We start from the raw sequence: 144,179 nt of genomic DNA, 5'->3' as shown, positions 1-144,179 counted from the left end.
TTTCTCTATCACAGACAAAATTGTGATTAATATTACAGTAAATACATCTAACTCATCTAGTATAAAATTCTAGAAATGGATTTATTTGGTGAGAGAGAGGTGGGGGAGGGAGGGAAGGGGAGAGAGAGAGAGAGGTGCAGAGTGGAGCTTACATGTTTTCCCAATCACCTCTGGCTCTGGGTTCCTGCTTCCAGGGAAGTTGGTCCATTCATGGATTATTTTACTTTCCTTGACATCCAATCCCTGTCCTCCAGCCACGCCCCTGAGGAGAGAGTTCCTTGAGTTCCTTCCGTGAGTTTCCCCAGCCGCTCCCTGGCGCAAAGCGTCCGTGTGTGTAACAGACCACATCCTCTCTTTTTCAGGACTCCTTTTTCAGTTCCACGTGTCTTTGAATTCACGCCCCTCCCCCCAACCCTAGAGTTACCTTTCCCCTACAAAAGTCCAAACAGTATTCTGTTCAAAAAATGGATTCCTCAGGTATCCTTGTGAAACTCGTCGCCTTACAGAACAAATGAGCTTGATGTTTTGCTTAGCCCCTCATCAGCTCACTTGGCTTCCAGTCGACCTTTTCAAACTCCCAGACCCATGTCTCAACCAAAGGTGTGGTCGCTAAGGACAGGTGAAAACCACGATTTCAAGCTTGCTTTCTCCCTCTCCTCTGCCAGTTCTAGGATCTGACGAGAGATGTACAGAAATCAGCTTTCCCACTGATGTAAATATGCCTCTCCTGCCCCGTAAGAAGATGTTCTGGCTGAAGTCAGTTAAATAGCAACACGTAGGAGATTAGGGTTAAGTCAGTGGAATTGCGGGGGTGAACTGGACGGTGGGGATGAAGCAGTGAGATGGCTTGCAAACGGACTCCTTGTATCTTGGCTCCGGAGACTGGGGCGTGGTGGGGAACCCTGGAGGGGAAGCACCGAGGAGACCTCTGCCTTTGGTGGGGATCAGGTTTTGTTGAAGGGCTAGCGTTCATCCAGGTGAGGCGTCTGGCAGGCATTTGGATGTACAGATCTGCATCAGGAGGGGGGGCAGAGCTTGGGTAGCTGTGAAGGCATCAGTCTAAGAGGTGTGTGGGGACGTGGCCTTTCACAGAGGACGTGGGCGGGAACCTGCTAGAGGACAAATGCCCAGGGGAGGTGGTGGAACCGGAGCCAGGAAGGAGATGTGAGTGGTGTCACTTCCACTGCCATGATGCTCACATCACACCAGCAGAGATGGGTCTTGAGATTCCTCTTACGTTGTCTTTACTCATTGTCTGGGAATATCTGAAATAAATTTCCCTTTTCCTTTTTCAAATTCATTTTCTGATCTTTTTCTATGATTATAAATGCTGTTAATTCTGCATCATCCTCCACTCCTTCCAACAGTGACTTCATGTCGAAAGCAGCATGCATACTTTCTGTGACGGGTTCAGTCCTAATTTATGACTGTTGGTCTCATTGTTTGTAATTAGCACGAGCTCTTGCCTCTTGCGTTAATGCTATACTTTTCTTTGGGAAGAATTTCAGAGGAGTCTTGAGAATTCTTCTGCAGGAGAATTTCCGAAGCTATTTTCAGAAGTGCTCAGGTTGAACTGGGAGATCACTCCTTAGACTTTTAAATGTTTCCCAAATAAAGGGTGCTGTTTCTGGCTCTGGAATTTCTTACTTTGGGTACTTCTGCAGGTTCCTGTCTTCTCCACTTCAGTAAAGAAAACCTAACCTCTTCTCACCTCTCTCTGTGTTTGGGAGTTTCTCATAACAGAATGTTCTGTTTTCAAGGATTCTTTTGTTTATTATATTTTAAACATGCAATGATGTTTCTAAAAATGCCCTGAAAGGGAGCAGGAAAAGTCATTGACAGCTTTGTTCAGACGCTGCCAGTTTGGATGGCTGAGGCCGAGGGATTTCAGGGCAGTAGCTCATTTAGTTTTGTGCTGGTTCTGTTGATCAGTCATTTGAAATGATCCGCCAAGAGTCATGTATATGAAGACACGGACTCTCTTCCCAGCCAGCACTGGTTGCATGTCTTCCTAGTCCAGTGGTCACCAAGTTGCTGCCACTTTGTGACATATTTGAATTTATTTTTTGTTTATAGAAATCCAAGCCAGAAAGACTCACAGTTTTGGCAGTTGATTAAAGCCATTTAAGGTAGATTTTTGACACTGTAATTAAATGTGAGCACAAATCAAATAGTGCTGCCATGTTCCTGACAGTGGGGAGGGCTCCAGAGCTGGCAGAGGGTCCCTGCCTAGCTTGGGTTAGGTCTCTGGGATTCCAAAGAAAGCTTTGATTTGTAAATGGTTGGGTTGAACGATGCCTTCCAAAATATATCTTTTAGAGGTATGAACTAACAAAATAAATGAAAGAAAATTGGATTAATTTTAATAATTCTGCCTCTTTGATTCCAAATCCTTGAACACCTACAAAAACAGAGTGCCTCTTAAAAGCACAACTTTGCCTTTGGAGACTAGTACTCTGTTTCTGTTTATGAGCGGGAGAAGCCAGACATGTATTTTTAGATGGATGGAGGCATCCAGCGGAGAGTGAAGGTGGCTGAGAAGCCCTTCCAGGGTGCTGGTTGGAGATCACTGGGCTTCTTGGAGCTTTCAGAGTGAATTCCTTTCAAATTATGTTTTTGAAACCAGATCCAGGCCCTTTTATGTTATTGATTGTTTTCATATGAAATAACATTGAAATCCAGTAGCAAATTAGGCTAGATGTAGATGAGTATTCCACATGGGTAACTGGGTTGTTAATTGAGAATTACAATAATGAATGGAGTGAGAATAGACACAGAACATTAACCAGGGTGGAAGCCCAGAGAAGCAGGTCAGGATGACCGCCAGTTTCGTGGTTAGAGAGTTCTTTGTTGCAACTCTGATCCTGCCTCTTACTTTCTGAACCTGGATAAGGGACTTACCCTGTCTAAGCCTTAGTTTCTTCATCCGTAAAATGGGAAGAATAACGTCTCATTCGTAGAACTATGGTTAAGAATTAACAGCTTATAATTAATGTACATAAAGCATTTACAGGGATTCCTGGCATATGATAAATTACTAGTGTTTGTCATTATTTTAATAAGCAATACCACTGTTTAGATAAAATAGAAAACAGATGTTTTCTTAGATATTTTTTTTCTGAGTATTTTTGGGGAGATGTCAGGGATAGGTACTCATTAGAATGTTTACTATAAATACAGACTTGGTGTTATATAAGGTGGCAGCAATAACAGTACTCTGGATTCTATGAAAAGGTGCAGGGAGAACATAATGGACTGTTTATCTGCAATAGACCACCGTGGACAGTATGTAAACATTAACCCACATTATTTTTAGTCTGCCCTTTCTGCCACCTGTGTGGGTTTTTTGAGAACTATAGGCCCCATTTTGGGGAGGGAGCCTGGAAGTGTGGGATCCAATGGCATTACTTGAAATGATGTTGAGTGGAAAGCTCAGCTCCCCCAAACACAAAGCCTCCTTTGATAAACGATTTTGCACAGCCAAAGTTGCTCCCACGTAAGAAGTAACTGCCCCTGGCTCATATGGAACAACTCATTTCTTCCCAAAACACATTTTATGTCCAAGAGAAATAGACTAATAGAGCTTATACCTTCGTTTTTTGTATCATTTCCATCATATCGTATCTAAACAGATGGTCAAAGCAAGATTGCTCAGATTTTTACTGGAAATTCACATGACAATAACAACTGTGTCTTTTGGGAATGGCTTGGAAAATACTGAAACAAACAAGAATTTGCTTATTCCTTTTGTCTAGTCACAGGACCACTGTTGAACTTTGATAAATACCTTGGAAATATCTGATCGAACTTTCACATTGTAAAATGAAGCCACATATAGATAATTGCTTGATTAAAATGACATATTTTGACATGCTTGATCTGCACTATAAACTGATAATTAAAAATAGTTGGGGTGTTTTTAACATTGCTGGTAGAGCAGTTATGGCTAAATCCACTTTATAACTTTCAAACAGCTTTTATTTTATTTTATTTTGCTGTACGCGGGCCTCTCACTGTTGTGGCCTCTCCCGTTGCGGAGCACAGGCTCTGGGCGTGCAGGCTCAGCGGCCATGGCTCACGGGCCCAGCCGCTCCGCAGCATGTGGGATCCTCCCGGACCGGGGCACAAACCCGCGTCCCCTGCATCAGCAGGTGGACTCCCAACCACTGCGCCACCAGGGAAGCCCCAGACAGCTTTTATTGATTATGACTTTATGTAATCATTTGTCATGTTGCAAATAAGAGAATAGAGCTCGTGTATGGATTTTTAATTTATGATATCCTCTTCTTGCAATACCAATATAATCCATCTTTTCAAGCATTAGTAAGTCAAGACAAAACCTTTTATTAGTAAATTTACAGACACTAAGAAAAAGGAAACCAAAAATGCATATTTTGTAAAGACCATTACTTCAGAAGTAAATCGTTCCTTTCATATGAGAAAAAGTACAGCTTTTTATTACATCTTTTAATTTAACTGACTATATTTTACCAAAATTTATATTTGAAACAGGTCACACTTATATACCACTTTCTAAAAGCAAACCTTTCTTTCCCCCATCACTTATTCATAGGGAGTGGACCACACATTATGAAAAATTATGAATGCTACTCTAGGTTTAGATTTAAGTAATTCTTTCCATAATAGAAAACTCTCCATTTTCATATGGTACTATCTGTAGTTATTGCACGTAACACAAATTATAACCCTTCATACTGAGAACTTCAGCTGATGAGAGGACTGATTATCAGATTTACCCAGAAATAACTGAATTTCATTCACATCATATTTTTAATATTCAAACCACACATTGCAAATATATGATCAAGAATATCACAGATAAGAGTGTCTGGATCTGAAAATGTACCCCCAGAGCCCCTTTAATGCTTGTCTGATCGTAATTGCCAATTTGAGTTCTCTTATTTGGAGCACCAGGTAGTCTAACTCTGCCTGCTCAGAGGTGCTTTGTCACCGTTGTGTCTAATCTGGGCTGCAGATTTCTAAAACATTTCCTAAGTGGTTCCCCATCTTATTTTAGTTTCCAAAATTCAAAACCTGAATTATGGTTTCTTGCAAACAAATTCAATGAACTTCATTTGCATCATTTTCCTCATCACACTGGGATGAACCACATTGTGTTTCTATGGAGGATGCCTTTCCCAAGAACCCTGAATATTGTTCTTAAGTTCCACACTTTGGCTCTTTGTGTCAGTTTCCTTTTTGTGGGCTTTCTTGGTGCCAGAGTACCTTTTCTCCCCCTTCCTTTGGAGGTAGCATTAGAACAGTGTTTAAGGATATGACATCTGGTTGAGAAGGACCTTGCCTCAAAGTTGATGATTCCCATTCTTGCCGCCCTGATTATAACCATCCCCTAATTGCTGTGATGGTGGGCATGTTACTTAACTTCTCTGGGCCTCCGTACCTTCAGCTGTAAAGTTCGGCTAAGAGTAGACATACCTAGTAAGGTTTTGTGATGATTGGCCCTGGGCTTGTCTCCATTCATAGTAGCTGCACTTTGAGCCGTTGAACGTTACCTGAGGGAAGATACAGAACTGTGCTGGCTGCTCTCACTCTATTTGTGACCGCAGGTCTCCGACAGGCATTCAAGGCTGCATCGAAATCCTCCTGCACTGCCCTGAGTCATAGGCTGGCTCTTTTTTCTCTGCTCAGCATCTACGTGATGGACAGTCCCAAGGCTCAGCTTTAATCACTTTGTCCACACTCACCTCCCCCTTAAAAAAATGTGGTCCAATCATATGGTTCCACTCCCATTTCAATGATTCCCAATCTTACCTCCTTGCTTATAAGCATCTCTAAATTGATATCTCAACATGCATATCCATAAGCAACTTTGACTTTAAGTACAAATCCTGACCTGTCCTCCCCAAACTTGTATTCTCCAAGTCTCCCCATCTCTGTGAAGTGGAAACACGATCTTCCCAGTTGCAAAGGCCATGCAATTAAACAAAAGAACATCCAGAAACCACAGATCATCTCTGATGCTTTTCTTTACTCTCTGCCTCCAGTGTATCGGCCAATCCTGTCATCTCTTCCTCTGGTGGCTCCTGCTCCATCATCCTTCACCTGGGTTGACACAGTAGCATCTTAGCTACATTCTCCCAGCTCCCTTTTGTGCATGTTGACAATCTTCTCCTTTGTGCAGCGTCTGGAGCCTTTAGAGCACGTCCATCAGATCATACAATCTTTATTTCATCTCCAGCCCCAGTGGCTTCCCGCCATACTGGGGATACGTCCAAACTCCTGAGTATGATCTGGATCTTGCCCGCTTTGCAGACACTGGATGAAATTACCGGGCCCTGGCTCATGGCGCTCCAGTATTCTGGTTCTCTGATGTGCCAAACAGCCTGACTCAGGAATATTGAAGTAGCTGGTCTCTCACCCGGAGGGCTGCTCCTCTGCATCTGTAAATGGCCCCTATTTGTTGTGTACATTTTAACTGAACGCCGCCTTCTGGTGAGGGCCCCATGTCGCTGAGGGCCACTCCCTCCAGGTCCTGGAGATGCCCCTCATTGAGGAGCGGTGAGGGTCAGGAGAAATATTCATTACCCTTCATATTACTGGTCTCCAGTGATACGAAGATCAGGTGGAATTGGTGTATTACCGCAGGTCACGATTATCCCTTTGTCACTGCCAAATCCCATGATTCATCTGGCTGCCTGTGAAAGTATTCCCTACGTGAAAAATTTTGACCTGCTGAGTTGAGGAGAAGAGGTAGCCCTGGAGGTTTCTCCCTCTCTCCCTCCCCTCTTTTGCTTCCTTTCTTTTTGAGAGGGGATTACACAAAAGGTATTTTACATAAAATGTTTTCTATGACCTGCTGTGAGTTCCCCTTATTTGGAAGCTAATTGGGTGGTAAAGTCTTCTCAGTTGTACCTTTCTCCCAGATCAGGGTCTCTGTCCTAATTTACATCTAACCCATGTAGCCATTACCAAGTCCAAGCTTGTACTGCTCACCACACAACAGGCCAATAAATCAAGAAACGAGTTTTTGGGGCAAGGAATAGCGACTGTATTCAGGAAGCCAGCAGACTGAGAAGATGGTGGACTAGTGTCCCAAAGAACCATCTTTCCCGAGTTAGAATTAAGGCTTCTTTCATACTAACAGGGGAGGGGGTAAAGTCCTGGTTGCTGAACAGACTCCTGAGGGGGTGTGTTACTTTTTTCCTTCCTGCAGCCATTCACAGGTGGGCCTGGTCAGGATGTTTCCTGTGAGCTAAACAAAGGTATTGTAGCTTAATGCTCATTATCTGGGAGGCAGGATTCCCAGAGATGGGCCATTATGTATACTTTAAGCTTAACTGGCTTCTAACATAGCCAGTTATAGTGTTTAACTGAGCAAACAAGAGAATGGATTCCTAGCATCTAATATTTCATGGTTACATAACCTTTTTATTAATTAAATAAATTTTGAAGTGTAACACAGAGAGAAAAGTACCTGAAAGATAAATGTGCACCATGGTTAATTACAATTCCAGGAACAGCCCCACTCGTGCCCCTCCCTGATCCTTACTCCTCCTTCCCTTCCTCTAAAGGTAGATATTATCAAGTTTTAGATCATTGCTTCTTTGCTGTTCTTTGTAGTTTTCTCATCTAACTATGCATACCTAGTCACTAGAATGTAGCTTTGCCTCCTTTTCAATCTTCATATAAAGGTAATTGTACCTTGTATTCCTTTGTGTTGGGCTTTCACTCACCATTACATTTGTGGCATTTATCTGTATTGCTGTGTGTGGTTTCTTCATTTTCATTGCTGTAGAAGGTGCAGTGTGCCACAATAGGCCACACTTTATTGATTCATTCTACCACTGAAGGGTATTTGAGCTGGTCCCAGCATCAGGCTATGACAGTTAATACTGCTGAGAACATTCCCGTATGTGTCTTTTGGTGCACATATGCATACGTTTCGTTGTGTATGTATTAATACGTTTCATTGTGTGTGTATTAATACGTTTCATTGTGTATGTATTAAGTAGTGGAAATGCAAAGTCTTGGATGATGTAGATATACTGGATTTTCTCCGTTTACTTCTCCAGTCTGCTCTCTAGCCTTCTCTGCCCTGCTTCTTACCTGGGAGTTTGACACCTGTGGACTACATCTGATGTGCTCCGTGGTCCTCTGTCTTGCGCTGAGTTCAGCTCATGAGAAACACCAGGAGGAAATCAGAGAGGAGGAGAGAGAGTTTACATATTTATTTCCCCAACTTTCTCTCTTTGGCCACAGGTTGGCAGTGGCTTTTTCTCTCTAGGGAAAGCCACAGCTCCTATGGTTTGTCCTCGCCTGTAGTTAAAGCTACAGCTGCATCTGTTTCTAGGTGCTAATAACCACCTTCTCCCTTGCTGTTTTGAGCCTGAGGATCGTAATACCTTCCTGTTCTTGCTGGCCTTTGGGACTTCATCACCCTCTAGTTTTTACTCAGTTCTGCCCTTATCTTTATAAGTTCTTTCATTAAACTCTCTGTATCTGTTTCCTATAAGAACACTGACTCATAAATAAAGATATTTTCCAAACTCCAGCTGTGTGCAAAAGTTCTTATTGCTACATCTTTGCCAAAAATGTTGTCATTCCTCTTCATTTTAGACATTCTGATGTATATGTTGTGTTATCTCATTGTGGTTTTAATTTGCATTCCCTGGATTACTAACCAGGTGGAAGGGTTTTTCCTATATTTAATGGGCATTTGATAGCCTCTTTTATGAGTGCCTGTTCAACTTTCTTCCCTGCTTCTCCATTGGGTTGTGTGTCTTATTGATTTATAGGTGTATTTTACATATTCTGGATATGAATAGTAGGTTAGATGTGTTAAAAGTATTATACTCCATGGCTTGCCTTTTTATTCTTTTAATAGTGTCTCTTGGTGAAAAGAAGTTCTTAATGTATCTCTTTATTTTAATGTAGTTCAGTGTACCAGTCTAATTTTATAGTTAGTGTTTTTGTGCTGTTTTACAAAATTTTCTCCATCCCAAAGTCATAAATATATTCTTCTATATTATGTTCCAGAAACTTTGTTTTCCTCTCACATTTATATCTACAGTTCACCTGGAATTGATTTTTGTGATGGTGTTAGTTGTCAAGTTTCTTTTTCCCATATGATATTCCATTTCATCAGCACTATTTTCTAAGAATTTCTTTCTTTCTTGACTGCTCTGCATGATACCTTTGTCAAAAATTAAGTGTGTCCATATATGTGTGAATCTGTTTCTGAAAGAAAATCTGTTTCTTTTCTTTTCCATTGTTTGTTTTTACCTGCATGAATACTACTCTAGAGCAAGTTGTCATTAAGAATCACTCTTCTTTAAGAATATCTGGTCTATTTTTGGCCTTTGTATTTTCATACAAATTTTAGAATCAATTTGTCAAGTTCTACAAAAATCTTGTTGCAATTTTGATTGCGTCTACATTGAATCTGTTGATTAGTTTGAAGAGAATTGACATCTTTACAGTATTGTCTTTCAATCCATGAATATGGTATAGCTATCCATTTATTTAGGTCTTCTTCAATAATACTTTGTAGTTTTCTGTGTAAAGGTCCTGCACATCATATATTATTCCCATATATTAAGTTTTTTTGATGCTAATACAAAGACTATCATTTAAAATTTATTTTCTACTGATGCTGATATATAGAAATAAAATTGAATTACCTATACTGACCTAACCAGCAAAGTTCCCAAACTTAGACATTCTGATGATTTGTTTCTAAATTCTCTTGGAAGTCCTATGCAAAAAACTATATCATCTTCAGATAGTTAAAGTTTTATCTATTTTTCCCCAATCCCTTGACATTTTAGTTCATTTTCTTGCCTTACATACCGTCTAGGACCACCAATACAGTTTGTGACACATGTGGTGATAGTGAGCCTCTTTGTCTTTTTCCCAACTTTAAAAAATTAGATTTCAGTATTTCACCATTAAAGTATGTGGTTTATTGTAGAGTTTGGTAAATGCCCTTTATGATATTGTTAAAGTTCCCTTTCATCTCTAATTTACTAAGAATTTTTATCATGAATTGATATTGAATTTTATCCTCTTTTATTTGAGATCATCATATGACTTTTCTTCTTTACAATGCAAATTGAATAAGTTATATTGATTGAAGTAACCTTGCAGTCTTAGAATAAACCCAAGTTCATCATAGTACGTATGATTCTGTTTTATATACTGTTGATTTGGTTTTCTGGGAATTTTTTCAAGTTTTTTGCATCTGCATTTATGTGTGAGATTAGTCTATAATTTTCCTTTCTCATAATGTCCTAGTCACATTTTGATATCAAACTTTCCTCTTTTTCTATTATCTGGACAAGTTTGTGTAAGACTGACATTAATTCCTGTTTAAGTGTATGTTGGAATTTGCTGAGAAATCAGTCTGGGCTTGGAATGTTCCTTCTTCATTTTTCTGAAGGTTTTAGATGATTCTTTACTAGTTAGAGTAGTTCAGATTTTTTGTTTTTTCTTTGGGAGTTTTGGTAAATTATATTTTTCAAGAATTTTATCAATTTCAGCTAAATTTTCACATGTATTGATAAGAAATTATTTATAATGTGCTCTTATAATTCTCCTAATGTTTGTAGGATCTGTAATAATGGCCCCTTTTTTATTAGCTCCCCCTCCCCCCGTGCCTTGCAGCATGCAGGGTCTTAGTTCCCCACCAGGGATCGAACCCATGCCCCCTGCAGAGGAAGCATGGAGTTTTAACCAGTGGGCTGCCAGGGAAGTCCCCCTTTTTCATTGTTGACTTTGGTTATTTCAACCTTCCCTCTTTTCTCCATATTTGTACTCATCAAGGATTTATAAATAACTAATCAAAGAACCAGATTGGGCTTTGTTAGTCTTTTTCCACTGTATGCTCATTATCTATTTTATAAATTTTGTTCTTGGACTTCCCTGGCAGCCCACTGGTTAAGACTCTGCACTGCCAATGCAGGGGGCGCAGGTTCTGTCACTGGTCGGGGAACTAAGATCCCCCATGCCATGCGGCCAGAAAAGAAAAAAAAATTAAGAAAAATTTTTGTTCATATTTTTTAAATTTTTTCTTTGGGTTTTTCTAACTTCTTAAGATTAATATCCTTGTTTGTTTCCTGTGAGAGATTAACCACAGAAACAGTAACATTATTGTCTAATCCATTTCATATTTACTCTTCGTTTTTATTTGCAGAACCAAACCTAGTTCCAGTTAGGATATAAGTAATTTCTACAGCCATTTCTTCATGCCATGTCCTAAAATGTGTTCTAATCTGAAGCATTTTATGTGTGCCCTTTAAATTAGTCTTGTGAATCCTCATTGCCGAAATGAATCAATAATAAATATCTGTCTGTAGATGACAAGATATTTCCCTCATTTTGACACATTTCTTGGAATAATCTTACCTGCAGCTTCTTTGTTCCTTTCATGTTGAACTAACTCCTTTACCTGAGTTTTAAAATTTCTTATTCCTAAAATACTTTGACACTTTTTCCCCCTACAGTCTGAACACATTCTAATCCTGTGCTACTCAACTAAAATTTTATTTTTCCCAGGAGCTTTTATTAATGAGTCTCACTGATTATTTTACTAACGTTAATTTAATAAAATAGATGCTCAAATATTTCTGGGATAAGAGATTAAACCTCTACCTCTTTTTTTTTTTTTTTTTTTTTTGGTACATGGGCCTCTCACTGTTGTGGCCTCTCCTGTTGCGGAGCACAGACTCCGGATGCGCGGCTCAGTGGCCATGGCTCACGGGCCCAGCCGCTCCACAGCATGTGGGATCTTCCCGGACCGGGGCACGAAACCGCGTCCCCTGCATTGGCAGGCGGACTCTCAACCACTGCGCCACCAGGGAAGCCCTAAACCTCTACCTCTTTGTATCTATATTACTGTGTATTTATGTTATGTGTTTTGTAAAGTCTATTCTGTAGCCTATTATATGTTTTTATTAATATATTTAAATTCTGTGACATTTTAATATTTATCAGAATATGAATTAAATTTTTTTCTAATTACAGAAGCAACACATATTTGTTATAGCTCAACTTTCCACAAATGTTTGACTTAAAAAGAGGCAATTATCCCGTGATCCCAACCTCTAAACTGAGGTTTATGCCTCAGGATGTTTTCTCTGCATTTAGTAACACAAATCTGGTAATTTTTAAAACTTATTATGCCTTGAGCATTTTCTATGCAGTGAATTTAGATCTCATTCTTCTTAATACTGTGTGGTCTATTATTTAGTCTCTGATTGATAGCATTCAATTTTTTCTCATTTTTTTATGATTACTAAACAGGTGAACATTCTTGCACCTGTCTTTGTCTATTGTGAATATTTCTGAAAGGTGGATTTCTAGGATAGAAATTGCTAAGTCAAAAGATAAATTAACTTTCTGATAAGGTATTAATCTACATCCCTAATAAATGTGAATGAAAGTGCTCTTACCTCCACATTCTTGCCAATGTTGCAAAAATCAAAATTTTTTCATTTTTGAAAATATTCAATATGGATAGGCCCAAAATGCTGTATTTTGATTTTCTTTAATTTCTTCCTTATTTTGATTTTCTTTAATTCTTTTCATAGTTATTGGATAGTCTATATAAACAGTGAAATCTTGTGATAGTGACTTGCCTCATGCATGTTACTTAATTTTTCTAATTTAAAAAATCGTATTGACATATAATTGACATATAAGATTGTATTAGTTTTAGATGTACAACATGATGATTTGATACATGTATGTATTATGAAATGATTATCACAGTAAGTCTAGTTAACATCCATTACCACACAGTTACACACTGTTTTATCTTGGGATGAGAACTTTTAAGATTTATTCTCTTAGCAACTTTCCAATATACAACATAGTATAGTTATCTATAGTCATCCTGCTGTACATTACATTCCCGGGGCTGTAAGATAAATATCTTATAATTGGGTCTCTGTGCCTTTTGATCACCTTCACCCATTTTGCCCACCCCTCTCCTGCCACCTCTGGCGACCAACACTCTGTTCTCTGTATCCATGAGTTCATTATTATTATTATTACTGTTATTCCACATATAAGTGAGATCATGCAGTATTTGTCTTTCTCTGTGTCACTTACTTTACTTAGCATAATGCCCTCAAGGTCCATCCATGCTGTTGAGAATGGCAGAATTTTATTTTATTTTTATGACCAATATTCCATTTTATATATAAACCACATTTTCTTTATCCATTCATCTGTTGATGGGCACTTAGATTGTTTCCATGTCTTGACTATTGTTAATAATGCTGCAGTGAACAGGAGTATGCAGATAGCTTTTTTGAGATAGTGATTTTGTTTCCTTGGGATAAATATCCAGAAGTGGAATTGCTGGATCTTATGGTACTTAGATTTTTAATTTTTTGAGGAACCTCCATACTGCTTTTCATAGTGGCTGTACCGATTTACATTCCCACCCACAGTGCACAATGGTTCCTTTTTCTCCACATCCTTACCAACACTTGCCATTTCCTTTTCTTGTTTTTGTTTTAGATAACAGCAATTCTAACAGGTGTGAGGTGACATCTCATCCTGGTTTTGATTTGCATTTCCCTAGTGATTGGTGATGTTGAGCACTTTTCAGAGCTCTTTTACATCCCATTGGTTGGGATGGCCAACAGGCACTCTTATCCATGCACCAATTATTTGTTTATGTTATGTTTTTTAGGTCAGTGCATCTCATCTAACAGTACACTTTCCAGTTGGCTTTCCAGTCTGTCATTTATACATAAAGTAAATTATATTGTAAAGCTGACCAAATTGAATTGCTCTGTTCCGATGTTTCCCAGCTGGGGTGATTCTGCCTCTACCCTCAGGGACATTTGGCAATGTCTGAAGACAGTCTGGGTTATCATAACCGAGGGTATGGAAGATGCTCCTGGTATCTGTAGATGACAAGGTATTTCCCTCATTTTGACACATGTCTTGGAATAATCTTGGAATAGTGGGCAGAGGCCAGGGATGCTAACAAACAAACATCCTGCAGTGCACAGGACAGCTCCCACAGCAAAAAGTTTTCCAGCCCCCAAATGTCCGTAGATCACAGGTTGAGAAACCCGGCAGTCTGCTCTAAATAACATTTTAGTGCCCTGTTCTTCTGTAAGTGTACCACATTACCTCTATGCTAAGGCACATATTGGTTTCCAAAAGTTGGGATGTGTCTGCAATTGATGGATAAGAAAGTGTTAATGGCTAATTTTGTTTGGCTGAAATTTTTTTTTTCTTTCTGAGTGATACATTAAATCATGGCGTGTTTTACATCTTCTCATCCACAGTCTTATGTCGATGAAATGTGATTATGACTCTGTCTTAGTCTTTCTCTTATTTATACATATGCACAGTCTAATTTCAGTGTAGGACTAGAAGTCTTATGTAGCATGACAGTGTAATTGCCATAGTTACAGGCATTAAAAATCAATCAATATCTAGCCTTGTATCTATAATCATTCTACTCTGTGCCTGCTTTAAGGTAAAAAGCCATATTCAATGTCTAAAACAATTTTATATTTAATTTTATGTTAAAATAGTTCCTCTTGGATTTAGTAAATAGACAATATTGATAGAATGTTCGAATTTAGTGCAGAATGATTGATTTCTCCATTTGGGAGGTTCTGAATCATTCCTGTTTCTATTGATTTTTCCCTTTCCCTTATATCGAGTACTTTTAAAATTCGGGAAAATGATTGGAAATTCAAATGATTTCCATGTTAGAGAAACATTTTAGGTTGCTAGATTTTTTGCCTTAAACCGATTCTCTTACATTTACAAGCACTCTGGCTAATGCAAGGACCTCTGCACCTCCTGAGTCTTGGGAAGAGGTAACAAGACAAATATCTCCTTTTCAGTATAAATTCTCTCCTTTCAGATCTTGTTGTTAAAGGCGGTGATCACCTAACCTAAAACCTAGTCAGATGACAGCGGCACAGTTTGGTGGAGAGAGCTTTCATTTCTGGCTCTTATCAGAGAAGATCTGTATGTGTTCAGAGGGGCATGGATTTTAATGTGTACTGTCCATTCTTTTTTGCACTTATAAGTGAGAAAACAATTAACTAGTTAAAGGGTGGCAGTTTTGAGTTATTAAGAGGGATCTGGATTAGCCTCAACTGCCCTGGGTCAGTACAAGGTAGCCACTGATATTTCACATCTGGTTTTGGTTTGCAGCAACTAACAAAGAAGCCCAAGGTATGTGTAGCCCCATTGTTAGGGGTCTCCGGGCTCTTTTAAAGACAAAGAGCTTCCCACTCCAAAGGTCCTGAAATACTTTTAACTCCAATTTACAGATTAGGCCAAACCTCTTAGGTTAAGGTTCATTTAAGGCAGTCGAACAATTTCTTTGTGAACTTCCCAGTTTTCTGGCTGTTAAAGAAAATAATAAAAGAAAAAGAGCTCCCCAGTGCAAGAATTCCATAAAACAGAGAGAGGCGTGTGAGACGCATTAATGGTTTCCATTCCTGATGAAAAGCTTGAGACAGCTTTAAGTAATATGGAATCAAATATCTCAAATCCTAGCTTAGTCTGGGAGGTGAGGCTTGGATGCTTCAGCTGCCTGAGGAGAGGAACAGCGATGCTGCATCTATAAGAATCAACGTGAGGGGTTAAAAGCAAGATAACTGACCACCTTTAATTAAACCTCAGATGTTCGGGGAGAATTCCACTCAGGACTGCGCTTTTCCTCGTCGTCTTTTGGGGGATGAGCCCACGGCACTGTGGTTCTTGGAAACAGACCTACTGTGTGTCCCTTTGCTCATAGTAAAGCTCTCGTCCAGTGCTTGTGCAGACCCACCGTTGCCGTCTTCCAGATGGCTCTCATTATAGTCAAAAATTGACCGACGGCAGCCCGCAAGGCGTCCTGGAAGGCTTCGAGACGGCCATGGGGACAGAGCCCCTGATTTCTAGGAGCTAATGTTTCAGGGAAAATAATAACAACACCTCCTAAACACTAGGGCTTTTCTTCTTAGTAACTCGAGGTAATGAATCCTCTCCCTCTGCTTCTCATTTCCCACCCCCTTTTCTGTGAAGTCACAGAGGGGGAAATTAAAGTTTTCCCATGTCTCCTTGGGAGAGTCATCTGGGGTTGATGGGAGAGATGTTTCTAACAAATGGGAATGGGGCACCAGCAGTATGAAGCCTGGGGAGCTGCCGGCATTGGGTGTGGAGCCAGGGTGAAGGCCAGGGGCGGAACAGCAGGGGTTCCATCTCCATGGGGTCGTGACCCTGAGGCACATTTACATTGAATGAGCAGAGAGAGGACGAGGGTAGGAGAGCAGAGGGAAGAGCTGTTATGTTCACAGTGTTTGTCCGTTCTCTTGGGTTAAGATGCTCTTGTGATTTCGGAATCTTTTTCTCTCCAACTAACATACAGGGTTTTTTGTTCTTTTTTTTTGAGGACTGTTTCTCTTCTTTCCTGCGTCTTCAGTGGCTGACACGATGCCGAGCGTATAATGGGTGCCAGTAAAGGTTTGATGAATGGATGAATAATCACGTAGCAAAAATATTTTCTGCTGTAACAATGCTGCAAAAGATAAAGGATCTTCTGATGGCATCCTCATTCCTTATGGCTGCTAACAAAACACTCCAAAACTCAGTGGCTTCAAATCACAGTGATCATTTGATTACTCCTTGTGGTTCCAGGGGTTGAGCGGGCTGAGGGAGAGGCGGTTTTCGCTCAGGGTCTCTCGGGTGGTTGCTGTCAAGTGGCAGTGGAGCTGGAGTCACCTTGAAGGTTGCCTCACACTGCTGGAGGTTGGTGTTGGCTGCTGGCCTGACTGATGACCTACAAATGGCCTCTCCGTGTGCCTTGGACTTCCTCTCAGTATGGTGGTTGAGGTGTAGGCGTGGCTGTTCCCCAGAAAACCAGGTGGAAGCTGTATCATCTTTACAGATAGCCTTGGCAGTCACACAGCTGAACTTCGGCTATAGTCACAAGCCCACCAGCTTGGATGGGAGCAATGTCAGTGTCACCTTGTTAGATGGGATTGTGTGACAGGACATCTTACTGAACTGTCTGGGGAAACGTGATTGTCATGGGTGATACAGCAAGTGCCTAGAAATGCAATCAATCTGTCTTTCAGTGTGTGTGAAGCCGGCTGGGTTGCTGAAATAGTTTAGCTGGAAATAATTTTCGTCAGTTACTTTGGAAAATGGCAAGGGCTGTGGAGTACAAACGGGAGCCGTTATTTCATTCTGCAGCTCTGGTAGCTCTGCTGTGACTACAGCGTGGTGCAGGCCAAACAGAGGGCAGTACTCACTCGCTCTTTCAGTCCCTTTTTGCTTGCTCATTCATTCGGTATGTATTATTTATGATTGAATATCTACTCACTGCCGGGTATTTAGGTCAGTTACTGAGATGGACATCCCATAATTTATAGAGTTGGAAGATCTCTTAGAGACCCTTTGCCTTCTTCGCTTCCCAGCACCTTGATCTGGGGGAGTGGCTCAGGAAAGTCACCTCCAAAGTTGTTACCCAGGGTCCCTTGACCAAAGTTTGACTTTTGGCCCCTCCTGGGCTGCCCGTTGGCACAGCCCATGCTGCCCTTCCCAGGGCTCCTGGCTCTGTAGACATCTTCATTCACTCATTCGTTCATTCATTCATTCATTCATTCAGCAAAGGCTTGCTTAGCGTCAGCACTGTGACAGAGCCCTGGGGCCCCCTGGGGGCTGCTGCTCTCATCTCAGCCTGTGGGGTGCCGGAGGGTGGCGCAGAGCAGCATGCTCAGTGTGTGCTAGTTCCTCCTTGGAACAAGCCTGTAGAGTTACTCATTGACGTGCACATGGAAAATTGGGACAGGTGAATTAGATGACTCCTTAAGTCACTAAGGAGGCTGAGGCTGAGGCCAGGCTGAGGCCCCTCTGCCCTAAGCCTAGGCCCTTGGGATCGGAGTGCTACCCTGGGCTCGTGCTCCCTGAGGGATGTCCCCAGGCTCCCCCGCCAGCGTGTGCAGGTCTATTTCACCTGCGGACGTAGGCGGTAGCCCTGCACTCACATCCTCAGTTCCCACCTGAGACGGCTTATCGTTGGCAGTTAGGATTGTGGGAGCTGGCTGTGCTCTCCTCAGCTGCTGATGCCCTGTATCTGGAGCTGGGTCAGTGTGAAGCTGGATGAGGGGTCCCCTGCTCTTACAGTTTTCAACGCCTCGTCCCGCTGCTCTGCGCCATTTATGTGCCCAAGTCAAAGTTGTTGTTCCATTTAAAAATCACAGATGGAGGGCTTCCCTGGTGGCGCAGTGGTTGAGAGTCTGCCTGCCGATGCAGGAGACGCGGGTTCGTGCCCCGGTCCGGGAAGATCCCACGTGCCGCGGGGCGGCTGGGCCCGTGAGCCATGGCCGCTGAGCCTGCGCGTCCGGAGCCTGTGCTCCACAACGGGAGAGGCCACAACAGTGAGAGGCCCGCGTACCGCAAAAAAAAAAAAAAAAAAAAAAAAATCACAGACGGACAGATGAAATGCTGCCTTAATTATCCTTCCGTAGAACACACTGCATATGAACCTCTGCTCCACTGGCAGACCGAGAGGAAAATCCATCGTCAACTGCAGTTACAGGGGCCTCTTCAGATGTCTGTGGGAGCCATCCCCACGCAGCCCCCCTCTGGGCAGCCAGGAGCACAAACAACCCTCATCTACTGCCCTCACTCTTCCTTGGTATATAGGAGCCAAAGTGGAAGAAGAAAAAGGAAATTCTACAGATATGTTTAAGTACAAGTGAAGACAAAAAGAGGAAAGTTGCAAAATCAGTTAACTTTTTTGGTTTTGCAGATATTTCCAAGACACTGCATTTTGCTTTAAGTGTGTTTTTAATGACCTGAAAGTCAGTGTAATTGAATAATAGGGTTATTTTCAAGAAAACTCTCGTATTTAGTTTTAAAGCTTATTTTATTTCAACTCTATTTATATAGACCTTCATATTGTATATCATTTTGATAAGTGTTGTATCATAAGCATATCCCAAGAGACTACGGTTTCTTTTTTTAAATAAAGGAAGGGACCACAAAGTCTCTCTCACATGTTACAGTATAATCCGTACCCCTCCTGTAGTTCTCATGTCTGGAAAGGGTATACTAATATCTGAGTTTAGGCAAAGTGCTTAACCCTGAAACCAGAAAATAAATGCACTCAAAACTTATCATTTACTTGATGAAACTTGCGCTGGGAACATATTCAGCCCTTTAGAATTACTGTGAAATAGAATATTTTTCAGGGTTTGAAATTATTCATAGTGATGTAGAACAATTATACAATTTCCATAGTCAAATCTCACCCAGAATGATGCCATTAGTCCTATGTGCAGATCTTTTTTTTTTTTTTTTGGCCGCGTCGGTGGGACTTGTGGGATCTTAGCTCCCCGACGGGGAGTTGAACCCATGCCCTCGGAGTGAAAGGGCGGAGTCCTAACCACTGGACCGTTGGGGAATTCCGTCTTATGTGCTGATGCATATACTTTATATTTCCTTATGTTCCATAATAATGAAAAATTTTAAATTTTCAAAAATGTTCTACATTTTGAATGTTGGACTTTGATTTTAGTGGATAAATGAGACAACTTTGTAGGATAATATCAATTCAAGAAACGTAGAGGCAAGAATTATGCATACTCCTCTCCCCTCTAAGGACCTTTTAGAGGGACATTTAGCGCCCTCTAGTGACAACAATCAAGAAGTTCAAAAAGAAATTCCCTGCAAAGCTTACTTTTGGCTTCCAGCTAGCAAATAAACAAAGCACTTTAGTTTTTTGGTCTTGAGGCAGGATTATTTTTGTAGCTGTAATAAGGGGTAAAATAGTATCCTCTAGGCAAACCGCCGCTTCTCTTCTGGCCTGTCATTGACAATACATCCAGAAAGAACATTTCCACTTGTCCCCGGAGACTGCAACTTTCCCCAAATTATGTGCTGAGATTTGTGTTGGGATCAGATGCAACCTATGAATTAACCTGCATCATAGTTTTGAGTACATTCAGTGTATTTAAATAGAAGTAAACAAATTTTCTTTCCATGAGGGTGAACTGGAAAAAAACTGGCCTGTACTCTGTACCTCCAAGAGGGAACAGTTCTGTACCTCACTTTGCAGAGGGAGAGGATACAATATAGAGAGGGTGCATGTAGAGGGGATGCGATGCAGAGAAGGAGCACAGTGCAGAGAGGGTACAGTGCAGGGAGAATACAGCCTAGCGGGGCTGCCACAGTGAGACAGACCCTGTTTCACATACCTGCCTTCAAGGTGTTGGCCTAGGACTAAGTTAAGTCTGCAGGTTGCCTGATTACACTCATGCAGATCTAAATGCGTTATTTACGGCACAGCACTTTGTTCCTTGGCTTCCTTTCTGATTCCAATTGCGATAGAAATATATCAGCAAAAACATAAACAAATTAAGTGATGTGGAAAGAAAGGCCATCTCAATCTGAAACCAAAACGCCTTTATAAACAGACTGAGCAATTTTGGAATGCAGGCTTCTCTGTAAATTTCCATTAATTGTGTGACATTATGGTGCGATTTGAATGCTGTTTCTTTGAGAAATAGTATATAATTTCTTTAAGAAATAATTTACAAAATCTTACAGATCAAGACAAAAATAAATGCTGATGCCCAGTATCTTATAAGTGAGACTGACACACTTAAAAAAAAAAAACATTTAAAAATCTAACTAGTGATCAAAATCTAACTTAATGTCAGTAGCTCCAGATAACTTCTCGGGGTGGCCAGGGGTGATAGCTGAGGATAGTCATTGGGACACAGAACCCTAGATCTGAGTAGCGGGCAGAGGAACAGGACAGCCATTAGGCAGAGGGCCATGTGCCTTTGTGGGCCTTCCAGTTATGTGACATGGGTGCTAGACTGTCCTGTAGTGAACCAGTGGCAATCTGATGACTATAACATTTATACTAATTTATGCCCCAGTTAGATGGATGAAGACCTTGAAATGTACTTAATGGTTCACAAATTATATATAGAAACATGATCTTTGAAAAAGGAAATTTAAATCTTCCTTTATACTAAATTAGTGTGTCAAAATAAGTACTCTTGTTTCTTTCGTCTTTGCTTTTTAATTAAAAAATTTTTTTTTTAGCCACGAGTATTAAGTTGACATACTTTGGGTTCCTGTTATGGGTTTTAGTACTCCCGCATTTTTAGAGCCATTGGGTAAGAGGCAAAGTTGGCAAAATGTGAGGATATAGGTGATGCTTATGAAATCGTGTGCACTGAAATCATTGCTCCATCTGAGCCTATAGAACTGAACTTGACACATGCTTCCAAATTAAGCAACTTGGTGTTGAGAAGTCGAGGATTTAGTGTGTGATAACAATTTCCTTGTTTTAGACTAGTTCAAATGCACCAAGACGCTGAAGAATATATTAACCACTTAGAGAAAGTGTTGAAACAGTAGTTATTTAAATTGTAATTGGATTATTTCTTCATGAGCGGCTGGAGGGTATGCCACACACACACAGAGTCTTACCCAATGGAGTGAAACAGTCCTCATGAAGTCCACTTTGAATAGAAAAATGGTCCTTAACCAGTATAAGATGGGTGACCTTGGGGGCTAAGAGTGCCTTATGCTCCCTGTGTCCTCAGGCAAATCCTCCAATTGATAGAGATGGAAAAGTTCCACTGGGTGATGGAGTTTTCCATTGTGGGGACAGCTCCAGATGCTTAATCTTTATCTACAATCTCAGGCGTGCCCCTGCCAAAAATCCTTTGGACATCCTTCTTGCCGGGCTCTCTTGAATAATCCAAACATTACGCATTTTAAGATTCATGTATCATCCTAGGGACAATAAATATACAGCACTTTTATCCTATTGTTTTGCCCATAAAGAGTCTGCGGTTCATGGATTGGTCCCATGCCCTGCAGTTTTATGTGTGCGGAATTTGAGTTGCCGAACAGAGACTTCATGAATGCTGAGACACCCAGGGACTGGACAGAGTCCTGTCATCCTTGTTTCCTTGTGCCCACCAGAGCTCTGAGTGGGCATGGAAAAGGCACTCATTGACTGGAGGGAATAATGCTGGGGAGGTGACCATTACAGAGCACATGAGTGTCTGCAGGGTTTCCTTAGTGAAATTAATCAAAAAGAGCTACTCTTGTAGATGTTTATAAAAGAATATGCATTTTGGTACACACACATATAGAGTTTGACAAATAGGTATCGTGTGCTGCATGTTATACAGGTATTTAGAAAAAAAATAGAACATTGCATGTTGCTTATATAACTTTTTCATTACAATGTAACATGTTTATTGTAAGTTTTTTAAAGAAAGACATCTATGAGAAACTTTTATTTAACACTATATTATAAAAAATTTAGAACTCAAAGGAGTGCAAATGATACAATGAACACTCATGTAAGTTATGATTGAGATTTGACAATTGTACAATTTTGTCATATTTGCATTGTTATTTTTCATGAATTCTTTCAAATAAATTACAGAAATTATTACCTTTTCATCTTCAATACTTTGGAACGCAGCTCTAAGTAGTAAGGACGTTTTCCTACAAAGTATTCTTAAAGCTATAAATAGTTAACAATAAATCTATAATATGATGTAACAATCATTATATATTCAGATTTCTCTAGCATCCCTGGAAAAGCCTTTGACTTCTAATTTGTTCATATCAGTATCTAATTGTAGACCATCACTTGCATTTGGGCTTTGGGTTTCTTAAGTTCCATTGAATCTAGAACTCTCCTTCCCTCTTCCCCACTTTTTTTTTCATAATATTGGCTTGCTGAACATATGAAACAATATGTTCTACATATTTTGTAGAATAGGTGAGTAAATTTTATTCTATTTTACTATTTGTTTATTTTTATTGAAGTTATTGTAACTGTTTTTAAAATATAGATGAACCAAAGGGGAAAGGGGGAAAAACAAAAAAGATTCTCTACTATTAGTATTGTAGTATGTAGCTGACTAATATTTCTGTTTTGCCTTTTTATTTTTAACAAAATGAGTCTGTGATGTAATTCTCCTTTATGACCTCAGTTTTAAATTACCGGACATCGTACCATAATTTTCCATACCACTAAGTGTTCATCTACTACATCATTTTCCTGCAGCATTTTCAGTGATGATAAGTATGTCATTGTATGGATGTTGAATACAGGGATCAATCAGTCAATCATGAGTGAATCTTCTGTTGTGTCTCCAATTAAGATTCTGGCTCAGTGTCTCTTTGCTACACTCATATATGATTTTTAGAACTATGTTGCCTTCACCCAAAAGTGTTCTCAACCCTTGACCTTCCTCTGTAGATCCCACACAGAGAAGTTGGTAGGAGAAGACGGATGAGCATTTGTTGACTCCAGAAAATGGGAAGCTGTGGATTTAGGAGAAATAAATGACAGTGCTCCTTTTATAGTTATGGTAATGGTAGAGTCTATTTTACACTCTTTCCTTTTTCATTTGGAGTAAGGTATGAACAGGCTTTTGAAGGGCTTTGGTAAATTCATGGGTCATGGGTCCCTGATGGATAAGTACAGAATGGAAACGTGTAGTTTATTCACACATATGCCGGGGGTGCCACACTGTTCCAGCATGGTGTTTACTGAGTTCCAAGGAGGGTGGAAAAGGACCCTGTCTTGACAGATTCATGGCAGGATGACCCAGGTGGAGGCTACCTGCAGTTGCCCCGAAATGGGTCTGCATAGTGACCTGAGGGTGGCTTCCCCCAAGGAGGCGTGGTGTCTCGTTGGAAGGGCAGCCCGGTCCTTAGGCTGCTGGGTGATCTAGTGCTGAGGCCGTTTGATGCCAGAGGTTTGGGTGTGGGTGACGGGAGCATAGATGATTTCCCCCAGAATGATGTTTGGGAAATGATTTCTGCATTACTAAATATATTCTAATTAATAGATATGCCTTGTGCTGTCAATAGCCAATTGAAGTTTGTTTGTTTTTTTAGAACTTTGCATTAAATAGTCAGAGGATACTGAACTGGGATGCTATTATGCCATTCTAGACATCAGGAATAATTCTCTCAGAAGATGATAGACATCAGTCAGCATTTGTCATTAGAAATGAGGAAGATTTGCCTTTTAAATTTTGTAACTGGGTTTACAACTCATTATCTCAAAACTGGATTTTTATTACATCACTTTGTGTTATATGCATTTTCAGAATTAGACACAATGAAACTTATGGATAGAATCTTCAGGAAATAAATCAAAGAGTAGCATAGAGTTTTCTGTTTGTAAGTTCCAAGCAAGTACATTAGTCTAACAGAATTTTATTAAAGAATAAAATATGGGTGTATATACATATATATGCATTAGACATAAGTAAGAGAGACAGAGAGAGGAAGGCAAAGCAAATGATGTAAATTACCAAAGTTGGAGGAACTGGTGAAGGATATTAGGAGTTCTTTGTATTATCTTGTAACTTTTCTATAAGTTTCATTCTTTCTGTTTTCTTTTTTATTTTATTGAAGTATAGTTGATTTACAATGTTGTGTTTATTTCTGCTGTATAGCACAGTGACTCTGTTATACATATATATATTATTTTTCATATTCTTTTCCATTATGGTTTATCACAGGATATTGAATATAGTTCCCTGTGCTATACAGTAGGACTATTATCCTATATATAATAGTTTGCATCTGCTAATCCCAAACTCCCAATCCTTCCCTCTCCCACACCCCTCCCCCTTGGCAACCACAAGTCTGTTCTCTATGTCTGTGAGTCTGTTTCTGTTTCGTAGATATGTTCATTTGTATCGTATTTTGTTTTATTGCTTTCTTTTTTTTTTAATTAAAATGAGCTTTTTAAAAAAATTTTTATTGGTGTGTCTTATTTTATATTCCACATATAAGTGATATCATATGGTATTTGAAGTTTGATGTCATTTCTAAATAAAGAGTTAAAAAAATGTTACTGTTCACTGATTTGAATTAGACAAGAACCAAGGAGTTCAGGGCAGACCCTCAACGAAGAATTAGATCTCCATAAAATTGTTGATGCTTTCCTGCTGCAGAGGACAAGGGCTGTGTCAGAAACCAGGCGGCAGTGGTGAGATGGGACCGCACAGAACTTTCTTCCATGGCTATATTTTTTTAGCAAGGGGTCACCCTACTTAAGGCTGCTCTTTGAGAAATTCATAATAGAACACTGCTTATTAGGGTACTACAGTTCACATTTGAAATTGATGCTTCTTAGGAGAGTAAAAAATAAGGAATCTCAGTGGAGCTGAAAGAACGCTTTTCCCAGCACTCCTGAATCCTAGTGGAAGCTGCCCAGATAAAACAACTCAGTACTTTGAAATTTTAGGGGAAACACAATTTGAATCAGCCTGCCATCTCATTTATTGTTTGGAGATGAAAAGAGCGGAAATGAACATCCCCTCAAAACGTAGATGCTGAGAATTTGTCAGGTTCTGATTTTTACATGAGATTTCTTATAGTTTCTCTTTCTTTCGTTTCCTTTTCCCCCCTCTGTTTGTTTCTTTCTCTTTGTTCGTTTCCTTTCCTCTTTTCTTTCTTTCTTTCTCTCTTTCTTTCCTCTCTCCGCCCACTTCTCTCTCTCTCTCTTTCTTTTCTCCTTCTCCTTTCCTTTCTCCCCTTCCTTCTCCTCATGTTTCCTTCTCCTTCACCTATCATAAGGGGAAATCTTGGGATCAGTGAAAGATATAGAAGCTTGGGCTCATTTCTAGAGCTCTGATGTAGACAGGCCTAAGTCCCAGTGAAATCAATTCACTGACTGCCTCTGAAACCAGGAGCTGCTGGATGACTCAGGGTTTGGTCTATTGTGTTCTGCGGGTCCCCGATGGAGACCACACCTCTTTACTGGCCCAACCTTAGTGTAGCTAGATTCAAAGCAAAATGTTGTTTCTTCCAGAGAACAAGTAATTTCCTGAAAATGAGTAATTAAAAGGCCTGAAATCCTCTAAGGAATGTTCAGGCCTACAATTAGCTGTATTTCCTCTGAGTGGAAAACAGACGTGTGGCCCTGAACTTACAGCTCAGATTTTAAAACACTTAATGAGGACGTGGCATCTCTGTGTAGCCAAGAGTTCTATCGGGGTCTGTTGTCTGCAACCTGGACGTTTGTCAGAGGGGGCCAGCTCGCTGCCATTATAAAGCATTCGTAGTCATTTAAGTGCCTTGGATTTTATATAAATATTTGAAAATGAGGATTTGACAGGTTTGTTTTCCTCTTTATTTCTCTTAGCTACTTCCATTCTAGAGTCTTTGCATTTTCAACTATTTTATCGTGGAGCCGATAGCAATTACTTATGTTTGGAAGGAGAAAATGAAACTGTCCTGGAACATTCACTTGAGATGCTGAACCAGTGGAGGTTGTTAAAAATCAGCAGGTGAATGGCTATTATTAAACGTCGTCGCCTATTCACATGAAATAAGCACTACCTGCAAAGCGGAGCGGGTAGGGGCCTTAGGCCCCGCGACCCAGGCGTGTGGCACATCCGGGGAGACAGAGGCCCAGGAGTCCCGTCCGCACCCAGGGGCCTTGAGGAGCGCGCCGCCCACGTGAAGCCACTCGGAGTCCCGCCACATCTGCATCCTGCCCCGGGGCGGCGTGTCACAGGGCGGCACACTGGGTCACACCTGCTGTGGTCATCCCAGGCCCAGGCAATTGATGTCTTTTTTTTTTTTAATTGAAAAAAAAAAAAATCTCCTGGCTGCATATCATCAAGAAAAACAACATTGTTTTCAGGGTCTCTTATCTCTCCACTCCCAAATATCCTGTTTCTTCGGGCTGGGCAGCCAGGACCAATAGAAACCTCTTCCTGCCATTGACTGACTTCATTTCCCAGACTTAGCACAATCTCATCCGCTCTAAACAACCTCATCAAAACTACTTTCTGGTCAGAGAGAAGCAATAATTATTATTAACATTTATTAACGATCAATAAACTTGATTGCATTATGGCCAGCACTATTAAGGTAAGGAGAGGGTTCCTTTTCATTTGACCAAATTCTGTGCTTGTTACTCTTTTCTTTGGTTTCCTTTATCAACGCAGATAAGTTAGCATTGGGCAACACCCCCGCTGCCACAATAGAGGACAACAAGATTTCCTTTGCACTGCCTAGTAAATTTCCTTTTTCCTACTCCAACCATCCGCAAGGCTTAAAAACTTCAAACTCAGAAAAAAATTGGGGTTTCTAAATTCACGGTTGAGGGCTGTGGATGACCTTTTGCAAAAGCTTTTCAAAGAGCGCGTCCGAATTTTCATATTCTTTAACTATCTCTAGCGGTGCCTGGATGTGTATCTGCTGGAAGGCAATGGACTTGGAGAGTTTGGAGGGCAGGGTCGGAGAAAAAGATGGGCTTGGAAATGTTGAACTTTTGGACGTTCTTGAAGGCCTCCTTACCATCAGGGTGCCAGCCGGTCCCTGTGGAAATGAAGAGATGCCTGGCAAGTGGCTGTCAGTCATGGGACATGCCAATGTTGACTTGATTTTTGGAACCTTCAGGCTGAGAACAGAGCGTTCTCATAATGCAAGTGGTGGTAATTTGGTTTGTTCGGTTATGTATTTATCTTTAATAAAGTACCTACTCCTCGGTGCACTGTGAATAGACTTTCTTCTCCGTGATGGTTGCTTTGTGGGAATTGCGGGTTGGTTCTCTGTGCTCTGGGGTGTGTGGTCTGATGTTTTGTTTTTCTTGCAAATAGAGAGATTAAGGTGGAGGTGAATGCACAGAGGTAGAAACGTGAATGTAGTCTGATTCCTGGAACTGAAGCCAGTTTGATGGTTAGTGCAAGCTGGCGGCATAGAGCCCGTGAAGTGGTCTGTCACAATATTTTCAAGGCCAGCACGTCTTGGTGACATTTCTAGAAATGAGAAAAGTCAGGAACAAAAACAGATACTGACAGGAGGAAAAAGCAAGTTTTATGGGTTGCATGTCTTTAGTTTTGCTGCATGTAGGTGAGAAGCATTTGGTTGTGTTTTCATCAAGGGTTTTAGTTGATCTGAAAGCTCATCAATATAGAAGTTTGCCCAGAACTGGGCCAGGACAATTTTTAAAAGCCTCTTTGATTTGGAATTTGAAATGTTTGTGCGAGAGGATTTAATTAATACCCGTTGCATAAACTATGTTTCAGAAGTTCTGTTCAGTTTCTAGTTCTCAAGATAGGTTTTGGTTTTCAAGGTATGTTCAGTAATACATATTAAAAAATCATGTATCAAAGATTTTAATCTTACAGAGATTTTTCTTTCTTCAAGGATTGAAGACTGCTGAAGTGTAACTGTATAGAAAGGAATTTTAAAATTGAGGGTTTGATGTACTCTGCTTTGAGCTATATGAGTAGAAATTATTTGATTTTATAACCCCAAATGCTGCCCTCTTAATTCTTATTTTTACCCTTATTTGTGTCCATATTTCATAGCAGTTGAATCTAATGTTCTTTGTAAATTTTGAATAGCTTGGGTACAATTGTGTGTGTGTGTGTGTGTGTGTGTGTGTGTTTCAAAAAAAATCAGTGTATTAAAGGACATTGAAATAACAGACAATCCTTTAGGTGTGGGGTATGTTTTGCATAGAATACAAATGTGTCATACTGTTTAATTTAAAGTATACGTTTCTGAAAAGATGAAGATATTTTTGAAGCTTGAACGTTTTGTGTTTTTCAGGATGAATTTTGGGAAATAGTTTCCACTTACCCAGGAGACTATGCTTACTTTAACATTTGATTACACTGCATTATCTGTGTATCATATATAGCTTAAGTGAACTTTCAAAAATGACTTCAAGTAGACTCTTTTTAATCCTCTGTTAAAATAAAATAGCCCCTCTTTATAGGTAACTTCCTTTGACAAATGTTCTGCTAGGCTTCCTGGGTAAAGTAATGAGATGACTTTACAGACTTGTTTATAGAGTGGAAAAAAGGAGGCCTGAGTCTGTTGACTGCAGTTTTAATTACGTTAGTGCAAAGCTCAAATTAGCATAGGGAAAATTACGGCTGTCCGTTGGAATTAGGAAAGTCTGTCATACGGGCAATTTCCAGTCTCAAACGCACTCTGTTTTTTGTTGTTTCAGTAAATAAATCAATTAGTCCATCAAGCATCAGATGCACAGAATCTGTTAAGTTGGTCTCCGCATCTCAGTGGATTTTTTTTTTTTTTTTGGCGTGAATGTCTGTAAGACCCTATGAGGCACTATGAAAAGCTCTGTGTTTTTATCCCGTCTTTATGATTCTCACCATCATTTTCCCTTGGTATTTTGGAAATGGTAAAAGAGTGTTTCCATGGGAAGAAGTAAAGGAATCTTATGAGTTTATGTGAGTCTGTCGGTTGGTTTATCCTTAAAGGGCCGTGGATTTTAAGATCAGATTAAGAGTTCTAATAAAAACGTAAGCATCAAAAGTGATGTTCCCACATGTAATTCACGAATCAGTTTTGGTGCTTCCACTGCTTCCGGGGCCACCTGATGATACCTGGGGGGTGCTTTACAACCCCCTCCCTTCCTTCTGCACAAAACAGTGCTGCCTTTGCTTACAGACTCCAAGCAGCCAGTTGTTAGCCTTGGAACTTGATTTTGCTTCTGTTAGGATTTTTAATCCAATCTCCCAAAGACTTCCCTGATCCTTTGTTATGCCTTGGGCCACTCGGGAAGTCTAATGAAGCCTGCAATCCCGTCTCAGATTAATGCTTTTAAAATGCAGGAAAGGCAATACATAGAGTGACAAGGGCAGCTAATACTATTGAAATCCAGTTCTGTCCTTGGACTCCTTGGGTGGTCCGTGAACCCCAGGTTACAGCCCCTGATCCTAGAGTTTAAAGGTCCTTAGTCTTTAAGAGGGGATCGTGGGCATTTTCCTTTATCACAGATCTGGCACTGGAAGACCAGGAGAGAGCAAACTGCAAACAGCAGCGTGAGTGGAGAGCATCTTAGAATCAGGGGATGGAAAGTTACTAACAAGGCTTGCTGAGGGAGAACATGATTACGGTGTCAATGAGCTGTTTAAAGAAGTTCCTTTCTTTGATTTGACAGAGGTTGGAGGATTTTGATGATCACCATGATATAACTTATAGGTGGAATCTAAAAACTACAACAAATAAGAAAAAGAAGCAGACTCACAGACGTGGAGAACAAACTTGTGGTTACAAGTGGGGAGGGGGAGACGAGGAGGGGTAACGTAGGGGTGGGGGATGAAGAGGACAAACCATTATATATAAAATAAGCTGCAAGGATATACTGTGCAGCACAGGGATTATAGCCAATATTTTATAATAACTAGAAATGGAGTAGAACCTTTAAAAATTGGGAATCACTATATTGTACATCTGTACCATATAATATTGTACATCAACTATACTTCAGTAAAAAAAAAGAAGTTAATTTAAAAACATGAAGCATCTTTTACGTATTTCATGGCTTGCACGTAGCAGGCTCTTGCTGAATATTTGCTATCATGTGTGAAGCAAACTTGTTTAAAATTAAAAGCTCAGGGTTATATGAAGGAAGTTCATATATAGGATTTTAAGGGATGTGATGAATGAGCTTAATAGCTCTAGGGCATATAAATTTTCAACAACTCATTGGCTCAAGTGGAATTTCAGTTGTTTCATCCCTTGTTACTTTAGAGGACTCTGTGACAGTGGAAGGAATAGAAAACGGAAAATACTGTTGCACCACTATGTGAATGTCATGTTTCTAGAACACTGGCCTAAAGGTGGAATTATGGGCCGTTATCTTAAAATGACTTGCTGCTTGCATCCGTGGGTGGCTCTGGACACAGTTTGCCCCCTCTGGACGGGACACAGCACTCTTCCTCCTACAGCTCTCTCTGAGGCTGGGCACGCTGCCTCAGTGGCGTGGAAAGGAGAATTGGAAAGGATAGAATTTGTGGATCATTCTTCCCATGAAATATACTTATGGAGGACTGCAGTACTCTCAGAGAATGTTCTGGAAGTCTGAACTGTTTTTTAATTATCTATATTTTCTTTAAAGTGATTATTTCATTAAAATTTTTTTTATTTTTTACAAAACAGATCTTTGCTTAAATCTCTCCTCTACCCCGACACATACGTACGCTTGTCGATGTCTCTTGAAAAACCATAAGTAGAAATAAAATAAATAAATGAAACAATCGTTCCTGATGCTTTCAGGAAAATATTACTTCTGTGTTTAGAATTTCAGAATAAGGTTCCCTCTGTGGGAGGGGAGACCCAAAGCAGAACATTCCGCTTTGGCATCCCAATACCCTGGCAGATTTAACAGCTGACACAGAAGAGAATCACAATACAGGAGGCCGTTGGAAAGCCAGGACCAGAGAGTTTCTCTGCAGTGTAAAATCTTCCGAGAAGGGGGTTTGACAGAGACAGTCTCCAGGCCTTTCCAATGGTGGTGACACATCTGCTCCAGCAGGATTTTTTCCTAGGGCTTAGGGAATGCCTCAAATGCAGCATCCCCTCCTTTTGTCCCCACAGGTTAGAGGACGGCTCTTCTCTTTTCAGGGGACTTTGTCCCCCCGTCACCTCTGAGATTTCTTTACTTATGTTATGTGGCCACGGACACACCTGCATTTGAACCCTTCCTAGTCACGTGACCCTGGGCAAGGGCCCTAACCTGTCTGAGCTCCGTTTCCTCACCTGTAGGTGGGATTATAATGACCGTCCTGATGCGAGTCCAGGGTGGGAGAGCCTTTAGTAGGTGCTCAGTAAGTGGCAGACGCCATCGGACAATCCAAGTCCATCTAACCTTTGCTAATAAATTGCACTGTCTTTCTGGCCCTGCTCTGAATTCTCTCTATGTGTTCCATTACCCGGCTTCAGTTGTGAAGCCCAGAGGCACACAGACTCTGTGCTAACGCTTTTGAAGAGACAGGGAGAATAACAGGTCACTTCCACAGGTCACTACTGCGGCCTCCCAGCCAGGGCAGGGCACACGGGAGCCGAGAGGTGAGGGGCAAGGAGCTCCTAGGGGTCCCTGGAGAAGGGTATAGCAGGGCAGGGACCAAACACCTGGGCAGGCGGAGTGTCCAGGGGGTCCCTCAAGGCATGGGTGATCAGAGGGTTGGTTTAGTCCTGTTCTGAGGACGGAGGCTGTTTGCTTCGTCGCTGAAGGAGGGCAGAGGCCTGCAGTGCCTCTTGCTTCTGATTAGGGCAGGAACAGGGTTACTGGAATCCTCCACTGTCCTGTATTCTCATTAATTTTGAAAAATGCATCTTGTTATTTTGTACAAATTACAGTCATAAAACATTCTCACTGTAGAGAAAATGAAAAAAGAAATCATTACAGAGTCAATATAAATTGTTCCCAGCCCCAGGCAGTCAGAGAAAATTACCAGCATTTGGTGTGTGTCTTCCTACTGTGTGTTTCTGTCTGTCCTTTTGTCTCCCTGTCCTGCTCATCTCAGTTAACATTGTTTTACAAACATTTCCCCATGTCACTACAATTTTTTAATAAGCAGAATTTTTATGCTTAATTATATTCCATTTAAATAAGTATTATGATTTATATAACCAATATCCTATTGTAGGAAATAATATTGCTTTCAGTTTTTCACCAATTATATTGCAATGTACCCTTTATGTAATTTAAAAAAAAATGATTTTATTAGTGTTAGTGCTTAGAAAAGGAATCATTGGACCAATGGGTGTACATATTTTTAAAGTCTCTGCCAAATTTAAATATTTGCCAGTTTAAAAAAAAAATGACCACTTTACTCTCTAGAAGGGTTGTACCAGTTCCCACTTGTAGCCATAGATAAGGCCAGTTCCACTGAACTCATAACAACTCTGAATATTTCACTCTTTGAATCTTTGCCATTGTGACAGGCAAAAATGGAATCTCATTTTTATTTGTATTTCCGTAATTATAGTATTTCATTCCACTTTTTTTTTTTTTTTTTGCTGTGAACCTATTTCAACTAGTGGCCACTGTGACCTCTGGATCTTTTTCTTATTCACACTTTCATTGCCTGTTTGATCACTTATTTCGCACATATTTCCCCTATTGAACTTGGCTGAGGCATGTTTTATAAAGTTTAAGAACATTCCTCATTCTGTCCACTCTCTCCTGCTTTGTTTTCTCTCTGGCGACACATGCTCTCAGCTTTGCTTGTGTTTGTGTGACTCTACTTTTTGTCTACCTGTGTAAACAATAGAACCTGTTTTCTTGTGATAGTCTGTCCGTCTCTTCTGTGTCTTGACAGAGCCTGGCAAAGCATAGGGGTTCAATAAATAGTTGTTGAAAAATAAATTTTGATTAAAATCCTTTAAGGTCATCAAGAGAAAGTGAAGATATTAGTAAAATCTGCAATCATTATTGCAGATTTTAAGTAGATGTATTTCTTTAGAGATATCTCTCCTAGTTTAAACACACATTAACTACATAGAATTAAATTGCTGTTGAAAAGATCATAGAGAAAAGCGTTTTTAAAAGGTAGATCTTGTAGCTTGAATTCATAATCCAAATTAATATCATCCTTGTAACTGCTTATTCCAGGCCAGACTCTGTGCGGGATGCTCACGTTATCTCGTGAGATGCTCACCACAGCCTGCATCCTGGTGCTTTTTGTCCAGATAAGGATAGAGGATTAAGAGAGGCTAGGAAACTTGCTCGGGCACACAAATCTGTTTCCCCTCAATTTATCATCATCTGATCTTTTTTTTCCTGCTATTTGCCTTACTTAGCTCCAAATAATAAATTACTGTGCAGGAAAAAAAAAAAAAAGGTGTATTAAATGATATAGTGTGATACATTAAATAATGAAAATTATTATAATTGGCTAACTTATGTTACCACTCTTGTGTGAAAAAACCCACAGCCAACAATGATTATGCTCTCACTGGCTAATTAAGATAAAGCACTAGAAAACTGAACAGCTAAAACTCTAGCACCCCATTCTCCACTTGCTTGGTGCCAAGAATTCTTTCCATATTTGGCTATATCCAAGGGGCCCGTGGTTGCAGATTCCAGATCAGCTGCTGATTTGTTTCCTCACCCCAAGTATCAACTTCCTTGCCCACGTCTCTGAGTTTTCCATCAGGCCTTACCAAGTCTTTCCGCAGGGGTGTTCATGGAATTAGACTCTGGGAAGAACGGCAATCTGCTGTTAGGCACAGATAAGTGCCGAGACGTTTAGAAAAGAAATGCCAAGGCCAAGCAAAATTATTTATTTTTCAAGCCACATCATAATCCAATCATAACATTCACATCAGTGCTGTTACTTCAAATGATTTTGTTCAAGACAATGCACGTCAATTTCTGGGGCATAAAATAAAGAGCATTTCTAACATGTGCAAAGAACTCGCGCTCCTGGATCTAACACAGTGGCCTTTAAATCGCTCCACCCTGATGATTTAACATCTGTCTTTCCATTATAAAATGACAGTATAGCAAACTGATGGGGTTTTTTAATTTAGCAAGTACTGAAACAGAGTCACCACTGAAGACAAAATCTGCCCCCCATCGCTCCCATCCACATGCCCCCAAGTCCATTAATTGAAATCATCAGCCAATAGGGACTTTACCGTCCTGTTCCCTTTGGATCCCATTGGGTCTTGTTGACTTTTATTTTTTAAAGTTAGCTGTAGGCATGTGATGCTCACCTTTGAGGAAGAGGAAACTGTTGAAACAACACTTGGGAATTTGTCAACACGATTAGTTTGTGTCTCAATTTGAGGTAGATTTCCTAATACGTTGCTCCGAGTTAAAAAAAAAAAAAGTGTGTGTGGTTTTATATTGCGAAGTCCCCTTTGGATCTGTGTTGTACGTGGGTGTTACCTGATGTTCCCAAGAGCATCGGAAGCATGAAGGTGAAATAGAGCGAGCCCAGCCGTGTTTATCTTATGCCCAGGGAGGCCCTGAAGACTCTATTTCTTCACGGCATCCTTAAAATAGCCTCTGTGGGGAAAGGATTGGTCTTATCTTGTTCACAAGGAAAGGGAGGCATAGATGTGGAGGCTAGGAGGGGAAGTGGAAAGAGGCTGTCCTGAGAGAGACCAGCTGAGGCTGCAGTTGATGCTGTAGGGCCTCAGCAGGTGAAGGCACCTCTCCAGGCCTGAGTTCCTTCTCGGGAAAACAGAAATGGTCTTCCTGGCATTTCACCCTGGACAGGCCCCTCACCTCACGATCTCTGGGTGTTTCCATCTGTAAAAAGCAGTAACCACAGTTTCTACTTCGCAGGGCTATGGGGAGATGAACCGAGTTGGAATTGTATGGAGCACATTAGAGGTACTTAATACTTGTTAGCTAATTTGATTATTCACTCGAGTCAGATCAATTTTCCTTCTAGGAATAAAATCAGGAAATCCATAGAAGGCTTTTTTTTCTTTTTCAATTTCTACAACAGGTTGTGAATTGATTCTTTTTTTTTTTTTTCTTTTTTCAAGTAGCCAATTTTCCTCTGATTAACATGTTCTTTTCTCTTTATTAAGAAATAAAGACTCTTACAGAACAGTGCGTTCTCAGTTATTCACAGTGCTTTATCAGTATTGGAGATGACCTAAGACAGTGCTAAGAGATGCTTGCTGAGGAGTCTGCCTGAGCCTCTGCATGGCCGGCCCTGGAGAATAAATCTGGGGCCTTGCTACCCTCTGCTTCTCTCTGTACATCTCACTCTCATGCTCCTTCCCTCCTCTTTCTTCTTCTCTGCAATAGTTAACAACCCAACAAGAGCTTTTCAAAACATAAAGGACAACAGTAATGATGGAGAGGACCCCCCCCGGAACATCTCCAGTGCTCAAGGGTTCTCCTCGGACCCGTTTCCATTCACCCCACACTGCCTCTCACAGATAGCCAATCACTCCTGTCATCCCAGGAAACCTGGGACAGTGAAGGCTCACAAGCTTTTCATCTGGAATAAAGAAATAAAGAGAAGATTGGCAGGAGGCTCTGCCTGCCCCAGGTAAAAGTCATCAAAAGCAGTAGCCACATGTCCACGTTTGAGTTCTATCTTTAACTTCTTCTTGTGTGAACTCTTAGGGCTAGAAGCATATTTATATCCACATAAAAAAGATGAATGTTGCCCAAGGTCAAATACAAGTGATTTTATGGGCTATCCATTCTACCAGTTTGAGTTAACGTGGAAAGTCTTGTTCACTTTACCTGTTCAGCCAAAGACCCTGACTCTGTTAAGCCTGTGTTAAGCTTAGAAGAGAAATAAAATTTGCTTTGCTAGAGTAGCATCTCAGTAAAGAAAACCAGGCTTTGTTTTTTGGGCATCCCTGAGAGAGAAGCTTCTGTTCTACCCCAAAAGCTGTTCCCATTGACTCACTCACTCTTGGAAGCACGGTCATATTGCCGACGGTTTTGATAAGAAGCTGGTTATGAAATAAGTGCACATACATTTTTTTTAAGCCTTGTTCTTTGGAGATGGAAAACATCTTTTTTTAGATCACATGTTTACTGCTTTAGTAAACAGTAAAATGCTGCTGTAGCAATTACCTTGAGGATAAAGGGTTTGTAGACAGATACTTCCTGCGTCCACTTCCTACACAGATAGCCAACCCGACCAGAGACGCACCAATGCAGGAAGAGCTCCCCATGGAAGCTTCCTTTGCGAATGCACAGTTTGTGATGCGCTCGCTCCCCTCCAAGGGGAATGAGCCTATTGCTACAGATTTTCTGGCAGAATTCACTGTCTTGAAGTAGGTGAAAATACGACGTTTCTAAGGTAATGGCTTTAGACCCTTGTTCTCATCCTTGGTCTTGTCTGCTGGTTGGATTTTACAGAGGAGGGTAACTAGATTAGACATGTCCATGAGTAAGACTTGTGCCCTGTGAGCACTCTAGCCTCCTTGGAATCATGGAGAATGATGCATGAGTCTGTTTTTGTATTTGTTGAAAAATACGCCTCTTTGAGATTCAGTCAGTGGTTTTCTTTTCTGTGGTTATTTAGATGTAAAGGTCATTTTAGATTTTGCTTTCTTGAGTCAAGCAGAGATCACCCGATTTGGGTACAAAAATCTCAGCGCACAGATTGTTCTCTGTGCTGATTTTACACCAGTTGTTAAATTCCAATGAATGCATTGTTTAGGTCCTTTGAAGCAAAGCAAATAAAACCACCACACACAAACACTGAACAATAGGGAATCATCAATTTTCCACTTACAGGATATGTTCTTACCGACTGGCCCCTTTGTGGGGGGAAAAATATATCAAGTCAACAAACAGTAACACTGAACAATAAACTAAACAAAATAAATAGCACCTGAAAGCCACTCGGCTCAAGCACTGGCAAAACTCCAAAGAGTGATGTTTACTTACTCTAAGCATGGAAACCTACAGCTCCACCCTGATCTCCTACGGGTCCCTGAAATAATCAGAACACTGAGCCGCTGTTAATTGTCGGGTGACTTCATGCTAAAGTGCCTCCTTTGATGATCAGAAAGCGCCTGTGAGCTTTGCATTGAAATGGACAGGAGGACAGCGTCCAATAGAGATTCTACGTCCAGTATGTATTCTGTAGATGTTGATGGCCGTCCAGGGGGAGGCAGAGATTATATCTGACCCTGAGAAGCTGCCAGACGTGGTTAGATGTAGTACTGTCTCATGAAGGTGCTGGTACATGAACATACTCCAATGACTTTATTTACACAGTCACTCAAGGCACGTATTTTGGTGGAATTGACATGAAGCTGCCAGAGTGATATTTTTCTTTTGGAGACCCATTTGTTTTTACACTTTTGCTCATCTTGTTGGAAGACACCGTAACATCTCAGGAGCCTCCTGTTTGAATGAAGATCTTTCTTCCTGTGTACTTGCCCGCCGCCCCCCCACCTTCATTGTGCAGTTTTGTTACCTTTTAGTGAAACTCCACAAGGCATCTCCCTACATGTTTCCTTCCAGATGCTGCCTCCTACCACTTCTGCTTTTTTTCAAAATGCCTTCTCTGATCTCCTGCGTCTGTATTGGTTCCGGTGCCACAGGAATCACGGTTGTGTGGTGCTGGGCAGGGCCTTATAGCTGGTAGACTCATTTTGGACATCCTCTCTGAAAATCACCACTGCCTGCCTGCGGATGGTGGTTGCTTTTGTTCTGTTTTGTTTTCTTCAACCTGAATACAGGTTTAATAAACCCGCAGGATAAAATATTTTTTAAACGACAAAATAATAATACAAACTTTGTTCTTTCCCCCCATTTCCAAAACAATTATTGTAGGAGCTTAGAAAATAATTTAGAAAAGGAAGTTAAATTAATTGATATTGCACCATCAGGGGGCTGCTAAGATTGGATTCTTTTTGAATTCTTTTGTCTGTTCTCCATGCACACAGATATATTCTTTAAAAAGCATAATAGAATGGGAGAAATTAAACTCATTTCAGTAGTCCTTTTTCATTCCCTTTTTCTTCCAGGATAGTGAAGAAAAGAGGAATGAGGACTGAACTTTTATGACCCCCTCTAGAGATTAAGGCCCCATATCCCTTCCTAAGGACCTGGTGTCTTATTCTGGAGCACAACCAGACTGCCTAGGGCTGACCCTTGTTCCACCGAGTGTTGCCAGGGCATTTCACTTTTCTGTGCCTCATTTTCCTCATCTGTAAAATAGACTCCGTAGTGATAATAACGCTTGCTTGTTGGTGGTGGTTCAAGGATCCAACAGCTTAATACATGTCCATGCTTGAACAGTAATGTGTTTTTGTGTGCAAAAAATGTTCACTAATGTGAGCTCTTCTTCGTTACTCATCCTAGTCTCATTCTTATTATTTAATTTACTGTCATATCTTATTTGCTTTGTTTGAAGTAATCAATTCTTGATTGTGTTTGTTTCTACTGTTCATCTTTTGACTGGATTCCTCCAATACCCTTTAGATATTTATAGCTTCTTCTAAAGAGACGAAGGTGTTTCCCTCTATGTAATTGGTTTCTTTCTCGTGCCATTCATTTGAGGATAGTAGAATAAATATAACAGAGTCACCACTGTGAGTCCATTTAGGAGTTCAAGCAACAAATTAACCAAATTTTCAGCAGCCGAACTCAGCTGCATTTTTTTGAGCCCAGAAATCCAGTAGTTTTGACGATCCAAAAAGAAAACCAAGGTGGAGGGCTGCAGGATACTCACTGTCTCCTTCCTTGCCTTTTCTCTGGCCTGTGCCAATGAATGAATGAATGAATGAATGATTGAATGAATGAATGTGTTCTTGCAGTGGGGAGCCACAGCTGGTCTCTGGAGTAGTCCTAGCATGGAAGGAGTCAAGTGCTATTTTGAACCAACTACTTTGGCTGACACATTCTTTAGAGGCAAGCAGACGTCTACTGATTTCCCATATCGCCAGTGAATGTTCATGATTAGGAATCTATGGGACCTCATTGAAAAACAGAAACTCTCAAAACATTGCTTGTTAAAGTTCAGCCCTCTATGCCCTAAGTTATATGGCTGGGGTCCTGTAATCTTTTATCTGTGCTGACCATGCCTGGTAAGCGGCAGGCTTTTAATAATGTGTGTTCAATGAGTAAATGAATATCTGCCTGGATGATAAATGCATGAACAAGGGCATTAATTAGTGAGCTGATAACATCATAGAGAAGTAATTCATTTAATTCAATGAGCAATTACTGATTTCTTACATGCAAAGCATCGTAAAGTCGCCCTCCGCAAGGTTCGGAGAGGAGTTGTACTTCTTGATCAGAAGACAGAGTTATTACTATGTCTTGGGACCAATGTCTTGCGTGCCCCTGTGTCCAATTTGAATGCCAGATGTTAGACATAAGTGTGTGTTATCTTAAAGAACCTGCCTGGGCTTGGGAAGGTCTGGTGATCGTTGGGCTTCCCAGAACCTAATGGGGTTTTGAACATTTGTGAGCACGTGCCCGATCAATGCACATGTCTGTGCCGGCCCGTGGCTGGAGATGCTTCCATGTGAAAACTAAAAGCAGAAATGCAGTTCTCAGAGCCTGAATTTTGTTACGTGACACTTGTTTGGATGCGGCAAAACCAAGCAGCAATTTTGCTTTTACTGAGTGGCAGCACCTTCCAGTGCTTCTCCAAGGTGTGCATTGGCTTCTCTAAATGTTCAGCTGTTAACAACCCCCTATGCAAAAAGTCCTCCTGGGTACAAAGTCATGAAGAGTTGTGTTTAATGGATTACGATGGGCACCATTTGATTTTCTTCTTTTGTTAACTGCAGTCACTCCTTAGAAATTTCAGTGAAGCTGTAACTTGATCCCTTAAACACATGTGCTGATATCCAATGTACCGCTTCACACGGAGGGTTTCCTTGCTTATTGGTGAATCAGGCAGCTCTTCCAGTACTGCAATTATTATATAGTTAACATCTGCAATGGATATGATGTGGGACAACATTTTCATGAGAGCTAAGTTCTTTTGTATTTAATTGCAAGATAATTCTGCTTTATGAGAAAGATTAATAGCAATTAACAACCAGCTTATCTAAGCCAGGTAGTAAAATTGGATTCCCTACTGAAATTTCAAAGTTAGCAAACATATTATTAACAATGAGCTTGATGGTCAAAGTATTATATATAAGCCAAGGAAAATGTGATCTTTCCTAAAACCTACAGAATTTGGTTATCTTGGTAAGAGTTCTTAAATGAATTTCCAATCTAATAATTTTTCAATCTCATAATTCAAATATTTGGCTTACTGTTGTTTCTTCAGTGCCTAGCACATAAAGTACTGACTCATAAATATTTGCTGAATGAGTGAACACAACAATAAATGGGTACCAAAATCTTTCCCTGAGGGAAGCATGTCTTTGGCAGTATATGTCATTAGAAGAGGTCTGACTTTGGCCCTCTCCTAACAAACACCATGATCTAGTATCTAAGGAGTTGAAGAGAAGGAAACAACTTTTATTTGGGAGCCAAAATGTTGGAAGAAACTTAACTGGCCATTGAGAAGCCCAGTGTGTCTCAACCCAGTTCTCCTTTGGGTCAGGAAATTCTTAATTTTCTTTAGGATAATTGAAAGGAACTCCTAAGAGAACGAGGATTTTGTTAGGGAAAGAATATACATGAAGCAGCAGGGAGGGATAAATTGGGAGTTTGGGATGAACGAATAAACGTTACTGTATATAAAATAAACAGCAAGGACCTACAGTATAGCACAGGGAACTAGATTTACTATCTTTTAATAACCTATAATGGAAAAGAATCTGAAAAAGAATAGATATATGTATATATGTATAACTGATCACTTTGCTGTACACCTGAAACTAACACAACATTGTAAATCACTATACTTCATATATACTTCATATACTTCAAATTATGATTGCTTCATATATATATATATATATATATAGGAGAACATTTTCATAAATAGCTAAGTTCTTTGTATTCAATTGCAAGATAATCTGCTTTATGAGAAAAATTAACTTTAATAGCAATTAATAACCAACTTATCTAAGCCAGGTGATAAAATTGGATTCCATATATATATATGAAGCAATCATAATTTGAAAAATTTGCCCACATATGTTAGCTGGAAAAACATACTAAAAAATTAGGTTTTAATTTCCATTGGCTGTTTTTTTGTTTTAACTTCTAACAGTCTTTTCAAACGAACGTTGAGAGATTTAAAGATGTTTGTTAAAACACCTTCCCTCCTGATCATGACATTCATTAGAAGGTGAATCAGACATTTTTCCCCCAGTGGTAGAAGAGACACATTTTCCTAAGCAGAAAAATCAGGGCACGGTCAGACAAAGGAGTTTACATGAAAAGCTTTGTAAAGTTAGTATTGTTCTTGAAAATTCAGGCTATCTGGTTGCTGTAATCTGGGAGTTCCCTTCAAGCACTTTTGGAAACTGTACTAACTCTATAAGGCAATTAATGGGCCATATAATGTCCGGAGATGGTAAACTGTTAAAAACAGCATCTACAGGTAGTGTATTAGTATATCCTAGGACTCCCGTGAAAGTAACCACAAACTGGGGGCTTAAAACATCAGGAATTTGTTCTCTCAGAGTTTAGGAGGCCTGAAGTCCAAAATCAAGGTGTCAACAGGGCTGGTTCTGGAGGTTCTGAAAGAGAATCCGCTCCATGCCTCTCTCCCAGCTCCAGGTGTTTTCCTACAATCCTTACCTTCCTGGGGCTGTAGCTGCATCATCACTTCCATCTCCACCTCTGTCGTCTTCACATCACCTTCTTCTCTGAGTCTCTGTCTGTCCTCTTTGGTCTCTTATAAGGATGCTCTCCTTGGATTCAGAGTCTATACTAATCTAATCCAATCTCATCTCAATCCTTACCTTAATTACATCTGCAAAGACCCTATTTCCAAACAAGGTCACATTCTGAGGTTCCAGGTGGGCTTGGGGTCCTCTCTTCTGGTAGGGAGGAGACAAAGTAAGTTTCAAGGTAAATCTTCTCTTCTGCTCGTTTCTTGCCCATTAGAAGAGCGAGGCTCTACTCATTGGCAAGGTCTAATGACTGAAGTGCTGATGCTAGGATTCTAACATTCGTGCTTAGGTAGAAATCCCTCGGGTGTCAATACCATATTGGAAAGTGTAATGCAGTTAGTTTCATTGAAAAAAACATACAACTGCACAACATGGATGTCGTTCAATCCAGTATGATGATCAAAACAAAAATCACTGTCAGGCAAAGTGTTTACTCTGCAACCGTTTCAGTTTCACAAGATACTGAGTTTGATGTTGTGGTTTCCCTGATCTCATCATTTTCCTTGGTAAATGTCAAGAAGTGTAACAAGGTTAGGGCAGCCCACACCAGCTCATCAGAGTCACGTGAGGACTTAGGCAGCAAGTCACCCTCCTCCTGTCTGCTCAGTCTAGACTAATGGTTGAGTGTGCTGTTTACATCTTATAAAAAAAATGATTCCTGTGGCTTTTTTCATAATGTCCTCGAGTTGAAACTGCACTGTTCTAAGGCGTAAAATGGCATCATAAACTGTGTGACCGTCAGGCACTATGGTTTATTTTCTGTCTTCGGTCTGTATATCTGCCGAGGTTATATATACATAGAGGATTTGGAACCAGAAACATGGACTGCCCCTAAACATTCTGCTTTTATGTCTTATGAAATGAATCTGACTGTAAGTAAAATGGAACTTCATCTTGTCACTGACGTGGCAGCTCTGCAAGATTTTCTTGGGAAAGAAATGCAAACTTAAATCAAGAACCAGTCAGGGACTTCGGTCATGTTGTTTGTGTGTGCCCTCGTCTACTTGAAGTACACCCGATGTTCACTCTGGGATGAAAAGTTGGCCAGCTCGAGTGACTCTAGCCCCTCTCCACCTTGCCTCAGGCTGAGTCACCAAAAAGCTCGCCGGGTGACTGGGAGAATTGGCCCAGTGGAATCCCTTGCTGGCATCAACTTGGCTGCAAATGCAGAGATGGTCTAAATCCCTGTGATGCAAGAGTTGGTCCATTTGCTTTCCTCTCACAGCTCCTGCTCTGGAGGGTAAGGAGGTTTTTACCCACTCATGGCAGGAGGAGGCACTGTGTGAAGCAAATGAATGCAAACTCAGAAAGCAAGACCCTGAGGCTGGGATATTTTGTCCTGGTTGCATAACACTTCCCGATATGACGCATACCCTCTACCATGTCACTCTTTCATGCTGTTAATAGAGGCCGGTCCGGAGACCAGCATGGGTGAGGTTTACCCTGGAGACTCAGCTTTGCTGTGTACATGCAAACACAGCACTGAAGCCTGGTACATCGTGACTTATCCACTGGAAAAAGAGAAACCAGGTTCAAAGGAGAGCTGAGATGCAATGTTAAGATGAACTATTTTGAGAGCTGTCTTTGGTCATCGTGAAGACTGGGTTAAAATCTTGGAGAGATAAATTTGCTTAGAACATGCTAAATGAATCTTCTCCTTTTTTCCTTTTATTCTTTTCTAATTATTTTTAAAAATCTGAGTTACAGTCACACTAGCAGAGAGGTTAGTTACATAGAACATCTGTCCCTCCTATTACTTTGTAGATGTACTTAAATATTTTTCTTGTTTAAACGCCATAAGTGGGGTATATTATGCACCCACATTGGTTTGTCACCAGTTCTAAGGTTCAGGGGCCTTCTCCTTTATCTATTCATTGTTAATATCCTGGATACAAACAACCCAATGGCCCAGTATAAACTGATGCTAAAGAGAGCTGTTGCCTGAGAGATGAGTTAAATGACGTCAGAGACTTCTCTTCAGTGTCATAAAAATTATTTTCAATTGTAGGTGGTAGATTTCCTAACCACTTCGTAATTTACGTGGGCCGGCTTGGTTAGCTCAATCAGTTACAGCGTATGCTGATAAAGGCAAGATCACAGGTTTGTGCCCCATGAAAGCTAATAACTTCTCAGAGATAAAAAAAAAAAAATCTCCCTTTGGTGACCACAAGCTGCATCACTCGTGCAAATGCCCGCATTGGTTGGAAGAGAGGAATTGAGTGCAAACGAGGGGCCAGCTCCGTGCAAATATTCCTCCTGTTGGACAAAAGAAATAGAAAAGGAAAAAAAAAACACGCAAATTGTGTTTCTCCTAGCAGACATGTGTTCCTGCATGAAAGGAACTCTGTCCAACTCCCTTGAAGCTAGTGATTTTATTGAAAAATGCCCCTAGTGATTTTTCACGCTAATAACCTCAATTTGAGCAGACTGAGCCCAAAGTTACCTGAGTGATCAGCGCAGTCCTGACCCACCTGCACCCTGGACTTTGTCGTCACTGCACATCTGCAGAAAGAGGCCATTTACGTGGAATTCAAATCTGGTTGTTTAGTCTACAAGGAGGTGGTGGGGAAGGATTCTGTCTCTTTAATGTTTATAACGGTTGGACAGAGCTTGTCGGGTGAAGGTTAATTGCTCTCCAGTTGAAGCAGTTGTGTGCCCAGATGGGTTATCAGGGCTGAACACTCGTTACAAGATTAATCTCATTTCCGACAAGACTTCCCTTTCCTTCAACTGATTTTTGCCCAGCCATTGGCGCTGTCATCGGCCGTTAAAAGAAGGGTGGATTACTCTGGGATATTCACGCTGGTATGCAGCGAAACAATGCAGAGCGGTGTCATATCTCAGGGAACATCTTTAGGAGAACACATTTCAGGGGGTGTTACGAAGGCCGAGGCTCATAAACAGTGGGGACAATCGAACCCCTTTACACCAAGACTCCAGTGAAAAGGCCCGAAGTCCACGCAGCTGCTCCCTGCCCCCCCCCCCCCCCCGCAGGACCCTGCTCCTAGGACGGATGCCGAGTGACACTCAGGGCTTTGTTTGCTGCTGAAGATGTTAAAACAATTATGATCAGGTCTTCCTTATTAAGGCGCCCACCTAAGTGGTGAGGAGTTCTGTTTGCTGCGTCCACACTGAATTCTGTGGCAGTGGACACTTCATTTAATTCCTGTGCACATTTCAAGCTTCTGTTTAATTTCTGGGATTTCATAGACATTGTCTTCATGTGTGTGCCTAAAAACGGTAGGCAGATTTTAGTTGACTGTGACAGGTAGCTTCATGACTTTTGGTTTGTCTCAGGAAATTCCTCCAAGAAAGAGCATGGCAAAAGAGCAACGTCATCTTATCCCTTTGGGTTTGGCTCGTGGGCATCAACGCGTCTGTGTATTCTGATGAGCTGTTGGGTACCCACCGTGGCTGTGGGTGCGTGAAGCAGGATGGCCAGGCTCACACGGTACCCTTGGTCCAGTGGGTATGGGCAGGTCTGACCGATGGAACACAGCGGAGCAGTGATGACGTATCAGGAGGTGGGAAGCGTGGGCCACAAACAGGAGAGGGCGTGCTGGCAGGGGCGACAGGGGCTCTGGCCTGGACTAGGTGGTTGGGGAAGGCTGTCAGGCAGAGATGCAAAGGGAGTGTGCGGACAAGGGCTGGATATCCTGGGGAAGTGTTGTGGGCTGAGTGGAGCAGCAAGGGCAAAGGCCCTGAGGCAGTGACGGGCTTGGGTGTCTGGGAGCAGCGACCATACTTGTGCAGCTGGAAGGGGGAGCCTGTGTACCGGCGGTGGACATCAGGCCTCTTGTAAAGTGATTTCTCAGAGGACGTGCTAAGAAGAGCATCCTACCTAAAGAAGAGGTCCACCTGCTTCAGTTGTTGTCAGGTTCCGTCTTGTACCAGGTCCCTCTCCCTTAGGTGCGAAAAGATGGGAACGCCTTGGCCATGGGGTACCAGTGAAGTGGTTTAAGCAGAGTTAACGGCATGAAGGAAAAGTTAAATGATCTAGGTTACCTTCCCTTCTCCTTACATCGCATCTCTGATGCATTGTCTCTTTTCACTGGCTGGGCTAGTTTTCAATATTCTCTTGTTTCCTGCGTTTCAGAGTGCCTTTGCAGCCGCTTCAGTTCCAGGCTATTTGATGCAGCGGGTTCAGTGGTTAAACACATGCCCTTTGGAATCTGGCAGCTGCTAGAACTCTGGTGTTTACTAGCCATGTGCTCTAGGTAGCTTATTTAATCAGGTGAGCCTCAGTTTCCACATCTTTAAAATGGGATCGCGGTAGCTCCTGCTTTAAAAAGCTAACACGCAGGTTAGAGGCATGAATTCACACAGGCGCTTGTCATAGTGATAGCCACGGTTTGATCATCCATTAAAGTTGTTACGAAGATCCAACATCGTCTGTTTCCCTTTTTTAGAGCCATCTATTTCGCTGAGAAAAGGGAGCATAAATTGTATATAACTGAATCACTTTGTTGTACACCTGAAACTAACACAACATTGTTAATCAACTGTACTCCAGTATAAAATAAAAGATGTTTTAAAAAGGGAGCATGAATTATCATTAAGTCTAGAGATATTTTTGTTCGTTGGAGACTTCTTGTCACAATGTTTTCTCCCCCCAAAAAATCAGTTCAGCTGAGTTTTTCATTTCACCCTGTTTGTTGTTGTTGTTGTTGTTGTTCTGTAAATAAGGGATGCGTAGTTATCACCTTCTGCACAGCCAGGCATCTCATGGGTTTTCAGTGGTTTTTTAAGAATAAGTGCTTTATCTGTCCCACAAACCATCACGTGGCTTAATGAGATTTTTAAACCCACAAGGAGCACATGATTTTCAGGGTGAAAAGCTGAGGCAGAGAAGAGAGAGAAGTTTGCGTCGTTGGGGCACTGTCTCTTTGGGGCCTCTGACAGTCTGTGGCACTGAGGGCCAGGGGGCAGGGACCCAGCAGGCTCTGATGCTGGAGGTCACCTGAGGGAAACAGAAGATGCCGTAGCCAGGGATGCTGAGCCAACATGCCAACTCTGTGGTCCTGAACACCCGTGAAGGTTGCACCGAATGGGATGTGAGCTTGCATGTGCTGCCTTATTTCTTGGCTTTCCTCCTGATGAATTCTTTGTTTTCCCTTTGAGAATTCTTATAAGGAATACACAAGCAGTGAGTGCCTTGGGTGGGGGGAGGGTTGAGAGGACAGAGGAAATTCTCAGGCATGACCATTTTTGTCCGTGGATTCCAGGACCAGCAATGGGTCTTACCTCTTACTCCATGGATGACTCATACATGGGCAAGAATTGCCCCTCCCAGATTTCTCTGCTGTTATGGGAAAGCCTTGAAAGATAGATATACTGATGAGTAAACTTTTAACCATTTTTCTTTAGTCCCACACTCATGCCAATCTGAGGAAAGAAATCATTTGGCTTATTTTTCCAACTTACTTCCTCCTTTGATGTCATATATATGTATAAATAAATATAAATAAAATAAGTATACCTGTTTACATCCAAACTCACCCACTTTACATAGAATGTAAAGATGTAAGTGAACTTTAAAATAATATCTGTACCATACATTTAAATATGTCATTTCACAAAGTAATAATATCCCCACACTACATCTCCCTCACCCACCTTGACTATTTTCTCTTGGCCACAAAGTGAAAGATATTTCCTCCTTGGCATTTATAAATGCTTCTGAATTTTTGACACTCCCAAACTTGAGTCAGTTTCCCATACATCAACATAGGGTTAAGTTTGAATCATTACAATTTCACCACTCTCTGGTATCTAAAATAATTTTTTTCTTATTTAAAGTATTCTTCAAAAAAAGAGAAAAATTTTTGTATATAGAATTAAGTGTAGGATCACGTTAATATATAAAAAAAATGGGCTCAGTGTCCCAAAGAACAACGAACAGCTGAACAAGATAAACTAAGGGACTTACTAAAGATAAATGATTTCACCCAACCCTCACCTGCCTAGGTAGTGTGAGTGATGTCAAGATGGGGTTGAAGTGATTGGGAATCAAATTTGGGAAATGGCTCGATATGGCTGAGTTCAGTACAGAGTGTGCTTGTAGTGCCTGTGCTGTGCCCGTGACTTATGACGTCTGAGCTATGAACTTACATTTCAGAGGCGACTAGCACCTCCTTACTTACGCTGAGCAGCCTGGGGTGCACACAGAGGGAGAAAATTCAGCTTCCTGTAGATGTCAGATCATGGGTTCAGAGCCCCCTGAAATGGCTGCGGCCCCAGGGTCAGGACCTCATTCCTTCCCACTAAGAAGGTCCAACACCTGCATCTCTGGCCTCTGCTCCTGGAGCCTCGGGATGTGGGCCCACAGCTCATCCTCCTGGTTCACGGGCATGGTACGTGCCCTGCAGTGGATCCCCCTCCCCTGTTGGTGTCATCTTTCCAAAACACAGACTTGGCTGCCCACCTGCAGGAGACCCTTTTCCAGCTCCCCATCACAAGTGACAAAGGCCACGCTGCTTGGCGTGGTAGGCAGGTCCATTTGAGTCTCAGCCCAAGGGCACTCTGTGTTCCACTACCTGCTACCCTGGGGCCATGTTTAGGGTTCTCCAACGTGGGGGGAACTTCGGGCCCTGTTCGTGTGTGCCGGCAACGCCCTACCCATCCTCCGAGGCCCAGCCCCGATAGCATTTCACTGTGAGGCAGCTTTCTTTATTCATTCCCGTCCTGCCTAAGACGTGCTTAAAAAAATGGCTCCTTGACTCTAGGATGGTTTTAATACCACCATTACACAAGGAGCAGCGCCCAGAGGTATGAATTCCAGTCCTGGTCATTCTGCCCCTTCGCTGTAGCAAAGAACTTCTCATCTTTATTAGGAGGGGTTTGGAGTGGAAGATGGGGAGCTCATTCAGTTTGCTATTCTGGGTTATTGAAAAATGGCACCATGACCTAGGTTTCAATGGGATCTGTCCAGCCATTTTTTTTTTTTTTTTTTTTTGCGGTACGCGGGCTTCTCACTGCTGTGGCCTCTCCCATTGCGGAGCACAGGCTCCGGACGCGCAGGCTCAGCGGCCGTGGCTCACGGGCCCAGCCACTCCGCAGCATGTGGGATCCTCCTGGACCGGGGCACGAACCCGCGTTTCCCGCATCGGCAGGCGGACTCTCAACCACTGCACCACCAGGGAAGCCCTGTCCAGCCATTTTTATGAGCAGAGGCACAGTGGGGCTACCGCTCTCCAAAGTCACCCCTATTAGCCCCCTTTGGGGATTCATCCTGATGCTTAGCCTCATTTCAGGAAGTACTTCCTGCTGCTGCTTCCAACGCTCATGTGGTGTGATGAGCCCGCTGTCTTTCATTCTGTGCAGAACAGACACAGGAAAGTTCCTGGAATTGCCCATGATTGTGGCATGTGATCTGTATATATGACCACTTCTTGAATAAATATAGTCACCAGAGAAAGAAGGTATAGAGTAGGGGTAACAAAGACCATCTCAAAATGACACACAATCCCCAAATTATTTCTACTTTATTTAAAAAGTTTTTGAGATAATTTTAAATTTATAGAAGAGTTGTAAAGATAGTACAGAGAGATTCAGCCTCCCCTTGTGTTAACATTTTCCATAACCAGGGCACAATGGTCAAAACTGAGAAACTAACATCAGTACAGTATTACTGTCTAGCAGTCAGCAAACTCAGCTCACAGACCAAATCCAACCCACAGCCCATTTAAAAAAAATTTTTATTGGAGTATAGTTGATTTACAATGTTAGTTTCAGGTGTACAGCAAAGTGAATCTGTTATACATATACATATATCCACTCTTTTTTAGATTCTTTTCCCATATAGGTTATTACAGAGTATTGAGTAGAATTCCCTGTGCTATACAGTAGGCCCTTATTAGTTAACTATTTTATATATAGTAGTGTGTATATGTCAATCCCAGTCTCCCAGTTTATCCCTCCCCCCTTCCCTCCTGGCAACCAAAAGTTTATTTTCTACATCTATGACTCTATTTCTGTCTTGTAAATAAGTTCGTTTGAACCATATTTTTAGATTCCACATATAAGCGATACCATATATTTGTCTTTGTTTGACTGACTTCACTCACTATGACAATCTCTAGGTCCATCCATGTTCCTGCAAATGGCATTATTTCGTTCACCACTGCCCATTTTTGTATGTAAGTTTTACTGGAATACAGTCACGACTCTTTGCTGCCGTGTTTTTTTGGACCACTTTTGCACTACAGGGACAGGGGTAAGCAGTTTCGAAGTTGAGCACATGGCCCACAAAGAGAAAAACTTTTACTATCTGCCTCTTTATAGAAAAAAAATTGCCACCTCCTCCTTTTAAAAAAACTGCACACTTTATCCAAATTCTCCCAATTTTCCACTGATGTTCCCTTTCTGATCTAGGAAGCTGCATTGCATTTTCTTGTCATATCTCTTTACATAAGACAGTTTCATGTTCTTTCCTTTTCTTTCATGACCTTGATGTTTCTGAAGAGTACTGCTCAGGTATTTTGTACAGTGTCCCTCACTGGGGGTTTGTCATGCCGAGGCAGAGGTTATAGATTCTTAGGAAGAAAATACCACAGAGGTTATACGCCCATCTCGTTGCATCACAGCAGGTGGTGCATGACATTGCTGTGTCTTCTTGCTGGCAAAATTGACCTGGATCCCTTGGTGAAGGTGGTGTCTGTCATTTTTCTTCCCCACAGGGTCACTGCTTTCCCCTTTTCCATGCTTTATTTCTTAGAAGCGAGTTACTAAGTTCAGCCCACACTCAAGGGGAGGGGAATTAAGCTCCATCTCCTGGAGGGGGAAGTATCAAAGATTTTGTGGACATGCATTAACATAACAGCAGTTATTAATAAATATTTTGAAGGAGATACTTTGAAGACATTCAGATATCCTGTTTCTCCTTAAAGTATCGCCCACTAATTGGAGCCCCATCGGTACATCTTGCCTACAGCAGTTTGGACTGTGTGACTCTGAGGGTGATTTTCTATTTCCCTCACTCCTTCTATGTTTAGTATTTGTGATTCTTCTGTAAAGAAGAGTTGTCTCTTCTCCCCCGTATATTCACTTAATTCTATCACTTATGTAGATCAGAAGAGGCATTTGATATTTATCTGATTCTTTGGGTTATAATCCAATACTCTCATTATTTATTTTGTTGCTGGTCTTGTCCAAGCTTTGGCCATTGGACCCTCCCCCCTTCTTTCTCTCTCTCTCTCTCTCTCTCTCTCTCTCTCTCTCTCTCTCTTTCTCTCTGCCTCTCTCAATCATGAGTTCATTGGTTCCTCTGTCCTTTTGACATATCTTGGCCTCTTTTTTTTTACTTTGTTGAGAACTTCCTTCATTTCATTTTGCAGTACATTTTTTGTAGACTGTTCTGTGGTCGGGAAACATGCTACACTTCAAAATCCCACCTCAGAAGGGAGGAGACAGTTGTGCAGGTCCTGGGCCGCCCCCCAAGCCCCGCTCCCCGTCTGTGGCTGCTGCCTGCCTGGTGCTGGGTCTGTAGGCAGGGCGCTGAGGGTCAGCAGAAGAAGCTAAGTTCAAGAGTGGAGATGGGGCTGCAAAACTTATTTCCTTTGGGCCCTATGGGGGCTCTTCAGGATGGAAACAGTCCACACCAAGACCTGGCAGAGAAACTTACATAATCTTGCAGCACACGGAGCTCAAGACTGGCCCACGGGCAGTCATTTCCTTCTTCAGGAAAAAGAGAAACGAACTTAGGAGCTGCGACTTCTTTCCTCCCCCCTGCCACTACGATTTAGCAAGGCCTTTTTCAGAACGTTCATTTTCTTTCTTTTCCCTGCTGAGCGTCAGCGGCATCCCCTGCATCTTAGGACTCCAGCTCTCTGAGGGGCCCTGCACAGGCTGCTTAGCTCAGGGCGGGTACCAGACAGCAGCATCTTACGTGGGCGCCTCACCAAGCTCACCACTAAGGTGACACGTCTCTATGGGGGGGTCAGAGCGTCAGACGTTAATAGGCAACAGACTCACAAGCAAAATTTGGAACACAGCCCATGTATTTATCTATAAACTAGATATCATGAAATCTCCCCTCTGCCAAGTAGGGAGTGGTTAAGAGGATCGAATGAGATGATGATCAAAACGTGTTTATTAAACTGTAAAGCGCTCGTCATATAATCCGGTAAACAACTGTGCATAATGGCTAATCCATTTCATAGCTCCTTAGAACATCGTGTGTTATATGAGCACCTGAAGGCTGCCTGTACTGGTACCTCACGTCATTCATTCCTTCATTCTACAAACATTCAGTGTCTGGGATTTGCCGGGAGTTGTTCAGGTTCTGGGGAAACCAGTCTTTGCTCTCCTGGGTTTTACATTCTTGTGTATCTAGTGTTTCGGATAATAATCAAATACACAAATGTACATTATACACTAATCATACATGCTAGGCAATCAAAGAAGGCAGGTAAAAGAGAATGATAGGGAGACAGGTGGTTCTGGAAGGAGAATCAAGTGATCTGTTCTGAGCCTGTTAGGTCTGAGGTGCTTTTTATTGTCTTTTTTCTTTTTTTTAAGCATAGTTGATTTACAGTGTTGTGTTAGTTTCAGGTGTCCAGCACAGTGATTCTTTTTCAGATTCTTTTTCCTTATAGGTTATTACAAAATATTGAATATAGTTTCCAGTGCTATACAGTAGAATATATAAATATATATATATATATGTATATATAAACTATACTTCGAAAAGATACATGCACCCCAATGTTCATAGCAGCACTATTTACAATAACCAAGACATGGAAGCAACCTAAATGTCCATCAACAGATGCATGAGTAAAGAAGATGTGGTATATATGTACAATGGAATACTACTCAGCCATAAAAAAGAATGAAATAATGCCATTTGCAGCAACATGGATGAAACTAGAGATTATCGTACTAAGTGAAGTAAGTCACACAGAGAAAGACAAATATCGTATGATATTGCTTATATGAAGTGCTTTTTAGATATTGTAAAACTAGCCTAATCCCTCTTTTCCTCAGTAGGTTTATTGAATACTACTATTTCCAAGTGTAATCAGAAAAGGAATTGCTTTTCTTCATTAACAGATAGATGGGGCTTCGAATCATATTCATTCGTTCTTGCAGGCTAATGAATTCTCAGAATTTTTTATCTTAATGTTCAAATTTAGGAAAAGAGGAATTAAACAAAATTAAACAATCAATGATGCTAAACTCTTTTTCTTTAACTTGTAGAAAACTATTTATAGCTTGGTCATTGAGTAATTTTATTATCAGCTTAGGATCTTTAATTAGGTTTAATTCTCATGATGAAGATGTGGCCAGTTTACTCTGGAGAAGATGGGATAAGCATAAATGCTTAATGTGATTGGATATATCCAGAAAGAAGGAGACTTTGGCCTCTAGCGATTCTAGAAATGTATCATCCTTTGATGAGCTCTGTAGCTTTTGCCCTTCTCAACAGGAGGCAGTGTTGGAATTTTGGGCCAACAGTCTTCTTGCATTATGTAAAACTAAACCATATTTTGAAGGTGTCCTCGGTTCTGCCCACTGACTGCCAGATGCTCCCTCCATGGCCATGACAACCCAAAGGCTCCACATATTCCCAAACAGCCTCCTGCCCGGAGACAAGAGGCATTTGCCGTTCGCTGAGAACCCAGATGCACTCATTTCTGTAAGAGCTTTCTTTGTTTTCCCTTATTCTAATATTTCAATCAAGTGACAGAACTATTTACCCACTTTCTCGTTGAATTTCATAATCTAATTTTAGCCTTCATACAAATGAACATATTTATAAAAAATTCTCTAATGTTTATGTATCGTTCACTGGCCTCCACTATGGTGAACTAAGCTGCAACATATAAAGCAGAATATACAAGCTGATTATGAGCTTGTAATATACACGCTACATATATAAAGCAGAGAGTCGATATAGGATATAGGGCATTCTACCTGGAGTACAGTGAAACAGCATCAATTTCTGCAGGTTTGCCAATAGCATCACCTTGACTAGCTCATCATCGTTGTCCAGTCTTATGAGACAATTTACAAAGTGTCTTCCACTTTAGCCTTTCTTGTTAGTACTTGGTGTAGACTATTCTACTGTCACTGTGGGGGGATTTTAATAGACTCTTAGACAAAGCAACAAATAGAATTTAATGGTGACGAAGTGGATTATACTGTTCGTTTTCCCTTTTTTATGTTCTGAAAGCTGGGTCAGTTTTATTTGGTTCCTGGTACAAGGTTTTGCTTAGGAAGCTGTTTGACAAATGTAATTATGAGATGTATATGTGGAAGAAAAGAGACACCACTGTAGAGTGAGGCCAGGTTTTACTATTTCTGGATCCCCTCAGCTAACCAGCATGTTAATGTCCAATGTGTATTGGGTAAGGTCATTGGAATTATGACAGGTAAAGAGACACAGGTAATCCTTACAAATAAATTATTTTTTTCCTGTATGAATGGAAATAATTTTGAGAAAAAAATCCTACAACTTTGGTAGACTAGACAAAGCTATGGACCAGGATAGAGAATCCCCGATATTCCTTTCTTTCTGCCAGTTATCCATCACATTCAGTTGTACAAGTTAGCTCGCCTACAGGAATTTTCATTCAATCAACTCTAAATAACAACCACGGTAATAGTGGAGAACACTTATGGAGTACTTATTATATGCCAGACATTGTATTAAGTGTTTTGTTGATCAGAACAGATAAGACAGGGGCAGTCATTATGCACATTTCACAGCTAAGGACACAGCTACAGAGAGGTTAAGTAACCAAGGAGGGCTGCATTCATTCTGTGCCTGGGGATACAGAAGTGAATTTGATACTTCCCTACCCTCCTAGAGCTTACAGTTTAATAACGTGAGACAGACAAATAAACCATGGTTATGCAATCAGGTTGTTCACAAATTGTAAACATCTGTATGCAATACACATGATAAAATTAAAAAGACGAATTCCTGGGGAAATCTTTGTAGCAGATATTTCAGGTGGTAATACCCATAATGTATAAAGATTATATTAGATCCAAATGAGATTGTGTATGTGCACATACGCCGTACAGCAGGAGGGAGTAAGAGTTATAATTCCTACCCCAGTGTTGCCTTACTAACACAAACGTAAGCCTGTCCTCTTATTTCCTTTTTCACGTAAAAGCAAGACATACTTAAAAGCTGCTTATAAATTCAGTTTTTCACTCAGTTTAGTTGAAAATAAACATGAAAAATAATTTGTCATAAAATGTGTCTCTTACAAATTAATATTGCCTAAAAGGTATTAAAAGGAAACATTTCACAATATATCCTAAAAAGAAAGAGAATAGCCAAAAGCAATAAAATAAAATGATTCTGGGGGGAAGATGCAATTAATTATGTTCGTATGTAGTCATTCATTTTTCTAGGACGGCAGGATCTTCCAAAGCAATAGAGCCCAGCTCACAAAGATGACGTGTATGAGCATTTGTGGCTGATTTTTTAATAAGATAACGGCATACAAATGGCAGGTGGATAGAACTGTCGGATCTTCTCGTAAGAGATGTTGAAATTGTATCACAGTGCACGGCACAAAGTAATGAGTCAGTACATGTTTGATGAGTGAATCAATTAGTTTATGAGTGATAAGTATAATATTAAAAACATGTCCAAAGTCTGAAGAGGAGGTTGAACTTCACGGATTTCTTAGATTCTCTGATTGAAACTGTTCTTGGTAGAAATGCTTCTATAATGGAAACTTCAGTTCCATCAGAGGTCTCGGGGAGCTATGATCTGATTGGACACGGGCCTGGGGATGCGGTCTTCAAGTCACATTTTCTTCGTGAGGACACTGCATTTGTCCAGAGAGCTGGTTTATTTGGGATGGCTTCATGGTGTGTGAAGTGAACCAAAGACTCTGCAAGGCTCCCTTGGAGTCACAGTTGACAAAGGGAAATCTAGAATGTTGCATCCCTGCCTCTGCTGTGGCGTATGTTTTAGCATCATTAACTGTGCTGATTAGGGTGGCTAGAACCTCAAAGTCATTCCGTGATTCTTGTGAAAAAAGTCTTTAGGAACGGAGGCCAATGCTATGGGAATTTTGCAAAGCTCTGCTTGACTCAGATTTAACTTTTGCTTTCAGAAAACAATTAAGTGCACAGTATCCTTGCCATGTTAACCCCCAATTTCCACCCCCTCCGCCTCCATATCCAGGGAAGCACTTGTGTTTTCCATTGCCCAGAGCTTCAGAGCATCTTAACAGGCCAGCGGGAGAGAAGCAGTCAGGCAGGTGGACCGTTCCCAGTTAGGAGAGAAGTACTGCTGATGAACTGACCAGTGGGGGATGAGGAAGGTGCAGATCCACGTAAAGAGCAAATCTCATGTGCATGCAGGCCGTCCCTGGCTCTCCACCAACAAACCTTTCCCCTAAAGCACAGATAAGTCCCGATGTGGATGGAGAGGAGTTTCACCTTTTCCCCCTTTCTGCACCTAGCTGCAGATCATTGGCTGATGGCCAGTGAGATGTTTTAAGATGGCAGGAAGCTGGAGGGAGGAAGACAAAGGTTCCAGTACCTCCCAGAGTGGGTGACAGGCCACGGCATGACTGACTCGTGTTGGGCGTGCATGTGGCCCATGGTCACAGATGACACACTGGCACACACACACTGCAAGTGTGCTTTACATTTTGTTAACCAGGCTGATTTCTACCTCACGTGCCAGGAAGGCAAACATTTTATTTTTGGTATATGCAGATTTCACTTGGAATTAACCAATTGATTGTGTGATTTTTGCATATGTACTGCTTTTCCGCTGTTTGAGCCCTGAGATGGTAACTACTGAGTAATTCTTGGAAGCCCCAAAGTCAAGGTGCAAATTAATGGATTTCTGTCTGGCCTCAGATCCAAGTCCTTTGAAGGTGGCGATTTGATGAGAGCACATTGACAGTTACAGAACCCACCTCAGTGTGCCTGTTGGGGGTTCCTTCTTCTTAGTTTCATGTCTCAAATCTCAACACACTTTCTCCTGAACTCCTTTCTGTCCTGCCCCTCCAACCCCACGGGTACACCTGCCCCCGCTGCATCTAACTTGTTAGTATAATGCACTTGTTCTTTGAAAATGTGTTTTTTTTTTTAACATCTTTATTGGAGTATAATTGCTTTACAACGGTGTGTTAGTTTCTGCTGTACAACAAAGTGAATCAGCTATACATATACATAGATCCCCATATCCCCTCCCTCTTGTATCTCCCTCCCACCCCCCCATCCCACCCCTCTAGGTGGTCACAAAGCACCGAGCTGATCTCCCTGTGCTATGCGACTGCTTCCCACTAGCTATCTATTTTACATTTTGTAGTGTATATATGTCCATGCCACTCTCTCACTTCGTCCCAGCTCACCCTTCCCCCTCCCCGTGTCCTCAAGTCCATTCTCTACATCTGCGTCTTTATTCCGGTCCTGTCCCTAGGTTCTTCATAACCAGAAAATGTGTGTTTCTGATTTCACATTTTGATGTCCGACTGCTTGTTGGGAAACAGTATCATGTATAGAAGATCTGGGGCCAGCTTGGAGGAGAGAGGGTTGTTTGGGGCAACAGCACAAGAACCCAGTTCATTCCCTCCAGTGCACATGCCGGGAGTGTGCTTATTTCCTTGGAAACATTTGCAGCACAAGAATTTTACAGTAATGTGTTCTTGCACATGAACTTGAGCTGTGATATGTTTTTTCTGCTTTCATTTGTCTGGTCTTTCTCTTAACTACGAAGTGGGACCTCATCCAGATAAAGAACAAGGTCCTTAACTCAAGTGACTTGAATCCAAGATTGAATCCTAATTCCCAGCAGCCCATCCAAATGTTTCTTGAATTAGTAGACTAGGAGGATTTTCCCACAAAGTCACAATGATGTAGGTCGTGCCTTGCCAAGTTAAGCTGCCTCTTCTGGTTGATCGGAAGTTATCTTCATTGCTCAGGTCACTAACAAGTGAATGCAGAAATAGTTTACAAGAATAACAAGCTGTAGACGCCTCTTTGCAGGATTTATGGGTTTCTAGGGGCCAGAAGATGTTGGGAAATCGGATTTTATTTTAGGGCAGGAGAGTGACACAGTAGGATTTTTGTTCCAATAGAGAAAGGAGAGTATCTCTCCCTCCCTCCCCTCATTCTTTCCTTTCCTTCTTCCTACTTTCCTTCCTCCCTCCATCATCCAAGCAGTAGACAAACTCAGCACCACACTTAACACCTACATACTAAGAATTTATGCATTAGATATTCAGTGTGTGTGTGTCACTTTTACAGACACTGGTGAAACATCACTGAAAAAAACACCCCTGCCCTCATGGAGCCTGCATTCCCCCAGTCCTGATGCATCTCTTCTCCCAGATGTTTCGTCCTTCTATCAAAGTGATTACAGTCTGTCTAGAATAATAGACTTTGAGAATGGTCCATCTTATATCACAGCCGACAGTGCCCACCCTAGTTGCTTTGCACGTGGTGGGTACCCAACTACTTGTCATTTGAATCAGATACCTTGGAGAAATGGTTTTAAAATGAGATAGCTATGTGCAATCCCTAACAAGGATATAAACAGGGAGGATCTCCCAAGAGACAAGTTTAAAAATTAAAACAACCTGGTCATTAAAAAAAAAGGAGCGTGGTCCTTAGCAGTAATTGAAGAGTGCAACCTGTGCGTCCAGAGAGGCACCAGGTGTGCCAAAATGGGATCGCTGGGGGATGGGCAGGGAGTCTGTGCCTGGGCCCTGCAGCCCCTCGCCCGCAGGACCAGTTTCCCAGGCTGGCTCAGATCCGAAGCACAGCCAGCTTGGTAGTGGGTAGGTGGTCTTCAGTCTCCGCTGATTTCCTGCTGGTCTGGGTTCCCTCATGGACCTCCTCTCGTTTTGCCAAGAGGCATGCCACTTTCAAGAAGGCTCAGCTGGAAATAGATGTTGGTAGGTAGTTTGTAACTAGGTGGGGGTGGGCAACCTGCTTCTTTAGTAGATTCTGTCCAGTGTTAGGCGGTCTGGGGCCAACACTTGGCAGATCAGTTGAGAGGCCAAAAAAGTGCTGATCCCTCCAACTCTTGGTGTTGTAAGTTCTTATGTTCCAAGTTGAACACATCACTAGGTCGAGATCAGATTTTCTGTTTTTCTTCATGAGAACTCTCTGTTGTCAACCTAAGGGGATGGCCAACAAACTTCCTTTTTTGTGGCACTTAGCTACTAAAAATATGTTCTTTATAAAGCGTCTTATCACCCTAAGACTGTGGGTTACTTCAGAGAAGAAAGATTAGGTCCTAGCCAGTTTACCTCTGTACAGCAGTGGTCCTCAAACTTGTGGTCTCAGGATCCTTGACACCCTGAAAAATGCCTCAGGACCCTAAAGGGCAGTGGTTGATAGGGGTTATATCTGTTGATGTTTACTGAATTAGAAATAAAAATTGAGATGTTCTTAAAATATTTATTAATGAATTCATTTTAAAATAACAGTAATAAACCCATTATATGTTAATTTAAATAACACATGGCTATGAAAAATCACTGTCTTTTCCAAAAAGACATTTAGTAAGAAGAGTCACATTGTTTCACATTTTTGCAAATCTCTTCAGTGTCTGGCTTAACAGCTGACAGCTGGATTCTCATATCTGCCCCTGCAGTTAATCTGTTGTACTATCACATGTCCTGTAGCTTCTGGCAAATTTCGCTGTACACCTGTGAGAGGATGAGCCAGGAAGGTGCAAATAATGTCCTAGCATGTCGTGAAAACTGTCAAGCAGCAGAGTCCCTGGAAGGGTCTTGGGACCCCAGGGGGTTCCTGGAACACACTTTGAGAACCACTGACTTATTGTTCTTATTCTGGTACCTGGCACTGTGCTAGGCAGTGAATTAAGTGGACACACTCTCTTGGGATTCCCTGGCGGTCCAGTGGTCTGCGCTTTCACTGCTGGGGCCCCAGTTCAGTCCCTGATCGGGGAACTAGGATCCCGCAAGCCGCACAGCAGCCCCCCGAAGAAAATGGACACGTTCTCTGCCCTGTTACGGGTTGAATTGTGTGCCCCTAAATTCATATGTGGGAGTTCTAACCCCCAGAACCTCAGAATGTGATCGTGTTTGGAGATCAGGTCTTTACAGAGGTAATCAAGATGAGGTCATGAGGTTGGGCCTGAAACCAATATGGCCACGTCCTTATAAAAAGGGGAGATTTGGACACAGATACGGACATGCATAGAGGGAAGACTTTGTGAAGGCCCTGGGAGAAGACAGCCGTCTACAAGCTAGGGAGGGAGGCCTGGAGCAGCTCATGGCCCTCAGAAGGAACCAACCCTGCCCACGCTTTGAGTTTGGATTTCTGGCCTCCAGAACTGTGAGAAAATGAGTTTCTGTTGGTTAAGCCCCCCTAGTCTGTGGTATTTGGTTTCGCAGCCCTAGAAAACTAATATACAGACTATACACTGAATGTCGAGATTGGATTCAGAGATGGCTACGAGGCCTATGTTGATGACTTGAGAAAATTCCGCAGCAGAAGGGAAGTCGCCCTTTATTAACCAGGAAGCACGTTCCACCAGATAGACCTCGGAGAATTAGGGTTCTCCACCGGCAAGGACAATAAACAGTTCTTCTAAATGCCTCCTTCCTGAAGCACGCTTATCATTGTGTTTAAAGAGGAAATACTTGGTCATCTGCATCCCTGCTCAAGCCCTGAAACTTTCAGTCCAGCATGGGGGGGAGGCAGCAGGAAGTGATGTTCTGGCCTGTCATTTGCCACCAGAGCTGCCAGAATCTGTGGGCCTCACACAACTGACTTGGGAGCAGGGGATCCCTTTGGTGCTGTGTTTCCTCTTGATTCCAGAGGTAGGGCTCCCTGAGGCTGCCTGTTAGAGTGGTGGGGGCAGAGGAGCCTCAGGGAGGTATTTACTGTCTGTGCAAAACCTTTTAACAGCGGTCATGGCCATTTACAGACTCTCTGAATGAAAAACACATATTCTGAATTCCCACAGTTTCTCTGTATGATGACGAACAGAAGCCCCCACTGTATGGGGAGCAAAGGATGGCCGTAACATTTTGTGAGGTGTGGCTTTTGGTGTACACGTGGTGTGCACGATACATGCATGCAAGTCACATTGAGCTTTGAAAATATTGGGCTGGCCAGAAAGTTCGTTGTGTTGGTGAATCCATTGTTCAATAGAATTCTTGGTGAAAATGAAAAATGTCTTTTATTTTTACTTAAAACCGAATGAACATTTTGGCCAACCAATAATAAAACTCACTCTATAGCACAGGGAACTCTGTTCAGTGTTATGTGGTAGCCTGAATGGAAGGCGATACATGTATATGTATGGTTGAGTCCCTTTGCTGTGCACCTGAAACTATCACAACATTGTTAATCGGCTGTACTCCAATATAAAATAAAAAGTTTTAAAAAAAAGAAAATAATAAAACTCAAAAGATAGAAAGTATTTTCTTTGCACAGCCCATACGAGGTGGAAAATATTAGTATATCTTAGGAAAGAAGACAATCCCTGGGCTTTTAGCCAAGACATCTAGAGAGGCTCCCATTTCACTCGCAGTACCGCCCAGGTCCTGCCAACGACCCCCAGCCGCAACTGGCTTACCTCCTTGTCCACTGCTAGCGCTTCCTGTCCCTCCTCTCCTGTGACAATAGGAGCCCTCCTTGGCTGTTCCTGAGCCCTGTGTCCCACCCTCAAACCACCTCTGGCCTTGTTCTGTTACCGCTGGGCCTCCTTCAAGTTTGCTTAGGGCTCGCCTCCTCCAAGAAGACCTCCCTGACCACTCTAATTAAAAGAAGTAGTCTGCCCTCTCCTCCTCCCCCTTCTCACGCAGCCCTGCCTTTTCTTTCTTTTGGGAAACTTAGACCACCCTCTCACCCAGTTCTCCACACTTAAATGTGCCTGCCATTCCCCCTATGAATCTTGTTGAATAGGATTTTGATTCAGTAGCTCTGGGGTGGGGCCTGGTGAAGCTCTGCTTCTCTGTCAAAGTCCCGGGTGATGCTGATGCTGCTGGTCCATGGATCAGACTTTGAAAAGCAAGGTTCACAGTTCTTTACACCTTGTTTAAATTTTTAAAGTGTCCCTCTGCTTGCAAATAGTGATCAGTGCAAGTCTACCAGACTGGAAGACAGGACGGCAAATCATCCTTTGTACTAAGTAAGCTGCCCTTTTAAGTAGATGTGCCCCCGCCCCATAAGGCTTATTATGCAAATTAGATGGGTGGGTGACAGGAAACTCCACCCCCTCGGAAAGGAGATACATCTGCACAGACCCCTCACCTGTCCAGCAGCTCTCTTTGTGCCTGTACATGTATATGACACTGCACACAGTTCTGAGCCCTGGAAACTTCCTCCTTCTCCTGGAAAAGGTGGGTAGACATGGACATTCATGGTTCTGCTTCCTCCCTGGGGATTCAGCGTAATAAGTAAAGAGGTCCAAGTAAAGAGACAATCTAAAAACCGAAGTTTAGACCCTAGGGTAGACATCATGAAGATTTTCAGGCCGCCAAGCTTTTCTGCAGGTTAGAGTGGTTTTGGTAGGAAAGAATCTACAGATTTTTAAAGAGACCAATTTACAGAGGGGCTCAGGAGAGCCTCATTGCGTATGATATATGTATACGTGGTTTGAAATTCTTGGACGAGTTTACAGTGCATAATTCAAACGTATTAGGTTTTGAGATCAACACTCCCAGAATTGTAAAAATCAGGTCTCGCTGGTAACCAGCTGGTTGGTGCATGAAAAGTGTTCTGATGACGGGGTCCTCTCTCGTGCCCTGAACTACATGATAGGCAGAGATTGAGCTCGGCGCAGAGCGGGAACAAAGGTCATGATACCCTAGCTCCTGGGTCCCCTTCCTGTGCAGCCACCAGCACGGATCTATGTGCTAGAAAATCTGGTGCAAAGCACAGGCTTAGCCTCCCAGCCCCAGGGACAGAGGCGTCATCATTCGTGGAGCCGAAGTGAGGGTTGGCAGGGCTGGACCCTCACCGTGGGTGAGCTCTCGGCTCTTTCCACAACTCCTTAGAGTTGGTGTCTAAGGAAAAGAAAATGTTTGTGTTCATGTCTGCTTTATACGTTGTGTGGCCCTTGACAACAGTTACTTGGGAATGAGGATGGAAAGGAGAGGAAGGAGGTCCCTGGAGCACCTTGGGAAAAGTGAGGGCTTCTTACGTACGCTCCCTCCCGCCACGAGACTCCCAGTCTCTGTAAGACTTTTTGTTAGTAGAACTGTATTTTATTGTGGCTGATGTGTTTTCTAAACAGACCCAGAGTTCCCGTGCAGGAGATTAGGTCCTAATGGCAGTTGAAGACATGAAATGAGCTCTCAGGGTCTTGACTACCCTCCCACCATGAGCATGGAAGAAGTTATCCAGAGGAAATTAAAACCCAGGGCAGCCTGGAAAGAGCCCATAGTTCACTCTGAACCTGAACTCATAGGAACTTTCCGCAGCTCCCCAGGTGATAGGTTTTCCCCTTAGGCACATAGCTGCTCAGAGATGGAGAAGGTGGGGCCTGTGGTTTGGCCCCGGCAGGAAGAGAATGTCACTAGTTAAATACAGTAGATTTCATCTTGGCGCAAGGAGGGACCTCAGGAAGGAAACATCAGGAGACCAGACCCTCATGTAACAGACGAGGAGGCGGTGGCTGCAGGGCACGAGGCACAGGGAGCAGTTGCATCTCACACCAGTGACCCTGTGTTCCTGTTGTCCCTTTTAAATTCCCACGTGCCCATCCCGACACTTGCAGAGTGCATCTGGTACTGTGTCCCATGTGGGGGGAACCGCATCACTTAATAAACTTAAGGCCTCCCTCTTTTATGGGGAGTTTTGAGTTGGTAGTTTGAAGGCACGAGATAGGTATCTGATGCAAACGGGCTGAACCAGCCGCAGGCCTGGGGGCGGAGGCCAGCACATCTGCTGCTGCTATCTAATGCTTGCCAGCGTTTCCCATTGTGCCAAAGTTTTCTCATGAATAAAATTCTTGGAATTTTCTCGAAAACAGTGAATCCATGTGTCAGAGATTCATGGATGAGACACATTCCAGATGTGCAGTGCACTGTATTTTTAGCGTCTGAATGTATGTTTTGAAAAGGCCAAGCATAGAGCTGCCTGTTTACATGGAGCTCCTGGAGGTGAGAGGTATGATGTACCATCTCTCCCTTGGGGTTTAGAGAGGGCTGTTCCAATAGAGGAAAACTGCTAATGACTTTGTCACCCTGTGGGCGTGGCGGTGCCCTTCTGAGCGTCCTCTGTGCCTCTTGGAACCTGAATCACTTGCAGCCCAACCTGGGTTGGGCTGAGTGAGCTGCAGAAATCAGAAGAGTAAAAGAGTTCCGTGAGCCTCTTAGCAAGACTGCCGTAGAATCACTTCCTTGTCCAAGTTTGTTAAAAATCTCATGAGGTTTTAGGGAAAGTTAGGATGAAAAGCATCGTGGATCCCACATCCTGGAAGAGAAGACTTTTTTGGGGAGTTTGAGGAACATCAGCTGTGTGCTGTGTGCAATTTTAGGGAAATGAATGGGAATTGTGTTATGAGAACGTGGTATATTCATACATTCACCTATTCATCCATTCATCCACTCATCTTGTAGAGAACAACAACATGCCAGGGTACGTACCAGCTGTTGAGGCCACAGTTTTCAACAGGGAATCCAGATCCCTTTCCACACAAAACTTACATTGAATTGACATCCAACAAACTAATGTAGAATTACAACGAAAAACCCATGTACAAACTGGACCGGGCACCATAAAGGCTAAATCACATTGGACTAAATGCTCTCGACAATAAAAGCAAAGATGCCAGCTCATCTTTCTCCCCATGTTAAATAAAGATACCTGACTTTTAAATTTAGTACTTAACAAAGAATGAGTGACTAATGGCATACGAGAGACGATGTACTTTTCCTGGCATGTGGCTTGTTAGAAGAATAGGATTTGAAACGGATCGTCCAAGCCACTGTCTTGAACCCCATGGAGAATTTGGGTCAGTCACATCAGCTTTCTAGGATGGGATAATAGTTGAAATGCAACATTAAGGCTTATGAAACCTTTTACATACACTAGCTCACTTGGCCCATTGGGAGCCCTGGTTGGGATTGGGGCAGCTCTTATCAACATCACCTTCATAGTTGAAGAAATTGAGACTCAAGCGAGGATAAGGCAGCAGGACTTAAACTTGAATATGCGAGTGTGCCAGGTTCATGTTATGAAGTGGATTCTGATTCAGCAGGGCTGCAGACACGCAGACTCTGCGTCTGTAACAAGCCCTCAGCAGCTCACGTGGGACTGAATTTGGAGCAGAGTGGGGTTGTGGAAGTCCCAGGGTGGCCCAGTGACCAAGGGCAGCTTCCACCTCAGGTCTTTGGAGCCCCAATCCAGTGGCCACCATGCTCTACCGTGCTGTCTCCGAAATTTTGGTGCATCTCTATTGTTTATCCTAAATTTGCTGATCAAAGTGAAAAGCAAATCATCTTTTCATCTCAAATGAGTTATTTCAAATGAGATACAAATAAGATGAAGGCTTTTGATGAAATTTTCTGAGTGTCACGTGATGACAGTGATTAGAAAAACACAAACAAGTATGGAAAGCCAGGAGTAGAATTTGCCCCCCACAAAACCAAGAGGGTGCAGAAGGATCTGAAGGGGGTAGTGCTGCATTCTTTGCACTCATTCCGACTTAAAACACACAAACAGGATGTTTCCACACATGTTTTTACACTTTTTTATTCATCTCTAAAGAAGGAAAGAAGCCTATGGGGGGAAAATGTGTTTCTTTGTAGGAAAACAAAGAGGCTATTAACATCACTTACACATTGTTTCTTTTGTTTTTTCAAAAATGACTTTACTGAGGCTTGATTGACGTACTAAAAAGCTGTACAGTATTTAACGTTTATAACTTAATAAGTTTGGAGATAAGTATCTACACATGAAACCATTACCACAATCCATGCCATAAATGTATCCATCGTCTACGAAAGCTTCCTCCTTCCCTCTTTATTTTATATATTTTTTGCGATAAGAACACTTAACATAAGATCTACTCTCTTAGCAAATTTGTGAGTATATGATTCAGAACTGTTAACTATAGCAGGATGCTGTGCTGTAGAACCCAGAGACTTAACTCATCGTGCATGCCTGAAACCTTGATTGACAGGCTAAATATTCCTATCTCACCCTCCTTTCAAATGTTTCAAAGAGCATCTGCATAGAACTGAGAAAGTAAACAGAAGGGTTGTTTTAAAATTATGTTTGTTGGGTTTCTAATTTTTTGAGGTTCATTTAAATCCAGTTCTCCTTATGTGGAACCTAACTATTCTCTCCTTGACATTTTTCTGCAATGCTCCAGTCTCCGCAAGCGTTCTGGGATTTGCGCTTAGCCATTGAAAGCTTCTCTCCTTGCTTTGCTAGTGTTCATTTTCTAGTAAGTCTTATTTATTTCATATGTTGCCTAACTACGCAGAGTCCCTAATTCAAGCCTACGTAGATTTCAGGTAAAACCCTGCAGTAATGTGCTCCAGGATCATATGGCTGAGGCTATAGTGCCAGGGCGATTAGCTTCCAAACTCCTGGTCACTGGCTGCACACTTCATCTCACAAGTATATTTTCCTTTGTTTTGATGTGAAAAAAGTTTTTGGACCTACAGCATTTATGATGGGGCTTTCGTATAATTTCATGACTTAGTTCTGTGGTTAATAGGAACATCAACAAAATGTGATGTTAAGAAGCTGTTTGGATGCTAGGGGGACACACACACACACACACACACACACACACACACACACACACACACACACACACACACACACACACACACACACACACACACACACACACACACACACACACACACACACACACACACACACGATCCTGCCCTGGAAATGCTCATATCTTCATAAAGGCAGCAGTTGGGGGAGAAGTATGTGAGCAAGAGAATTCCCAGGACTGGCTACGCTGCTCAGAGCCAAGGAGAAATCCGGTGAGTTCAGAGCAGGGAAATTCGTCTGAAGGTCATAAGGAGACTGGTTTCCAGATCAGTCTTTTCTTGAAGGGATTTGCTGAGGGGAGGAAAAGCACCTTCGAGTTTGAGAAAGAAACAAATCAAGGCAAAAAGGGAAGAATCCTGGTGTTCTACATCATTTAGGCACCATCTTCCCTAGGGGGTCTGCTGACCAATAAGGACTGTGTACAGGTCCTCTAAAGTGCTCAATGAGCAAAGATAGTAAGGATGGAGAGATAGATGGATATATATATGTGTGTATTATGTGTGTATGTAAATGTCTGTATGAATAGGCATGTGTGTATGTAAATATGTGCATGTATATGAATATGCATATATGTGTGAATATGTATGTTGTATGAATATGCATGCGTGCATGTGCAGATCTGTATATTCGAATATGTATGTGTGTATGTGTGTATGACTGTGTGTGTGAATATGCATGTGTGTGAATATGCATGAATATGTGTCTGTGTTTATGCATGTGTGCATGTACATACGAATATGCATGTATGTGTGAATACGAATATATTTATGTATGTATAGGCATGTGTATGGAAATTGACATATGTGTGTGTGTGTGAGCATGCATATATGTGCATATAAATATGTATGTGTATGCATGTATATGAATATATTTGTATGCCTGTATCTCTGCACCAGTCCTGGGTTTCATTCTCTTAGCGCTGGGCTGGTACTGCAGTTGTAAACGTGTTTGATACTGAAGCGATACCACATTGGGGAAACACTCTCTTTAGATGGACTTCATTTGCCTACATACATTTTTCCTTTGAGGTTAATCCAAGATTTTTATATTTTTGAAGGACTAAAATAGCAATGTGTTAAATGAGAAAAACGTGAGCACAAAGCTAGATGCTGCATTTAATATATGATTTTAATGTTTCCTCCGCTGAAGAATTAAGGAAAGAAAATAATATCAAGACGGGGCAAAATGATTCCCACTCAGCCTGACAATGCATCTTTTAACTCACAATGTTTGGCTTTTTTTGTGTTGTAATTAAAAGATACCGGTCAGAGGAAGTTTCTCATCCCATGAGATGTTGGCAATATTCAAATGCAAAAATATACACGTTGAGAATAAAATTCTGGAAGGATTGGCCTTTTGTTGGGCACATGGAGTGGAGGTCTTTCCTAGGGACGTATTTGTGTTGCTTTTTTCTCCTCTGAATGTGATTAGGAGTAGACTTTCCAGAAGCATCTACCGCATGCACTCTGCCTTGAAGAGAAGCTATAAACAATTGTTTTTGTTTTTGTGGTACGCGGGCCTCTCCTGTTGCGGAGCACAAGCTCCGGACGCACAGGCTCATCGGCCATGGCTCACGGGCCCAGCCGCTCCACGGCATGTGGGATCTTCCCGGACCGGGACACGAACCCGTGTCCCCTGCATCGGCAGGCGGACTCTCAACCACTGCGCCACGAGGGAAGCCCGAGAAGCTATAAACAACTGGGCTTGAGACAGCCTAATAAATAGTTTTCCAGTATCATTAGGTCTGCAGACATCCATTTAAGGCCACCACGTGCACTGGCTCTAACATTTATAAATGGTGTTCCTACCTGCCCTATTCTTCCCTTGCAGTATTGATTGAGAAGCCAGGCATCCACCTGCAATGAACACACCCCAATACACGGCCATCAATTTGGGTCTGAATTATCTGATTAACCAATGAAAAGAACAGATTTGTTGATTTAAACTATTAAGTAAGAAAGACTAATTAAATGTATCTGGGACCTATTGCTACATAGCTTTTAGCCTCATAAGAGAGCGTGTTGTACTTAGAAATTTCCCTCCTAGTTTCCAACAGGCTTTCCACTTACTCTCCTGATCCTTTAATTCCATCGAAGTCCTGGGATTCTGGGCATTTATCCCCTCAGCCTTCTCCCACCTCTTCCCTCCACCAGCCTCTCTCTTTCTAGGTGGTTCTGTCTCTTATTTGTGCTGTCAGCTCTGCTCTTTCCACAGCTGTTTCAAGGCAGTGAAGCCCTGTGCATCTGACCTCCATCAGCCCAACCTGTTCTTTCTCTGGTCACACCCAGAGTGGCGAGTGTACAGCCTCAGGGAGTGATTCCACTCCCCGACACGAACGCTGCTGCTACCTTGTCCTCACGTTGACATTACCCTTCTTCCCAATCCTGCTTTCTCACCTGTGGGCAGGAATGACACCTGACCTTATAAGACTATTGTCAGGACTGTATTTCATAAAATTAAGATGTCATTGATGATAAAACGAACCATTATTTTACCGGCCGTCAAAGGAGAAGAGATGCTGCCAATAACGCATGACATGCCATCGATGGTGAGATGCATCCAGATTTCAGAGCTCGTAAAATGTGGAAAAAGGTGTATCTTAAAATCAGTGTAATCAGATTGAAAGGGATACTGCATACGAAGTGCTTACCAAGGTAACGTCGTTTATTATGTGATGGATCAGCTGCTTATGAGTCAAGAGAACGTGGCTAAAAGATGGCTTATTCATCGCAGTGTAAGCAGTTATGTGATGTTCCAGATTCTGATTGGTTATGTGTGTGGGGGAAAGGCAGACTATTGATTTAAGATGACCTTGGCTTCCTAAAGTGTATTGTGATACCAAAGACTTCTATAAGAATTTCTTTTTCTAAAGCATGACCATAATCTTAACATGCTTGTTCCACTTAGTTTTTCCATTTGTTTTCATAACTATTTGAGGCACCTAAGACTTGAGGAAACTGAGGGTGAATTTGGGAATCCTGTTCCCTGGACGCCTAGTTCTGGCCATCCTCTGGATTTTTGAAAACGACGTAAGGATCATTTCCCTGGGTATGCTTCACTGGCTCCAGCTGTGAAAGAGAGCCGATCATTCCTTAAGACTTTCTTAGTTTCAACATTTTACCACGCCCAGATTTTCATGAAAATTTAAGTATGTTGGGTTCCCTGGATTGACATTTCAGTGTTTTTATGAACCGTGGGGATCAAAAGTTAAGAGCAAAATTGAGCCCAGACCCTTATTTTATAATTCTTTTGCTGGAAACATAGGAGCCTCTCAAACTATTCATCTGTTACAGAAAAAAATTCATCTGTTTTAGGCTGTCTGAAATCATTTGCTGGAAATGTCAGCATGCTTAAAAGTGCATTCGACTTTTAATTTTTTTAAAAATCTAAGCATTTTGGAACCTTTGTTGTACCCAAATCTAGTTACTTAAAAAATAGAATCGTATTTTAGTCTCATGTATGAAATATAATCTAGTTGAGTTCTCTTCACTTTCTAGAACTGTCAGTCAAATGTGATGACCAAAATCTGAAGAAGTGGTCCTCACATGTCATTGGTGCATATTCAGTATTCAAATGAAATAATAAACATTGTATACTAACACGACGGTCCCTTTTGTTTGAGGGCAGTTCGCTTAGAATTTATGCATTTCTCATAAGTTCATGAAAAATGGCATTGGTAGCCTGCCACCGGGCACATCAAAATATCCCAGCTTTCTTGGGGCTACAGAAAAGAACACCCCGCACACACACACACACCAATCTAAAGTTCATGTCTTTTTAGAGTAACACAGAGGTGGGCATATTAATTAATTATGCCACATTTCTGCCAGGTTTGGACTTTTTTTTTTGAATTCTCTGTCATAAGGTAGCCAAAGCAGTTTGCAAGTCCCCGCGTCTGGCCGAAGGTGCTGAGGGAATAAGCCATAGACGTTACCTAAGGCATCTGCCGACAGCTTTGGCAGGTAGGCAGGTAGGTAGGTGAGATGACCACAGACAAGGAGGGAAGCCAGACGGCAGGGAAGCAGGGACAGCGTCCGTCGAGGCCAGGAAGAGTCACTTGCAGAGCTACAGTTGAGGGACTCATGTGTTCCTGGTTACCAGCCTGTGTGTAGCGATCCATTCTGGTTTTAATCCTACTAGGCTAGATCCTTTCCCTGCTTTGAAGTCCCAGTGCTGCTGGGGTGGGAGAATCCTATGCACCAGCCTCTGTCATTCATACTGCAACCAAAGGGATGATGAAACCTACATGTAATATACAAAGTCAAGTGGGTGAACAAAGGCATGCTGTGGGTACATAGCATTTGTTTGCTTCTAAAGAACAGCAGTTAATTTTCGTGGTCATCTTTGAAGCAGGTCTCTGAAGACCACCCTTCAGCTTCTTTTGACTCCTCCATTGTTCAGATGTGCTAAGTTAGCACGCACGTGTGTGTGTGTGTGTGTGTGTGTGTGTGAGATATTCCATTTATTCATTTGTTTCCTTTTCCTGACTTGTACTTAACCCTAGGTGCTTGCCTGCCTTGGTTTAATTAGCATCACTTTGGGGCATGCGCTGTCTTTCCAGAATATGGACTGTGTTTCACCCCTTTGGAAATGAAACGTTTATCCTGAAGCGTCCTCATTTTTAGACTGCTTCTCCTCTAGCGAACAAAAGCAGCTTTTGATATTCTGAAGTATATGGCCTTTCTCATTTTTATTCAGTACTAACTTGGAGGAGAATTTTAAGATACGAAGAAAAGATGTGTGTCCCCCCCCTCCCCCGCTTATCTCTAGCTTTTGTAGTTTTTTTTTTTCCTAAATCGATCTCAATTAACTTTGATTTCTTTCTTTAGAAAGCCATGTGGTGGAAAAATGCTTTGCCAGATGTGAGAATGGGTTCCTCCCCCTCCAAGCACACACTGAAGCCTGGTTTCAGTTCTAGTATTTTGGTCCAGTTTTTAAATCTTAGGCTACATTTATTTGGTCATTGGTTGTGTTTGTGAGAATATCCTACTTTATCTTGGGGAGATACTCATATTTTAACATTGTTACTCTTTTTGTTGTGAAAGCCATTTTCTTCTCATTTGTGATTTAAAGGTTAGCCTGCTCCTTATATCTAACCTGTTTCTGCCAATTTCTGATACACATCGCACATTTATTCATGTTTCTCTTCACCGGTGAGCCAACGCTGACATTACATAGCATGGTATTCCCCTCCGAGGCTTGGTGGAGTCTGCAGGACCCGGCGGGAGAATGGAGGCAGCCTTCAGCCTTGTTTTTTGCTCTGAGTGCGTAAAACCATTCCATCCAGCGCCGCGATGGGAAAGGAGACCCTGTCTTGCACAATTTATTGAAGAAGCTATAATTTTGCCTTTATTAATTAGCAGGACTGCACTAAGTCTGTGGTGCCGATTTGACTTTTAAACCCATGTCTGTGAGTTTAGATTCCTTACATCCCCTCACTCCGTTTGTGACCGGAAGAGAGCGCCACGTGACTCAGGCTCCCCCGCCGAATCTACCGTGCCCATTTCTCGGATTGTTGCCGTCTGTTTGTTGATGCGTTTGCTTTTGCTGGCGGTTCAAGATGCCTTACTTTTTTTCTTTTCTTCCTTGTGCCTGATTCTGGTTCTCTGGCTGGCACAACCCATCCTTTTCTACATTTTGAGTTATTGTTTAAACCCCCAGCTTACTCTTTCCCAAACTGTCACAGGGCTGCGATTCTAAGAGATTTTAGAGATACCGTGGCGGTGGGTGGTGGCGGGGGGTGGTTATCCATGCACAGACACCTGGCCTCCACTCTGAGAGCCAGAGCACTGAGTTTGTTCCTTTTGATTCTCCCTGCTCACTGGTTCACAGCACAGTGTGCCTGGCAGTGAAGTTCAGGTACTCGGGTCCCTGGGTAGATGGGGGATGGAGTGGGGGAGGACACACTGGATTGGGGGGTGCTTTGTGAAATTGCATGTGTTCCCTAAAGATTCGGACACTTCTGCGTAAGGAGGGGGGGGCTTCTGTCTTAGAAAGGCTGCTTCGTAGGGCTCTATTATTAACGGGGGTGGGGGGAAAATCGTTACTTATTTAAGTATCAATTCAAAGAATGAGAAAGGAGTGCTAAGGCAGACAATTATCGGAAACCAAGGAATATAAGAAGGGTGTCCTGGGCTGTGGGGATAGGAGGGAACTGAAGATAAAACACTCACCATTGTGCTCACCAAATCCCTGCTTTATCTTGGGCAGCTCACCTCAAGGTGAGGTCTCGACCTTCCTGGGTCTCAGATCTTCCCATTTGGGGGATGAGGAGTTTGGACAAGAAGGTCTCCACAGTCCCCACTGGCTCCAAAGTTTCTATTTAAAAAACATGTGTGACCCAGACAGCATTTGCTTCTCACCAGCTGCATAGCAGTACCGAGGGTGCCCAAGGACTGAAATAAACATGAACTACCACATGGATTTCTGTTTTGGTTATAGAAAGCAAAGTTGGATGGTCTCGTAGTTCTTCTGTGTCGTTGCTGCACAATACGTCATTCCAGTAGCTGAAATTTCCCAATCGAATTTGCCTTTGCTGATTTGGCTGTCGAATGTCCGCCTAGCCATAGGCTAACCACTTGTTTGACTTAAAACCACAGAAGAATGCTCTAACAATGACACATTTCTATTTCTTCTCACCCAATCATGCAAAATGAGCAAAGATAGGAATAGAAAGTAAGGGGGAAAAAAAAAAAAAGAGCTAGTCAGCGATCTAGGTATTTTAAACATCTTGGTATTTGGAGACCTCTGGCTAATCACAGCTTTTTTTTTTTTTTTTTTTTTGGTTCATTTATCATCCAGATGTTCACCGTCATGGAAGCGCCACTTGAAACTATTTCAGCTAATAACTTAGAAGTGGAAAAATTCGTATCTTTGTCTCTGTGTCCTTTGGTGCCCCATTTCCCCCTCACTCTTCTAAGTAGCTCTTCTTCAAAATCTCCTGGGAATGTGGCAGTTTTGCCAGATGCTTAGGTGTTAGCCGTCACATGTCTTTTTTAATCTTCACGACCATTCTGTACCCTGTCTGCTTGAATTATAGATTGCATTTGTCAAATAATGACACATGCAATTGGATGTCTTCTAAGACCTTTGAAATTCCACTTCCTTGAGTTGAGATTAAAGTGGGTATTATCTGCACGGCTGTGGTCAAGGCTGGGATGTTTGGAGACCTGCACAAAAGTTTTTCTAGGTCGGCCAGTGCCAACTCTTACCGTCTCTAGGGGAAAGAAAGCCAGCTCCCTTTTGCTGCTGAAAGGTGGAAATGGATACCGTAAAAACTACCTAAAAAGGGGGTCCCAGTTAGAAATGACCATACAGTTAGCAACTTTTTGAAGCATGACTGTCCCTTGGAACGTCCTGACTGTGTGTTTCTTTGGGTGTCCAGGAAGCGTTATCTGTCGTGAGCGAGGACCAGTCATTGTTTGAGTGCGCATACGGCACGCCGCACCTGGCCAAGACGGACATGACCGCGTCCTCCTCCAGCGACTATGGACAGACATCCAAGATGAGCCCGCGTGTCCCTCAGCAGGACTGGCTGTCTCAACCCCCAGCCAGGGTCACCATCAAGATGGAATGTAACCCTAACCAGGTGAATGGCTCAAGGTAAGGAGACCGCCGGCTCTTGCTCTCCCAGACCTCTGGTTTTCCCACCCCTTGAAAAGGCAAAGTGGAAATTGATCACGCTTCCCCCGAGATGGTTTCAGAAACTCAGGGCATTGAACAGTAACACTGGGCAATGCTGAGAAAATGTGTTCTCCAGTGGTTTGCATGGAGGATAGAGGTTGTAAAACCAGTAGTACATTTACCGAGAACTCGCTTTGAAGATGAGATGTTCAATTCCACTTCCCAGACGTGAGGGCTTTGTGGGAGGGGGCCTTGCCCACATATGGCAGAATTTGTCTCTGAGGTTTTTATTGCCTGGAAAGTAAAGCTGTCTTCTGTTTTCATGGAGGGAGAGTGTCAGCTAGTGGCCAGGCAGTGTAGCATATGTCCAAGCCCTATGACATTGCTAACGGACCTACTTTCTGTGTCCTCCAGCCCCCTGCCCCCCAACCTTCTCTCCTCTGTCACCTTCTTTGGATGCTTGCTTTTTCTTCTCATCTTTACTTACACTTAAAACCAAGCACCAGTGTCACCCATAAGTATTAACTCTCCTGAGTTTGTCACGATAATGCTGCGGTCACCTAGAATGTATTAGTGAATTACCGAATGTATTATCCCTGACACTCAAAAGCATTTCTTTTTCTTTTTCTAAATTTATCTGTTTGTTTATTTTTGTCTGCGTTGGGTCTTCGTTGCTGCGTGCGGGCTTTTCTCTAGTTGCAGCGAGCAGGGGCTTCTCATTGCAGTGGCTTCTCTTGCTGCGGAGCACAGGCTCTAGGCACGTGGGCTTCAGTAGTTGCGGCACATGGGCTCAGTAGTTGTGGCTCATGGTCTCTAGAGCACAGGCTCAGTAGTTGTGGCGCACGGGCTTAGTTGCTCCATGGCATGTGGGATCTTCCCGGGCCAGGGCTTGAACCCGTGTCCCCGGCATTGGCAGGTGGATTCTTAACCAGTGTGCCACCAGGGAAGCCCACAAAAGCATTTCATTGGATGTAGTTTTGAAGAGTCAGGTTGATTTCAATTATGATATAATACCCCATATATATTCAGAAAGAATCGTATCAAATCTCAAGACAAAGAAAGAATAATTGCATTTAAATTTGTATGATCTGCCCAGAGTCACAAGAGCAGCTCACAAGTTTTAGTGCTTTACTATGTATAAAGCCCTTTTACATCTGATGGCCTGTCAGTCCTCCAGGCAGCCCTGTGAGGAATGCTTATCCCCATTCGATGGATGAGGAAACTGAGACTCAGGCATTTTCTGGCTAACCCAGATCAGCACTTAAAGCAACTCAGAATTTGGATTCCAATCAAGGGTGTTTGACTCCACACCCAGTGCATTTTCCCCACTCTGTCGCAGCTATAATAGGCCCTTTTTGCTACGTATATATTTTAATGCGAAATATGTTTTTTATAAGTGTCATGTTTTATAAGTGCTGGAAACCATTGCATCAACCTTCTAGTGTGGTGTCCGTGAAGGTGCCAAGTCACAGCCCTCAGAGGGAATGTCAACCATGAGGCTGGACGTGCCAAACAGGGAGATGGGAGGGGCCAGAACGTCCCTGGGCCCTGAGAAGTCAGTTCGCTTCTGCGCGTCGAGTTTCTTCTTGAAAGTGGGAACGCTAATTCTGATGTTGCCTATTTGCTACAGCACTGGTCCCTTAAAGGGAATTCAAGCCCAGGCAGATCCATCTTAGGCCTCGTCAAGGGGCTAATTCCTAGACTTCTGAAAGGACCATGGTAGAAAAGGCAAGCATAGGGTCCAGGATGCCAGAGTCCCGGCCAGTTCCTCGTTATATGTATATATGTTACAGGTAAATCCTATCCATCTGATAGAATGGTTCCACTGACCGTTCGCTGTATCTGTTTCTGAGACTTGGAGGCAAGCAGGTTAATCCTGTTCTGAAGAAGGTAGCGGTGTTTGTATAAAAGGGTAGTTGTGGAGCCAACCCTGTAAACACTGATGGATTCTATTTTTTGGTGGAGTCACGTGATCCCACGCTTGCCGGGGCAGTCACGGTGGGAGCATTAAGAGCAAGATGCATTTCTAAAGCGTTCTTCTTCCAAGGCTAGTTTCTACCTATGGGAGATACATCAGCCCGTGTGTGTGCGCGCGCGCATGTGTGTGTGTGCGTATGTGTGTGTGCGTGTGTGTGAGAGAGAGAGGGAGATTGTGTGTGCAAGGGAGAGATGATGAGAGAGATAGAGATGGAGATGGAGAGACTGGAAGATAAATAATTAGAGAGAGAGGGAAAGAACGCTTCGGGCAGAGGGCACTGAGATGGTCTCCAGCTGGCAGCTGGCAGAGCGAGCCGTGCCCTGGCCCTTATTTGTGGAGTCTGGCCTAGGGCCAGCTCCAGGAATGCCAGTCTGGATTTAGCAAGCCTCAGAAAGGAGACTGAATGAGGAGGTGAGAACAATGTTGCAGAAATGAAACTTCCTCTCCTTCTCGCTGAATTTAAATAGATGAATGGATAAATAAGCAAACAAACAAATAAACGAATAAATAAATAAATAAGAGAGAAGTGTGAATACCGGTTCCTTCAATGCCGGCCTGTGCTTCCCTTCAAGAGCTGATGTCCACCTGCCCTCCTGGCCAAGCCCTGGGGCCTCCTTCCCAGCCCGAGGTGGTCATCACAGGGATTCGGGATGGGTGGGGGGACTTGAGGTGACCCTGAGCCTGGCCTAGGGGCTTCAAGTCCCCAAGAAAGACACGGGCCCCCGGAAAGCTTCTCCCGCGTTCCTCGGCCGGCTGACCTTGGAAAGCTTCTTGGCCGTTCGTCTGTCAGGCAGCTGCGAAGCTGCGGACTCAGGCGAGGGTCTCTTTCCTGGGAAAGGAAATCATTTTTGGAGAAACTGGACCATTTTCTTGCAAGGGGACAATGGAAGCGTCAGTAGCTTCCACTCTCAGGCCCTCATGGAATCCTAAGATGCTCAGAATGCTCCCCTCAGAGGATGGTTAAAGGCAGTTCCAGCTTTGGGAGCAAACTGGGGTGTGTTTCGGTGGCGGCTACCGAGGGAAGTCAGCCTTGTCGTGGTCCTTGTCCTCCTCCTGGATGTCCGGTGGTGCTGGCCCAGCAGCCGCTGCCCGGGAGGTGGGCACGGCTGCCTGCATTTGCCTGGTAACTTGATGGGAAATGGCAAGCCTGGTGTGGAGCAAGGGGTGAGGGGCATGGGGAGGAGGGGCACCGGGGGGAGGAGGACGTGGGGGAGGACCACGGGGGGGGAGGAGGACGGGGGGAGGAGCAGAGGGGGTGAGGGGAACGGGGGTGAGGGGCGTGGGGGGGAGGAGCAGTGGGGGGAGGAGCGTCGGGGGAGGAGCGTGGGGGGAGGAACACGGGGGGAGGAGCAGAGGGGGAGGAGCACGGGGGAGGAGGACGGAGGGGAGGAGCAGAGGGGGGAGGAGTGTGGGGGGAGGAACACGGGGGAAGGAGCAGAGGGGGGAGGAGCATGGGGAAGGAGCACAGCTTGTGGAACTGAGCTATGATGCAGATGTCAGCTGGTCACCAAGTACCCTCCTTCCCCTCACCGTGGAACGTTCTGGGGAAACAGGAGGCAGACATATATTGGTCCTCTTTGTAGAAGAGTCTTTTGCCCGTCTTTTCCGAGCTCCACGTGCTGGATCCAGCTCAGTGGGGCTGGTCTGGTGTGTCCGTCAGGGTTCTCCAGAGAAACAAAACCAGTGGAATGCACAATGAAGAGGTTTGCTGTAAGGAACTGGCTCACACAGTTGTGGAAGCTGTCAAGTCTGAGATCTGTAGGGTGTACCAGCAGGCTGGAATCTCAAGGAGGAGTAGGTGCAACAGTCTTTTTTTGTTTTTTCAAATTTATTTTATTTTTTTGTACAGCAGGTTCTTATTAGCTATTATTTTATACATATTAGTGTATACACGTCAATCCCAGTCTCCCAATTCATCCCACCCTCCCCCCGCCGCTCTCCCCCCTTGGTGTCCATACGTTTGTTCTGTACATCTGTGTCTCTATTTCAGATGCAACAGTCTTGAGGCAGAATTCCTTCTTCCTTAGGGGAAGCTCAGGTTTTGTTCTTTAGACCTTCAATTGATGAGATGAGGCCCACCCACATTATCAAGGATAATCACCTTTATTTAAAATCAATGGTTGGTAGATGTTAACCGCATCTGTGAAATACCTTCAGACCAACACCTCGACTGGCATTGGATTAAGTCACTGAGTGCAGTGGCCTGGCCAGGTGGACACAGGACACCGACCACGCCTGGTGCTTCTGGCCCCTTGGCTGGTCAGTGGTTAGTGGGGCCGTTCCTTTCAGATTTGCAAATCAGCATTTCCTGGGGTAGCCAGTTCCCTGTCCCTGAAGGGGCTCAGCCTGGCTGGATGGGAAGTTTTGGGGGCTGTCGCACGTCAGATTGATGGTCACCAGGACCGGCCTTCAGGCTGTGACCTTGTGGAATATTGCAAGTGGGTGGTGAGGCACAGTCTGCTCTTCAGAGCATGACGGGCTGCCCGAAGGGGCGTGGAGGAAGGAAAAACTCAAAATTCATCAGCGGACCTAAGGCCCCTTTCATCTCGAGGATTGGAAGAGGCCGGCAGACAGGGCTGCCCGGGATCAGATCCGCAGACGTTGCCAGCTTGCGGCGTGGTCTTCACACGTGTCAGCTCCAGTTCCATAAAAGGGAACGTGGACCTGCATGGACTCTGCTTTCATTCTAGAGACCTTGAATGGGCCCCTGGCTGTACCAGCTCTGCCCAAAGTGTCAGGGGGCAGAGGCCCAGGTCATGGAGACGGGGATCCTCCCTGGAGGGGCTCACGGCAGAGACACTGCAGAGGTGAGCGCGGTCGAGCACCAGGGACCAGGATGCAGCTCGTAAATGTGCCGCCTCCCTGCATCTTTCCGGAGATGCTGGCTGCCTCACCCACCACCTGGAAGCCCCAGGCCAGGGGTGCTGGGGGTTAGGGACTGCAGCAGGAAAGGAAGCACATCTCCTGGCCCCCAGCCCAGTAGCTCCGTCTCATTGTTCTTGCTCTGAGCTTTTGTGTGGTGGGCTTCCATACAGTACACTTGCCTCTTGAAGTCACGTTCAGGGGGAGTTTACGTAAGTCAAAAATCGGACTTTGGCTGGAACGGGCGGGCTGTTACCTTTGTGGCCCCTTGGTGCTCTTTTGCAAACACCCCCCCGGGGGGGGGAGAGCCCCCTGTACAGCCTGGGCATTGCCAGAACGTGACCTAACTCCCTCCGCATAAGATACGGTCCCTGGGAATGGTCCTGTCTGTCCCTATCGACTCATTACCCTCGGAGGAAAAGGCCAAGGCTTGGAGGAGGGAGGAACTGAATTTCCCAAGCAAGTGATGGAATTCTGCAAAACCTTAGCCCCAATGCGCACACAAGCTCCTGAAATGAAATATGAGTGGTGAAATGAGATCTACTGCCATTATAACAGAGCTCTATAAAAAATAATGAAAGGAAAACAGGAGAGAAAGGAACCATGCCTTGTGAGCCAACAGGGATGTAATTGTGGGTTTGGTTTGGCGGCTGCCGTATCAGAGGACATGATTCTTGCAGACACTAATCCAATTGCACATTGTGTAGACACAAGACATCATTTCTCAGCTTCGGTGGTCCCTGACACCCTGCCTTTCCCCTTTCTTCACTCCAGCCTCACACACAAGAAACCCCCAAGTGTTCACACAATGGAGACGTGTCAGTGCAGCCCAGCTGGAACAGCTGTTCACAGAGGGCCCTGCTGGGGCTTCAGAACTGCCTGGCCTCCAGCGAGCCCCCTGCTGTTGGCCTTAATTCTATGTGAGGTTCCTAAGGCCCAAGCCACTGTAGACTGGCAAGATAGACCAAGAAACACACACACGCACACACACATGCACACACACACTCATACTCACATACGGTCCACAAGAAAATTGTCTTCCATCACAAGCGGGCAGTATGGTGTGCAAGCCTTTACTCTCTCTCAGCATCCCTGTCTCGGAGATTCAGTCAACTCTCAGGCGGGTGGAATTGGGCATTCTTCATCCTTCCACAGGCAGTAAAAACTCCTGGTAGCCCACCAGGAAGTCGTGGCAATTCCGTGCTGCCCCCCTGGAGGCTCACTGCAGCTGGAATTGAATGACTCTGTGTGCCACACTGTGAGTCCTGCTCTTAGCCCAGTACCCAAGCCACCTGGAGCCATTCATCTATTGTTGAGGTCTGTTGGGTGAGCGGTCCCCTGGTGCACTGATTTTCAAAGTAGGGCCCTAAGATCCGCTGCATCAGCACCATCTGGGAGCTTGTTAGAGATTCAGATTCTCAGGCCCTGCCCAGACCTGCTGAGTCCAGAGCTCTGGGGGTGGGACCCAGCACTCCTGCTTTAACAAGCTCCCCCTCCCCTGCCCCGGGATTCTGACACTCACCGGTCTGAGAAACAGTCCCGTGGCAGCATCCAGGGAGAGAAAAAAAATGAGAATCCCCGGAACTGGATAAAGGTGGCCTATAGAGTGGATAATTTGGGAGAACAAAGTGCAGAGGAGGGTTCGCTCCCAGGAAGTCTGTCTGCCTAGGTGGACGGCCACCCTGCTCGCCTCTCACTGCAGTGGCTTTTGTCTGGCTGAGCCTGTGAGGTGAGAGATTGGGCCTCGCCTCTCTCTGTTGTCTGGGAAGGAGATTCACTGTGTGCTGTGAAGAACTCCAGCCTAGGATCAGATGACAGGATGCTTTTGACGTAATATTTAAAAAGCATGCGGTCTGGAGTGTGATGAAGATGACAGAAAAGGGGGCTACCTGATTGGTCCATCTTGGTGTCAGACGTCCTGGTTACGCACGGAGTCATTCATTCATCCAGCAAGTATGTACTGAGCACCTATTATGTGCAGTCACTGTTTTAGGTACTTGACATACAGTCGTAAAACATACACAAAAATATTGCCTCTCTAAGTTCACTTTCTAACGGGAAAGACAGCCAGTGAACCAGATAGCTAATTAAAGGCTAACAGGTTAGATTGTGGTAAGTGCTAAGGAAAAAAGAAAACTAAAGCAGGGCAGGGGGTGGCAGGTCTAGAAAGGGCAGCCTGAAAAGATCCCCTCTGAGAACATGACATTTGAGTAAAGCCCCAAAGTCAGTGAGGGAGAAGGTCCCATGGTTACCCAGTAGGAGAATATTCCAGGCAAAGGGAGTGGTGAGTGCAGAGACCCTGAGGTCAGCCTGAAGTGTTGGAGGACAGTCGTGGCTAATGTTCAGTGACCAAGGGGAAGAGTGATAGGAGATGAGGTTGAGTAATCGTGAGGCCAGTGAGGGGCTTTGATCTTCACTCTGAGTGAGCTAGGAGACCCCTGGGGGCTGTAAGCAGAGGAGGGACGTGATGTCACTCAGATTCAGCAGGATCTCCCTGGCTCCAGTGTTGAAGCCAAGACCGCTAGGAGGCCCTTCGGGAGTCAGGATAAGAGATGGTGAGGCCTGCGTGAGGGTGGTTGCGATGCAGGGGTGGGAAAAGTGATTGCATTCTGGACATACTTTGAAGGTAGAATGGTTGTGTTTTGCTGGTGGGTATGGAGTGAGGAAGAGGGAAGTGAGGCTGAGCCCCAGGTTTGGGGGCTGTACCCCAAATGAGGGGTGGACAAACCACAACTGGAATCCTCCTGAGAATCGAGCCTAGGCCCCTCTAAGTATCAGCCCAGACGCAGGGGGCTTGCACTTACCTCTAATAGGCACCAGGCAAAATAGGACGAGCTCTGGACTCCTTGCCTGAGTTCAGGGGATCTTACTCATTAAACCAGTGGTTCGCAGACGCCGTGGCTGCGCCCCCAGGGAGCCATTTGGCAATGTCTGCAGACAGGTTTTTTTTTTGCGGTTCGCGGGCCTCTCACTGTTGTGGCCTCTCCCGTTGCGGAGCACAGGCTCCGGACGTGCAGCCTCAGCGGCCATGGCTCACGGGCCCAGCCGCTCCGCGGCATGTGGGATCTTCCCGGACCAGGGCACGAACCCGTGTCCCCTGCATTGGCAGGCGGACTCTCAACCACTGCACCACCAGGGAAGCCCTGAAGACTGTCACACCTGTGAGGCGTTCCTGGCATCTAGTGAGTTGAGGCTAGAGGTGCCGCTCAGCGGCCTACAACACACAGGACAGCATCTGCCCCCAGAAAGAATCATCTGGCCCCCAAGGTCTGTCGTCTCGAAGTGGAGAACTCTGCACTAAACCATTTATTTGGTGTTTACTCTTCATCACAGACAGTGTTTGCTATGAAGATGAGTTAAGAGAAGCTTACGGTCCATCAAAGGTGAAAAAGATTCCGTGAGGTCGCATGACAAGTACAAGGTCAGGGGGATGCTCTGGGCCTGGCCATAGCAGGGATGAGAGTATGACTCAGTTTCCCCAGGCAGGAAAGACTCCCAGAGGAGTGATACTAATATTTCTATAATGCACTGTGATTTATTAATAGATTTTAGGATACAACATATCATCCAATTTCCTCATTAAATCTATGAGATGGCATTAAGATTATACCCATTTTATGCATGGAGACCATTGAGTCTCCGTAACTTAAGTCCGCCTGCCATGGGCCGTGTGACCCCAGGCCTGTGCTCCTCTTCCTCCCTCAGGGCTGCTTCCTTTAGCCAGGCATCACCTCTGTGTTAGCAGGGATGGTGGAGTTTCTCCAGGTGATGGATAAGCAATATGCCCGATTTTTTGTCTTCTGAGAGGCATTAAATCCAAACACCAACCATATTTTGATTTCTTGTATATATTACACAGTTAAAAAAATTTACTTTCCTCTCATTTTACTTATTATAACAGATCAATTAAACTGCACTCATCTTTACATTCCCTTCATGAGGTGCTTCCAAACAGAACCACATTTAACAAATAATTCGCGTGATGGGAGACCTACGGTCTGAGCCCAGTGGTGGCTCTCAGTAAATACTCATTGGGCTGAAATTAAAAATAAAAAATTCTCAGTTTTAGGATAGCGACTATTCCAGTTCCCTGTGTGTCATTGTGTTGGAAGAGGTGCTTTGCCCAGTTCCTGCGTACAGAGCAACATCTTGGCGGAAGGTCTTTTAACATCAGTTTTCTCATTTTACGTGGAATACTCAATATTTGACATTTGAAAGCGGCTCCCTGGGACTGGTCTCCCTCATGCTTTTCTACTTTGATGCATTGAGATTTGACTTCATGTATATCTTCTTACATTTTCTAGAAGACTTTATGTCTTCTTTTAGGACAGTGAAATTTGCAGCTATAATCACATTTGTTCCTTTCTGCCTTAAGGTTCTGAATCCGACTGGCATAAAAGATGTTTCCTAGTTAAGCTTGGCCACCTTCCAAACCTTCCAAGCTGTGGGCGGCTCAGTGTTGGAGACTGGAAAACTAGTGGTTTTCCCGACTGTGCTAGTGAGGTCGGGTGGTAATAGTTTGTCCTACTTGTAAGGGGCCTTGAGTCTTTACAGACATCAGTTCCTTGGGCTGCAGGGCTGAGACATGGATTGAAAGGGCCTCACTTGGGGAAGATTTAGTGAGAGAGTCAAGTTCTCTGGGGCTCCCTCTCTGTCTGGAGCAGACTTTTTCTCATCCCCCTTCCTTAGTAGCACTCATGAGCATCTTTGCCATTTCTTGGGGTGTCAAATGGATGGACACCATTTTGGAGAAGAGCCTAAGAGCTGTGCTCTTCCTTATGATGTAAGTGAATCCCATCGAGTCACTGTGGATATTGACATTGGGACAAGGGCACTGCTTGGCATTTTCTATCCTGAAAGGAAAATCATCTTGGTTAACCAGAATTTACATAGCCTTTTAGGAAAATAAAACCCTGAAAGCACCATAATGGCTATCGGGCTTACTTCTTTCCTCTCTGAAAAATGAAAGTGTTTTGAGAAAAGCATACACACACGCACACAAGATAGAAAAGGTGCCACATCTTTGTCAGGTAACTATTTGTAGACATCTTATTCTACAGAATACTTTATTCTAAAGGATGAATCCCCAAAGAATGCGTTTCCTCCTCAGTTTTCAAGATCTAAATGTGCTGTGATCTTGCTGATACCATTTTCGGCTGTTAAACCATGAAACTTTCTCAGGGAAACTTCAAACCCCTTTTGGGGACAAAGAACTAACTGTTGGTGGTGACTTTTTAAATTAATTTCGTCTTCAACTGCTTAGGAGAAGGGAGAAGGGAGAAGGGAACAGGCCTGGTGGGAAGAGGCTGAAATTCCAGGTGTAAGAGAGAATATTTAGTAAGGGTAAAAATAACACACAGCTGTGAAGATAAACATCTCCAGTTTCAGTTGGAGCCCAGAGTGCTCCGTGAATCACTGCCCAGCTCCACCCGCTGCTCAGGCCATGGGCTCTGAAGCAGCTTTTCCACTGCCTCTGATTCAGAAATAAACCAGACCTACAAATTACCCCAGTGCTTTCCAGACAATCCCCTCCTTGTCTGGGGTCCTAAAAATACCTTTTTGTGGTGACTACCTCCATTCATGGCGTGAAACTTGATTAGGAGTTGGTTCGGTCGATTAGGACTAAGTATGTGCTTTTAGGATTCTTAGGAAGAAAACCACCTGAGGGGGGATTGATTCCTATTCAGGTTTAAGGCAGACTTGGGATGCGTGCCCTGGCCAGCATCCTTAGGACCCTCTCGTGGAACTGAACTCTTTGGACTGTCAGGGTAGAGCTGCCATCATCAAGTTCTTAACATGAAGTCACCTAATAAGCTAAAAAGCACATTTGGGAAGATAGTGCCATTCTAATAAACCGTCATGAGCTGAAGACTGCACGGGAGTAAACATTCGCTTGCTCATCCACAAAAGGGTTGGATGGGATGTGGACCGTGGTCTTCCAGGGCAGAGTATGTGGGGCTGGGGAGAGAGACTTCACCCACCCAAAGGCAGGCACCACGAGAACAGGGACACTGCTGGGTCCCCGGCACCTGGGACAGTACGTGGCGTACACTTGCTCTGTAAGTGTTTGTCACACAGATGAATGGATAAAGAAGATGGGGTACATATGTACGATGGAATGTTACTCAGCCATAAGAAAGAATGAAATAACGCCATTTGCAGCAATACGGATGGACCTGGAGATTCTCATACTGAGTGAAGTAAGTCAGAGAAAGACAGATAGCATATGATGTTGCTTATATGTGGAATCTTTTTTAAAAAAATGGTACAAAGGAACTTATTTATAATGCAAAACAGAAATAGACCCACAGACATAGAAAACAAACTTACGGTTACCAAAGGGGAAAGGGAGGGGAGGGATGAATTAGGAGTTTGAGAGTAACATACACACGCTACTATATATAAAATAGATAAACAACCAGGACCTACTGTATAGCACAGGGAACTGTACTCAATATTCTGTAATAACCTATAAGGGAAAACAATCTGAAAAAGAACGTGTGTGTGTGTGTGTGTGTGTGTGTGTGTGTGTGTGTGTGTGTAAAATGCATACCTGAATCACTTTGCTGTACACCTGAAACGTACACAACATTGTAAATCAACAATACTTTAATAATTTTTTTAAATGAATGAATTGAGGAGGCCCAGGGCCAGAAGGCCGAGGACAGTCTAGGGAGTGTGGATTTGTCGGAAGGCTCTATGGGCCGAGGAAGGGCTTGGGTTGCACGTGGCCAGCATGGACTTGTCTTTGTGGAAGATGACTCTGGTAGCAGGAAAGCAGACTCTCTGGAAGTAAAGCTCAAGAATACAATACCCCACCTTCTAATTTATCCCTCTCCCCCTCTCTTGCCTTTGGAAACCATAAGTTTGTTGTCTACATCTGTGACTCTATTTCTGTTTTGAAACTAAGTTCATTTGTACCATTTTTTTTAGATTCCACATATCAGCGATATCATATGATTTTTGTCTTTTCTCTGTCTGAATTAGTTCAGATATACACACGACTATATATAAAATAGGTAATTAATAAGGACCTACTGTATAGCACAGGGAGCTCTACTCAATATTCTGTAATAACCTATATGGGAAAAGAATCTAAAAAAGAATGGATATATGCATATGTGTAACTGAATCACTTTGCTGTACACCCGAAACTAACACAACATTGTAAATTAACTATACTCCAATAAAAGTGTTTTTTAAAAAATATGCATTTCAGGGCTTCCCTGGTGGCGCAGTGGTTGAGAGTCCGCCTGCCGATGCAGGGGACACGGGTTCGTGCCCCGGTCTGGGAAGATCCCACATGCAGCGGAGCAGCTGGGCCCATGAGCCATGGCCGCTGAGCCTGCGCGTCCGGAGCCTATGCTCCACAACGGGAGAGGCCACAACAGTGAGAGGCCCGCGTACCGCAAAAAAAAAAAATACATTTCAAATGTGAAAAAAAAAAATTACTCCACCAGCATGTGATGGAGAACAAGGCAGGGGAAAGCCGTCTCCAAGTGCAAGAGGATTTCAGGAACAGGAAGGAGGATGGGGCTTGAAGAATGGGTAGATTTTCGAGAGGACCAGCGGGTTTGCCACCACCAGGAGAAGTTATATCAGTTTTGCCCAAATTCGATTTTGACTTGCCTTGGGCTTTCTCTCAGGCCTGAGCGCCTCCACTAACTGTTGTGAAGTGAGGGTGGATCACAGATTTAAGGTGGCTGGTGAGCTTGGCCCTGTCACTTGGGGCTGCATTCAGTGACATGCTTGGATAAATGAGGTCCATTCACACTCAGCTCAGGGCACAGCGCATCCTTGTCAAGCTAACGTTCGCATCTATGCCATTTCACTGCGGGCTGTTTCTGTGATGGAATCTGCCCTGCTGTAAGTAGACTCTGATGTGAGAAAACCAATGTCAGATGTCAAGTTTATTTTGTTTTTCAAAAACCAAAGCCCTAATTTTAATGTCTTGGTACATTTTTATAGGCACATTACCCCTTTTCAAAGAAAAGGATTATGGAAACAGCTAAAAGAAGCTTTTGTATCGGGCTGGGGTCCACTTAATCTTAAAAAAATTAGATGGACTACTTTCTCAGTGGTCCAGCTTCTGTCCTGGTTCTCAGTTCTGTCTTCTTAGACCCATGATCTGAGTCACAGGCATTCCCACTCTCCTCTCTGAGCACAGACACTTCTTGTCTGATTTCCTCACACTCATGAATGTTCACCCATCATCTCTGCAGAGCTTGCACCCTGCTGAGTGCCTCAAGGAAGGTTTGGGGAGGGACATATGATGTTCAACTGTAAATCGAGGTGGCCACCTTTTTCTTAAACGAGACTTATCAAAATTCGTATGCATGTCCAAATAAACATTGCCGCCTTTAGCGTCTCCCAGGAGGCTCTGCCTTTGTCTGCACAGGGCTGGCCCTACTCATCTCACATCTGCCGCCCTATCCATGACTGTCTTCAGGGCCACTCCCAGGATATTCTTCAGAAAATACCCAATAGTGATGACCTTGAGTCTTCTGAGGGTCCATCCCATTAGGTGTTACGTCTGTGAAAGAGACCATTCGTGTGGAGTTACCAGGGGAGGTCCTATAGCATGGTGGTCAAGTCCTTGGACTCAGGACCCCAACTCTGTAGGTTCAAATCCCAGCTGCTCCACTGCTGGTCGTGTAACCTTGGGCACAACCTGCCTCCATCCTCTCTGCAAGTCAACTGTAATATTGCTGCTGCTTATTGGTATTTGACCTCGTGGAGTTGTGTGGATGAGATGAATAATAACAGCTAACACATAGCATTTACTGTGTGTTAAGCACCATTTTGAATGTTTCACTATAACATGAATACATGAAAAGAGTTTGGAGCCATCCCTAGCATGAGTAAAAGTAGTCAGATACGCGCTAGAAGATGAAACAAATGAGGTCTGTAAATATCTGTTTGCCCACCATGCGGAGGCAAATTTGAATTTAAAACATATAACTTAGAAGACTGTGGAAACTGGAATATGTAGCATTCCATCTCTCAAGATTTTTTTCGGTTTTTAATCATTTATTTTTTATATTTTTGCACTCATGTTTCTGGTTGGCTGGTTCTTTCCAAAATCAGTGTCGAGAAGTGGTAAGCATGAAGCGCTGGCTGAGGAAATACAGTCTCCCAGTTCCTGTAGCTGAAGCAGCTGCGAGCTGTGTGATTGGAGCATCCTGCTTTGTGTGTGGTATGTTCTCAGGTCTGTTATGGGATGCTGGGAAGGATACTGCTTGCCGCATCACCCAGTTCTCTGCAAGAGAAGCCACGAGAGAAACTTCTCTCAAGTTCCAGCCCAGGAAAAGCTTTGCTTCTGCTGAGTGACTGGTTCATATGTATCTTTCTGACACCTTGAATTGTCACAGGATAGATTCCTTTTTTGCTTTGGCAAGTAGGAAGTTCAGAGATAGATTGATGTTCTACCTTGAACAACTATAAATAGGAAGCTTACTCAATGTGCTGATTTTATCTCTTGGTTAATTGCTTTTCTGCCCTCATATAACCTTCACTTCCATTCCTTTGATCGTTTATGTCTTGTGTGCATTTTTGCAGTCCACCTCAAATGTCACATAGTTTGAGGAAGGACAGGGGAAGAAAGTATATTCAGAGCCACCACACATACACATAAATATAACTCTGGAGTTGCAGAGGGAGATGTTGGACTCTCCTCCTTAGAAAAATGTTAATATAAGCTAAGCATTTGTTCATCCAGGTAGCTTCTGGAGAGTCCTGCCTGGGGGCTTGGGAATGGAGTTTCCCAGCCCTCTGATTCTGTAACCCTACGAGAACCCAGCGGAGTTTGGCAGCATGTCTGACTTCTCACCTTAATTTAAATATAGTAGATTTTCCAATTTATTTGATATTCTTTGCTATGGTCTTTCATCATTAATTCATAATACTAGTATGTTTTAAGAAGTCAATGATCATGTTCTCAACTTACCTTAATTCTCCAAATGCTACTTAAGAGCGATTAATTAATTGAGGCTCAACAGGCCATCTTAGTTGGGCATGTGTCTCCAGTTATCAGAAGAAGGGCACCAACCCCCTAGCTTGTTCATCATGAAGGTTGAGGGGGTCTTTCTACATTATTTCTCTATTTCCTAGAGTGACTGCAATTACACCCAAGTGGCATGGAAATCTGTTAGATTGCTGCAGAGATTAAACTCCTGAAGTTGTGTGGCCCCAAGGATGTTTTAAGGGGCTTGGAGGCTGATACACCCAACTTCCTGGCACCCCAGCTGTTGTCCAGTGCCTTCCTGAAATTCTTCAGTCTGAACCAGCCTCCCCCTCTCAGGGCAGCCCCAGCCCCATGTGGGATTTCTCCTGCTGTGAGCGGTCTTCCTGCCTTCTCCTCCCTCTCACTGGTGCCACATACTGTATGGGGTTGTCAAGACCAGTGTTTTGTGGGTTATAAATAGAACCCAGACCTGAAAATGTGAATCTGAGAATATGGTTAAGACACAATCATTTTTTATTTATTTTATTGTTGTAAGAACACAACATGAGATCTACCTTTTAAACAAATGTTTAAGTGTACCTTATTGTTGACCAAAGGTACCAAGTAGTACAGCAGATCTCTGGAGCCTTTTCATTCTACTTGACTGAGACTTTATGATGGTTGATTAGTAACTTCACCACTTCTCCCTCCCCCAGCTCCTGGAAGCCAACGCTTCACTCTTTGATTCTCTGAATTTGACTTTTTTAGATACCTCATATAAGGGGAAATCGGGCAGTATTTGTCTTTCTGTGACTGGCTTTTTTCACTAAGTGTAATGTTCTCAAGGTTCATCCATGCTGTCATCTAGTTCCAAATTTCCTTCTTTTTAAGGAGAATCGTATTCTATTGTATGAGTGTACCACATTTTCTTTATCTGTTCATCCATCAATGGACATATAGGTTGTTTCCACACCTTGACTATTGTGAATGGTACTGTAGTGAAGCTAGAAGTGCTAATATCTCTTGCCTGATTTTAATTCTTTTGGATAAATAGGCATAAGTGGGATTGGTGGATCATATGGTTGTTTTCTTTAAAAATGTTTCAAGGAACCGCTATACTGTTTTCCAGTGCAGCTGTACCATTTTGCATTCCCACCAACAGTACGCGAGGGTTCCAATTTCTCTACATCCTCACCAACCCTTGCTCTCTTTTGGTTTTTGTTTTTATAGTAGCCATCTTGACAGGTGTGAAGTGATATCTCACTGTGGTTTGACTTGCATAATCACTTTTCCATGCCCTTAAAAGATAGAGTCTTTGAGAGAAATATCTTGAACCATGCTTATTAGCAATAAAGAAATTGATGCCCCAAATAATAAGACAGAGAACTTTCATATTCACCAATTAATTACCCAGTTAGCAGGCATCTAATGAATTGCCTTAGAACTTTCACAGGAACTGTTAAAGAACACATATGTGAATACCAAGAATATCATATTTAAAGGGATGCTCTTTGCTATGTGCATTTCAAAGTAATGTACTGAATGCCGAAACCTTTCCCATGTTAGACTAGAGAATGTGGGATCCTCTGTTCTAGGCTTGGGACAGGTAGGATACCAGGCTGTTTGTGGGAGCTTCTCCCTGTGACTTCTCGGAATGCACGATGAAGGTAGAGCTAAACAGTGCAGTAAGCAAGGGGCAGGTTTCCGGTGTGGATCTTTTCTTACCACAGCTGGGCAAAGAGCTGAAAAGGCATTTATTGGGAGACTTTTCAATATACACTTTGCAATTCTCTGAATCACGTTAAGATTTCTTTTTCTTAAAATAGCAGTGTCTGAAGTCCATGAAAAAAATCCTCCTCCAGGATTTCCCTCTCTTTCTTATTTCCGTCTTTTTAGATACGCTCTGGATGGGTCACACATCTGCTGTGCTGGGGAGTGAACAGTCCAGGGGCAAGGATGGTGGCCTAGACTATGAATCGTGTATGTATCGCAGTGCACACCCTAAGCCAGAGTAACGTGTGGGGCAGGGCGTTCCTGATGCCTTTCTGAAATAAGGATCTGCTTTACTTTTTAAAGGGCCGCCATCCTAGCCATCTTAGCTTTACTGGGTGGGGCTGTCTGTGCGGGGGTTATAAGTGTGGCCAGTGAGTAGAGGCTGCCCAGCTTCAAGCCTCTGTTCTGCCTCCTCCTGGCTCTGAGACCTGGAGCAATTCCCTTCTCTTTTGTGTCATCAGTTTACACATCTGAGAAAGGGAGCTAATGCCAGCAGCCGCTGCACCAGGCTGTTGTGAGGATTGGTAACTGTTGAGCTCTCAGAACACAGTGACATATATATATGCTACTCTTTTGCTATTAAAATTTCCAAGAGAATAAACAAGGCGAATGACCTGGGGCCCCTTTAACCAGTATTTATTGAATACCTGCCTTGAGTCTCGTATGTCAGTGGCCCTATGGGGTGACCTCTCCCCTCTTTGGGGTTGGAGTTCTGTTAGATTTATTACTTAGATTCAAAAACTATTTGAAGTGATCACAAACATGGTTCCCTTCTGTCTTCCTCTGAAGCTAAAACAAAATACAGTGGAAAAAAGACAATTTTTTTTACTGAACTGAAGGTACAACGTTTGAAAATAGGGTTTCATTCTGCTGCTTTTTTTCACAATGAAAGCTGGCTGGAAAAGCTTAATGAGATGAATTATGTCTTCTGGTTATAAGATGAAGACAAAGTAACCATATTGAAGACTGCCCCTGTTTTAAATACTTACACATATTTTTGGAAAGCGCTGGTAAAATGCAATTTAATAGCTCATTATATCTCTGTATTTGATGAGGGATCTATTTTAATGCCATGGGAAAACGAATTTGTTCCTAGAGCTTTCGTCCTCAGAGATGGAAATTGAACAATTGAATTGTAAGAAAATGGGAGAGTTGGAACGTATGGTCCATAATCCCCCATGTTTCCTCTTTCTATAATTCTATACATCTCTTTGACTTTTAACTTTTTAGATGGATAACTGCCTTGCTGGAGAAGAAAGAATTTATGGTGCCTGATATACAGCAGGCACTCAATAAAAAATAGTCTAAATGGAGGAGTGAACGAATGAATCTGAACAGTGCTCATCTTAGATCTTACAGATGTTACTTGAGTGACACTCATCACCTAAGTAACATCTAAAGTCTCTTTCCTAAAGAAACAAACCCCTTTAACTCTCTTCCCTAGTAACTTCTCTCCTTGAGACCAACGGACCAAAACATACATACTCCACTCAACTGATGGAATTTTCCAAAGGGAAAGGAAACTAAGTCTCAAGTGAAGACATTCAGTGTTTTGATATTAGGATGGGTCTTTTAGAGATAAATGTTGGAAGCCAGGAAAAACAGCATCAAGAGGAAATAATGCACGTGTAGGCAGCATTGGAAATATAGAGGGTTCGCACCGTGGGAACTCCGACTGCTATTATTTTTAAATTTCCTTCATGTTAGTACAGCTGTGAGGATGCCATGAAACAGGGCTGTGTATTTCCAGGCCCATGGTAGGAACTTAGTCCTGGATGACCCCAACTATAACCTCCATGCACAGACATACCTGCTTCTTCCTCATCATCAGCCCTAAGCTCCCTCCATCAGCACCAGACATGTGCAAGGGATGCTGAGAACAAATCTGTATTTTCAGAGTTCCCAGACGCTGAACAAACTCTTTCCAGGGCCTTTGGTCTGCTCTTCCTGTCCACACCCCTGCCGTGGCTCTTGGGTCTAGAATGACCTTTTCCACCCCACCTCAGTGCTGCCCCGCCCAGAGAGTGCCCTTCTGCCTCAATGCCTCAGACCATCTCTGACTTGAAGGTCATGTCCATGCCAGGCCTATAGTTCCAAGATTCTGCAAATTGGCTGCAGAGTTCCAGCAAACAAAGTGTGGAGGAGACAAAGGAAGGCTCACTGGAGTGGAGCCCACAACCATCAGGGCCTCAGACATGGGGATGGAAATCTAACATCCAATGGAGATGCGTAGATTCCTAAGAGTATGAAGAATCCTGTGTTGGGTAGCACTTGAGAGGAAATTTCTAGAAATCCACCTTAGAAGACATAACCCAACCATCAAGATCCCTCAGAAAAAAACATTTTTCTGTTTCCTGGTTAAACTGCATTTTCTGTTTGGAGTTTCCCCATTATGTATGATTTCACCATGTCCAATAACTTTCCAGTCTCACTTAAAAATTTATATTCCCCTTTTTTCTTTTTTTAGAAAGGCAGGTTTGTCTTTGTCCAAGAGGCCATGGCTATCTTAACGAACAGCAGCCCTGTGAGCTGTTCCCCAAGGCCCAGCAGCTGACTCCTTTCTGCAGGCGCATAGCTGGTTTCCCCCCCCCAACCAATCCTAGTCCTACAGGGCTGCTGGGGTCCCCTGTCCTTCTCCCTCCTCTGATCTTCCTGCCTGCACCTAAGCCAGGAACACTGGGGGCCTTCAAACTCTGTGTCTAAAGATTGGCTGCAGGGATTTGAAATTGAGCACAAGGATTTCGTTCTGAGGTTGTGAAGAGGCATGCGCTCTAGGATAAACCTTGCTGAGGGTCGTCTCCCAGCATCTGTGTGCGTGGCCTGTTTACAGTCACACAGGGAGAACAAGCGCCAGTTCCCTGCTCCTTGCAAGTGTTTCCAGTCAGTTGTCACGGAAGGGGGTTTGACACAACAGTTTCAGAAGGAGCTGGCTGGAGAAATAGAAGCCAGGTGGCAGCTTTGCTTCCCACGTGCCTGCCCTCTGCTTCCACTGAGCAGGGGCACTGTCTTAGTCTGCTCGGGCTGCCATCACAAAATACCATGGACTGGGGCAGTGGGGGGCGGGTGCTTAAATAACAGTTCTGTAGACTGGAAGTCAAAGATCAAGTTGCTGGCAGGGTTGATGTCTGGAGACAGCTCTCTTCTTGGGTGGAGGATGGCCACCTTCTCACTGTAAACTCAGTGGCAAAGAGGAGAGAGACAGAGACAGAGTGAGGTATCTGGTCTCTTTGCCTTCTTATAAGGGCCACTAACCCCATCATAGGGGCCTCACCCTCAGGACCTTGTGTAAACTTAATTACCTCCCCAAGGCCCCACCTCCAAATGCCATCATGTGGGGATTAAAGCTTCAAAATATAAATTTGGAAGAAACACAGCCATTCAGTTCATCACAGACACTGCATTTGTCTTTTCACAGTCTCCTCGCCCTTCCTCACACCCCTCCACCTTGCCCCTCCTTGCTTCTCTGGGTATCACGTGGAGACAGGGAGGAGGGCTCTGGGTTGCCGCAATAATGGAAGGATGTGTCTTCTTCCCCTCCAGGAACTCCCCCGATGAATGCAGCATGGCCAAAGGAGGGAAGATGGTGGGTAGCACGGACACTGTCGGGATGAATTACAGCGGCTACATGGAGGAGAAGCATATGCCGCCCCCAAACATGACCACGAACGAGCGCCGAGTTATCGTCCCAGCAGGTCAGAGGCTCGGTCAGCGACCCACGCCTTCCTAGAACTTCATTCGGCTCTCTCTTCTTGCCCTTGGCATTGGTCATCCTCCACTGCCTGAAGCAATGGTTGTAAATGGAAGCCGGCAGAAGTTGGTCCACCCACAGTGAAATGTTCACTGCTCTTGGTGTGTGTGTGTGTGTGTGTGTGTGTGTGTGTGTGTGTGTGTGTGTGTGTGTGTGTGTGTGTGTGTGTGTGTGTGTGTGTGAAAGAGAGAGAGAGAGAGAGAGAGAATCCATGAAAAGTGACCTCTCTAAGGAAGAATTGGCTTTTCTCTGAGGTTATTTGGTGTTAAATATCCTTCCTTTTATGAGGTGCTATTTATAATAGAAGGTAGGTTTTAAAAGTTTGTTTTATCTAGCAAAATTAACAGTTGGGAGCCCTATATTGTTTGATCTCAAACTCTGAAATTCCAGCTATCACTGACATATAACACAGACTCTGAGAGCCAGAAAAAGTCTTTACCAGAAGTAGTTCTAAACCCAAGCCAAAACAATGGCTCTGGATTTGAGGAGAATGCCAGGAATTTATTTATTTAGCAAAACTAAAGGTAATAGGAAGGATGCCTTAAACCTCCTCAGAGGAAATGCACTACATAAAACCAAAAATATCACCACAATAGCAACGGTGACAACTCAGTGGGTCCTGACTCTATATTAGGTATTTGGTGAGCGATGTGCAGACATAGAAAGTTTGGTGTCATGAAATCTTGGGAAATAGGTAGTGTCTTTGTCACAAGTGCCCTGATGAGGAAACTGAAGCTTGGAGAGGTCAGCCTGCAGTTAATAAGAGGCCGAGTTAGAGCTCAGGCCCTTCTGACTCCTTCGTTCTCTTCCTTTCGGGGGGGAGGGGGGGTTGGAATGAATCTCAGCCCCTTGCAGTAGCCCTGCCGGTTCCCTCCCATCACCCACTGCAGCCGCCTGGTCCCCCTCTTGTTCTGCCTCAGGGGCTGAACTGGCTGTCGCCTCAGCCCGAAACCCCCTTGGTTCCAGGGAGTTCTGTCCTTCACCGGGGCTCTGTGCAAACATCTCTTCAGAAGCCTTTCCTGACCACTCCATCCAGAGTCGCCCCCTCCCCACTCCACCCAGTGACTCTCAACCCCCCACCTGCTTCATTTTCCTTTATTGCCTTTATTCCCATCTGTCACTATAGTGGACATTTATGTGAAAGCTCTCTTATTATCTCCTCCCTCAATAGAATGTAAGCCCCACAAAGGCCCTACCTCCATGGCCAGGTGCAGTACCTGGTGTGTACTAGGTGCTCAATGAATATTAACTGAGGGAGGAATGGATGAAGGGGTGCCTAGCCACTGGGTAGTCCTGTCCGGGCTGCCCCTTGTTGCTGGAGTAATAAGAGGTGTGCATGGGTGAGGTTGGTGCAAACTTGATTCTCCCTTGCCGCAGAAGTCACCTCTATTCATCTCCATGAAGTGTGATGGCAGACGGGTTCAAATCCCCTCTGTGGCGTGATTCCCACCCCTGCCCCTCCTTCTGCATCAGGTCACATCCAGTGGACTTCCGTTCCCGTTGCTTTCCGAACAGGAGAGTTCAGAGTGCAGAGTCCTTGGCAACACCTCTGACTTGGGTTCCTGGACTGGGTTTCTCTTCAGGGTTGTCACTGTGTGGCTTTGCAGCAAAATGATTTGATGCAGTTATAGGTACGAAAGGGATCATCCGTCCCTGATCTGGAAGCACATGTTGTAAGGCTTTTATAGGAGACAGTGGAGAGTCTCAAGTGTGCCGTATGAGAGGGACAAAGCTGGTTTTCGTGTTTCTTGAAAGACAGTTGGCATTTATGCAGAGGGCGTGTATTTGGTTTGATCATGGGAACTAAGCTGCATTCCTGAGACCCATTACTTGTTACTGAGACTTAGAACAGGAGGCATTTCCTGTTGAATGGGAAAAAACATGGAAGAGCAGATGTCCGAGATGCCCATCCGGGATGTGTGGTACCTAAAAAAGGCTTGAGAACAGACATGTGCCTGGAGAGGACTGGGAGGGCAGGGATGCTGTTGCCTCGGACACTGGCTGATGCTGAACGGGATGACAGAAACCCAGAGGATGTCCGTCCAGGCCCATCTCACCCTTTGCCTTCCTCCTTAAGAAAGTATTTTCTTCAGTTTACGCAAAACAAAGTCTTTTTAGTTCTCTAAGGTGAGAGAGTCAATCTGAGGAGAGGCCCATGTTAAAGATGCTTATCTGGGTTCCCTATAGAATCGCAGACCCACGAGCTAAGCCTGGTGCCATTATATCCTTTTAACTAACGAGGTCCTATTTCTATCCTGCCAGCAATAGCCTTTGATGTCATCAATATCCTTTCCAGTAGGGCCAGACTCGCGGCTTCCTATGTGAAATAAACTGTTTAGAAAACAGGAGAGATATTTACAGGGGAAAGAGGCAAAGAAGCAATTGAATCAAGTCAAAGCATCCACCATTTGTGATCTAGGTAGTAGGTGCTCATTAAATGTCAGTCAGTTGGGTGGAAGCCTGGTTGCACAGATTGGCTCATATTAAGTTTCTGTGTAAAGGCTGGTTTCATCTCCTGAAGAAGGTCCTCTTTCAGCTGTCCCCTCCTTTGGTTGCTTCATGCCAATGCAGAGGCAGTTATTCAGTTGACAGTGTTTGTAAGAGAGCTCCTTGTGGCTGGTTTTGCAAGTTGTGAGCCTTTCAGTTATTGGTCAAGCCTCCCGTGTCTGTGTTCATACACAGACACACAGATGAACACACACACACACAGCTGCGTTGCACCATCCAGAAAATTCCCCAGTGTAGAGATGGCAGGACGTGGGGACCACTCTGTCAGCTGCTGCCTCTGTACCTTAGGCCCCAGCTCTGGGATCCAGGCACCTCACTTGGGCACATTTTGGCTGTAAAGAACTCCGTATACTTAGGTAGAATTCTCCAAACCTGGTTCTGACTGGTTCATATAGTTCCTACTACTTAAACACATTGATTGGCACTCATAAGTGCAAATCAAAAAGATAACCAACCCCCCCCCCCAAAAAAAACCCATTATTTACTCTGAAGCACTTGCACCATCGATCACCTACATACTGACATTCATGTCCTAGATCTAAAAATGGTCCTGATACACACTGGCCTGAAGGTGGGTGTGTTAGCGAGAAGAAACAGCAGAACTTGGGGTATTGTCTGTGTTCAGATTGGGCTCTTGTACCTGAATTCCTCACTTCTCAAAGTTCCTGGTTTTGAGACTCACTGTCTTTAACTCAAGAGCTTTAAAGAAACTCATAAAATAACCCTAATGAATAAATGTATACCTTCATTGGATATATTTACACTCTCTCCTTGTTTCAAAATGGATTTAAGGAAGCTCACACAAATATAAATAAAGGAACAAGACAGAATCCATATTCAGAGTAAACGGTAAGAGAACAGGGGCTAAAGTAAGAACTTAACAGACGGTGAAACCAGGAGGGGGGTTTGTATGTTTGTGTATATATGTATATATTTTTAACGCAAGCTTTTAAATCCTGCACAGTTGCAGAAAGCGGGTGTTATTTGGGTCCAAGGTGTCAGCAGGCTGTGTGAAGATGCTTCCATCAATACATGCCTCAGCGTCCCTAGAATAAAAAGAAAACAAATGTGGGAAAGTGGCCCAGCTATTAATTCTGAGTCTAGGGAAAAATGGGTTCCTTGGTTTATTGTAGGCGGGTAACAGGGAAGTCACAAGAAAAATAGTCAGTAGAGCTGCCAGACATTCTGGGAAACCCTGGCTTACACCTGTCATCCTGGCAAGGTTGGTGATTGTGCCCCTCCCCCTCAAAGTGTAGTGGTTAGACAATACATCACACCTGTTCTTCCTTTCTTTCTCTCTCTTCCTCCCTTCCTTTTTTCCTTCCTTCCTTCCTTCCTTCTTTCCTCCCTCTCTTTCTTTCTTTCTTTCTTTCTCTTTTATCATCTGTTCTTTCTATCATCTGTATATCTATCATTTATCTATATCTATCTATCATTTATCTGTCTCTATCATTTATATCTATGTATCATACCTGTCTGTCTATCTATCTATCTATTTGGCGTGAATATCTGTATATCTGGGTCTACATCTCAGGGGGTTGGGCTGTTTTCTCATGTTCACAGTTGTAGATCAAAGTATCATTCGGGGAAATCAGTCTTAATAAGAGGGGCCCTGACATGGGACCCAGTTAAATGGCTCTTTGCTGGCTCAGCTTAATTTGGAGGCTGACTGGGAAATGTTTCTCCCAAGTGTGACCAGAACCACTTGCATCAGGCTTCCCTGGGAGACTTATGATTTAAAAATGCCCATCTCTAAATTTTATGAATCCTGGCGTGGGGTTGAGGATTTTACATAGTTAACACATTCCTGTGTGATTTTCATAAATTATAAGGTTTGAGGTGCTCTAAGCTAGATAGAAGACACTAAATCAATTTTGCTTTCATACACCTTCATTATTTGAAATAAAGGCATCATTTAGAAAAGGAAGTTGGCAAAAGAAAGAATTGTCCCAAAGCTTTTCCCTTCAGATGTGTTTTGGGGGCTGTCGTCGGCTGGCACACTAAATTCTGTAAAGGTCCTGTATCAAGGCACTCAAAGGGAAATACAGGGCCATTGAAAGCACAAAACACAGTGTGAGAGCTGAGGAAGAAGCCCCGCAGCTCCATTCATTGGTGGCAGCGCTGAGCTCCATTCAGACAGATCAGATCAAGCGCAATACTCAGCCTTATACATTTTACTGTGCTCCCATCAACAGCCGAGACAACTCGGGGACAACCCGGGAATCTGACTTCCAAGTGGTGTTTCCAGTTCTTCTTCACCAAGGCTGTGAACACAGATCGATTTTTAGAAAGAATGGGTCCCCATTGTACAATGGAACTAATATGTTCTAGAGAACGTAAGTTTTGTGATGTCTGATGAAGCCTCTGCAGCCTCTGCAGCCTCTGATGCTGTCCCTCCGTGTGCTGGGTGGCCTCCGGCAGTCACTGTTATTTTTTTGGCCTTGACAGTATGCTCAGCGATGTGCTAACTGAGAGAGCTGGCAAAGAGTAAGGCACGGTCTTCATCCACTTTTCTTCAGAGTTGCAGAACGCTGACCAAAATGCAACAGAACCTCTGGTTTCAGCAGCTTACATCATTTTGAGAAGACTTTTCTTTTTCTTTATTTTTATTCCCTAAAATGGGTGCTAAGGCATGGGGCTTTTCAGACACTTCTATTTTTTTTTTTTTTTTTTTTTGCGGTACGCGGGCCTCTCAACTGTTGTGGCCTCTCCTGTTGCGGAGCACAGGCTCCGGACGCGCAGGCTCAGCGGCCATGGCTCATGGGCCCAGCCGCTCCGTGGTATGTGGGATCTTCCCGGACCGGGGCACGAACCCGTGTCCCCTGCATCGGCAGGCGGACTCTCAACCACTGCGCCACCAGGGAAGCCCAAACACTTCTATTTTTATTTTCTAAATATCCACTTTGAGCACAAATGCTCTTGGGAGTCAGAAGTCTCAGAGACAAAAAGTTGCCACGTTCATCTTTTAACTAGCTCCTTGTCTGCATACATTCATTCATCCATTCATTCATTCATCCATCCATCCATCCATTCATTCATTCATTTACTGAGCACTTAGAATATTCTAGTCACCAAGGATAAAAGCTCTTATGTGATTTAAAACCCCCTGTTCCTGGCCCCCAAACATACATGGCTAGAACTTCTTGTATTGTGTCTTCCTCAGGCCCTCCCTGCTGGGTAACTTCCACTCAATGCGTGAGGTATTTACTGGGTACTTGCTACTCTCACACCAGTCACAGAGGAAATGACCAAAGCCTGTGAGAAGCAGATAAGACCCAGCCACATGAAGTTAAGTAATTCGTGACAGCAGAGAGTATGATTAAGAGCTCAAATGAGTGATTCAGACATGTTTCAAAATAGCTGAGGAACAAGATGACTGTAAACATGACTAGTAAAGAAAAGCTTCCTTTGTTCCCTGATGACAAGATTTCTAAATCCCTTTGCAGCCTCCACCCTGTCCTGCCCTCCAGTCACATCATTCTACTCCTGTGCTGCGTTGTCACAAGTGTCCTCGCCCATGCTGTTCCCTCTGATGGAATGCCCTTCCTCTCTCTGCTAACAAATCCTTCTCACTTTTCAAGGCATCTTTGAAATCCACCTTGTCTAGGAAGCCATCCTTGATCTGCTGGCACCTTCATTGCTTCTCTGCCAACGTCTTACCAATTCTTTCATTGCCACACTTTATTTGGTTTTATACTATATTCTATAATGCATCTGTATACTGGACATAGCATTTAATTCCATGAAAGATTTGAGATGGCTTGTGAACTAAACTACTGATAATCATGTGAACCAAGCTACGGATCAGTTAGAAACTGATGTTTGTTTGTATGAGATCAGTACTAAGGCAATTACAAATATTAATGGAAAACCAAGGTCACATGAAGGAGGAATGCAGCCATTTTGGCCACAAGCTTGGCCAATATGCTGTAGCTAAGCTTCCAGTATGGCTCTGAGCTTCCTGGTGGCCAGTGTAAAAAGAGCCATTTGGGGAATTAATGCCTGTTTTCAAAAAAGTTTCACAGGGAAGGCAATGTTTTTATTGGTGCAGAATCCTAAAAGCAGGATCCCTGGGCTTATTGTTCGGGCTTCACTGAGGCTACAGTCGTGACCACCATCCTGCCTCAGTGGCAGTACCACGTAGTGCCAGCCTGCTTCTTGTGACATCCTCCACGGACAGAGTGAGTTACATTAGCGAACAGCTCAGTGCAGACAGAGAGCGTACGCTCAGTGTGAGTCTTTGCTGGTCTGGTTTCTTAGAAAGTCAGGATTTTGAGTTTTCAGAGTGGCAGAAGTCTCTCATCACCTGCACACGGTCCTTTCTACATAGGACATCTCCAAGCTGGGCTTGAAAGCAGACAAATAACAAGCAATAGAAGAATACACTCTCCAACCAAGCCCAGATGACCAACATATTACTACGATTTAATCTTATTAGACTTAGTTATTTATAAGCCTGTCTGTTCTTTTAGATTGTGAGCATCCTGAGTTGGTGATTTTGTCTTTTGCATATTCTTCACCACCAGCCAAAGCAGCAAGCTCGTGGCCCGTGTGCAGAAGTCAGTAAACATGCATTTATTTGAGTGAATGGGAATCCGGCTTTAGTTAGTGGGAACCACAGAATCACAGGAGACGGATGTACAAGATTCTTGGTGATCTTCGTTCAGCTTTGTATTAGGCAGGGTTCTCCAAAGAAGCAGAACCGATCTTTCTCTCTCTCTGTCCCCCTCTCCCTGTCTGTGCTTTACTCAGTCTCACAATTCAGATGCTGGTATCTTCTGGAAACACCCTCACGGACACACCCAGAAATAATGTTTAACTAAATATCTAGGCATCCCGTGATCTAGTCAAGTGGAAACATACAATTAACTATCATAAAACTCTTAAACATGACAAAATCGAGCCCTAGGGAGGTGAAACAACTTTCCCGAGGACGCACGCGGAGATGGGTGAGACCAGAGCCAATTCCCAGGCCTGTGCTCATTTATACTTAAAGAACTTCTTGGTAAAGCTACACATTTTTTTTTTTTAATGGAAGTATAGTTGATTTACAATGTTGTGTTAGTTTCAGGTGTATAACACAGTGATTCGGTATTTTTGAAGATTATTCTCCATGATAGGTTATTATAAGATAATGGGTATTATTCCCTGTGCTATACAGTCTATCCTTGTTGCTTATCTGTTTTATACGTAAAAGTTTGTCTCTGTTAATCCCACACCCCTAATTTGTACCCCTCCTTCCCTTTCCCCTTTGGTAACCACACATTTGTTTTCTATAAACTATACATTTCTTTATTTTACTTTGTCATGCCTCTAAACACTTCCAAAGATCTCTCCCATTATGTCTGCATTATGGAATGTGTTTCTATAAGCTTCTGGTTACAATTTTTTATGCTAAGTCAAGCAACTAAACAACCAGACCAACTAAAACTTAAATCCTAAAGTCAAAACTAATTATATTTTTAAACTGTGAGCTGAATTGAGGAAACTGCCATTGGGTTATACATGTGACTGAAATGATAAAGACAGAAATAGCAACAGTCACCCTCTGTTGAGTGCACACTGTTGTCAGGCAGTTGGCCATGTTCTTTATTAAAAAGGGATTATCTCACTTAAATCCCACAACTATCCTATGGTCTAGGGACTATTTATTATTCTCACTTTACAGATAAGGAAACTAAAACTAGGGAAAATAAGATAGTAGCCCAAGATGTCCTAGCCAATGATGTGGAGAGCCAGAATTCTAACCCACTTCTGTCTGAATCCATAGTCTGAGCTCTTATTCCTATCCTACATGATCAGAAATGTCCAGGAAGAACACAAGGTAATAGAATGGTGGAATAAATTTGTTAAATTGTTGTAGATCCTGAAATGGCCTTTTCAAAGGAGATGTAAGTAATAAGTCAAGGGATAAAGGAGATTTTCAAGATCGTCTGTTGCTCAGCCCGTAACCTTTACATTTCCATGATGATAATGATTTCTCTGTTTTTCCTGTAAACCAAGAAAAGAATCGCATTGAAAATAGCTTTGATTTGGCAAGAATGGCTGGGTGGATGTTAGTAAATGTAAAAAAAAAAACTAAGATAGATGATTCTGGTTTGGTTCATCCTGTACTTAAGATGTCCATGTGATACCCACAAGGCAGTTCAGTGGGCCCATGAAGAGCTAGGGTTAAAATTCTTTATCATGGGGTCACTGCACGTGAGTTCTAAACTATGCCATTTTCTAGCTCTGGGAAGTCATTTAATCCTGCTGATCCTTAGTTTTTTTGCCACTACAATAAGGATGATAGTAATGCCTACCTCATATGGTGCTGTATGGATTAAATAAGACCTATGTGTGAAGTGCATCAACAGTGCTTGGGCTATAGTGATACCTCCAAAAATTGCAGCTCTTCTCTTCATATTTGGTCAGGCGTTTGGGAGAAAGCGCTAGGCTCAAGGGATAAGCGTGTATTACGGGTTGAATTGTTCCCCCACAAAAAAAATATGTCGACGTCCTAATTTCTGGTGCCTTGGAATGTGACCTGATTTGGAAATAGAGTATTTTCAGATTTGATCAAGTCAAGATGAGGTCATAAGGGTGGGCCTAATAAAACGACTGGTGTCCTTATCAAAAGGGGGCATTTGGACCCAGACATACATGGAGAGAAGATGATGTGAAGACACAGGGAGAAGGCCGTGTAAAGATGGAGGCAGAGACTGGAAGGATGCAGCTGCAAGCTAAGGAACGCTGAGGATTGCCAGCCACCACCAGAATATGGAAGAGGAAAGGACGAATTTTATCCAGAGTCCCAGAGGGAGCACAGCCCTCCTGACAGCTTGATTTCAGACTTCTAGCCTCCAGGACTATGAGGGACCACGTTCCTATTGTTTTAAGCCACTTAGTATGTGGTCCTCTGTTAATGGCAACCCTTGGAAACCAATACAGCGTGCGTGTTGTAATTGGAACGTGAGAGCCTAGACGCCCAGGGATATCTATGAAGTGAGGAGAATGGAGGACCGAGGACAAAACTCCAGGGACACCAACGTTTAAAGAGGGGCAAAGAAACAAAACCCAAGCAGGGAGAGACTTTGAAATGGAACAAGTCACTCTATTTCTAAAACATGATGGGCATAAGCAGCATTGTCATGGAATAACTAAGGGGAGGTAATGGGGGAACAAATAAAGAAAACCAAAATCCCCAAACTAGATAATCCACTCAAGAGGAGTTAAGAAGGTCTCCATCCACTGAAATATTTTGGCATGTCAGAGTTTCAAAGGGATCTTTAGAGCCCAACAAAAATAGTGTAGTCATGTATGTTTTGAATAAAATACATAATGGAATTGTTGATTCTCAGAGAGTTTAAAGTAGGCACATTTTTTTTTACAGTTTTTATGTTGTAGGGTATTGAGCAGTTCATATGTACAATTAACTTTTGACAGTTGATTAATTAATAAATGAATGAAGTGGAGCATAGTGTGAGCTAGGTTGACAGCTGCATTGAAAATGGAAAAGTTTTAAAGTAAATGGGTAAAAAATATGCAGAGAAGACTCTTGGTTCTAGTAAAATATTGAACTTAAAAGGATCTCTTGTGGAGCACCTGGAAATTATGCATAGAATCCAACGTCCTTTTAAATGCATAGCTGAACTGAGAAGAAAGTCAGTGAATTTCTTAGGGACTAAAACAAAGGGGGGAACTGAGAACAGGGCAGCCCATTCTCATGTTGTCACCTGGTTGCCTTAGGTGGCATGAATGGGGGTGGGGTTCCAATGTCTATTAATACAGAGATTTAGGTTTTAAAGGTTAATTAGGGGCAGGAAATGAGATCTTGGTCTTGCACAAAGCAGGAGTTGGGCATGATCCCTCCCCTTACCCTATACACACATGCACACAACTGTGTGGTCCAACAATCCTGAGTCAGAAATTAACCATTGAAAAGTAGTTATGAGCTAGTGATAACCTTGGGCACCTGGAGGAAGTAAGTACAAAATCTTCCTGGAGAAGCTTGCCTTCAATCCAGGCTTTACAGAATTCCTACAAAGACCCACAGAAAATGATTCTGCAACCCCAAGTTTTGAAAACAGGAAGAAACAATCTACCAAGACCAAGATTCAGCAGAAACAACAGATTAAACCCTCAAGAATATTAGATAATTGAAGTATGATAGAGAATATAAAGTGAATAGATTTAAAAGTGACTAGATACATAAAAGAAGGAACCAAAAAAGAGAGGAAGCAGATATTATGGAAAAGAATAGATAATCTTAAGGAAGAAACAATAGAATTCCTAGAAACACAAAACAGTTTTCAAAATTCAGTGTCAAAAAATACCAAAAACAAACAAACAAACAAAAAATACCAAAAACTCAGTAGATGGATGAAGCAGTTGATCTGAAAAAATCAAAGAGTGAATTAGAGAAGGGAGACTTGAGATTGTTTTCAGAGTGCAGCACATGACAAAGGGGTAGAAAATGAGAAAAAAAGTCAACAGTTGGGAAGGACTCATAGTAATGTCTTATGTAGATCTAATAGAAGTTCCAGCAAGAGAAAATAAAGAGAACGGAAGAGATGAAATAGTGGAAGAGATAAAAGCTAAGACTTTCCCAAAATTGGTGGACAACACCATTCTCCAAATACAGGAAACACCGGTCAGAGAAGGATAAATAAGAATTCATCTTCTCTAATTACATTATGGTAAGACTGAAGAACACCAACGACAAAGTACTTTAGAGCCAGCGCTAAAGAAAAAGACAGGCTATCTGAAGATAATGACAGTTATGAGGACAGCAGACTTCTCAACAACAAAACAGGGCACAGAGGGGCAGTAGAAGGAAATCTCCAGTGAGCTGGGAGAAACTGACAAAACTCTAGTTACCTTCTGGGCTCTTAACCTTTCTTTTTTTACTTTTTACAGACTCTAATAAGGTAGAATAAAAATACTGGCCAACATTATCTTATAAGGATGAATGACTAGTGTTGAGGGTTCCTAAATTCCTTCCATTCTTTGGGAGAAGGACATTTGGTGATTAACTTTAGATTTTGTTTAAAGATTAACAAGTAGAGAAACAAAAAGGAACAAAGAAAAATAGATCAATCCAATCAGGTATTTGGAAAGGAGAAATAAAGAACAGCTATAGCAATAATAGAAAGCGTAAAGTGGTAGAAATCAGATCTATCAGTAACAATAAATGTAAGTAGACCAAACTTGCCATTAAAGACAGAAAGTGATGAAGCAGATTTTTAAAAATTATTCTAAAGTTAGTTATGTATATACTATTTACACAAACATCTAACACAGAGAAGGAATGACAGCAAATAGATGGGATAAGATATAGTAGTTAAATTTCAGTCAAAATAAAGCTGACGAGAATGGAAACAGAAAGCAGAAAACATTACTGGAGAAAGTTGAGGGTTATCACATAATAAAAACAGTTTACATTTATGAAGAATATATAACAGTGATAAAGTTGTATATACCTAATAGCATAGCCTCAAAATACATAAAGGACTGTACAGAGAAATAGACAAATCCACCTTAGTGAGAGATTTAAATTTGCCTTTCTCAGTCTTTGATAGATCAATGACATGAAAATTATATATGCATTACTAATTTTGATCTAGTGGTTATTCATAGAAACCTGCACTCAACAATTAGAAGATAAGCCTTCTTTTTAAGCATGGTCAATTTGCAGAAATTGCCCACCAAAGGAGTAACAACCAGTATTCAAAAAATCAGTATCTTATACCTCCTTCACTGGCCAAAGTGTCGTAAAATTAGAAATCAGTAATTATCAAAACAATAACTGAGCCCCATTCATAGTATGGAGATGAAAAGGTTCAGAAGTAACCTTGACGTAGGCTCTTTACTTGAGCTCAAATTTCGGTTTCTTGTGGAGTGAAGCTCAAATGTGAGCTAGTTCTCTTTATTAAGCTTCTTTATAAATGTAAAGTCTGTTCCAATGAGGAGGCAACATGCTAAATCTTATTTTTGCAGGCTTCTGAGTGTGTGGGACAGCAGACTGGCAGGCTCACCAAGGTCTGGTTTTATAAACAAAGACCTCATAGGATTTTGATATGATTCAGAAGTACATTTTATTTTTGTTGGTATTTTTTCATTACCAAGGGTGATTTTTCTTTCTGGAAGCCAATATTTTACATTGATATTGTTCAAGAAAAATGACACTCAGAGCTTATATTATCACCAGTTTGGTTCTTGCTTAATCTTGCTTTTATTCATTACTCTGGGGTGGGGTTGGGGGTCTCTGAAACAGGATGTTTGCCTACATGAGGTATTTTGTTTCAAGAAGGCACAGTATGTCTTCAGCAATGCAATATCCTTTTGCTTAATTTAAATATCTACTTAATATTTTCCTGGCAGCAGTGGAACTCTACTAGGGCAGAATCCAGTTTCAGGGAAATGTAAAAAAAATGTCCAACCCTAATCCCACCCACTGCTTGTCCCTCCTCCCCCTGCTTCCCCACCCAAACCTTAAACGGTGCAACTCTGCTTTGCTTTTATTTATTGTTTTAATCCCAGTTTACTGAAATAGCATTTGTAAAACTTTTGGATATTAACCATGTAATCTAAGGTACAAATAAGAAACTGCAGAGAGAGAGATGGCTTCCTGTTTCTTTTACCCTGTACCATGGGGGTTTACCATTTTGATGTCCACGAAATGTGGAGTGATGACACAGATGTTTTCAAAACAATTGGACTGGAGGGCTGAAAACAAAACAACTTATCTGTAGTGGCTCTTGGTTCATCTCACAGAAGCACCTCCGAAAACTTCTTAAAATAAAGTGATAAATCAGACTTTTGTGTTTAGAGGAAGAGGCTGACCCTGTGATAATAGATTGTTTATTTCATTTTAGCAGAGTTTGCAATGCAAAATCCAGTGCGTGGTTGCATTATTGCTCTGTAATGTGTTATTGTTGGCAAAGTGCTTTCACATACGTTATCTCATTTACTTTTGTCTTCCCCTAACATTTCACTTAATTACCCACAGAAAGAAGAAAACAAATTCTAGAGAGGTTAACTTTTACATCTAAAGAACGGTTGAATCAGAGCCCAAATATGGGTATTCTGGCTCCCAATAAAGCCTTTTATTTGATCACCAACTTTGCTGTGCTTGATGTAACTTAAGACATTCTTTGATTCCTCAGACATTTTCAATGACTCTGAAATTCCTAGATCATAAAGTCTAGCCTTCTTAGCAAGATCCTCAAGGCTCTCCTTGATCTGTCTCCAACTTTCATTTCCATCCTCCTATGTCTCTGTGCTCCCTCTTAAACCCTCCACTCCAGCCACACCAAACTTCTCACATGTCCCTCAAAACCATCAGATATTTCATGCCCCTGTGGGTGTGAAGCTGGGCTCAAGCTGTTCCCCTAAACTAAAGGTCTTCTCTGCTTTTGTCACCCTACTTCTGTCAAAATCCTTTTTGTTAATGCAGGCTCAAGCCAAACCCTTCTGGTGAAGCCTTTCCCTTTTTTCCTTGTTGGGATCAGTTGCTGCTTCTCTGTACTCCCGTCCTGCTTGGATAACACAGATTTCATTCTGCTTTGTGGGTTGTCTTCATGGCTGCCTACCTCGGTAGATGCTCAGCATCTTTGTCTTGGCCAATTCTGAATCCCTGAAGTACTTGTGTATACTATAAATGCTCAATAACTCAGTTAAATTCAGCTTAGTCGTTATCCTGTGGGTCCTTGGAGGCTGCACATTGTTTTATAAATGTCCATCAACAGATGAATGGGTAAAGAAGATGTGGTACATACATACAATGGAATACTACTCAGAACAAAATAATGCCATTTGCAGCAACATGGATGCAACTAGAGATTATCATATTAAGTGAAGTAAGTCAGAAAGAGAAAGACAAATACCATATGATATCACTTATATGTGGGATCTAAAATAGGACCCAAATGAACTTATCTGCGAAACAGAAACAGACTCACAGACATGGAGAACAGACTTGCGGTTGCCAAGGGGGAGGGAGATAGGGGAAGGAAGTATTGGGAGTTTGGGATTAGCAGATGCAAACTAGTATATATAAAATCGATAACCAGTAAGGTCCTACTGTATGGCACAGGGAACTGTATTCCATATCCTGTGATAAACCATAATGGAAAAGAATATGAAAAAGAATGTATATATATGTATAACTGAATCACTGTGCTGTACAGCAGAAATTAACACAACTTTGTAAATGAACTATACTTCAATTAAAAAAAAATAATGAAATGAGCAGAAAACCACAAAAATCCAGGCTTAGTTGTGAGGTTAGGTGGCAGGTTCTGAGCTGCATCACTACCTGGGGCAGAGGGTGTGGGATGCCACCCCTGAACAGAGGCAAAGTTGACCCTTGGTTGGAGCTCATCCTGTTGCCCCCTCCCCTTTCTCCTTCACATGCATAGTTGAGGAAAGAGATAAGGCCTTTTGAATCTTGTGGGACCTCGTGAGCTCCCTTCTGTTATGGTGGGTGGGCCAGAAGCAAGAAAACTTTGCTGACCTGTCATGGGCCATGGAGGAGACCTGGAAGCTTCTACTGGGTGCTCTGTGGAGTTGAGGAGTGAGCTGGGACCCCACACACTGACCTGAACCCTAAACAACACTGTCTACAGTGGCACCATCCATGCCTGGCCCAGGGAGTTTGTGGGGAGCCCAGGGTGGGCTCCACCATCAGGGCAGGGACAGGGCCTCCTGTCTTTTTATCAGTTCCCTGCCCAGAGATTCACGATAAGTGCTTACACCTCAAGAGCGTGGAGGACAGACACCCAAAGCAGGTGGTGAGTGTAGGTGAGGATGCAAGCAGGGGCCAGTCCTCAAGCAGTGGGTGGTGTGTGGGTGCAGGCAGGGGGTGTGGGTTCAGGAGATGGCAACTGGATGTGTGTAGGATGAAGGGGTTGGGGAAGGACAAGGGATGATACCTATTAAGACGGTGGGCCCCAGAACCTAAGAGTCACGTGCTTTAGGCTGAAGAGTTTGGACTTGCCCCTTGCAGACTGTTCTCTTTGCACCTGTAGAGTAGGTCCAGAGTAATGGCGCCCTATGGACAGGTTGGAAAGGAACATCTCATTTACTCTTATCAAGTGACCATATTTTGTTTTTAATATTCTTTGCTGATAAATGTATAGGGCAGAGGTATGGAGATCAAATTCCAAAAGGATACAGGAGTAACCTGACTTTGTGTAATTGTATTCTTTTCAAACGAAGCAATTTCCATTAACAAACTGTGTAAGAAAGTGACATTAAAATATTATACTCTTGAAAGTTTTATAAAAACACTTTAACAAATATATATATATTATATATATATATAATCCTTTATAAAACCTTGTTTTGATTTTGAAATATAGAGAATACATTTTTAAAAATAACTTTTTAACCCAAGTATTATATGTGTATTGTAGGAAAGAGAGAAGATAAAGTTTAGTGAAAAGAAAACTTTTAAATCTCTACTGCCTTTGTTTCAGAGACAGTAGTTGCCATTTCACTGCATATCTCTCCAAAATTCTTTCCATGGATATGTTTATATTTCTTTGCAAAATATAATCTACCATAATGTTTCAAACGTTTAAATTTAATCTATTTTGAACAATTTTCATATCAATAACTACATTCAGCAGTGTAATTTTTAGTTTCTAAATATCACAGGACTGTTCCTAAATGTACAACAACTTAACTAGTTCTCTTTCTCTGGGACATTTAGGGTGTTTCCAGTGTTTTGCTATTATAAACAACACTACAAAGAACATCCTTGAAAATAAATCATTGCGCACTTCCTCTATGATTTCCTAAGGATAAATTTCTAGAAGTGGAATTTTTAGTTTAGAGACTATACACACAGTTTTTTTAAAAGGCATTTGAAATGTATTGCCGAATTGTTCATTGGAAAGGTTGTAGCAATTTACAGCTCACTCCAGCAGTACAAGAGAATGGCCATTTGACCAATCCAAAGTGAGAATTTAGGGATTATAACAGGGCAGGTCAAGGAGGAATTGGTCTCTGGGGTCTTGCATGTGATTCCCTTAAACGAAAATTGAATGAGCCATTACAACCTTGGGCTTAGCGAGGGAAACCAATTAACAGGCACACCAAGGGATGCTGGAGAGATTGGACTTCTTTTTTTGGCTATCTTCCTAATACGTCATTTGACCGTTTTAACATGAACCCAGGAACTTTCAGGAAGATCTTTATGTATCATTTTTAGAATATCTGTTTCTACCATTAAGAGAAGAAAATGCCTTCCTAGAATGAACTGATTTCTAGGAAGTAGTTACACCAAAACATAGTCCTTCCAGGTTGTTAAATGCAAAACAAAACAAAAAGAAGAGTTTGGCTAATACCTAGTGGTGGAATTTATAGGAAATGGCTTGGGGACCCCTGTGGAAGGGAGGGTCTTCTCTCTGAGAGGGCCGTTTAACTGTCCTCTGCACAGAACCAAGGAAAGAGGACTTGAATTCAGGGCATCCTAAGACCAATATATGATCTGTTCCTGAATAATGAGGAGTCATGACATACCATGAGGAAAAGGAAAAGAAGGACTTTCTATGGAAACATTCTGGAGTTCAGAACATTTTATCCCTGAAAGCAGAATGCTGACCCAATGGCAAAGAGCCATCTGAACTTCAGTGACTTGGACAGAGTTAACATTCCCAATACACATTCGGTTTTCGCAGGCTAACAAAATGTTTCCATGTGTTTGGATTACAAAGGAATATGCACAGCTTTCTGTCAACACTGCCATTTGAGCTTTTGTAGATGTTCTGCGCTTTGTAGCAGAACCAGAGTTCTTAGTTTATAGCTTCTACACATGGGCCCTATGACCAGCAATTCTACATCTAGGTCCTCACCTAGGCCAGCACTTTCTCAAGCTTAATGTGCACACAGATCAGCTGAGAATCCTATGAAAATATAGACTCTGATTCGGCAGGCATGTGGCAGCACCTGGGATTCTGCATTTCTAATTAGCTCCCAGGGGAGGCCAAGGCTGCTAGATCCCACGACCACAGTCTGAGTAGTGAAGCCCCAGGGTAGATGGTCTTTAGACCATCTTTAGAATTACCTGGACAGCTTTTAACAACCCTGATGCCCGGGCTGCCCTCCAGCAGAATTAACTCAGAATCTTTGCGGGTGAGACCAGGCATCAGTAGTTTTTTATTGGAACCCAGGCTGTGGACCAATGCAGATTGCTTCACATGTGGGTGGGGAGGGAGACACAGGGGTCTTCATTGATAAGTAAGTGGGGTATATTTGTGGGGGGGTGGGGATATCCGAGAGCAGATTAAATGATGAAATATACCTCCATGGATTGACTTGGACACATCTTGAATATACAGTGCCGAACGCCAAAAGCAAATCAGATACCATTTATGTTAGCTTAAAGGCACACGACAATATATGTACAGTGGATATGGTAAAAGTATTCAGATATGTATAAGGATGATGCACGTATCCTTTCAGGTTAGTGGTTCCTCCTGGAGTGTCCAGGAGGGGAATGGGTTAGGGATGGATTCTATTGGGGTTGAAAGAATTTCTTTCTATTAAAAAAGATATGAGAAAGTAGGGAATGGACAAAATAAGGGAGGGAGGGGGAGGCAGAAAGAGAGTAAGAAAGAAAAAGAAAGGAAAGAAGGAAGGATGGGAGGGAGGGAGAAAGGGAGGAGAATTCTGGTGACTCTGACTGTCTGGCTGTTTCTCACTGTTACTGCCACTGACTCTGGAAACCGAAAATGTATCCCAACAGCACATCGAATGCCCATTCTTGAGCAGCCTGAAACATTAGTAAGACCAAACAAGCTTCTAAAACTATTAGCTAGAAAGCAATTCAAAAGGGTGATGTATTTCCCCCAGCAGATATTTTCACTCATGATGATCTGAGTATCGTGGCACACCTGCCCTCTACGAGCCTGTCCAGAGGACCCAGACTAAGGCTTTCATTTCACGTTGGAAACAGACACAGAAAGGAGAAGCAGCCTCTGGAGGCTGCAGCATTGAGAGACCCTGGGATCAGGACTCTGGGCTCCTACTCCTTTGCCCAGGTGTCTTTCTGTGCGCAGGGACCCCAGGGAGGAGCCCCGTCTGCTGGCGAGGCGCCCTGGGCACCCCTCCACCCAGGCTGTTTGTGTGGGGTGGTCCCAACTTGTGTTTCCGTTGGGGATCACCTGCTCCTTTTCCCCAGAGACTTGCTCTCCTGGTCATACAGGGTTCTCCTCCCGTATGTGGCAGCAGAGCGTGATGACACTGCCTGCATCCTGTGGGGTGTTTGTGCCCCAGCTGTGGAATGTGAAAGCCCCCCAGCCAGCTTGCCTCCTGCAGGTGTGAGTTAGTTGCAAAACCAAGTTCTCTGCAGGAAAAGCGTGTAACTGACGGCTCTCTCTTAGAAACACTAGCTCCTGGGAAGTGCTAGGGTTCTGGCTGACCTACACATCATCTCCAATTCTGTGGTCAATATCTTTCAGTATTTCAGACAAATACTGTATGGGATTTTTTTTTTTTTGGTAATCTGTAATTAACATCTTCCTGATATGTGTTACTCTTATTTCATATAAAGAAACCAGTAGTTTTCTGAGGAAAGAAAGTTTTCATTTATTCTTATTCATTTTTTCCCATTCTTTTTTAAATTGAAGTATAGTTGATTTACAATGTTGTGTTAGTTTCAGGTATACAACAGTGTGATTTTTATATATATATATATATATATATATTCACACATAAACATATTTTTATATGAATAAATAAAAATTAAAAGAAACTGATAAAAAAAAATCCCATCCCTACAGGAAACTTTAGATTATATGAGCAACAGAAGGGCAGGTGGTGTGAATAATCCTAAACTTCCAGAACAATTCACTTTAAAGACAGTGGTCTCTGACTGTGAGTCAGTTGGTCTTCCTCAGACATTCTCCTCGGACTGGTCCCTGAGCCTGGCTTGAGGCTGTGCTTCTGCAAGAGAGGGAGGGGATGCTCTGGAAAGCTATGGCTGGTGGGAGATCCCACCTGGGATATGGCTCTACCCCAGAAATTTGTCTTCAGGAGTTGACCAAATATGCTTCCATCCCGTTTCAGATCCTATGCTATGGAGTACGGACCATGTCCGGCAGTGGCTGGAGTGGGCAGTGAAAGAATATGGCCTTCCGGACGTCGACATCCTATTGTTCCAGAATATTGACGGGAAGGAGCTGTGCAAGATGACCAAAGACGACTTTCAGAGGCTCACCCCGAGCTACAACGCTGACATCCTTCTGTCGCATCTCCACTACCTCAGAGAGAGTAAGGCAGTCCCCACTCCCACAGAGAGCACTGTCGAGAGGTCCTTGTTAACGTAAGATGCGAGGGTTCAGCCCAGTTGCCGGCAGCATCTTGCTGCCCTAACCCGATTCCCACTAGTATCTGAGAGAATGCTTATAAGTGATGACTTATTGCGTAGTGAGAAGTAGTCAGCGCTTTTACGAAAGCGGCAAAGTCAACTAGCATTCAGCTGCCTCCTCCAGGGTCCCCCAACCAGGAAGATCACATGCCAAAGGGAAACAGAGCTTTATCTGGTCACACATTATTTCATCTCCATGATGCCCAAATAGAAATAGAAACATTATGGAAAGGCTCCTACTTGATGGGAATTGTGGAGTGTATCTTCCCTAAAGCCAAAGCAAGCTCCCCTTCGTATCCCACTCGAACACAAAATGAGGAACATTTTCACTTGGTATCTTGAGATGTGGCTTAGCCTGTCACAATGGGAATGGCGTCTTGGCAATGAGAGGCATGAATCCACAGAGTCTGCTGCATGCTTTAATATTTCAAATGTCAAGCATGATCAGAAGGAGATAGTAGAGATAGTGCAACAGTGGGTGGTGTGAACTCTTTGGTGTAAATGCTTTGCTTGGCATCCCAACCACTTCTTCCCTGAACTCAATATGGATCCCCATCTAGGTTTTAACATGCTAACCAGTAGCAGGGCCATGGAGAGATTCCCAAGCAGCCCATGATAACAGGATGGGGAGTGGGGTGAATGTTTTCCTTCTTTTTCTTCTTTTTTTTTCAAGGAAGGGAATTCTCTCTCTCTTTTTTCATTTGGATGTTGCTTTTTGTTTTGTTTTGTAGCACCTCTTCCACATTTGACTTCAGATGATGTTGATAAAGCCTTACAAAACTCTCCACGGTTAATGCATGCTAGAAACACAGGTAATGCTGGCCCTGCCCCTTCCCCCCAGGACAAGTGTAGGGTTTTGTTTACAGGTTGCATGCTTTACAGGTAGAACGTGGGACAGTCAGTGCATCAGGAAGGCGGAAGTCAGAGGTGGATGGTTGAGGGGTCCCTGGTAGGTTGAGGCTCTGTGTTGGCGGTACCACAGCCTCCAGGCAGGAGGCACTCTTTGGTCTCTGAACACTCCCCCGCTTCCCTTGCCAGTCAGAGGGTTTCTTTGAACCAGGAGATGTGCAGAATCAGCCTTCAGCCATAGCCTCAGCTCACATTGGCTGGGTCACAGTCTGCTGTTGTTAGTCCTCAAGTATGCCCTGTGCTGACTGTAGAAACTAAAAGCATGTTCCATGTGAAGGGGCCCTTAGCATGCTCCTTTTTTCTTTTTTTTCCTTTTAAAATTTTCATTCTTAAAGGAATGTTTACTAGGACAAGCAGGGGTTTTACTTTTTCCTTTTTGGTAAAGTTTTAGGCCATTCAACTTGACTTGAATCTTCTTGCACAGTCTTCGTACATTTGCAAAAAGGCCGTAGGAGGGAATGCCGGTTACTTTGGGGGAGCTTTTGTTGTGAGGGAAACTGTGTTATGACTTGGGAAGATTTGACATTAGTGACTAACTAAATACCTGCTATTCTGTGTCTAACCATCGATGCTACCTTTTATTTATTTATCTATTTTATTTTATTTTTTTTGCCTGAGCCTGATAGAGTTTTAACATGATGCTTCTTCCTGGCTAACCCTGCTCCCTCCCCTCCTAGTAAAAGCTGAGAGTAGAGGCTGGGCTTTCTGTGGATGAATGTGGCCCTGGTCACACCCATTTCCTCCCTGGTGATGGAGACACTTACAGAAGCATGGCCGCAGGCTGCTCACCCCACTGTTATCAGCCTGCAGGGACCCTCTGCCACCACCAGGCTAGGGAGAAAACCATCTAGTGTTGGAAAGACTTAAGTAACCCCTCATAGGCAAGCCAGCCAGTTCATGAGCAGCCCTCACATAGGAATACAGCCATTTTCCAAAGACTTGCCCTGTTATTTTTAAATGTATGATGTGAGTGAGTCCAGGCTTGAGTATTATAAAGGGATTGCTAGTTGATCTCCAGTAGCCAGAATGTTGTGCTTTTAATCTGAAATTTTAAAAAAATGGCTTTGAGTCAATAATACACTTTTTCAATATAGGTTACACAGTCAGCCCATTAATGACCTTGTGGCCAGAAATAGCAAGCACCTTAGACAAAGTAATTCCCCTGCCTTAGGAAACGCCTCGGAGATACACACACTTTCTGATAACTTCTTAGTCATTTAAAAAGTTTTTAGCAGAGGATGAAAGTGTCAGGAAAGCTCTGACTTCATTATTTTTGCTATTGCTAAACATAGAAGCAATTGAAAAGCAGGACAACAGATTCCAAACGGACTGACCTGTGAAAAGAGGATTACTTCCACTAACAATTTGAGAATTGATTGAGGGAGAGAAAGGGAAAATGTGCATCTGAACAGAGACACGGATTAATTTTTAAAAAGATCCATATATTCTTTGGCAAAATATTTATCATTCTTTGGTGCTCCTTTCCAAGGGCTCTGTAAAATGTTTTATGGGTTTTATACGATTTGAAAATTAAAACACCCACCATAGAATTGTTTTAATAAAATGAGCTTGCAGGGGGATGGGCAGACCCACGGATGGGCTTCAGGAGGAAGCCGTTAAGTCAAAACACAAGACGCCTTATGCCGAGTGGGGCACAGAGAGAGTCACATCTCTTCCACCTTCAGCATCTGTTTCTGACCTGTGTGCTAGTCCCTTCTCCCGAAGTCTGGCGTGGCAGGTTCTAGGAGGCCACCTCCCTTGGTTGTCATGGGGCAAAGTAGATTAGGCGCTGTTGCTGAGATCAGATCAACAACCACAGCAAAAGACCTTCACATGTTTTGTCTTTCCTTTTGTCTGCAGGGGGTGCAGCTTTTATTTTCCCAAATACTTCAGTATATCCTGAAGCTACGCAAAGAATTACAACTAGGCCAGGTACGAAAACACCCCTGTGTAATCTCTTTATTGAGAGACATCCCAGGATGTCCTGTGAGGTCCGTGACCTACGTCACGAGACACAAAGACAGCTGATCTTGGATCGGACCCTCTAAACGGTCTTATTCTGCCTCTGTGGATCTGGCGCCTAGAATCAGACCGTTCCATCCAGAGATCACGCAAACAGTCCCCGAACTGCGGGATTATGAGCAGGTCAGCCCCTTCACTAGCTGCTCTCGAAGACAGATGGGCCAGGAAGGCATCCTGGATGCCTGGCGATAAGGAATCCATCCGGTTTCGAGTTTACAGAAGGACATAAGTGTAATCTCTCCGTCCTCAAGGCACAGCACAGAGCAGGAGGCATTCCCCTAACACTAGCAGCTGGTCCTCAGCTGTCACGAGAGCCAGTCTTTCAGAGCAGAAGCATGTAATCAATCATATGTACACCTGAGTCTTACTTTCTGTCTTTCCCGATGATTTAATTAGGTTATTAATTTACGCGTCATTCACGAAAAGAATCACTGTCTATCAACTGTCTGTTAGTGCCAAGCACGATGTTAGATTCTGGGAATCTAAAGATGAACCAGACTTTACAAAGCTTCCTGTCTTCAGAAAGCTGGCCTGTTCATTCCACCGTTGTCCATGGAGCCTCCTGAGTGCCAGCCATGGGGGTGCAGCAGAGAACAAGCCCACAGGCACACAGCCTAAAGCTCTAGATGTTTCTAGATGTAAAGCCATCTAGAGCCAGAAACAGACTCACACACATATACATTTAACCTACGGGCTAGGTACCTAGAGCTGGAGAGACAGATATGGATGTTTAACCTAAAGCACTGATTGTATAGTAGAGGCAACACCTCTAACGACAGAGGCTGTGGGAACAGGAAGGGAAAGGAATTCATCCCTCCACGAACGGGGGAAGGAAGCGTTGCAGAGGAAGGACCATATGCCAGAGGAGGATTAGGTGTTGCCAGGTGGAGAAGGAGAGGGTGACATTGGGCAAGCATGGCTCAAACATCTGTCCCCTCGCTGGGATGTACAACCGCATGAGCTGGATGATACATGCCAGCCTCACAGCTGAGGAATCGTGATTAGAGCTGTGGGATGGCTTTTCCCTATTCACTCGTGGATCTAGAAGTCACGTCTTCTTAGACCCAAGCTGATGCTCTTGGATGTCTGTCACGTGTCCAGGCTGCCCAAGTCCTAGTTTGAACTGGTCCCAGGCACTAAGCTTGGCGCTGCTGTTTCTTCCCAGTGAAAAAGACGGGGTGGGGGGGGCGTGGGGGGGGCAGTGAGCTGAATAACCTGGGTGAAGATGCTTCTGGGAGTTTTTCTCGCCCCGACACAGCCCTGGTACTGTGACTTCAGGCTGGCGATTTTCTGTCCCCTAACCTCATGAAATTCCTCCTGGGAAGCATAGTGGAAAGCCTTGGCGATAGTGCTTAGTTACCTCTGACACAGGCCATTTGATCGTGGACAAGACCCAGGGTCTGGAGTGAACTAGATTGACCCTAAAGAAACCCGCCGTGGGTACTGAGAAAGGACAATGAAAGTACATGTGTCACGCTAGCTCTAGGCATTCCTGAGTTTACTGCCAGTAAATGGTCCCTTGGGAGGACATGGGAAGTGTAGGAAAATCACCATGATTTTGTGAGTGTTTGAAAGAAGTTTCCATACGTACTCACAAAAGTCAAAGCTATCTGTGAAACATTTGGCCATGGGTTGCATATTTGTTTGTTTATTTGAAGCAATTTCATGGATGCCTCTGAGTTGCAAAAGCCAGGGATTGTGAGCTGGTGTCAGGGCTGTGTGGCTGCATGAGTTCGTTCAGCACGATGGTCGGAGCAGCCAGTCGGCTGCCTGTTGCTTCCTAGACGGAACAATGGGTCCTGGAGCTCCTTTGCTCCCTATTTGAGGATATGGTGGATTTGGAAGATATGGCGCGTCCAGGTGTCAGAGAGGAGAGTGGCCGGAGGTCTCTGGCTGGGACACCCCTCTGTGCTTCAGCCCAGGGGGAGACAAGGGTGGCAAACACTAATCCACCTAGCAAAGCCCTGATGATGCTCTTTTCTTGGGTCTGTCATTCGAGTGTGACTTGGAAGAAACTTGATTTGTACCAAAATACGTGTTTTGGTGATTGCTGCTGTGATTCTGAAAGGAGATACAAATATTAGTGTCTGAGCTACAAAGAACTGAAAGTCAGAGTGAATGAGCCAGAGAACGGTTTGCTGTCAGCCAGACTGAGGGATTCAAACTTGGAGAACAGACTTGTTTGTATACCTTGGGTGGACCAGTGATCAACCTTGCAGGAACAGTCTTGTGAGTGTGAAAGCTTATAACGGTGCAGTTGGAGAAGTTTGTGACGGCTCAGGGGGGATGGGTGTTGTACATCATTGGGGGAGGGGTCACTGGGAATCTGACCGTATCCCTTTGGTTGGTGGGTATCTGACTGCTTTCGAAAGAGCTGGTTGCTGACTTTCCTTGGGAGAGGTCCTTGGGTCCTTGGGGACAGAGACCTGAGTTCCCGTTCCCCTGCACTCTTGGTTTACTGTGTCCATCCATTTCTCTAATCCCACATCCACGGAGACAGAGGACTCCTTCCTCCCACCTGTGTCATCCTGCTGAGTCCAACTTCCCAGTGTCCCCTCCCCACTTCCTTCCTTTCCTTCCTCCTCAAGTAACCACCCCCGTCTACCTTTTCTTCTTGTCATGGCCCAGCTTCGCAAAAAGATCATTTATTCCAGAGTCCCCTTACTGCCTGCCCTGTCCAATTACTGGGTCTTTTCAGTCCCCCCCCCCAACAATTGTCCGGGACTGTTCAGTGACCTTACAGGATAACACATGATGGACAATATACTCTTTTGTTCATGCCTCAATCCCCTCTCTGCCTGTGCTTGTTCCTATTAATTTTATCCAGATTTTCCTGATTCAAAATGCACCCTCTTTCACAATCCCTTTGTTGAATTAGCATTTAGGTGAGTCTCTCCTCTCCTCTTAGAAAGTGCTAGCACATAGGCAGATCCATTTACGTTCTTTTTTTATGATCGAATTTCATGGTGTCGCATGTGTTTCTTGGGTAGTCAGTTATTATGACCAGAAGCCCTTTCCCCATCTCCCCTGTAAACACCCTCCTTCTTTGCTGAACACATGCTTTTTTGGGGGCCATGGCCCCTTGAGGCCTCAAGTGACATAAACAGAGACAGGTCTGACTTAGAGAAACTTGCAAGCTGGTTTTGGACCTCATGATGTGAACCCTGCCTGGCGTCCTAGGAGCAGTGTATGTGAAAGCTCTGGTGTGTGCCCAGGACGATCTGTAACCCCATCCTCCCCTCCTCCGTCACCATGGTAATCCATGCACCATGATACCCATCTAGGATTTTATCGAAGGAGACTGGAGACTTGGGTCAGCAAGTGCAGCCTCGACTTTCCCTTTTCAGCTGGCTCTCCTCAAGGGTTTCTCGGAATCTGCAATGATTCCTCCTTTGGAGTTTGCAGCTCAGTGCCATTCAGCATCTCCAGTCATAGCAAGATGACGCAGCCAGTGCACTGTGTCCTCAGTTAAGTAAAGCCTGTATCACAGCAAATGGCTGAAAATGCATTCTTGGCTTTGCCCTAACTATACTCTAACCACAGATCTGTACATCTGTACGCCTAGTTGAAAAGGGAAGGCACAATGCCCCCAGCTCTCCCTGTCTTTGACAGAGGAGTTTAGAAGACCCTAGGGAGAGCTAGAGGAAGACAAGAGAGAGTGATTTAATCATGTCAGTCGGCTTTGACCCTGAAAATTCCTTGCATTAAATAGGGGTTTATAGATTGGTTTAGGCCAATAGCTCTCGGTCTTTGTCTTTGCCATTAGCATCTAAGTTCATTGAGAGTGGCAAAATTCAACCTTTCACATCCAGTGCAACCAGGGACCTCCAGAGTTACTTTGTACATGTGGCATGGATCCCCAGCATGAGGATAAGCTCTCCCATGATCCAAGTTCTGGTCCTTTAAAAAAATAAAGTGGTGGGTAGATGTCAAGAGGGCTAGTGGGCTGTTCTTCAGTAATCTTGATGAAAGGAGAGTATAAAACTTGGTGAACTTAATCCCGCACGAAGGGCAGCAGGGATGCTTGCTTACATCATTGATGTCTAGGGAAGGGAGTGGTTGGGGGAAGGAGTCTCATTCAGAATCAGGAACTGATCTTGACTCCCCGGAAATAAACAAAGGTGCTGGGGTGGAGGGGGCCAACACCAGTCAAACTCCCGATTTGTAGTTTTCATGGTGTTTGGTCTAGATCACGGCATATAGCATACTTCTTTGGTAACCCTCAGCTGCCTGTGAAATGGCTTTTATAAAGTTGTTTTAAAACACTGTCTGTTACAGAAAAAAAATAGCAGAACCCATGCCAGAAAGCAGCTGTCCCTGACACAGGACCTTCTGCCAAGTCTAAGAGTTAATGACCTTGAAGATTAAAGTTGAAGAGAAATGGAGAGTGGATTGAAATGACCACCAAAAATGCAATGTATACTGTGTTCTTCCTAGAAGTCTTATGATCTACTCTCTGTAAGAGGCAAATAGCAAATGTACACAGAGTAATAATTTTTCAAGGAGCCAAAAAGCAGAACTGCTCAAAACTGGCTCTGCTTTGAGGTGTTGTAGCTGCTGACAAGGTCACTGAGATGATTGTCTCCCATCTCAGCAAGCCTTAGTTTAACACCCCCCAATGTCACATCCCACAGGAGGGGGGCTTGGTGCCCATGGCCTGTGATCTGTAGCTGATAAGAGAACACTGGAGCAGAATTTCATGAACAAAAACAAAAGCCCACTTATCTTCCATGGCAATATGTTCATGAACACATTAATCATTGTTCATATAAACATCTCCAGTTCTTGGCAAAAAATCAGACTTGGAGTTGTTTAGGGCCTGACGGATTTTCAAGGGAGGATGAGACACGGTTACACACTCAAAGAAGGACTTTATGAATTAAGAGTTTCAGAATATTTTCATATTAGTAGTTTGGTGTTTAATTTCTTACAGTCACATTTCATGGGCAAAAAGTAGTAGCAGACTAACTACTGACACTTGCTATTAATTCCATTTCTAATGTTTCAGGTGAAAGCATTCAATCTAGAACTCTTTCCACACATTTATTTGTGTTAACACACTCAGATAGCATTTCTGAAATCCTTATCTGTAGGAACACAGATTTTTAGAAAAGAATAGTGGAAATTGTCTAGAACAGGCTTTCTCAAACTTCAGTGTACACCCAAGTTAAATGGGACCATGTTAAAATACAGATTCTTTTTATAATTGAAGTATAGTTGTTTTACAATATCATGTTAGTTTCAGATGTACAGCAAAATGATTCCATTTTATATATACATATAAAACTGTGTATATATATATATATATATATATATATATATATATATATATATACACACATGTATATATATATTTTTTCTTTTTCAGATTCTTTACTCTTACAGGTTATTACAAAATATTGAGTATAGTTCCCCGTGCTATACAGTAGGTCCTTGTTGGTTATCTATTTTATTTATAGTAGTGAGCATATGTTAATCCCAAACTCCTAATTTATCCCTCCCCCCCTTTAGTAACCATAAGTTTGTTTTCTGTGTTTGTTTTATATATAAGCTCATTTGTATCATTTTTTTGTTTTCTGTTTTGTATATAAGCTCATTTGTATCGGTTTTTTTTAGATCCCACATATAAGTGATATCATATGATATTTGTCTTTCTCTGTCTGCCTTACTTCACTTCGTATGATAATCTCCAGGTCCATCCATGTTGCTGCAAATGGCATTATTTCATTCTTTTTTATGTCTGAGTAATATTCCATTGTGTATACAATTCCATTGTGTACACAATTCCATTGTGTATACCACATCTTCTTTATCCATTCCTCTGTTGATGGACATTTAGGTTGCTTCCATGTCTTGGCTATTGTAAACAGTGCTGCAATGAACAGTGGGGTGCCTGTATCTTTTCTAATTATGGTTTTCTTCAGATATATGCCCAGGAGTGTGATTGCAGGATCATATGGTAGTTCTATTTTATTTTATTTTTTACCAGAATCTGGTAAAATGCAGATTCTGATTCAATAGATCTAGAGTGAGGTTCTGCATTTCTAACGAGCTTCCAGACATTGCCGATACAGCTGGTCTGCGGAGAAACAAGGACCCAGAACATATTTCTGGATGCTCTTGCTTTTTCATTTGGTAGACAGAAGCCCCATGTTGATATGGCTGTCTGCTCCTAAAGTAGGGGAGATGCTGTTACAGTTGCCCTGCTAGTAGATTTTTCTTTCTGAGACAATTCTCAAATTGAAACTCTGCCTAACCATTTTCTAGACAAAATGCAACTAGATGAGAATCTGTGTGCAAATGCTCCCAGCGACTTAAGTTGAAATTTAGTTGTAAATTGATAGCGACTGCAGATTTAATTCCCACGTGTAACCTCAACACCAGAAAAGTGAGAATCTGAGGAACTGGGTGGGAAACGCTTACAGTCCAAAAATACAGAAATGCCAGTGGAGAGGGAGTGGTGAGCAATAGGAGAGTTTCAAAAGAAAAATTATCGAATTCAACCAAAGCTCTGGAGGGTAGGATTTCACGGACCACACTAGTCGAGATGCTCGTAGCCAAACAGACCAAATAAATTAAGGCAATTCTGCATTGGATTTCACGTTGCATTTCATTGCTGTTCTCTCTGGGATATGAAACTAGGAAGAGACATGTCTTCTGCAACACAGTCAACAAGCTTTTTCAAGATTGACCCACCAAACTGCCAATTTTAAACAAAGTTTAAAATCTCTCCAAATGAGATTTTATAGTCATCTCCAGGTGACTGGCAGCAGAACACCTGCTGAAGTACCTGGCTATGGCTTTCAGCTGGCCCAGAATGACACATGGCATTGGACCGAGACCTGTCAATCCAAGTTGTAGTTTTGAAATGGTTCTGTAATAAAATTGCGTGTAGTTGGCCACCCCACTCCCCAGCTTTATGTAGGCACAGTTAGTAAGAGCATGCATAATAACGTTTCTGGAATATATTTGTAAAGGAAACTTGAAATGACATAGAGTCATAATCATTAATAGAACTTGCACTGAGGATGCAGAAGTATAATTATTAAATTTGCATATGCAAAGTGTGATGAAGTTTTATGGGACAAATAGCAATACATTATAAATACAAAAAAAAATCATTGGCATATACTTCAGCTCTACGGCATTGCCAATGTTTTGCGGGGGCAGTACTATTTCAGTCTTACAGTTCGTTTTAGAGAAATTCTAAATTCATTTAGTGAAGGAGAAAGAGTAGACATTTGCGTAGGAAAATAACTAGACCCACCTAAATGGGAGGGAAGTCCAAAAGGGAGGGGCTATCTGTATGCGTATGGATGGTTCATTCTGTTGTGCAGTGGAGGCTAACACAACATCATAAAGCAACCATACTCCGATAAAAATTAATTTTAATAAAAAAAGAAAAATAACTAGACCCTTAAGACTGATTTAATATAAGTGGATGAGGGGTGGCTGAGAGAGGCATCTGGCAAGTAAGAGAAGGCAGTGCTCGTTTCCAAGGAAGAAGAAAAGGGAGGAACGTGAACGTCATTTGGTGGATCTAGTGTGAGACCTCAAGTAGGAAATCGGTTGATTCATCCACGTTGTAGGCTGTGTCTCAGACAGGTCATGAAGCTAATAAAGGGGTGATGGACTTATGTCAATTCCAGCGGGAAGCAGGAAAAATTAGATTGTAAGAAACTTTTGATATGGTCTTGACCTAGGATTGCAGGAAATTACCTTAGAAGAGTCAGCCAGCTCCTAGAGAATCCATCCATGGGAGTTTTCAGATTAATGGGTGTGCAACTGTTAGATCAATAAAAGATACAAAGTTATCATTTGTAAATAAAACCCAAATCTTGTGGAATCCAGGTTGAATATTACTTTGGATAACTGGGTTTTCTTGCACAATATTGATTCTAATAAACACAAAACAAAAAAAAAAGCACACAAAATAGCTGTTATCAAGTTACATCATTGATCTTTTAGTCAATTTATTTATCTTTACAGATTTACCTTACGAACCACCCAGGAGATCAGCCTGGACCAGTCACGGCCACCCCACCCCCCAGTCGAAAGGTACAGTGTTGGTTCCCACTGCCTTGAATCCTCACATCACAAGGCAGTGGGTAACTCTTGATGCAGTAAATGATAATTTCTGTAGCCAAACTATGCTTTTTCAACATACATTTGTCCCTTTGGCAACAAAGCGCAACTGATCTTTAAATGCAATGATTCTTTCTCTATTGGCATTATACCTATTTCTATAACAAGAAGAAGTGAATGATGTAATGAATGATGTAATGCATTTCTAGACAAATGCATGTCTCATAGGATGCTTGAGTACAGATTAAATACTGGGTGATTTCCTAATCTTGGCCATGTTTATAGTATTCCTTACTTTATATTTTCCTGGTGGTTTCCCTTTATCTTTTTATTTTAGAGTTGATTCATTTTAATCTGTTTTGTAAACCATCTCAAATTTTTTTTAGTTTTGCAAAAAGTGGGGTAAAAATAAATTTTTAAAATAAGTATATTTAAAAATAAATACTTATTTAAAAATAAGTATTTTAAAAATAATAATAAATTTTTAAAAAGTGCCCTCGTTTTGCTACCACATTTACATTTGGTTTCATTAGAAAGGAAATTTTTTTCTTACCATGTTTCTTATTATAAGAGTAAGGCTATTATGTTAATAACTAAGGTAAATGATGGAATGATGATACAACAGCATCAAAGTCTGGTAGCAAATACAAGTTATAACTAATTGTCTCTTTGTTTTTTGGATTTTCAGCTGCTCAGCCATCTCCTTCCACAGTGCCCAAAACTGAAGACCAGCGTCCTCAGCTAGGTATGTTTCACAGAGCATCTTGGTGGCCATAAAAGAAGAAACAGGTTTAGCAGCCTCTTTCTAAAATGTGTCACTTTCTAAGTTAAACTAATGTTCCTTCGTCTTCTTTAGGACTGCTCCGTATGTAAACCAGGGACTAAATTATCAGTCTACTCAACTGGGAATGACTTGAGATTTTGCTAAAACATTTCTAAAACCCGTGCAATAAATATGGAAAAAACATGCTGCGTGCCCACAGGCAGCTTCTTTGCGGCCTAGCAGTTCTTTGATTTTCACCTTCCAGGTCACATACAGCAACATCAGCGTGTGTGCCAAGTCCAGTGCGGAAACACAGTGGCAGGATGCTGCCGCCCGTGTGCTGAGCGTCACGGCCCACACGGCCCTGGCAGAATACATCTGCCCTGTTTAAATCCTGGGATGGAGAGGGCGCTGGGCTAGGTGTTGGGAACCCTGGGCCAAATCTGAGCTTGGCCACCAGCTAGGAGACCTTTACTGAGAAGCATCACTCAGACCCATGTGACATCTTTTCTAATACAGGAAGTGGTGCTGGGGGACTTTGGCGTGGGGGACATTTTCAGCTCTGAGATCTGGAAACACCAGTGGGTCAGCATTATTCCTGGAGCTGCATCCTACCTGCTCACAACTATGTCTTTGGGATCTGACTTCTTTTCTTTTTGCTGTAGATCCTTATCAGATTCTTGGACCCACGAGTAGCCGCCTTGCAAATCCAGGTGAGATACTGCTGACGATTTTGCTCTTATAAAGTTATCTTTTAGGCAGTAGCTATTTTGAAACCGCACTTGTATAGACAAGAAATCCCTTCCACTGAGCAAGCTGAAGTTGTAGGTCTCGCTGGACTATTTGCCTAAGTGGAAAAAACTGGGTCGGGTTATACATTAAGATGTAGCTTCCGCAAAGAGCATCATTACCTAATCCAAACTGTATCTGTTTCCTAGGGCTGCTCTAACAAGGTACCACAGACTGGGGGTTTAGACATCGACATTTATTGTCTCCTAGTTCTAGAGGACAGAAGTCCAAAATCAAGTGGTCAGGGTTATTTCCCTCTGTGGACCATGAAAGAAGGATCTATTCCAGACCTCTCTCCTTGGCTTATAGCTGCCGTCTTCTGCCTGTATCTCTTTACCTCTATATGTGTCTGTGTCCAGATTTCCCTTTTTCTAAGGACACCAGTCATATTGGATTAGAGCCCCCTCAAATGATATTACTTTAACTTGATTACTTCTCTGAAGACCCTATTTCCAAATAGCGTCACATGCTGAGGTACTGGGCAAGTCCAACATATGAATTTGGGGGGAGGGCCACAATTCAACCCATCACACTAGCAGATAAAATAATATCTTAAAAAAAAAAGAACCATAATGACAACCACAAGACTTCAAATCTAGGATCATCTTCAATGAATGGTCTATTTCTGAACTCAGGTGCCAGGAGAAAGTACAGATTCTTAATTGGCCCATTTGTAACCTGTCCCTTGCCAAGGATTGTCACCTGTCATCACGCTTCAGTGCCAACCAAATTGTTTGATGTGTTTGTATTCAGATCAGAACCAGCTGTGCTGGCATCCACTTCAGAAATTCACAGCATATGCTGCATATTCTCAACAGCAAATTCAGATGCCAAGATGTCATAGGAGTATTGCAAATACAAGCTGGAATGTATATTTTCTATACATTGAGGCCAAAATGGGGTTAGAAATGGGAAAATTTAGGTTCAATCAGTGTACATCCCCACAGGGAATCTATACTTTTGAAAACATAAAATATCATCATTATTTGGCATCCACATCTTTGACATTAAATTTTGATTAATGTTAACTAATTCAGCAAATATTTTTTAAGCAGCTTAGAAGTGAGAAGGGTCTGTTTTGTTTATTGCTCTACCCCTTGGGCCTAGACCAGGTGCTAAATAATTATTGGTTGAATAAATGAATGCAAGGAGTAACAAGATACCATCCTGGACCCTCAAGGAGCTTCCATTCCTGTGGAGAAATGGACACAGGTTCACCCCAGCATCCACCTGGTGGCCACGTCTCCGGGGTCTTGGTCCGTCCTCCTGCCTATGCTCAGCTTTCTATTTGCAACTGCCTTTATAACCATTCACATAAAAACGATTACTATGTTTTGAGATGATTATTATTAGTCAGGCTTCAGGAAGACTGATCTGGCAGCAATGTTCAGGATAGATTAGGAAGGGGAACAGGACGGAAGCTGGAACACGCTGGGAAAGTTAATACAATAATGTGAAATAACAATTCAATAGCTTTCCCCCCACCCCTCCCCCATATCATGCCTGGGCAAATGTCTGTCTCAGAACAGCCCTGGGAGGTCATTATCTTCGTCCTACGGAAAAGGAATCAGAGGTCCAGACAAATTAGGTAACTTCTCCTGGGTCACACAGCCCATAAGAAGGGAGGCCAGGTTTGAACCGTGACTCTCTGTCTCCAAAATCTGCTTTTATTGATATTTTCTGGCTCTCCACTGCCACTGAGTGAGCCTGGAAGAGGGAGGTCTTGGAGAATGAGGACCAAGAGAATAGAAAGAAAGGATTTCCTTTCAGTTTAACAACTGTTTCAATGCTTGGGATGAGGCTGAGGTCAGGGATGAAGAGGAGGAACATGTCAAACTGCACCAAACAAAACCAAACCGACCCTTTCACCCACACAGATTGGTGAAGTGAAATATAAGTCTGTGCCCATGTTGTTGCAGTTCAAAGGTGTGGCTTGGTTGGTGCCTTGGGGCCAAAGAGAGTTGCTGGCCCCTAAGCAGAGGGCTTAGTGTCTATTCACGCTGTTCCCAGCAGCCTGGGGTTGCCCACGGAGGGTAGAGGGACCTGGGACCGAGCAAGGAGGAGACTGCAGACCCATCACTGGCCTGGGAAAATGTCTTGGTACCTAAGAGGTCCGCGACACTGGCATCGTAAGCAAAGACTGTGCCCATTGGGCCTGGGGAAAGTGGCAACATCCAACTTTTGACTCAAAGATAAAGATTTCTTTTACTTCGTTTATAATGAATTAGGCCTTCTCTCCATCTCTCCTTAGGCTGTGTGTCAGTTACTTTCATGTGGCCTTTCCCCCTAAAACCAGAATGTCTTATCATTCTATTAATGAGAATGCTTCTTCCTGTTTGATTCTAGTTTCCCAGTCTCTGATAAATAAATCCTTCACCACTTTAAACTGCTGCCTCTCCTCTTTTCACAATGCAAACGTTTTTTAAACCATTTTAAATGGAAAGATGACATCATATAGTATGAATGCACGAGATGATAACAGCGTCGCAACATCTCTATCCAAAATATGCATTTGGGGTGCACTTTGGACCGTATTTCTTCTGCTGAGAAGAGTGTGTCCCTGCATTATTATGTCCTGGATCAGATATTAGCGACATAGCCCCTTTATGTCCCGTCAGGATGGCTGACCATTTAATGTGGCTTCTATGATGAACAGAAATTGCCTTTCCACGGAAGAGCTTTCCTGGGAGCAGGAGTTCAGTAGCTCCCTCGGTGCTCCCTGGATAGTCGCTAATGGTGGGCATGAAAGTGTAACCTGCTTCATGCGGAACCAGAGACCAGTTTTAGGGATGTTTTTCCATTGGTTAGGAGGTGGGAGTGTCCAGTCTTCTACTGGGAACCCACCAAGCTCCAGGCCCAGGGAAGGACTGGAGGAGACTGCAGAGGTGTGTGCAGAAACCAGGCGCAAGAGCAGTGTTGTTGTGCAGTGATTTAGCCCCAGATTCTAGGCGAATCTGGGTTCCAACCCTTGCTGACCTTGGGCAAGATAAGTCACTCTACCTCTTTGGGCTCTAATTCCTCACCCCTACAATGGGCTATCACATGATTCTGGGGGGAGGGGGATTAAATAAACACGTGGAAAATGTTCAGAATGATGCCTGGTACCAGTCAGCATTCAGTGATGCTGGCCAGCCCTGAGAATACCACCATTCCCAGCTTTTGCCTGGCCAGCATGGGGTTTTTGGGGGGAAGGTGGTGGTTTTCCTTTGGCATCTCCTGGCTCTAGGCAAGGGATGTACCTTTCTTTTTTTTTTTTTTTTTTTGGCGGTACGTGGGCGGACGTCTCACTGTTGTGGCCTCTCCCATTGCGGAGCACAGGCTCCGGACACGCAGGCTCAGCGGCCATGGCTCACGGGCCCAGCCGCTCCGCGGCATATGGGATCTTCCCGGACCGGAGCACGAACCCGCGTCCCCTACATCGGCAGGCGGACTCTCAACCACTGCACCACCAGGGAAGCCCAGGATGTACCTTTCTTTAAGTCCTGGTTTCCAGCTCAAATCATGATAAGAGCACTTCTGTACCGAATTCACCCTCATAGTGATCCTGCAAGATGGTACTACCATCTTGATAGTATTACCATCACCTGCATTTTGCAGACAAGGACACTGAGGCACAGAGAGCCAGGTGAGCAGAGCCAGGATTCAGCTGCGACAGTGCCAACTCCAAAGGGGTGCTTCCGGCCACCATACTGTCCTGCCCCTCCCACCCCCGCAACAAGCCCTGTCTGAGCCACAGACAAAGCCTTCTGTCTGAGACACATGCCTGCTGCCTGAATCCCGATGCGCTGGGGGGTCCAGGCTGTGCACGTGGGATTTTCTGCAGCACCTCCAGCTACTGTAGAAAGTAGCCCAAGTGATTGCCACTGTGGTGCTTGCTGCTTTAAAGACCCTCTCTGCTTTATTTACGGCTCTGTTCCTCCATCAGCTGGCTGCTGAGTGCCCTGCTTGGGGACACCCCTCCTACTTGACCCACAGCTGCTGACTCACCCCCAGCTGTGCTTTTCTCTGTGGTTTATAAACCGTTTAGATGTTTTGCCCTTTTTTGCTCAGGCTGTACCTCTTCACTAGTATGTTTCTCTTCTTTTCTTTTAATTGCATTTGGAGAACACTTTCTTCCCCAGAATTAAAGGATTGCCTTCTGTCTTCTTTGAAGCCATGCCCCATGCCCCTTCACCCCACTGGACTCTCCTGTAGGTGGGCAGCCGACATCTTTGGGTCCCCCCACCTCCCGGTCCTGCCTTTTTAGTTAATTACCTTGGACAAAACTAGGGCAAAAGTAGCTACTCCTTACTGATGTTCCAAAGGTGGTTATCAGGATAGAGAGAGAAAATAGATACGAAGAGTTTTTCTGAAGAAGGTAATTCTTGAGGTGCAGGTGGTGAGGCTGTTTGGGTGCAAGGTCCGGTCTTATAAGAGCATCTCCCTTTACTTGTTGGTTTGGCCAGTGGAATACCCAAGCCACACTCAGGCTTCCAAATCTTAGGCATTCGTGTTCTGGAATCCCTATTCTATATTCTAAAATGCACCTTCAGTGCACAGTAAGTGTTATTGTTTTGACAGTAAACGAAGAATTTAATAAATTGCTTTTGAAATTCGTGGCCACAAGTAACTCGTTTAATTTACCACTGACTATAACTTCTCAGCAAACATTGTGCCCCCTTGAGGATTCTCGAACAGCGAGAAAACCTGCTGTAGACTGTGAACACAGTGGATTTTGTTATATTAAATTTAACAAGTAATGAGCTTGACATAATGTTACATTTTATAACATCTACTTAAACATTAATTGATTTGCATTTATGGTTTTGTTCTCAGGTTCGGAAGCTGATGAGTTTTGTTTACAGGTGTCTTATTCCCATAGACTCTTGAAATGCTCAGAGGCCCGAGCACTGTGTACAAGGGCTGATGGGTAAAATCGTCTAGGGAGAAACTCGTCATCCATCCTTTGAACTTTGAGTTTCTAGCCATGAATTTAGTTCCCTGACTTACTAGTTCTTCAGAAACAGGAGAGATGGGAAAACACTTTTGTACACTGGTTCTCTCCTATACATGTTTATAAAGGAAGTGGGTGAGGGACAAATTCCCAAGGGGCAATACCAAGGTTTGAATAGATACCAAGTATAAGTTTGACTGTTTAGGAAGATCTGTGTATTTATACAAAATCTGTGGGATTGTTTTCTGTATGGGAGGAGGTTGACAGTGAATATTTATTTTCAAACAACTCTATGTGTTTATATTGAAACATATGTTACACTGTTAAATCAAAAATCTATGTCTTTCCCTATTCCCAGGTCATATACGGAATTTTTTTTCAAGTAGTAATCCTTTGGTTACAATATATATACTAAAACCATATGGTTTTCTCAAACTATTCTTTGTATTTTTTAAATGCATATTAATGAAATGTTGGGGGCAAGAAAACTTGATTGAGAACAGTTTGAATATGTGGTCCCGAAAAAGCAAAGGCTTCCATTGCGATGAACTACAAGCTGTTAATACATTTCAAATGTGTTGCTAGACTGAAAATGCTAATTTTCCAGAACAAATTCAGAAAAGGCTGACCTTTCTCATGATGCTGTTGTACGGATAAAGTCACAAACATATCCATTTCCATGTAGCCAACATGGAAACAAAGATTTATGAGTTGGACAATTTATCTAGTGAGCTAGTGGGGAGGATTTAGAGGAAACACGTCTATAATTGAGTTTTACATTTCATCAATTCCCTGAATAGTCAACAGTTCCTTTAATGATTTTATCATTATCTACTGATATTTATTTATAGTATAATACAAGATAATCTTTTTGGTAATAAGCCCAAGGCAGTGCTTGGGAGTTTGGGAGGAAAGACCTGCCTCATGTGTCCATTTTCAAAGCTTCTAAAATCTGCTTAAAGCATCTTAGCTTCTCCTGGTACTCGGGATCAGATATTCCCGGTACTTCGCCTCTCCTGGTACTCCTGGTATGACTGTTGATATTTGCATGTTTCTCTCTTTTAGGGAGCCATCAATCATCTTAAAGTATTGTAGCATAGAGTCTAGAATGGTGTGCCTGGATTTTTCTCTGAATTTAATAAAACCAAAAAGCCACATCTATAGGTCTCCAATGGGATCAAGAGGGTTCTGTGTCCACCCAGTCAAATGAGGTCTCATTGACTCTGTTGGAAGCCCCAAGAGGGCTTGCAATCACTCATTGTTACAGTTTTTTCTTTTGGAAACTCTGCTTAACACAATTGGCATTGCAACGCAGGGACAACACATGGATTTCCGTTAAGATGCATTTGCCTAAATACTGGAAATGGGTGATCTGGTTTGAAACAGAGCCAGCTTTTTTCTAAACTTCCTCATTTTGAGTGGGTTAATTCTGTTCTAGGAAAAGTTTTGACAGAATGGCTTTCTGCATGCCAGCCAAATGTTATGTTAGAAATAACGGTGTTTACTTCCATTCTCGATTTTTTTCTATAAACTTTTTGAAGTTCATTTCCTAAATCTGACTTTTATTATTTTACTTGACCTAGCCAATATAAATGGTATTAAGTCATTATTGCCAGCCACATAACAGCACTTTCTGCCTCGCAAAAGAGGAAAAGTAAGCCCTTCCACCCCCAAAACACAACGTTGACTTGGCTATTCTTCTAAGGAAGTCAGAAATGGATGGAACAAACCTGAACTCTGACCTCTAGGAACTCTTTGCATTTCCAGGAAGGACCTGGATCTTTAGATCAGCCTGGTAGTCACCAAGGATCATCATCTTAGGTCAGCTTCCTTAGACACAGAGCTTGGGCTAAGGATACTTGTGCAAGTGATTAATTAAGGGTATTTCTCAGGAGAGAGGGAGTGAGGACGCAGGATTGGACCGGGGAAAGTGAAGGAAGCTTGTGGACTTCGCTGGAGCCCTGCTTTTGTCTGATCCCATGCGGAGCCCGGGGCATGGCCAGCATCACAGAATTGGTCCCTCTTCGAGGCAAGGGGGCCGGCCTCTGGTACCCTGTGTCAGTCCATCAGGCTGTGGGCTACCTGGGGGTGGATGAAATAGCGCCTCTTCAGCCAAGGGCAGTTCTCTGGAGACAAGTAGGGGGATCTGGGGGACAAGAGCAGCCAATACCCCAGCCGCTGACGGATGGGCGCACAGCCTGGTAAAGGAAGTCTGGGTGGGACGCCACAGCCCCCTCTTCTGTCATTGAAGAAAGGACCCCTTTAGCTCAGATCCTGTTCTCACTGGGGTTTTCTTGTCTTTTCCCACCTCATCAGGGAGCGGGCAGATCCAGCTGTGGCAGTTTCTCCTGGAGCTCCTGTCAGACAGCTCGAACTCCAACTGCATCACCTGGGAAGGCACCAACGGGGAGTTCAAGATGACAGATCCAGATGAGGTGGCCCGGCGCTGGGGAGAACGGAAAAGCAAACCCAACATGAACTATGATAAACTCAGCCGGGCCCTCCGTTACTACTATGATAAAAACATCATGACCAAAGTCCACGGGAAGCGCTATGCCTACAAGTTTGACTTCCACGGGATCGCCCAGGCCCTGCAGCCCCACCCTCCAGAGTCCTCCCTGTACAAGTACCCCTCGGACCTCCCTTACATGGGCTCCTATCACACCCACCCACAGAAGATGAACTTTGTGGCCCCCCACCCTCCAGCCCTCCCCGTGACATCGTCCAGTTTTTTTGCTGCCCCAAACCCATACTGGAATTCACCAACAGGAGGGATCTACCCTAACACTAGGCTCCCAGCCAGCCATATGCCTTCGCATCTGGGCACTTACTACTAAAGACCCGAGAGAGGCCTTTCCCAGCAACATGCAACCGCCAACCAATTGCCACAAGCTCTATCGGAGACCATGAATCAGAAGTGCCTCAAGAGGAATGAAAAAGCTTGACTGGGGCTGAGGGGGAGGAAGCCGGGGAAGAGATCCAGAGACTCTCAGTGGGAGGGAATTACTAAAATATTACTACAGAGATAAAGAGGATGCTACAAGTGTAATGTACGTGGACAGATCATCTGTGGACCAACCTTGTGAAAGGCATTGTAAGTAGAAGCATGAAGTCATGAGGACAAAGTGCCAAAGAAAATGTTCTGAAGAAGTGTGTAAACCTTAGAGGAGCCTTTGGGATCCTGTTCATGCATTAAACTGGGATTAAACTCAAGCAATAGAGATAACACAGTCTGGACCTAACATGCCATTTCTAATGTCATTTGAAGGAAAAAAAAAAACTACCTGTATTTAAAAAGAGAAACATATCAACACAGAAAAAAAAGAAAAGAGACTGTGGCCCATCGATAGACATTGATAGGGAACTCATCAGCACTTGCAGTTTTGGGCGAAATCAGATTCATTCCATTTGATGGAGAGCGGTCAGCTCTCTCCAACTGTGAAGACAACCCAAAGCTTCCAACTCCTTTATGATAGGACAGGAGCTCTGAGCCGAAGGGAGGGACTGAGAATGTGTCTGGAGGGTAAGCGTGTGGGTGTAGACAGATGAGGCGGGAGAGGAAGAAGCAGAAGAGGAGGCAAGGACTGGGAAAGAAACTTCTCGAGCAGTAAAGACTGGACTTAGGACGGTGTCGGTCCTGCAGAGAATTGAGTCATGGAGACTTGCGGTTCCATACGGTCAGTGTTGTACCAAATCCAGTGTTACGAGGAAGGACACAGCGTCACGGAGGCAGGGCAAGTAGTAGAATTCAGAAACAAAGTCGTGCATCTCTCTTTTTGTTTGTTTATCAAAAGAAAAATTGTAACTGGAATTGTCTGATATTTAAAAGAAACATTCAGGACCTCATCCTTAGGTGAGGGCCCTGCTCTCCACAGGGTCAGGTAAGAGCTAGCCTTCTGGGCTACTGCGATCCGAAATCACCTAGGCATCGGGGCGAGGCGGGCTCCAGGTTTCCTTTTGAGTCGCGAACGCTGTGCGTTTGTCAGAATGAAGTATACAAGTCAATGGTTTTTTTTTTTTCCTTTTTATATAATAATTATATAACTTATGCATTTATACACTACGAGTTGATCTCGGCCAGCCAAAGATACATGACAAAAGGGACAATCAATGATCTAATGTGGCCTTGAACTTTAACTCTGTATGCTTAATGTTTACAATATGAAGTTATTAGTTCTTAGAATGCAGAATGTATGTAATAAAATAAGCTTGGCCTAGCATGGCAAATCAGATTTACACAGGAGTCTGCAATTGCACTTTTTTAGTGACTAAAGTTGCCTTTTAGAAACTTGTGCTGCAAGGGGTGGGTTTTGTGTTAGAATTCTCCTTTGTCCAGGAACTCGTGCAAGGGAGAGCCAAGCAAATGCCACGCTTGGCACGCAAACAGTGATGACCCCTCCGGGGCCTTGTTGCCAGCTGGACCCGTCCGGAGCAGAAGGACTGAAGGTTTTCACCTGGGAGCCTCCAGATTTAGACCCAGAGTGGAGAGAGGCCTCTAAGCTGGGGTTGTAATTGAGAAATTCCAGATCCGCACCTAGTCACGAATCACCCTTAATTCCTGCTATAAAGCATTCATTGGATGGCAAACAAGCTATTGCTCTCAATGTAAACTGTATTATTGTTGGTAAATAAAGCATCAGAGATCGCAGCAATGTCTCACTTTAACGAGACAAGGGACAGCTTCAAAATTTGCCATTTGGCTTTTCCATCAGAGGCTCTCATCGGGTAGACTGTGGCCTTGACCTTCCCACACCAGGATAATCTGGGTACCCTGGTTTGGGATTCACCAACCCTGAGCCTGACAGATGATCAGACACTGTTTATTTCTCTGATCCAAAGTCAATTCCCCTTGACATCCTTTCTCTCCTATGTGCCACAAAGGATGCCGGCCTTGGCCAAGGTGAAGGCAGCTCGGGAGCTGGGGTGCAAGGCCCTGTGAGAGGGGGTGAGCCTGGGCAGCTCCCTAGCCTGAGTCAGTTTCTGAACTGGCCCATCTCCTCGCTGTTTGGGGGCTTGTTTTGCACTCTGTAATCCTCTTGCGATGATTAAATGACGTTGCCAAACCTCTGGGCTCTGGATCCCTTGGCAGTGGTCTCTAAAGCTGGTAGGATCCGATTACCAAAGCTGCAGACACTCGGCATTACTTGGATTAAAAGAAGTCCAACTCTCCATCAATTACAGCAGCTTGGGAAGGGCCCGCAAAGTGCCTGTATCTCCTTAGGGAAGACATAAATAAGGAAAAGCATAAACGCTGGCAGCTGGGGTGACCCACACTGTGTTAATGGGAAAGATCAGTCATTTTTATTTTGCAATGCAAAGTTGAAGCACACCTACATTCTGCATAGAAACAGACATTTACTCGGATAACCACTCAGTTCCCCTCTTTCAGGATTGTATCATGAACAAAGTAATAAAAACAAGGCGTAATTCTCATTTTCAATTTTAACAGCTGCTTTCAGTTAGGGTCCCACCTCCCCCTGCCATCCAGATTATTAGCAAACTTTATGACAAGCATGAGCAATGGGGATTATTTTGGATAACGTGATAATGCTGAGTTCTCCCAAATAAATAATTATTCAGTTATATCTTAAAATAACGTTCACTCTCTGCTCCTGCAGAATCGAATTCCAGAGCAGTCTCCAGTTCGTATTCATAGTGGCATCAAGAACCTTTTCCTCTCTGCTTTTCCCATCTCTCGGTTTGCCCTGATGTACACTCAAGATCCCTGCAGAATCTCCCTTCTGCTGGCAAGAGATGGGCCCTCTTCTTGTTTTAAATAGTCTTTTGGAATTTGTACATGGTGGAATCTCTGCGGATTCCCAAATCTCAGTCAAGACTTCATTTTTGCTCCCAGTTTGATGTTCTTGCTATGTCTCAGAGGGGTTCATGATGAAGCAACTTGTCAGGACTGGTGCAGGTAGAGGACTTTCTGCTCCTCCAAAGCACCTCTTCGCTGCTGCAGCCCCTGCCACCTGGGAACAAGGGTCTGGAGGGGCATGCCATGGATGCAAGATGCTGCAGGGACCACTGACACCTGGGATGTGGGGTGGTGATGGCAAATAGGGAAAACATGGAGATCCCGCAAGCCCTCCCGGATTGACCTGTAACCTATGGTTAAAGAAAAGAGCATCATGTTTATTGGTCTTCCATCATCCCACCCAAATAGAAGTTCTTGGATGACTACTTGGAGAATGAAAAAGATTTTGGACTGCTCAAAGGTATATCACATTCCATTCCTTCTTTTTATCTTAACCTTGGTTTAAAAAAATCTTGGTGAAATGTTTTCATGTCAAATGGGGAAAAGATTGGCTATAGAAATCAAATATTAAAAATAACTGGAACCTCTTCATCTATCATAGAGCAGTGGTGCTCAAAGTGGGGTCCCAGGGCCAGCAGCAGCCTCACCTGGGAACTTGTTAAATATGCAAATTCTCAGGCCCCACCCCAGACCTGCTGAATTGGAAACCCTGGAGGGTGGGGCTTAGCCATCAGATCTAACACACCTTACAGGTGATTTGGAAGCATGTTGCAGTTTGCGAACCACTGCAGCAGAGGAAAAGATAATCTTTGTGTGTGGAATATTCAGTGTGAAATCTCCATCCCATAACATTTTCTTCTGTGGCCATATGAAAATCAACCATCAGGGAAGCCAGTTTACTCTGGAAGTGTCATCCTGAGTTCCGCTCCCTCTGAACAGCCCTCCTCCCTACTGTTAACTCGCCTACATGTGTATTAGTTATCTACTGCTGACTAACAAATTACCGCAAACTCAGCAGTTTGAAACAACACACATCTATTATCTTACAGTTTCTGTGGGTCAGGAGTGCAGGCACAACTTAGCTGGGTCTTCTGTTCAGGGTCTCTCCAGGCTGAAATCAAGGAATCAGCCAGGAGTGTGATTTTCTCTGAGGATGGGGTCCTTTTCCGAGCTCACTGGTTGTTGGCAGAATTTAGTTCCTTGTGGTTGTAGGACTGAAGTGCTATTTCCTTACTGGCCATCACCAGGGACCACTCTCAAGTCTTAGAGGCCACTTGAGGTCCTTGCTGTGTGGCCCTCTCAACAACAAGGAAGTTGCTTCTTCAAGGCCAGCAGGAGAACCTCTCTCATTTCAAATTTCTCTGACTTCTTTTAAGTGCTCACCTGACTAGGTCAGGCCCACCCAGGAGAATCTCCTTTTTTATTAACTCAAGGTCTGCTGATTGGGGGCCTTATTTATATCTGCAAGATTCCTTTTGCCGTAGAATGTAACCTAATCATGGGAGTGATAAGCCCTCATGTTCACAGGTCCTGTTCACACTCAAGTAGAGAGGATTCTGTAGGGCATGTATACCAGGGGTCGGGAATCTTAGAGACCATCTTAGAATTCTGCTTAACACCATAGCTATACTGCCTGTCTTCTAGCATTTTCTAAAATCCTTTGGCCAATCAAAACTGTTTAATGCACATTGCTGAAAAGGCCAGGCTCGACTCAGCAGCACTGATGCCCTGGGCTCCATGGCTGCCTCTCCCACTGGCAATGTGGACTTCTTTGAACAAGTCTATTGGTCTTAATCTGACCAATCTGAAAACTTTATGCTGAAAATGTAAGGGCTTATGCTAACTTTTTCATAGTATTTACATATTCTTTTGATTCTATTGAAAAAGCAGCCGAACTTCATTCTATATAGAAATCACTGTGCAAACTCTTCTAACTTATAACTTTTATTTTAAATTAATTTTATAAAGTGAAATGGCTTCATTCATTTTCTCATAAAAAGTTTTGACAAGATATTATTTTGTCAAGGCAAGCCTTAATATTTACTTGATTATCATTTGTGTCAGACATGTTGAATTACGGACTTATGCAGGAAGCATGTTAAATGTAAGACCTTTATGAAAAAAAGAAATAGCAAGTTTTTCATGACTCATAGATACACATAGCATGTTCCCTAAACAAAATAATACACAGATGGTAACCAGGATTTTATTCTGAGAGGACTTCATGAAACTGTTTTGAGATTTTGCAAGGTCATAACTGGTTGAGCACAGCCAAAGAGTACTGATTAAAAGATCAATACCCATCTGGAAGAGAGGTCCCGGGGACAGACTCCAGGCCTCTGCCCTTGACCTTACTCATTTATACCTCACTAGGGTGAAGATATAGGAGGTACACCAAAGACAACTCCAGATGCTGTGGGCTGAAAGGAAGATAGGTTACATGACGATTTCAGGATCCGAAAGAGCAGCCTAAAGGGATGGGCCCAGTTTTCCAGGCTTACTGGAGCTTAATGATGTTAGGAGCTGCATCACATTCAAAGCACCTGAGAGTGGGACTGAGCAAAAGCACATGTGAAAAGCACATCAGGGTTTTGGAGATGATGACAGTGATGTGTGGAATATACAGTATTAATGAGCTAAGGGGCAGGGGCAGACACTGCGCTGAGCACTTCAGATGCGCTGTCTCATTACTCCTTCCAGGCGTCCTCGTGAAACCAGCTAAAAATAAAAAATCCCGACACTCAGATTAAACAGTTTATCCAGCGCACCCAAGGTAAGAGGGTGAACTAATGCTTGTCCCAGTACTGGCTTTCAAACCTCTATTCTTTTTTTTATTATTAATTTTTATTGGAGTATAGTTGCTCTACAATGTTGTGTTAGTTTCTGCCGTGCAGCAAAGTGAATCAGCTATACGTATACATATATCCCCTCTTTTTTGGATTTCCTTCCCATTTAGGTCACCACAGAGCATTGGATGAGTTCTCTGTGCTATACAGCAGGCTCTCATTAGTTATCTATTTTATACCTAGTATCAGTAGTCCAAACCTCTATTCTTAATCTTAAGCTATGTTGCCTCATATTGACAGGATATGGGAAAGTGACATGACTACCCTAATGTAGGCTGCATTTTTTTTAAAAGATTGTGAAAGAGAACTTGCTTATGCTGTTTTAAACTGATTCCAACATCAATTCTGGACATAACCTTGCACAGGTACATAGACCAGCTAGAGCAAGCCTAATAGAGATGAGAGAGGGATGAGGGAACCCAAGATTATGGCATGGAAGAACAGCTGAAGGGACTGTCCAGTATTTATACTGGAAGCAGGATTACATTTATGGCCCATCAGTCCAGGACCCAGTGTGGTGAATGGAAGTATTAAGCTGTCAGTAAATGTCTTCGGCTGTGAATATAAATGAACATGCAGAAAAGTAACTTCTGGAGCGTAGCTGGACCCAGTGTGGATGCCCATTGGCCAGACTCAAGAAGAACTTTCTAACAGAGGAGCTTCATATGGAATGGCCAACCCTTTGCCCAGCAGTTGCTGGACGTGGGTGCTCAAGTATAGACCATGTGATTAATCACCGGATATTTAGCAGCATTCGGTAGGTGGACTACTTGGCTGTTTAGGTCTTTTCCAGTTCTACGGAACTCAGGTTCTGCAAAATGATGAAATGTCATATATATATGTTCCTGGAAGATCAGGGAAAAGGGTCTGAAATGCATGACAGCTTAGAAGTCTCACTGTTGGTCAGTATCACTTAGTCCCAAGGGCAGGAGCACAGTTGGGGATTAAACATTATGTAGACATTAGAATCCCCCAAATTTGCTTGTTCTGTGGCTTTGTGTCTCCAGATTGATTTGAGCCCACTTTGCTTGGAGGTTAAAATGTACATATCCGTTCAGCACCACAGGGACCTGGTGAATGGGGAGAGGCAGCCGCCTGGTAGAACCGCTGAAGTTCCCCTCCACATTTTCTCACTTAACAGGAAGACCGCCCCCTGCCACACTCTTGCATAAAGGCACACATCGTGGGGTTGTTGGTCCCAGCCTGCTCAGCATTAGTCATGGCTCAGCTAAAAGAGTGTAGGGCAGCCCCAGGGAGCCTCAACCCAGCTTCAGACTGAAACCGTTTCCACCTCCCAGCAGGCATCGGAGGCTGGGAGACAAGGCTGGCTTTCCACTTAAGATGCTAAGGAAGGGATGGGAGCCGAGGTTAAATATGCAAGAAAGAATTTGGGCTAGAAGTGATGAAGCCATTTGGTAAGATCTCTTGACTAGAAGGCCAGGATATTCCAAGAAGCTGGCAGAAGTTGAGCAGAGTACGGAGCAACCTGCCTTCTTCAGAGAGGGTGATACCCAGGGAGAGAACAACCCTAACAGATTTCTGGGAGGGTGAGTCCTGTCTCTTCCTGTAGGAGACACCGGAAGGGGTGGGGACAAAGCAAGAGTAACTGTGGGGAAAGCCCTCTCCACAGAAACGTGCGTCTCGTGGGGAATAGTGGGACCCAATACAATTTGTAATGCTAACGTAACAAATTGTACAAAATAACAAAAGTCAACAAAGACAGTACAAAAAGGACAATCACACTTAATGAACGTGAGATGCAAAGATACTAAACAAAATATTAGCTAATAGAATTCAGCCATGTATAACAAAGCACTTACATTATAACCAGGTTGGACTTATCAAAATAATGCAAAGTTGGATTAATATTGGACAATCAATTAATGTAACTCCCACATGAGTACATTATGAGTAAAACACGATCATCTGATAGACATAGAAAATTTGTTTAATATAATCAAACAGGTATATATTGCTATTCGCAAATTAAGAATAGAATGTGACTTCTTTAACCTGTTAAAGTGCATCTATAGAAACATACAGCAAATGTCAGACTTAAAGATTTAAAATTGAAACATTTACTTTGTTGTCAAGAATAAGACAAAGATGTTTACTAGTACCATTTATATTCCACATAATTTTGGAAGTTCTCACCAGAATACTAAGCAAGAAAAAAAGAAATAAAAATTATAAGTATTGGAAAGAAAAAAAAACCCCAATATTTCATTAATCACAAAAAAATATGACTGTTTATGTAGAAAATCCAAATTAATCCTTAGGTTAATTTTTTGAATTTATAAGAGTCTTAGCAAAATTGTTGAAATAAAAATTCAACTTCATTTCTACATAACTAGCACACACACTTAGAAAGATAAACTTTAAAATATTATTTACAATAACATGAAATATGTGGTACCTAAGAATAAATCTAATACAGATATGCAAGATCTCTATGGGAAAATAGTAAAACTTCACTGAGAGACATCAGAGAAGATCTAAATAAATAAAGAGGTGAATCATGTTCATGGAGTTGATGATTCAGTATTATAAAGATGTTTATTATTTGCAAAATCTGTAAATTTACTTCAATCCCTATCAAAAACTCCCAAGTCTTTTTAATTGTACAAGCGGACTTTAGAATTTATACAGAAGACACTCTAGAAGAAAACACAGTCTATATTTTGTGGGGTTTGTCCTCCCAGATACTAAATCTTATAAAGTTATAGTAATTAAGAATCACAGTGTGAGATGGCTCAAAAAGAGACAAATAGATCAATGGAATAGAAGAAAAGTCCATAAACAAATCCAACATATCTGAATACCTGATATAGTCATAAATGACACTGAAGATCAGTGCAGAAAGAATGGATTTTTTAATAAATAGAGCTAAAACAATTAGAAATCTATACTGGGAAAAAATATGATGGAGTGTTATATAATACCACACAAAAATCAGTTACATGTGGTTAAGGACTAAAATTTAAAATGCAGAAGTGCAAAGATTTTCAAAGATCTTCCAGAAAAATACCGTCATGAACTTGAGGTGCGAAAGAATTTTTTAAACGTGACCAAAAAAAATACAAGACATAAAAGAAATATTGATAAAATTTTCTGTGTTTATATTAAGAACTTCTTTTCATTAATAGCTATCATTCAAGAGAGCAAAAAGACAAGCTACACTCTGGGAGAAGGTATTTGTAACTCATATAACCTGCAAATTACTAGCATCCAGAATGTATAATTATTATAAATCAATAAGAAAAAAGCAATAGAAAAATATGTAAAAGGGTTGAATAGCTCACTTCTCAAGAGTGGAAATGTGATAGACAATAAATGTATGGACAGTCATCAGGCTCATGGTAATCAAGGACATGTAAATTAAAACCAAAATGATACCCATTTGATACCCACCATATTGGCAAACATTAAAAAGTCCAATTAAGAATGGTGATGGTGGTGATGTAAAACAAAGGGAAGTCTCATGAACTACTGGTAGGAGCAGAGGTTGGCACAATCTCTTTGGAAAACAG

General features: G+C 43.0%; 1 protein-coding gene across 3 annotated transcripts; it reads left to right on the top strand.

The window, feature by feature from the left end:
* The first annotated feature begins 26,776 nt into the window (after positions 1–26,776).
* ERG (ETS transcription factor ERG) lies at positions 26,777–136,508 on the top strand. Of its 3 annotated transcripts, XM_082655076.1 has the most exons (10): positions 26,777–26,898; positions 74,138–74,355; positions 94,473–94,624; positions 114,244–114,447; positions 115,276–115,356; positions 117,314–117,385; positions 125,465–125,533; positions 126,249–126,305; positions 126,989–127,036; positions 134,362–136,508. In XM_082655076.1, exons 1-10 carry the CDS (start codon positions 26,881–26,883, stop codon positions 134,880–134,882), a joined length of 1,440 nt encoding a protein of 479 aa, XP_082511202.1. In that variant the 5' UTR covers positions 26,777–26,880; the 3' UTR covers positions 134,883–136,508. The 3 variants fall into 3 exon arrangements, with proteins under 3 accessions (XP_082511202.1, XP_082511200.1, XP_082511201.1); XM_082655074.1 differs by lacking the exon at positions 117,314–117,385 and having other exon boundaries at positions 134,362–136,507; XM_082655075.1 differs by lacking the exons at positions 115,276–115,356; positions 117,314–117,385 and having other exon boundaries at positions 134,362–136,506.
* Positions 136,509–144,179: the final 7,671 nt, after the last annotated feature.

This window comes from Grampus griseus, assembly GCF_964374135.1.
Source record: "Grampus griseus genome assembly, chromosome: 5".
Lineage (NCBI taxonomy): Eukaryota > Metazoa > Chordata > Mammalia > Artiodactyla > Delphinidae > Grampus > Grampus griseus.
This window is presented reverse-complemented; position numbering and strand designations above follow the sequence as displayed.

Coding starts and splice junctions, on each gene's coding strand:
- ERG (XM_082655076.1), top strand. Junction 114,448..115,275: donor TCTCCACTACCTCAGAGAGA/GTAAGGCAGTCC, acceptor TTTGTTTTGTAG/CACCTCTTCCACATTTGACT. Junction 125,534..126,248: donor CCCCACCCCCCAGTCGAAAG/GTACAGTGTTGG, acceptor TTGGATTTTCAG/CTGCTCAGCCATCTCCTTCC.